Genomic DNA, 103,387 nt, shown 5'->3' on the forward strand with positions numbered 1-103,387 from the left:
TATATATATATATATATATATATATATATATATATATATATATATATATATATATTTTTTTTTTATTTTTATTTTATTTTATTTATTTATTTATTTATTTTTTCTTGATGTATGTGGGTGGATGGGTGGGTGGGGTTCGGTTGTTAAAAGAAAAAGTAAATTCAAGTTACTGTATTTGTATGTACCTTGCTTTGTACTTTCTTGAATAAAAAATATATATTAAAAAAAAATAAATACACCTTAGGTTGCAACAAAACAAACTGCAAACCATCTTTACAGTGAAACACTTTTGTATAACTTTTTTTATTTTATTTTGCTCTATACTGTAGAAGAGGATTTTTTGCTGTCAGTGTTGTTTCAAACATATTTCTTTTTATATTTGTAACAATATTCAACTTTGCTATCATCAATACATTTTAAAAAAGCCTCTGTGCAAAATGGGGTTGAAAACCTGTCCCCGTCAAAAACCTGTCCATTATACTTAGTTAGGCACTGTTTCTTTTTTTTTTCATTCATCCATCCCGCACCCTCCCCCTCCTGCAATGGCACTGTGCTCCACACTTTGGGAACCACTGCATTAGACCCAAACACTGAACACTCCGTTGGTTTTATTTGATTAGAAAGATTTATTTGGATTAACTTTGTAGAGATGTAGTCGATTGCTGTATGGATGGGTAAATAAGGTCATACGTTGTGTTGTAAAGCTCTTTGAGCCTGGTTGGCTAGAAAGGCTATAGGTAGTCCAATTACCATTTACCTGCCATGGCCCATCTTGTATCTGCCTTGGCAGCTGCTCCTATGTTCATGATTTAATCTGCTAGCAAACATTTTTGAAATGAAAACAGGCAGATTTGAACCTGTTTTTCAGTAATTATTGTTTGTCATTAGCAGGGTTGTGCAACTGTGCAAGTGTCAAGAGCTCTAGCGCTCTTGAGACGGGTAGGATATTCTCACAACGAAAGTCAGGTTAGTTTGAGATGCCCACAACAAATCTGACTAATTTAAAATAATATTGGTTGCACATTTCTTTTCAAACATGTTCAAAACTTAAGCAACAAGTCTACACACCTCTGAGACTCAAGGGAGAAAATTGAAAACCACTGTGAATGATACAAGTCATTATGGAGACTCTCCCATAAATGCTGTTCACCAACCAGTTGCAACCCAGTGGGATGCCGCCTTAAGTCACTTTAAAGAAGACTCAAGTTGAAATGCCCCAGCCATAAACCACAAGAAACTAGTATTCCTTGAAGGAATGCATATTGTCTGTCATCATACAGGCCAAAGTTTTAAACAAAAATCTTGCACAATCTGTTTGTGACAGCTGCTCTGTTTAAAAAAAAGCTTTAGCAATTATTATGTTTGCTAAGGCTAAATAACTGTGGTTGCCATCTTTTATTAGGTTGACTCCAAAAGTTAATCAGTTGTACTGGTGTGCAGAGACAAGTCCTGAGCTTCTACTGCAGTAGCTGTCTGGCATTCCATTAAAGAACACTATTTAAAATTCACACAACCTTCAAATGAGCTTACAAAGTTAATTACAAATGTTCAAAGAACACAAGCTCTCATAATGCCCACTCACTCAGAAACTTGGTGTAGATGCATGTGTCCCTCATCTCTCCCAAACTAGCAATGCACTGACACATTAGCTTCAGCACATAGTGTTGACAGTGTTCATTTATATGTCCAGGATTCATGAACAACACTGAACCATGCTCTAGCGCTCATTCACAGTAGGTAAACCAAGCCAAAACACCACTGACATCCAGTATATAGCTTTCTCTCAGGTCCATCCTCCATGGGTCCCAAGACTAACGACTACTCAGAACGTCAGAAATCACATACATATTATACACATTCGATCAGACCATTCAGAAAGACTGTTTTATAATGAAAACAGTTTACAGTACTTAACTCTTCTGAAGCCCTCAAAAGAGAGAGAGGTGAAGAGAGGTAGAGAAGCTCTTGTAACTTTGGGTCACTTTGGCCAAAGGCCAGGGGAGGGTTAAACAAATGTAGGAGGGCACTCCGTGCATATAAGCCTGGCATGGGGACCATGTTGCATATGTGTGTGTGGCATGCTTCTCTGACTCCAGTCGAGAGCACCATTCTATAGATGTGCATCCAATGATTGCTTTCATCACATTGTTAAAACCTTTGTTGTTTTGTCTGAAAACCCACTGGGAATACATTAACCTTGTTTCCTAATGACTGTGCCTCACAGTAACAACCAGAAAATATATTTAGTCAACTTACTGTTTTGAAAATTGCATGCTTCATAAACTAGATTGTTGTGCTGATATCTAGTTAGTTAAATGACCTGCTGCTTGTTCCAAGCATAGTGCTTCGGTGATCTCATTTAAGGGCCATGTTTTCAACTCATATGCTAGTAAAGGTTCTCAGTCAGTCAGGATATGATAATCCTAATCCTATCCTTTGTAATTGTTGAAGATGTTTTGTTTTTTATCTGAGGAGTTGAACAGTTGAAAAAAACTGTGAGAAATAAAACATATTTAGGAATCTAAAAAAGTCCAGTTGCCTTTTATTTAATTTGTTTGGAATATTTCAATTTTTCAAAACATGATCTTAGCCAAAAACTCTGTCATAAATGGCAGTGAGCAATATGCATTTGTTCAAGAGACACTAGACCTTAAATTTAAATCTGTGCCAGGGGACTATGTGTCAAAACTGTCTGGAAATATGAGAGGCCATTCTATCCTGAGGTATTGACAAACTATTTATTCTAAGCTGGAACATACCAGACTCACTAAGGTGGGGTGTAGGCAAATGACTAAGCCATCATTACATTTTAAATTAGAATGATTTATAGAGATTTAGTAGCACAGCTAATGATAGCAGAGGATGTACAGACTCAGTGTTAATTACCTCCCCACTTTGAGATCATTAGGGAAGCTAGTAACAAATTCCCAGTGATATCCCAATGTGCTCCACTGTTTACCTCTGAAAACACATACAATTTTGATTTAAGGAGTGTACAGAAAAAAAGAAATATTTGATGACCCTCTTGCTTGATAAGCCTGAAAAAGTAGATATAGCATTTGTTTAAAAACATTTACAAACATTGTGCAGTTAGTCAAAAAACCCTTATAAAGTATGAAACAAAATCTGCACAATATTTTTCTATGAGCAATGGCTAATGTGTCCTTAGGTTGAAAATTTGTAAGCAAAATTTGTTATCAGAGACCAAGAACCAATTGGCTGTTTACCTCTGAAAACAGCCATAATGAAGTGGTCATCAATGGTGACGTCTATGGAAGGGCTGTTTGGGATAGAGAAGTCTGTCAATTTTAATGTATTAGTACATATTTACTTTCAGATTTGATGAGTAAAGTATGCAAACTGATTTTGAAAACAATTTAAATAGAAATAGACGTGAAAATGGAGTGTATTCCACCTGTTTTTCTGGAAAATAAATATGACCACGGATACAAATTTGTTTATCACACTATAAAACTGTTTAAATATTTCAAACTAAAATTTGCTGTTGTTTAATTTTATAGCAGATTCATGCTTACTTTTCCACCACTCTTCTCTTGGAATCTATGGTCGGTCAGTCAAGCTTCTTCCACAAGGTCTTTTTGGATTCAAGCTTTGTACTTTGTCTGCATGAAGAGTGGACCCACAGTTCAGGAAAACTGCTTGAATAAACTCTTTCAAACTTCACCATTTGCTATATTCAGGATACTCGTCTTATGTTTGATTTCATATTTTGCAACTAGTAACTTTAATTCAATTTAAGTCACAAGAAGCAGACGAGGACGTTGCAAAGAATATAACTTGCTCATTACATAATTACCCACTTTAAACAGCACTGATTCGCTTCTGTTGGTGATTGACAACGCTCCTCGGGCTTCTCAACCAATGAGTGAGACTTGGGGGCGGGGACTAATCTACTGTAATCAATCCTCTGATCAGCGCGTGAGCTTGTCTCTTGTACAGTCCGTCAGCTTGTTCTTAGTCGCGCGGGGAAGTAAAGCAGTCAGTGCGTTTGACCCTCCCCTGGAAGGGCAGCAGGAGAGGCGAAGCGGACATGGGCGAAAGATTTGTGGTAGTTCCAGTTCACGCTGGAGGGACTGGCGCCAGGGAAGGAGAGCACTTGGACGCGATTGTACCCGGCCCGGCACCGGACACCGGCGGCGGCAATGGTAGCGCTGGCACAGGCGAGGTGACAGAGCCGTTAGAGGACTCGGTGTTCGAGCCCCAGGACCCCGACCCCGACGCCGTGGTGCCGATTCTGAAGTACAGCAGGGAGCCTAATAAGTACGGTAGGACAGCTGCCCTCCGTGTCCCACTTCTTATCTTGTCACTCACTTGTCTGTCCACCTTCCAGAGGATTACAGCCCGTGCTTGACGCGCGCGCGGTTTGTGTGCAGCAGTAAGCTAACATCTTCAATGGCTACAGGACCCCGAATCCAAGCTACAGGGGCTGGAGATGTTCTTTATTCAACTCCTAACCAACATTTCCCCCGAAAAAACATTAAAGTTGTACACAGTTTATGAACTCCATAAACGGCTCCTTAAAATCCAAACCTGAAAAATTGGGCATAAAGTGACTTGTCTGAGTGAACCTACATGAACTTCCTGTAGATTTCTCCTCCTCCAGTAGTTTTATTCTTTCATGCACCTGGAAAAACAAACACCTACCTATTTGTTAGGTGTTTGTTTTTTAGTGTGAATGAAATGACCAAATCTGAGGACCTCTGATGGAAAACCCATGTTCTGCTCTTATCTTAAACAACAGAGTGCTTTAAATAAACAATACAAAGCTGCCTTGGTGGTTCTGCTACAAGGAAACTTTAAAGTTTCATTTTTACATTGAATTATATAATTCAGCCTTATATTTATCTTGCTCCTCTCCTTATCAATAAATCGTAAACAGTTTTGTTTGCAGTTTTTAAACATTTAAATGTCCTGTTTTACACATTACTGTACATTATACAGTCGGGTTGGGTTAGGGTTAGGGTAGACTCCATCACTGGCATATTTTTATTTCTAAGGCCATACTAGGTCTTCTTCCTTTGTATTTGTTGGCCTATATCATAGAAAGTCCACAGGAAGATATTCTCTTCTTCTTTAGGCACTTTTGGTGCTTGAAGGTGCTGTTGTCACTAAATGTTTAAAGGCTGTTCTTACTGATTTTGAGAAGAAATCATCTGTTTGTAAATGTTTTACCAGAAAAATTTTTATTTGATTTAATTAGGACATTGTCAACTTTTCTGTTTTTCTGTGAATGTTTTGAAATTTGTGTGCTGCTGCCAGTCTTGGCCAGGAGTCTATTGCAATAAAGATTTTTAATCTCAATGGGATTTTTCTGGTGAAATAAAGGTATTTTAGGGCTTTTTTTCTCCAATTGTTGCTAACAAGGTGGTCCTGTAGCAATACACAGGTACAGTCAACTTGATAAAATGAGGTTCCAACTAATTTTTATTTTTTTGTATCAGCACAATTTTTGAGCAGCTCCAGTAGTTCAACAAAGCCAACACTTAGACAGTAAAACCTGGACTAAATAATTTTACACTAAAAGCAGACTCTTTAAAACACATCTGTTATTATTCTATCTGTGAAAGTTCAAGAAAGAGCCATTTCATTTATTTTTTTGTTGCCATCGGCAGCATCTGGACCACATTGAAACAGGTCCAGTTCAAGAACTACAATATTTAGACAGTTCAAACCCAGACTAAACTATTCTAGACCACAAGTAGATTATCCAAAGCACAGTTTGTGATTTAGAAAACCTTTATTTTATTTGTGAAAGGTAAAACAAGGGCAATTTCAAGAACTGGATAAGTTGTAATGCTGTCCAGATACAAAAAACAAAGCATGGAAGTTGCCTTTTTTAACATTAAAAAATATGACAAAAGTTTCTCAAATTACAAAATGTATTATAGACATTTTGCTTTTAGTATAGAATAGTTTAGTCTGGATTTGAACTGTCTTAAGTATTGTAGTTTATGAACTAGACCCGTTCCAATGCGGTCCAAATGCCAAAGAAAACAAAAATAGCCCTTTCCTGAACTGTCACAAGTAGAATAAAGGTTTCTCAAATCAAACTGTTTTGAAGATTCTGCTGTTAGTGTAGTTTTTGATTTAGCACTACTCAAAGATAGCATGCACACTCGGGCCGCACAGTATGTAGAAAATGTATCATTATTGCAGTATCAGTGAGTGTAATATCAATATCACATAGGACTGCTGTTTCATGGAAGGTAGAGTAATTGGCAGGCACCAGTGGTCAAGCAAGCATGCATTTACAGAGCAGTCATGGCTTGATGGCTTCGTTTGTGTTTGGGCAATCTGTTGTGTGCATTGATTTTGTGATCCGTAAAGCACTCACCGGTTGGTCTGACTTTTTGGTTTTGTGCTACCCAAACGCATCCCTGGTTACAGCGTTCCTGTGTGCCATGGTCCCAAAATGAGTTTACATAGTCAAATCAAGTCCAGTTTATTTGTGTAGCACTTTTTAGCAACAAGGCGGTTCGAAGTGCATAGGTTTGAGACTGATGCTCACTTTGACAAACCTGCTCCATTTAACAAAGTAATATCAACTCAAAGTCATAAAACATCACATGAAACAAAAAGCACCTCTGAGTCGTGGGAGCAGAAGTATGTAAGAATATAATTCAGTCACATGAGTAGTACAGGCGATGAATCATGGTGACAAAGAAGATCGTTGCTGTTGACTTAGCATGCCGGTGTGCTATGTTAAATGCCACCCACTAAAGCCTCTGGTGATGGTGTAGTCGTCTGAAATGTAGCTGAACAACAATAGTTTGTGTTGGGTTTTTCAGATTTGATCAAAAAGTGCTTCAATTTTTACTTTTTATTTTTTACCTCTGTGGCTTGTGATAGTTGATTTAATAATAAGTAAAAGAAAAAGTTACCCAGCAAATGCACAAATATTATGCAGCATGGATAAATGTATAAGTGTAATTTGATTGAAGTCATAGAAATGTAGTTTATTGTTACTATTTTGGATTTGATAACCCTGAACTTCACTGAAGTGATAGGTGTGGCTATCAAAGTCTAGACAGTACAAAGCAACAGAGCTATACAGATGTTTTCCACATGATTTCTTTAAAAACACAGCAAGTTTAGGCCTGTCTGTTCTGTTTCAATGCATGAACTGAATTTCATTCAAATCAGATTGAGCAACTAGGAAGGACATGCGTGGTCGCAGGTCTGTGCAGTTATTACGGTGTGTTCATTGTTTGAATTTGTCATGACATTTGCTATAAATTATTCCTATCCAGGCAATAGCATATCCCAGCCAGCCAGACGTGTATTGTGTGTGGACTGTCATCAGCACATATTTTGATCTGCATGTTTGTTTCATGATCCTGAATAAGATCTCTTCTGTGCACACACTGTCACAGTCAGATAATATTGCGCTCAAATGATTACGGTCATGGCTCTTCTACTACTTACAGGTTTCCTGCCAGTCAAGGGTTTCTCAACTGGTGAGGTAGAGATTCTATGACGAAGCTGGAAACGTCAGTTTCTAATATGAATAGCTTTGATTTTTAAGATTTTTTTGCTGGTAAGAAACAGCAACTTATTTAAAGATTAGTTTGAAGTCTGGATAGTACAGCTGGATGACTTTTCATCTTATTTATGCAATTTTTTGCTTCCATATGTACAAGTTTTATACTTGAAAAATAAATAAATAAATTCTGGAAGATGAAATTGGTAACTGCTGCAGATAATGAGTTCAGAAGTTTAGATAAAGTTGGTGTGCTGAATGGTCAGGCATTTTCTGTTGCAGAATGAACCACCGTGGGGTAATTTTAGTAACACTGAGCAAATGTACAAACCAACATGCTTTTGGAAAAGTTTTCCTTTATCTCTTTACTTTTTGCTTGCAGTGATTCAAACAGAGTGTGCATTTTTGTCTGTCTAAAACTGATCTCTCTTGAAAATGAGTCCATGTGTATCAGTGAGCCATCGCCAGAGGGGATGGAAGTGATTGGCTTTCTCAAAATCTAGATTTGTTTTTGTTTTTTTGGTAAAAGAGCAGTTCTTGCTGTAAAACTTGTGTGAACCTGTTTGTGACTTTTCAGTCAAAAGGGTAAAGGGTAATTTTTGGACCTTTTTAAAACTACATTAAAGTTAACTAATGAAGAATCACTGAGCTGAAACATTGCTCTATTCTTCTCATGGTTGCAAAACAAACATGGAAGGAGAGATTAAGTGTAACGTTTTAAAGAGAGGAAGCAGTAGTTATAAAGCAATAGTAGTAAAAAGATGGAACATACTACTGTTTTTTTTCTTTCTCTTCCTTAGACCTTTTTATAACATGGTTCCGCAATTTGTGTGTAAAGACAAGCCCCTCTTTAAGGCACCCTTCGAGCTGAGAAGTTGTTAACATGACTAAGTGGTTTTAAAATGCAAGAACACCCTGCTGCTTGTCTTGGTTGTTGACTAAAATGGTCATTTGCAGTGAAAGATGACTAAAGTGGTCAGGTCTGAAGCTATTGTAACAAAAAGCGGGGATTGTTTTGTCTGAGAGTTTTAACACCAGGAGAGCTGTGCTTGGAGAAACACTGAAACTTGATATTGAGTTGATGTTGCAACAAGATTCTTCATAGTGCAGGAGCTACGTTTTGCATCTGAATCATCTACCTGTGCACTTGATCCTGAACTGGAAGGTGATGGGTGTGGGGTTGTCTGTCAGTCAAAAGATGATGGAGGCCTGATTCCTTTATGGGATTGTGCATAATTAATTAATGATTTGATCAATTTGATGAAATTATATATTGTGACCTGGGTGATGTTTTTTAATAGCTTAGTCTCCCCAGTTATACATGCATCCAGTAATGGTTCAGCTAAACATTAAACCCAATAGTGACCCCAAAGTGTTCATTGGTAATAGGGCTTAATAATATATTGCACATTTATAAACATCTCAGCATCAACACTGGAAAGAACTGCTTGGACTGCAATAAAATACAGATAATTAATTGTATTTTAAGTAAATTGCATTCATGTTCTTCATGCAAAAACAGATTTAGTCAGTCCATCAAACTCTCGCTGGTCTTGATGCCCATACCTAGTTTAGATGATAGTGATGACAGAAGATAAAATGAGGAGGTAGAAAAATGTGGGTTTAATGCAGTCATTGCAGTAGGTCCTAATATCATGCAGCCCTAATAGGCATGTGAATGGGTGTATCCTGATTAAAAACCTCTGCATCCCCCGGTTGTAAAACATCTTCAGTTAGTTAGTAGGTTATGTAATAAATGCAAAACAAAAGTGATGATGTATTTTGTGAGAAGACTGTAATTGAATACATTTAGTAAATTAATTCCTTTAATTTCAAAACATCCACAGTGGATAGCGTTATGTGTGCATACATGTGTTTATTCTTTGTGTTAGTCCACACACAAACCAACTGGACCCTGTTGTTCACGTTTTGAGCTGCTGCTCCTGTTGGGCCTCTCTAGTCAAGCTTGAAGAGGTTGTTTGTTCAAGGTGCTTGTTCACATTCAGCAATCACAGCGATGGTGTCCCTTGTTGGCCAAACAAAGTGACAACACCCTGTGCTTTTTGCACACTTAGAACATAATCTTTAAATGTCTTTTTTCCCTAGTAATTTTGTTCCTTTGTTGTTGAACTGGCCAACTCATGTGTCCTCTAAATGATAAAATCAGTTTAAACATTGCATAGTTGTATGTTTAAGCTTTGCTTTAAGTAATAAGTAATTGGAGTTGGCATCTCACTTGGCTGTGATTATTGGAGACTAGCTGGCAACTCAAAATTGTGAGAAATTAGGCAAATTTTCAGTTACAAATTGATTTGCAAAACTTTATTGTAGGCTGTGCATATTATTTTACTGACCACCTCTGTCTACATTTTACCCGTCTTGGCAGGCGTCCTAATGCTTATGAGTTAAACTACTGGAGTACACTTTAGAAATGAAGATAGACCAATTTGGACCAGTTTTTCAATAACTCTTTATCATGGATGTGGGTAGACCTGTACAGTCAGGGCTATAGTCTCAGATGTTTTCTGTCATAAGGAGAGATTCTCTGCAGATGTCTGTAAAATTTACAGAAACTAACCTGAGAAGGGCCTGGGATTTGACATTCCTGTGACAACTCTCACTATTTCTGAGAAAAAACAATGGTCACAAATTTGAACATATTAAAAATTCAAGCATGTAAACAAACAAGCTTCTTTGACTCATGCCAGGAAAATTAGAACACCTGCAAATGTTTTGGAGATTCCCTCACAAATGCTGTTCACAAACTGGTCTCCCAACAGTCCTAATGCTTTCATAATGCTTAACGCTTTCTAATTCAGTTGTTTTAATGCCCCTTACTTGATTCCAGAAAGGGGCTACAGTGGCTCGGTGGTCAGTGCCACAGTCTCGTAATCCTGAGGTTGCAGGTTTGAGCCCAGGTTGCAGCAGGAAGAGCATCCGGTGTGAAATAGTTGCCAAATCATTCATGTGAGTTTGCTTGCTGTGGCGATCCCTGAAGAAAGGAAAGGCTTGATAGTTTTTTATTTCACAGATGCATATATATTGAATTTGACTGACTGATAAATCACATCAAAGGATCAGAGCTAGAAAAACCATATCAGGACACCTTGAAATATATTGTACCAATTGTTTGCCAATTAGGGCTGACTGACAGGTGTAACACTAATGGAATCATCTTGAAATTCAGTTCAAGTTTTATTTGTGCACACTGGTAGCAGTACTTGTTGGACAATAGACCAACTGCTGGTACAAAACTATGTAAAAACAAGTGAGTTTTTCCACTGACTGTGGTCTACATTTGGGTTGGTAGTCATAAGGAACACATTTACTGTGAGTCATTTTAGGCTTGTTGTCTTTACTGTAAATAATGCTGTAAAACAAAATATGGCAAAATCCTACATTTGATGTTGCATCAAAAAATGATTAATATTAAAATGAAAAATACAACAAACAGTACTTTTGATTTTCATTTTTGTTCCAAAATATTGTACAGCTCTAGTGTAAACTAGTATAACACCAGGATCAGTATCAGGCAGACAGATTATGCATTTCAATTCACAACTCCAGCAGTAAACAGTACCTTTGGGTTTTATTATACCTGTAAACACTATAATCACAAAACATCTTAGAGATTTTTCAGTGCCTCAAAATGATGTAATGTTTGTTTTTACATGTATTAGGTTCCACTGGGATAATACAAAAAGAAGAAGAAAAAACAATTCTTGATTCAGTCATTCACATCAAGATGTCAGAAATGTATAAATAGATGTGTTTGTATCTTGTTAAGTTTGGATGAATAAAAAGTAAAATCTGCCCTTGTTGCAAGTAAAATAATGGGTACAGTTTTGTAAACTTGCAGAAAGCTTCAGTCATACTCAGCCTCTTGCAACATTCATGCTATGCTGTGTGGCAACAAACGAAACTGAGGTTAGAAAAACACTTGAGTCAACTTCTGTTTTTTAAACCTTACTTTGCCTGATATTACTCTTCGGCAAAAAGAACAGCTTTAGTCATGCCAAAATACTTTTCTAAGTATGTTTCTCACATAGAAATTAGTAAAATTAGCAATATTATGGATTTCTTGCAGAGATTTAATGGAAAATACTAAATTAGCCAAGTTAATACTGAAAATTGCATTAATGTGTCTGGAAGTAACAAAAATGTTCCACTAGGTCTTCTAAAGTGTTACATATAATAAGTCCAGGTCTTCTCAAAGCTTGCAGCTTCAATACAGTTTTATTAGATCAATAACTGGAAAGTGGATTTGTACCTGAGATGTGACAATGCAGCTTTACTTTACTGCATTTTCCTTTAATTAATTCAGAGTTTTCATTTTACTTCTCCTTCTGAAACAAATAGTTTTATTCTCATACAGTTGGTTCTGACTACCTTGTTCTCTGATCATTATCTTTTGATTTACGTCAACGCTTGGGCTCCTTCCTGTAAAGACACACATTTCAGTCATGGAAATATTTTATAAAAAGGAACTTAAACGGTCTGGTCACCAATTCTTAGTTAGACAATGGGAAAATCTGACAGTATAATCTCTGGCATACCCCATTTTTCCCAAAGTGAACTTTTCCATTTCTTGTTTGTTTCTTTTGTTATTGAATATGTAGCGCCAAAAAATAATTAACAAGTAGTGAGATGTCTGTTTCAGAGAATCAGGAGAAAGACCGATCTTTGCCTTTGAAAAAGAATTTTATTCTGAAGGCAAAATAGCGTTCGGAGAAAGAAAACAACACACACTTTTATAGGGAGGCCTCATTACATCATTTTCAGCCACACTTTTACAAAGATGCTGAGCAGCTTCATTTCTCATGATAATAACGGGGTGAGGAAGCACGGAGAACACATCAGCCAAATCTGCTGCAGAAGGGAGTACGGAAGGACCAGAGTCTTCCTCAGTCCCACATAGAACAAAGAGCAAAGGCATTTCAAACCTGGATACAAAGACAGAATAAAGAAAAAAAACTTCATCATGTCTTCTATTGATGCACTTGTGCAGGCAGTAATCATAATTATTGTTATACATTTTACTATTAAAAAGAACAACATCAAAATTTTCCATTACAAATACCATATTATATTGTTTATTATTGACACTTTGTGACATTTTTGTTTGATAATGTAGATGTGTAAAGGGACAGGATGATTTTCATTTTCACATTTTAACACAAGTAGTTTCACCTGAGGTCACTGGGGGGCAGTGTTGATGTCCAGTTCATTCCTGGCACTAACGTGAATCAGTCACAAGTTGACAACTTTAAATAAAAGTGTTCACACCTTGCAGTAAAATTTATCCTTGACCAGATTTCAGTTCTCTGTTCTCCATGCAAATAAGCATGTAAGTATGTCATACAACCAGCTGTTAGTTGAACCACAAACAGGACATCAGTAGGTCTGCAGATGTTTGATAAAAACTACAATCAATTCAGACATCTGAACTATATTGTATCTTAAGACTATTTGGAGTGACTGAGTCCCTAGCTTTATTATGTAACTTAACTTATCAAGCTTACCAGGAGAAGCAGTAACATACATTTTCTTCTATGTTACTGCTTCTTTTCATACAAGTATCAATATATGAGAGAAATAAAGGACTCGTTTGGGGCACCACCTGTCCAGCAGGAACAACGGTTATAATATTACTGTTAATAATAAAATCCTTCTCATCATTTTTAAAGAGTCAGAACCACTTAAAGTTCTGTTAGTTCTTATACTTCTGATAGTGACCATAAATTACATACACCACGCGGGCACTAAGGATATACATTTTTCACCTTTTTATGTAACGTTGATTGTATTAAACAAATGTAGTAACATGTTCATGCAGGTTCCAATCTGATGTCACAAAATTAAACTTAAGAAAGGTCTAACCAAAGCAAAAGGACATTTAGATAACATGACATTTCTGAAAGTTTGAGGCAGAACAGAGTTTGTGATCACTTTTGAGGGAGAATTTAATGAAGGAGATAAAAATCAAACAGACAATGTTCTTGAGGACAACTCTTGGCACCAGTGAAACCCACCTGCTGAGGCAGCAAGCAGCAATGACTGAATCTCAGGTCACCTTACTTTGAGATGATTCAACTCTACAGAGCTACCAGACTGGACTCGGTTCCCCAGAATGGCCCCACTGGTGGCAGCAGCAAAGGGAGACGTGAGTCAATTCATGCTCCAGAGATGGCAATCAGGAGGAGGCCTCAGGTGTCCACAGTCTGGACCCAGCTCTGGAGGTTAGCGAACCAAGATGGGGTGCGTTCATGGTTTTGTCCGGTTCAACTTCAGGTTGTGAGCGGGACTAAGTTCAATTATTCTGGCTGTCACTTTAGTCTCTCTATGTCTGGACTGTGTTGCTAAAATTTTAAAAGGTTTCTAGTGACAAGCAAGTTACAAAACAAAACTGGCACTCAAAGTAACTAAGAGTGCAAGAAGGCTTACAAGAGGAAAAGGAAAAAATGAAAACTTGGAAGCAAAACTTGCCCTGCGTTTGCTTTTGAGTAAAGCAGGTGGATGTAGTTTTGTCACAGATAATTATGGTGGTATCACTAGTAGCTGTATGATCCTAAGTTTTGCTTATTATCTGGTCATCTCAGTAAAACCTGAAGTTTGGCTTTGAGAGCAAGTGGGAGAAACAAAGGGACAAACTGTATCCAACACCTATAATAATCTTAACTTAGGCGACCATGACAAAGAACTTGTCTGAGTTGTCAAACCACAATTTTTTTGTGCATCTTTGTGTAAATCTTGTGTTAAGAAGTTGTACTTCTCTTTGTCCCCTGCAGGGGGCAGTGTTAGTTACCTGATGGTCAATAAAGCAGATGGCGTTAGAAACAGTGATATAGTCTGGCTTGCTGCTGTGAAACTTTAACATCAGCTTGAACTGTGTCATAATCCTGAAGAGCACTTATTTAAAAGACCAATTTTGGCTTTAAATATATTTTAGTGTTTATTTAAATTGTTCTTTTTTTTCTTCCTTTGTTGAAATTTACATTTGCATAACAGATCATGGTAGTATTATTAGATAAAATGTGAGGATCATATTGTATTGATTTATTTCAGTTTCTCAATCTTTTGTTATTTTGCATATTTTGTGGGTTTTTGAATTAATGACAATTGGCTGTATTAAATGATTTCCTTAAACTTTGTCTTCAAATAACTTTTTTCCCTTTACAGTCTAACTGCCTATGAACAAATCTCAAAATCCAAAGAAAAGAACCAATTAAATGAAATGTGGAGTTAATTAGGAGACAACAAAGTTGCAAGGCTGAAAACTCTTCAAATGATCTGCTTTGTTCTGTTTCTGAGAAGAAAACAATTAGCTCCTCTGTCCTTGTCTGTTCTTGCTGCTTCTGCTTTCAGATCCAATCTCAGCTCATCTTCCTTTGTGCAATCGATACAGCTATTTTGAGATCAGTAATGGGAGCCTGGCGAGAAAAAAGTTTAGCTCAGTTAAATTGTTGTTGGAGTCAGCCAGAGCGATGGACTGTGTGAAACATGATACGGCCGGACATGAGATCTCCATTAGGCCCTGCCTTTTAGGGCAGCAGGGATGGCAGGTTTTTTATTGTTGCAGTAAAACAATATGTATCTTCCAAATTTGTTTTCGGTTTTTATCTTTCTGTGTTGCATGTTTTAAGATGGAACCACATTTTTTTTGGTTTTTACCAAAAAAAATGTTTAACAAAAGGAACATGATCTGAAGTCTCTCATATCTGTTGTTTTGGTGATGATTTTTATTTGTTCCCCAAAGGCTCTGCAGAGATCGTGGTGCTCTAACATGAGAGGAACAGGCTTCAACCGAGTCTTTCATGTTCTGTCAGCGGTTCACCTAAATGGATGTAGAGTTGTTGTTTTTTTAGGGGAAGATCTTATTCTACACAGTTAGCTACAAAGTCTTTGATAACCTCACATCTTGGCTAAAGCAGACCTTGGTGACATGGCTTTCTGTAATGGAGATCTAAACTTGTCTCCCTCATGTTTCAAATCACACGGACATGAGAAGCTGCAGAGGGAAGCAGTAGCCAAAATCCTGTTTATCTAATCTTGGTCAAAGTGTTGAAAAGAAAATTTTATCTTTACTCAGATGCCTTTTGGAGAACAGCCAACTTTACATGGTTTAACAATCAATACTGAAAAATCTATACCTTTTTCAGGAGGTCATCCACGCATAAATCAGGTCTAAATCATCTACTCACTCACTTATCAATGCATTCTTATGCAGATCACAATAATTATAGTTTTTGAGTTTACATAAATCTAATATATACTTTATTGATTCCAGAGGTACATTTAAAAGATCCAGTAACATTGTGACATTGATAAACACATTGAGCTCAACAAACTCATTAATAAACTAACGTAATCAATTTAATGTCTGTGTCCAAACTGATGGCCTTGTTCCAGCGGAGGTGCTCTACAGCCGTATGGTTGATCACAGATGACTTCAGAAGTCTTTCTGTGGAGCATGGGCGTGACAGCAGTCCCTGAACACGCTCCTCTGCCTGATGATGGTGCTGGGTGTTGTCCAGTATGGCCAGCTGCGTCTCCAGGAGGAGTAAACATTAGGACTATAACTAATTATTTGTTATTTCACATTTTACTCAGTGTTTGAGGCTAAAATTAGTCGTTACTGGTGCTAAAAAATGTTCTCATTAGCTTTGTCCTTCGAAATTAGCTCTGCATATTAAAGTCGGAGCATTCCCTGAAGCGATGCATATCACCCGCCGATTTCAAGCTAGAGTTTTAAACAAAGAATATCTTATGTTGACAGGGTGGAATTATTGGTCAAACCTTGTTGTGAGATCTGAAAAGATGTTTTATTTGCTAGCTATGTGTTGAGGATGATTCTCAGCAATTGACACACCAAATCTAGCCCAATATCTGTGAAACTGACTTACATTCACATTCATTTTTGGATTAGCTAATGTTGATTAGCTGTGGAAGCCATCTTGAATTTGGTTGACTCCAAATGTTAATGGGCTGTATGTGTACATTCAGTGATTATTTTCCCAGAGTTTCACTAAATTTTGTCCAGTGGTTCATGCTATACGTTGCTAACAGACAGTTTTGATGTTAACAGTCGATGCCAAAGTTTACATCAAAGATGCTGCATGATTTGTACCACTCAAAGTATGTGTTGAGGAAGACCTTCAGCTATTACCATGTCAAAGTTTAGCTCAATATCTTTGAAACTGACTGAGTTAAAATAATTTTTGTCTTCTAAGGTCAGTTGTCTTAAGCGGCTACCTTGAATTGTGTTGACTCTAAAAGTTAATCAGTTGTAGATTGACATCCAATGATTTCTTTAAGAGGATTTAATTAAAAATTTCCAGTGGTTTATGAGATATTTTGTTAAATAAACCCACAAACACCAGCTTTGGGGGCAGGTGATAAAGGCATTGTTTTTCTATGGGTGGTTTCACTTCCAATTCATGTGCTTATTTGATTCTCTTACCTTCTATTGCACCTCCTCCTTTCCTGTTTCTTGCACCCCCCCCCACCCCCCCACACACACACACCGTTTCTTTCACTGTATTGATCTCTGGAATGGGGTCTCATTGTAGCAATAAATGTGAGATCAGATGGATGCCAATGTGATAATTAGCCAAACTCTATCCATAGAACTCCATATTAATTAGATTAAAAGGTGCAAGCACTGCTTCTTAAGGAGTACGTTTGACTGCAAATATGTTTATTTAAGAAAGGTCTGCCCGTGAGTGTGCGCGCAGATAGTAAGTGGGGAAACGTAGGTGCTGAGGGTTCTGCCCTCTGGCCACAGAAAGACACCCTTATGTGCTCTCACACAAATGAGCCTAAATGCAAGTCATGTTTTCTGTAAGAGTGTGTGTTTCTGTGCACTGCCCCCATTGGGCGGGGCAGTTCTGGTCTTCCTTATTTGGACGGTTGTTACGGTGGGGGTCGGGGTCACATGGGTGGATAGCAGAATTCTAGCGACTGGAGCAAAAACTCAGACGTACAACTCAGTGTCTGCCCAGAAGAGTTAAGAAGACCGGTGCTGCAAGCCTGAAGAACAACATAAACTGAGAACCAGAGCAAGGAGGAGGAGCAGTGTGAGAGCTGTTGGACACTGAGTTTGTTGGCTTCTCCTTATCCTCCTGTTGTTTGAAAGTTGACCAGAGAGAGCACAGCACAGTAAGAAGAGGAGGCGAAAGGAGACCAAGATAAGAGTGTGATTAAACAAAAATGCCAACTAACTTCACTGTGGTCCCAGTGAAGGACAGTGGCAGAAAGACAAAAGAAGAGAATGAAGAAGAGGATGTGGGTGAGGACAATGTGCTGAGAGAGGACGAGGAATACCCTCCAGGTGAGATCAGCTGTTTTATCTTTGTTACTCAGATGCAAACAAGTAAAGGTTTTTACACATTTCCATGTTGTGCAGAGCCCCATTTCTACTTTTATACTTTAAAAACATTTGTGTTAAAACTGTAGAAAAGAAAGTTCTTCTGGAAAATTCCAGATTTTGGTCTCAGGATCCAACACAAGCTGATAATTCCTACGAGTGTTACTGCTTCCTATTGTCTTCAGGAAACTTTATATGACTTTTTATGGCTTTATATAGGCAGACCATATGAAAGGAAGGCTATTTTTTACCTCTTGTTTACTCTCCAGCTGTTGCATGACACAAGCTTTCCTCACATGCAACTGCCACTCAAGGAAGTGTGACGTGTTGTTCCATTGTTTCCTTTTTGGCCTGGGTTTCCTTGATTGCATTCAATCTGTCTCCACAGCTGGCAGTTTACAGTTTTATGTTGCCTTACTTGGCAACCAGTTCATTTTACTGTTCAAAAATTTGCTCATCTATTTTACTGTTTCCTGTTATTCTAGGTAACAAATTCTCAGCCGTGTAGTAGTACATCTAAATGCTTCTATAAAAGGCAGTTGGGATTGCTTTTTCTAGAAACTGGTTCACCCCAAGGATAAAAAACACCCAAACACAGGCTAAAGTGGGCGTGTGGTGGAGTTGTTATTAGTAGTCAATACCTTACCTGCAGTTGAGTGGTAAGCCAGTAGCAGGGCTGCACATCTGTGTTGCATGGAGTTTGAGCTTGTTAAAAAAAAGTTTAGCATTTTTTTATTTTTTTCAAAATAGTTGCAGAGTTCTCATAGGCGTCTGAAAAAAGTCTCAAACCTTTCTGTTTAGTTTTCTTATTTCTGTAGTGCTATAACAATTTTTTGTGAATTGTCTCTTGTTTATTTATTTGCTCCTATATGGAAATGTGTATATATGTGTATATTAACACTGCATGCATTGTTTGCACTTGGAAAATAGAAGTTGTCTGGTTGTGTTTATGAGAAACAAACCTCCTGTAAGTGCTCAACTGTGGTGCAGAGCTTCCTTTCAGCTTCACAGCAGGTTTTCTCCCTGAGCTCTCCTTATCGCACCTGTGTTAACGTTTCACACATGTGTTGCCCAGTCAAACTCCGCCGCTGTCCCCGGATGGGTCATACTAGTACCGGCGTAGCTGTTGACGCCACTTGTGGCTCCCCTTCCCACCTTACTGGATAAGTGGAAAAAATTATAAGAAGTGGCATTTAACAGTAATTAATAGCCTAGTATTTACAGTCAGTGTGTAAATGTAAATGTGCAACAAACTCAGTACAGGTGTATTGAAGTAGATGCTGCTTGCAGAGAAAGCACAGCCTATCCTGTTTCTGTTTTTGGTCAGCATAATTAATTTACCAACAATATGCTTATGTTGAATAGAACTGTGTGTTTAAATTTCTTCTGTCTGGAGGTTTAGGGTTATTCAGTAAACATCTGAGACCAGAGTCTAGAATGTCCAGGTCTAACCACACAGTGTGTAAATAATTATACTTTAAAATAAACTGGTCCAAATCTGCCTACCTTCATTTCTAAAGTGTACTCCAAGAAAGAAAATGTGGGACGGCTGCAGAGGTTGGTATGATGTGGGAGGAGGTGGGCAACATAATAGTCTGCACAGCCTAGCATACAAGAGTGAGTTGTGCACACCAAAATAGACTGGGATGTTCACAGACTGGTTGTGCAGAACATGGCTGCATGGCTCACTGGTTGCTTGGTTGGAAACACTCAGAAAACTAAAAGGTGTATATGTTCTTGCAGTTTGGAATCACCAACTAGTCTCCAGCAGTTGTAGAGAGATATACTAGCTATATCAGAAGAATCAAGGTGAAGTTCCTAGGGCACCTTGTTTTGCAGTTTAATACTAAAGTTCCTGTAAAACGAAGAAGTAGCTGTAATTTTATTTTTTATTTCACCTTTATTTCACCAGGAAAGTCCCATTGAGATTAAATACCTCTTTTCCAAGGGAGTCCTGGCCAAGAGGCAGCAAGGTTACAGAACAATAACAATTACCCAATTAAAATGCCATACAAATAATTATTGAAAACGGGTACAATTTAAAGAAGCCTTCTCAGAGTGCTTTCAATCTGGTCTTAAAAGTGCTCAGTGAGATAGGCTTAGTTAGTTTCCAGTCTTTTTGCAGCATGTTCCATGCAAATGGAGCCAAGTAGACAAAAGCCCAATTCCCCAATTCTGTGCGAAGAAAAGGAACAAAGAGTCGGAACTGATCATTTAAGCGCAAATAATAAGAATCAGATGTTCTCTATGTGATTAAATCACAAATATAGGATGGCAACAGCCCAAGTATGGGCTTTTGTAAATGAAAACATACCAATGACCCAACCTCCTGGTGGACAGAGGCCATCCCACTGGAGAATACAGTTCAGTGATGAGTCAGAGCAAACCTCAGAGAAGCATGATAAACAGAATCAAGTTTTCTAAGATATCCAGCCGGGGCGTTCATATACAACAGGTCTCCATAATCTAAAACAGATACAAATATTGCTATGACAAGCTGCTTCTTTGCCTTAAAAGAAACATTAAATGTTTTTAAATAGCTCAATTTAAGCTTAAGTTTTTTCACAAGATTATTAATCAAGCAAGACACCAAGGTGTTTATACGTGTGAACCTCCTCGGTGATGTTTCCTTCTAGAGTGGTCACAGTGGGGATGATCTTCTTGTTGTTTGCAAATAACATTAACTTAGTCTTGTCAGCATTAAGTACATCTTATTTTATGCAGAATTAGATTTTTGAGATATGACTACAAGTTGTTCTTATTTATTTTGTTTGTAGCCACAAAATAAACATGGAAATCATCATCCAATTGAAAAGCTCTTGACTGTGTTAATAAGTAAATTTTCATTGACATTTAGGGATATGGAATATTTTGTCATTTTATCAGAGTAAACAAAACCTTTCCCTCCAATTGTGTGAAACCTTTCCTGGTGTCATGATGTTTTCTAATTTTCGAACCCATATGCAGAGTCAAACAGACAACCGGGAAAAAGTTTAGTGAGTTTATTGAGAGGGTACAGGTCTTCACTTTGACAGGTCCAAGGTGTAAGTGGCTGGCGCGTCTGGATTTCTGCAGCACAGGAAGACTGGTTAGTAGAGTTCTGGTTATGGCGGAAATGTCAGCTGCGGCTGAAAAGTCCGTTCTTACTTGAGGGGTAGTGTTCAGAGCAAAGGGAGGAAGGTACCGGATCACCGGAGTCTGGTTCTTGCCGGGTGGGGAGATGGTGCGGGTGGAGAGGCTGCTGTGGAGGGCGGACAGGTAGGTTCCGGACCCCGTGGAGGAGGCGTGTGGGGACGACTGCCGACCAGGAGATCCGAAGAAGAGGGGTAGCTGGGGAGGAGGCACACACAAAGAATCACTAGGTTTGTCACAACAGAGAAAGCACAAGGGAATCTAGCTTAGGCCTGAAGTACCATTACTGGCTAACGCTCTGGCGCTGAAGTGTCGGCAGCTCTCCACTCATATACTCCTCCACAGCTGATGGGATGAGCCACAGGTGTGCTGAGTCCCAGTACCCTGGTCACGCCCCCAGGAAGACTCAGCCTCTGCCCTCCCTCTGGTGGAAAAAAAAAAACAAAAAACCACCCCAGCTCCAGATCCCAACACCTGGTTGTTTACCTTTGTAGTATTGCCATACAGCATTCTTTTTTATTTTAGATTTTTAAATTCTTTTAAGTTTATTTGATCGGGAACAATACAAAAAAAATCAATAAAATGATAAAACATTTTTAAAAACTTTGCTTAACCAAAGTATTTAGACGAGTAATTTAGCCTGAAAGTCAGGCTCTTATTTCATTGCTTTGTGTTTGAATATGTAAATGGTTTGGTAAAAGAACAACAGGCCCTGACTGATCCTTAAACCATGGATTGGGTTTGTTGAGAAGGGAAAGGCAACAGTCACATCAGCAGCAGCGTTTTCAGTTAGAAAAAAAATATAAATGCATTATGCATATTCTCTTGTCTTCCTTAGACTAATACAGAAGACTTACTGTAAGTTAAGTTGAACTTCCCTTCTATCTGTGTTGCTTTTGACTGTCAGCAAATATTCTTTATTTATGAAGCAGAAAACCAGAAGTGAGTGTCCAGAAAACTAATACCTGCATTTATTCGGCTGGCAGTTGGAAGGACACCAGTGTTTTGGACTTTATGACAGTTGGCCTAACTTTGACCTCCTAATCTCAAAATCTGTTGTTTTTTACCACATAGCCCCATCTTGCAAATAGGTCAATATGGCATAGATTTGGTGTTTGAACAAAATGCTCCTGCTTCCACTTGGCTCAAGCCTGCGTTATCAGCCTCATATCAACCAGACTGATCACTGTACAGCTGTTTATCTGAACATTCAGCAGAGAGGTCACAGAGTGCATTTTTAACTAACTTTCCTGACACTCCATGCTTTCTCTGACTGTTTCAGTTAACAGCACTTTATAAAGCTTTGAGCATATCATTTACCAGGGTTTAAATTCTGCTCTGAAGTTGTAATTACAGCTACATGCGGCCAAGGTTTTACAGACTGAGAAAGAGAAAGATATTTATTATTTCTGTTACATGGGGATATTGTAGTGCTTTCCTGCTTGGTTGTGCACATCCATTTGTCCTTGACAAAAGGTGGTCTAACAGCAACAGTGGGTGAGCAGGAGATAATGTTACAGAGGCGCTGCACTTTATCTGAAGCCACAGAACGTTTTGTAGCTTTAGTTATAGGCATCAGGACCACACTTGTTCCTTTGTTGCACTGATACTGTCTAAAAACTCTAATATAGTGTTTGAATCCAGTTCTCTCACTAAAAATGTATCCGTTTTCAAATCATTTTATGTGTTTGTCCACTTTTATCCCAGCTGTTTCACTTGGTGCCATATAGGCAACCAAAATATATTCAAATAGTTGCAGCAACACAGGAATTTAAGACATGTAGATGATGTAATTTTGCATGTAAGGAGGGGTCATAATAGCAACAATGTTTTTGGCGTGTAAGCATGCGTCTGAAGGACTGAGTCAAATGGGAGTCACTGTTATTGATTATCTTGCTTCCTGTTGACTAAGTATGGGGAGTTGAGACCCCACCTACTGTCCGTTTATGTAATAGAGTCCAGGCTTCCTCACTGACTCTTACACTCCCTCTTTGTTCTCTTCTCTTTCTCTTTGTTGTTCATACCTTCTGAAATTGATATTGTCTCAGCTCAATTCATGTCCTGTAGAGGTCCAGTTCTAAATTTGACACATTTGTCAAAAGGATAATTGAATCTAAGAAATGTACTTTCAGACAAATAGAGTTAGGTCAGAAATACTCATGACCATAGTAGAAAGTCCAAACTTGTAATGGTTTGTGTCTGATTATCTAAAGCTGCACATGGTCTTTACAGGCAGATGATGGCCTGCTGATGATAATATGGGCAGATTCAGGCTGCTCTTTAAAGACTAAAACTGAAAGGATACAATCTAATTCTTGCCTTTTTTTCTGGCTGAATTTGACTCATAATTAAACATTTAGGTTTCAGAATGTCAGACTGGCTGGTTACCAGTTCGGTTGATCAAGATAATAATTGACTGATAATTTCAATCCCAACTCATGCAGTTGCTACATCTCTAACTGTTAGGGGCAGGGATTATAATCTATTTCTACAATGCATCATGGTGGTATGAACAATTCTGAATCAGTTTAAAATGTCAAAAATCAATTATTATTTCATTTCAACATCCTTTAAAAGGAGAGACTGTGGTGCAGCACTGGGACAGTTTATGTCAGGATGCTGCGGAGGAAAACGAGGCTGACTGAGACAAAACGCCACCTTCTGTTTGGAAAGCCAGTGTTTCATACTCCATAAAAAGTCACAAAGTTGGCTCTCATTCCTGTAGTTGCGTGAGTGTAATTTTGTCTGTGTAGCAGCTTCAGAGACACAAGCTGCTCTTTGAGGCTGTGTTGGCTGGGAAGAAATACGCCTCAGCCGGGCAGCATAGGAACATGTTCCCTTTGTTCCCTCAATATTGTGCATTATTGTGGGAGGAGCTTCTCAGGAGCTCTGATCTGAGTGTCTCATGGAGTATGAAAGGTATATGCAAAAACGAACGTCTCGCAACCCCATGACTGCGAACAGACTTCTTGACGTCTTGTGGAGTTTGCCAGACCCTTAAGGCTCCTATAAAATTAAAGGGGAAAATGATGTTGACAGGAGCCACACTATATGCAAGTTGTATACATGTTTCCTCCCAGAGAAGGCAGAAGAAACAACAGCTGGTGGTAGCCATCACTGCTAAAACAGGGGAGCTGAGTGAGTGACATCAAAGTTTTCATCTAACTTGGAAAAGGTAAAGTGAATTGTTGTGTAAAAATAATTCAGACTCAGGCTGAGAAACTTCTTAAGAGTAAACCATTTTATTAAGACCTGTTCACAGGTCATTGTTGGTCAAACCTGCTCGTTCCATGTTTATTGCTGTGGCTCCGATGACGAGCTAACTCCAAGTAGCTGAAGGAGGCTCGGCCTCAGGACTCATTAGAGTCACGCAGGGCTCCGTGCTGATACAAGCGAACCAGCTCTGCTAAGAACCAAAATCGTCCATTTTTAATGGAGCGCAGTGCGCACAAAATTACAAAAATTGGGAGGTGCACAGCCATGCGACGTGACACCGCGCGGGGCCTTACACATGGACCTGATTTGAGCTGGTTCAACCCTGCCTGTGGTTTTCTGCGCAGTCCCAGTTTTGCATAAGAAAAACAGCCAGATTTTTTTTTTTCCACATGAAGATAAACAACAGTAGAGTTCCAGTCATGCTCAGGATTTTCTGTCACACAGACACAGAAGTAAATATTTTTCCATTGAACATTGGGCAATGATTTTAGTATAAAACATTAAGAATTATATATTTTTTCCAGTTTGTGTATTACAAAGTCTCTTTCAACTTATATTGCAAAAGATTGGCGTTCACATTCAGTCATTGAAAACCAGGCTTGTGCATGCACACTTAAGGACCACAATGAAACATGATGATCCATTGTTGAAAATAAACTAACAAAGCCCTTTCCACGCTCTACAACAGGACCAAAAGCAAAGTGGAGGAAACATCAAAGAAAAAGTGTTGAATAGCCGTACATAATCTAATCGTGAGGTGCCTAAAGATTCCCACTGCTACTAAAGGTTGGGTTTAAATTTGTGTAAAATCTTTACCACATGTTATCATCTTTTTTGTCCTGTAGTATAGCACATTTAATTCAGTGGACAGACTTAGATGGAGGATGATTGCTGTGGCAACCCCTGAAAAGGGAAAAAAGAAAAGAAAAAGAAGAAGAAGCATAGGACATTCAATATTTTTAAGAGAAATATTGTTTGTGAGTAAAGGAATGTTATTCCTCAACAAATATTTTGTGATTGGTGACTGTTGAGAAAGGTCTCCATTCCACATCTCTCCCATGAATTCCTTCACAATGAATGTAAGTTTGCAAAGACAATGCCTCCATGTGTTCTTGGCATTACAATACTGATTCTTCTCAAAAGTCAGGACATAAAAATGTCATGAATCAACAATTGGATATGCAGAAATAATAATACAAGTGCTGGTTATGTTTTAAGTTTCTTGCATCCAAAACTAAGTGCAATAAAGTTATTTGAATATGACCTCATTTTCTTTCAAAAGAAACTAATAAAGTGCTTGAGATATTTTTCCTTCAGGTTCTGTCCACGCTTACATGGATACTTTGCAAAACTAATTATTTTGCCTGTTTGCACAACTCACCTACGTGCAAACATCTTTGTTATGAAAAAAAAAACTGCATTTTTTACAACTGCTTTTAAGTGTAAATGTGCACTTAACAAATGGATATTTTGTGGAAACCACAACAACGGCATTATTTTAACCAGTTTTTAAGCATTTGGTCAGATTGTTCTGATGCCATTAAACCTCACTTGTGTGCTAAAAAAGTGAGGGAATAGTAAATGACAGGGAAATAAAACTGCTTTTAAAGATTTACAAGTTATACTCATTATTTTTTACTTAGTGGTTTTACATTTCAATCATGTGTTGTCAACACTTATTGGGCAGACATACATATGTATTTTGATTATTTTATTTATTTATTTATTTTTTGAGTTTTGTTGTCATCCCTACAAACTTTTTTTTGTTGTTAAACAAATAAATGAATGAATGGGGAAAAAACATTAAAAACTCTATGGGATAGTTCAGTCAGTGTCTGACTCATGTGTTTCCTGTTTATTTCCCACTCAGGTCTGGTTCTGTTTAAAGCCATTAAATGAATGTGATGGTCTGTAATTTTTGTTTTGCCTTATTGTTAACCCATTACCTGGTAACAGTGTATACTTTAGCTGGGTAATATAGCTAAAAAAGAAAACTTATATGGTATATTATGTAAAATCTACAATTATTATCATTTTCTGTAAACAAATTCAAGACAATGTTCTAAAACTGCTTTCTTGAGTAAATCACAAAACATTATTAACAATTGTTGTTGTAACAATACAAATGTGTATATCTTTATGAAATAAATTCCCTAAATAAAAGAAAATGGAACAGACAAGCGATGACTAAAGAAGCACATTCCCAGTTTAATTCCTTCTCCACTGGAGAACTAAGTATTAAGATGCAGCTGGCTGGAGAATCTCCAGCCAGCTGCATCTTAATACTTAGTTTTTCATAGTATAAAAAGGGAATACCACCTTTAAAAAGAAGAGCAGCTCCGTGGATCCTTTTAAAAAAAGATCTGTTCCTAACATTTTAGGACATGTCTGCTTTCTAATTTCTAATACAACATACAAATACTTCTCTTTTTACTGGTCTTCATATGCACTGAGACCAGTAAAGAGCCAACACGGTGCTGCTTTTACTTAAGTTCAAACCCAGTTTTTGCACTGTTGCACAACAGACCTACAGTAGTAGAATGGATGACCTTTACTTAGGTGACATAACCATCTGGAGAAAATATCAAATTATGCACAGGGAGGGACAATCTTGACTTTCAAATTTTGTTATTTTTCAACTTTCTGAAAAACAAAAACCAAACTGAACACACAAACTCTGTTTTGTTTCCCTTTAGTCTCATTGCAAACACCTGGGGAGTGGTTTAGAAATCTGTTTTTTTTCTATCTTTGAATGTGTCCAGTGTTGTGATGTTTCTCAACTTTCAGCAGTGTGTAAGTGTTGGCCACACTGCTTAGTTCTGAGGTTTTTATCAAATTCATAACAAAATAATTGAGAGTTTAATATCTGTGCCTATACACATTATATTCAGCCCATTAAAAATTGTTCAAACTAGACCAGGGTGTTAAACTTAGCTACACAAGGGGGCCAAAATTAACAGTTTGGTCCTAAACAGGGCTCAAGCTCGATAAATATTTATTGAAAAAAACACATAAATTAACCTCGGTCTTAGATGTAATATGTAAAATCATTCATATAGAGATGTCAAATACCTTTTCCCAGTTGGATACTATATAGAATTAAGAACAAACATGCTTGATTGAACAAAGAAAAATAGCACCCTTGAGTGATGATCAACGCGTCAAGTTGATGCGGGTGGAAAAAGAAAGTGTATAAAAAATGATGTATTTTACAATAAACAAGTGGAGCTTAGCCTGGCGGTGGGAGAGGGAAAGCCTGGCGGCCCTCCGGGCTTATAATACACTGGGGGGAACCCTGTGTTTGTACTAGCAGGCAGTTGAAGTTGAGTAAACCTGGTGATCACACCTATCTCCTGTGTCGTCTTTCTTACTCCTCCACATTGGTCACCCCGAAAGCCAACATGTCAACTTCTGATGGTGAAGCCAGCTCTTCTCAAGCAACGCCTGCTCCTGTGGATCCTCCACTAACGTCTCCGGCTTCTTTTTCCGTGTCTGTGAAGATCCCGGATTTCTGGCTGCATGCTCCTTCATGGTTCGTCCACATCGAAGCACAATTTGCTCTTCGTGGGATTTCCTCATACAACACAAAGTACCACTATGTGGTCGCCTCGCTGGATCCGCTGTCCACCCGGCATGTGATGACCCTGCTTTGGGACCCTCTGTCCCAGGGGAAATACACCGCTCTCAAACAACTGCTCTCTCTCCGATGGAACGTGTGGAGAAGGCTTGGGAGACGGCACGACTCTTGAGCTCATGGAGAGCATGTTATCCCTGCTTGGGACAGATGATGGTGGTTTCCTCTTTATCCACCTGTTCCTGCGACAGCTTCAAGCTCGAGCTGATGGATTCAGTTTTGGGCGAGCTGTCATTCGTCTTTGTATATTTGGATGACATCCTTGTTGTCTACATGCCATTTTAGACTTTTTTCTAGAGGGCTGCTTATTTGCTACTTATGTCGACCACAAGCCCCTTATCTTTGCAATGTCCAAAATTTCTGACCCCTAGTCTGCAAGACAGCAGCGCCACCTTGCCGCCATTTCTGAATTTACAACTGACATTCAGCATGTAGCCGGCAAGTCAAACTTGGTAGCTGATTGTCTATCATTTTCACTGATCTCCCCGGTTTATGTCGTTATTGCTTTTTCTGCTATGGCTGCTGAGCAGCGTACTGATGCAGACATTCTTGCGCTACAATCTGGACCCACGGGCCTCCAGTTGGAAGACAGACAGGTGCAGGAAGGCAGCCCCCTTCTGCTCTGTGTGATATTTCTACTGGCTGTCCCCGACCTCTGGTTCCTGTTTCGTGGCGCTTCCGGGTTTTTGACTCTTTACATTCCCTTTCACATCCCAGTGTTAAGGCCTCTGTAACACTGGTCAGTTCTAAGTTTGTTTGGCCTGGACTAGCGTCCACAGGCACACTAAAGCACCCTTTGAGCCGTTTCCCATTCCAAGTCGGCGGTTTGATCATGTACACATAGACCTGGTGGGTCCTCTGCCTCCATCACAAGGTTTCACACACCACCTGACCATGATCGATCGCACCACCCGGTGGCCAGAAGTGGTTCCCCTGTCATCCACAACATCTGTAGTGGTGGCCAGACCATTTTTGTCAAGCTGGGTTGTACGTTTTGTCCTTACCTCTGACAGAGGCCCCCAATTTGTTTCAGAGCTTTGGTCCACCATAGCAGAAGGTCTGGGGGTCACGATCCACGCACTACTGCACACAATCCACAGGCTAACGGGCGGTTTCAAAGGTGTTTAAAAGCCAAAGAACTTAGACACCTCTAAATTAGTTTTTGTTGGCGTATTGGCATGTTGTTTTTCATTTAAAATGTTATTTGTTTGGTGCTTGCCATCACTTACATTAATGTGATGCAACAGTATGTTGTTGCTTGGTGCTCACCATAACACTGTCACCATTACTGTTTTTACCGTTAAAGTTAACATTTGTACTAGCAGTCAGTTGGAGTTGAGTAAACCTGGTGATCGCACCTATCTCAAGTGTTGTCTTTCTTACTCCTCCACAAGGGTATTGTTTCTGAAAAGATTAAAAGGTTATATTAAGGTTTTCGGAGTAATTTGTGACAAAAGGCTTACAAGACAGTGGTGAGAGCAGCTATGTTGTATGGTTTGGAGACAGTCTTAGCTGTTGTGTCCTTGGGCAAGACATGTCTGCCTTGCCTATTGATGGTGGTCAGAGGGCTTGGTGGCGCCGGTGTAACAACAGCCTCACCTCTGTCAGCCCGCCCCAGGGCAGCTGAGGCTACAATGTAGCTCACCACCATCAGTGTGTGAATGGGTGAATGACTGTTTGTAGTGTAAAGCACTTTGGGGTCCTTGGACTAGATAAAGTGTTACACAAGTGCACGCCATTTACCATTTAATGACAAAAAGACAGGAGACAGAACTGGAAGTGGCAGAGTTAGAGACGCTGAGGTTCTCCTTGGGAGGGACAAGGATGGTTAGGATTAGGAATGAGGTCATCAGAGGTACAGCACAGGTTCAATGACTGGGAGAGAGGACAGACTGAGATGGTTTGGACATGAGCAGAGGAGGGACAGTGGGTATACTAGTAGAAGGATGTTAGAGATTCAGGTGTGAGGAAAAAGACAAAGAGGTAGGCCAAAGAGAAGATATAGGGATGCAGTTAGAGAGGACATGGACGTAGATGGAGTGAGGACAGAGGACACAGAAGACAGACTTATATGGAGGACTTATATCGCTGCGATGACCCCTGAAAAGGGAACAGCCGAAGAAAAAAGATTGATTACATTCTAAAATGGCACCACAAGATGATGTGATGACGTGACTGTCACTCCCGCCTTGGAAACGTAAAGATTGAGAAGCATGGTTAAAGCGTAGCAACTAGCTATTGAAAACAGTGCCAAATAAATTTATATATTTAAATATAAACATGTATTTAAACAAATATTTGATTTAAAATTACGTTTACATTTTTTTTGTGTAGAAATGTTTTTTTTTTTTATAAATGGTTTCATGGTATCAGTTTTTACAAACTGGATTCCAAAAAAGTTGGGACACTAAACAAATTGTGAATAAAAACTGAATGCAATGATGTGGAGATGGCAAATGTCAATATTTTATTCGTAATAGAACATAGATGACAGATCAAAAGTTTAACCTGAGTAAATGTAATATTTTAAAGGAAAAATATGTTGATTCCAAATGTCAGTGTCTAAAAATCCCCAAAAAGTTGGGACAAGTAGTAATAAGTGGCTGGAAAAAGAAAATTGAGCATATAAGGAACAGCTGGAAGACTCATTAACACTAATTAGGTCAATTGACAACATGATTGGGTATAAAAAAGCTTCTCAGAGTGTCAGTGTCTCTCTGAAGCCAAGATGGTAAGAAGATCACCAATTCCACCATTGTTGTGCAGAAAGATAGTGCAGCAGTACCGGAATGGTGTTACCCAGCGTAAAATAGCAAAGACTTTTAAGTTATCATCATCAACCGTGCATAACATCATCAAAAGATTCAGAGAATCTGGAACAACTGCTGTGCGTAAGGGTCAAGGCCGTAAAACTCTACTGGATGCTCATGATCTCCGGGCCCTTAAACGTCACTGCACCTCAAACAGGAATGCCACTGTCAAGGAAATAAGAGAATGGGCTCAGGAATACTTCCAGAAAGCATTGTCAGTGAACACAATCCACCGTGCCATCCGCCGTTGCCAACTGAAACTCTACAGTGCAAAGAGGAAGCCATTTCTAAGCAAGCTCCACAAGCTCAGCCGTTTGCACTGGGCCAGAAGTTATTCAAAATGGAGTGTGGCAACATGGAAGACTGTTCTGTGGTCAGATGAGTCACGATTTGACAGTGGGACGCCATGTCATACGGACCAGAGAGGACAAGGATAACCCAAGTTGTTATCAACGCTCCGTTCAGAAGCCTGCATCACTGATGGTATGGGGTTGCATGAGTGCTTGTGGCATGGGCAGCTTGCATGTCTGGAAAGGCACCATTAATGCAGAGACTTATGTTCAGGTTCTAGAACAACATGTGCTCCCATCTAAATGTCATCTCTTTCAGGGAAGACCCTGCATTTTTCAACAAGATAATGCCAGACCACATTCTGCAGTAATCACAACATCATGGCTACGTAGGAGAAGGATCCGGGTACTGAAATGGCCAGCCTGCAGTCCAGATCTTTCACCTATAGAGAACATTTGGCGCATCATAAAGAGGAAGGTGCGACAAAGAAGGCCCAAGACGCTTGAACAGTTAGAGGCCTGTATTAGACATGAATGGGAGAGCATTCTTATTTCTAAACTTGAGAAACTGGTCTCCTCTGTCCCCAGACGTCTGTTGAGTGTTGTAAGAAGAAGGGGGGATGCCACACAGTGGTTTAAATGGCCTTGTCCCAACTTTTTTGGGATTTGTTGACACCATGAAATTTTGAAACAGCATATTTTCCCCTTAAAATGATACATTCTCTCTGTTTAAACTGTTGATATGTGATTTGTGTTCTATTCTGAATAAAATATTAGATGTTGGCACCTCCACATCATTGCATTCAGATTTTATTCACAATTTGTTTAGTGTCCCAACTTTTTTGGAATCCAGTTTGTACTATTACTATTACTAACCTATTGCTTTCTGCTGGTTAGGGGGTACTCAGCTGAAAATGTATTTTACAAGGGGTACATCCCTGATAAAAGGTTGAGAACCACTAGTCTGGTCAAAAAATGTGGCTTATTTACCCACCTTAAGTAAAGCTATGAGGCTGGGGAAATATGCAGACGTGATTTTTAATAGGGCTACACAATATTAGTAAAACTTGTGATATTATTGTTTAATATTATTATTTTAGCTGTGATTTTACCGTCTCCCCCTCCTGCTTTCTATTTCTTTTCCAGTGAAGTCACTCTCACCAGTTGCCTGTTCTCAGTATGGTTTCTCTGATAATCTTTTTATTCATGAGGATAGACTCATCTATTTATCCTCTGTCTATTCTTTCACTGACAGCTGCAGCTGTGAGGTCCCCATGGTTCACATGGTGTGTTCATGCAAGTCACAGACCATATTTTCATGGTCTCATTCAGTTGTGACCACCTTCCAGTGGTGTGCAACAAAGAGCTCAGATTTTACCACGTTTTACTGTTTCCATAAGACCCATTGATGATTTAGAGCTTTGGGGTTTGTTTGTTTGTTGTCAGAAAAATTAGGAACTGTGGTTGTAATAATGCTAATAATCAATGAAATTTAATTCCTTTCCCTGGCTGTTCGTCGTGCACCTAAGGGTACCCAACTTTCCCTTCCTATTAAGACTCCAGTATCGTTCTACAGCAGGTGCTCCAGCACAACTTTGATGGGCCTTATAAAAGTTTTATTTATACAGTTTGTGGTCAAGTCAGCAAACTAGTTTTCCTTGTACGTTTCTGGCCAAACTGAGTGACACAGAAAATACACAAGGTTGTCAACTCTGTCTTATTATAGAACAGTGTGTATTATTGTTTGATTTATAAGCAGTTCAAAGAATTTACAAGTATAAAAGGAAAAAGGGGAGACCAAGAAAGGTTACCAGTGTTCACAGGAAACATGGTAGTGATGTCAGATTGGGCGGAGAGAGGCAAACCCAGAGTGCAGACGCATCTTCAAAGAAATTAATTTATTAAAATAATTAAACAAAAACAAAAAGCTGACGTGGCAGCATGACAAAATGAAAACTAAATCCAGAGAACATAGACCAGAGCAAGACTACTATGACGTGACAGCAACATGAACCAGCGATGACCGGGTTTGAAAGACAGAGGATAATTATGGGAAGTGGGCAGAGGTGAGTGATTACAATTGCGGGCAGGTGGAGATGGGCGTGGCAGGTAAACGAGTGCTGACTGAGGACAAGTGGAAAATGACAAGAAACTAATATAAAGGAAACAATAAACCCAAAAGACACTCAAAGAACCAACCAAACAACCCCCCAGATCCTGACAAGTGAGGACAACTGAACTGTGGAACAGCTAAGGAACTTTTGGTTTTAAAATCATAGGAATTCTTCATCATATGCCACAACACACACAGACTTGTAGTTTTTTATTGCAATAATATAATGAAGCCCTGGAAATTAGAATAAATCATCAAAGTAATTTTGATGTTGCTGACAGCATCAACTCTGTGTTAAAGTCTAACAGCTGATGCTAAGGGGAGCATGGTGCGTTTGTGTCTTCGGCTTGGCTCTCCAGCGTTGCCTAATAACTAAAGCAAGATTACAGAGCAAAATACATTTTTGTGCAGTGTTTTTCATTGCTGAGACTTTTCTACATGGCACAACAACAATGTAATTAAAATGTCTTCATAGGTGATCTCAGGCCATTTTTATTAGTAATCCTCACAGTAACTGATGAATGATAGATGATCATTCATCAGTTACTGTTACTGATCATAGAAATGCTGATACAGGCGAACCAGCTCCGCTAGAGCACCGAAATCTTCCATTTTGAATGGAGTGCTGCGCGTGCCGTCCGCGCAAAGTTACAAAAATTGGGAGGGGCACGACTACGCGACGCAACATCGCGTGGGGCCTTCACGCAGGGGTGGGGACAGTACGATTGTGTCACTGTTGGCGCGCTCACCCTCGCACGGTGATCATTTACCTGAAAGGTAGATTTATACTTTTGGGGGTGGAGGTAGAAAAAAAACGTGACTAAAAATGACATTTATAATAAAAAAGTGTAGCTTAGCCTGGTGGTGGGGGCAGTAAAGCCTGGCGGCCCACCAGGCTTATAACACGCTGGGGGAAACTCTGTGTATGTAACCTTTATTCTGAAGGTGTGGCGGCCCTTATTTTACCATGGCTGTGCGACGTGATCCATTACATGTAGAGGAAACCCTGGGCTACAGTTTACTGTAGTGAGATGCAGACCACCAGACTGATGAGTTAAAAAAATAAAAATAAAAAGTACAGTCTTTGCTAGATCTGCTGGTATGGACTGTTGCAGCTCCCATCTGTCATCAAAGTGAGGGAAGCTGGGTATGACTAAATCCTTCTTATCGTGCAATTTGATAGCCCCTCTTTAATCCCCGTGAAGACACATCTGTCAGTTTAATGATAGTAGCAACAGATGTTCAGTTTTGTCCTGACATGGGCTCATGAAGTCTAGAAAGAAACTGCTTGGGAGTTGTGACAGTTTTAAAATTAAAATGATGTGAATGGAAAAAAAAGAAAAGTTTGGTCTCTGTCTATTATTTATATGTAGATGGCTTTATTTAATGTCAGTACTTTTCTCTTTGACAACCAGCATGTCTTAGGCTGGTGAAGGACATTCTCCTGATGGACATGTGGCCAGAGGCCAGAAGACACATACCAGAACTGAACTTCACTTTGTGTGCTGACTTTAAAGCCATATCTTCCTCGACGCTCCCTCTTGTTTTATAAAAAGTTCAGGATTAGCCTAATCTGGTTAAGTGATTAGTGCCCACTTCACATGCTCTTTGGTGAACAGATTAAACAGCCAAACGGGAGGACAGGAGAGTGCAAGGTGGACCATGGTAATGACTGGGGCAGAGCTATGTCTGCTATTGTCCCTCCTGTCAGTTCTATTATCCCTGTTAGGGCCGTGTGACAATGGATGATTGTTAGTTCACGTTTTCATATCAGATCTAAGAAATTGTTGTAGCTAGTTTTTTCCTGACCAAATCAATGTTAAATGAATTAGGTTGAAATTAAGCTATTTGTCTTCCTGTCTTCTTTCATAGTTACCAGCTGTATTATTTCATGTGCCCCCTGTGATGATGGGACTGTTTCCTCCTGTAGAACCTGGGAGGTCTGAATGCTTTACAGCCCTTTTCCTTCTTTTACATTCTCTGCTCCTCCCCTTTATGTCTGCATGTGTGCATGTTAAACTGTGCACGCGCAAGTGTGGTGCTGATCAAGAGCTCAGGGAGACTGTGGGAATGAAGATGTCCCTTACTGTGTCCTCTCATGCGTGTGCGTGTGCTTGCAGGTCTGTCGGTGGGAGGGTGAGTGTGCCTTGTGATGCATGTCGCCGACTTTGTCGTCACAGGCCACTTTTTACACACACACACACGAACATGAACACAGACATCCACAGAAATAGCTTATCCTCACATTATCACACAGCGCAGCCAGCATTCCTGACTTCTGCCAGTCAGTAACAGTGTCTTTATACTTTGGACCCCCATTACTGGAGCTCCCCAGGGACTACCACTAGGACCCTCTCCCCTCCACCTCCCCTTTTCAGTTAGGCTCCTCAGAATGGAGCACAGGGGAGGCTCTCGTCGGAAGGGTAAGTTTTTATCAACCATGACTTCAGTTGTCTTTCATTGCACAACAATAGTTTATCTAATAAACTGGGAACAATATTTGCTTATTCTGTCAGCATCTTGATTTATTTCTAACTCTTTATAAGAGCAGTTTCTGTAGCTCATATGGATCTGATAACTTTTCTTTAATTTTGGAGTCCCAATAAAAATAAAATAAATAGTGTGAATTGTTGAAAGTATACAGAATGAGAGGGCTGAGTTGTGTTTATTTTGTTTGGGACCTGGTAAAAAAAAAGCCTAAAATCCTGAGCACTGATGTTAAGAAACAAGTTTTTTAGTTGTTGCAGTTTGCTGTTGCTAATGTTTCTCATTCTTGAATGGATGTTAATGATGTGTCTTGTAAAGATTATTTCTTGGCTTGCAGTGAACTTGTGAAATCCCCCCCCCCCCCCNGACAACTGAATGATAAAGAAGTTCAAAGTACTTTGTGTGTTGCTTAATAAAAGTGCCTCCGCAAATTTATTACACCCCTCCCCACACACACACATATAACTTTCAGTTCTTAGTACAATGAGCCGTAGGCTAACATCGCCGGTGTTAGGCAGCTTACTGCGTCGTCACTGTGAAGCTTAGTGGTTATAAATAGTATGCATGGTCATTTATTACCACAGTGACCACAGACGCTGATCCCAACTATTAGCACATCCTTAATGTACCTGCTGGTACATTTGGACCAGATGCTAAGTAAAGTGCTGATTGAGTCCATCTATAGCTCTAGCTCTTAGGAAACATTTGTAAGCAGGCATGCCATCAAAAACACAAAACGGAAGCCTCCGTTTTTACTCAGAGCAGCTTCTGTAGTGTATTCTACATTAGATTCCCTTTCCTCTGAACTAATATTCATCTGTAAGAATGTTTTTGTTATATTTTCCATTGTGTTGGATGGTTTGTCTGTCTGTCTGTTAGCAAAATTACTTAAAAACTAAAAAAACGATTTGAGGAAAATTCAGGAAATGTTGGGGGACACAAAAAAACGAGTGATTAAAGTTTGGTGGTGATCCGAATCGTGATCCTACAGTTTATTTTGCGGAGGTTTGTATTTTTTGTTTTTTTATGTTGCAGATGTGGGTTACCACAATTGACATCCTGATTAAAAAATTAGAATATCAGACTACTTTACAACTTCATACATTCCTTTTTCAGGTCAATACTATAATTGTATGCAAATACAAATTGTTTTAGACAATTCAAATACCCCAAACCACCCTGAGCTCTCCAAGCAGAAGGCTGATTTATGACACAAAGATTAAATGATATACTTCTTAGGTTTGTGCCACTCTTCAAGTGTTAAAGGAAACTAATCTAATGTTAATGTTCATGTTAAGGTTCAGAAAAGAGTCAAATTTAAATATTCACAAAAATAATTTCAAATCCTTTTTTAACCGATGGAATTGAGCTGAATTGTCTCCAAGTGAGCAGATTTAAAGTTGACATTGTTCTCAGGCCCTGTTTGTGATCATCTAATGCACCTGCTGAAAGGCTGCATGGAGGACAAGCAGTCCACTCAGACACACACTTTCATCATCAAATGCACCTGCATTTCAGTAATTACACAACAGGTTCCAGCCCTCTGCTCTTCACCATTGTTTAAGTTATTATTAGACTTCATTCCTAATTTGAGTCTGGCTCAAAGCACTTTAGTTGTAAGAGTTACAGCCAGTGCGTGGTACAATTATACTGACCATTACCAATAATTTACACTTTTTAAGGCACATTTTCTTTTTTCATTTCAATGACATTAAACTAAGTAAAACAGCCTGTATTTTGGTCTTTTTTGTCACTTAGCAACTTGTAATAAAATTAGAATCATAGCATTTACACTTGGAGAGAAAGATGAAAAAGTTTTAAAAATTAAATCTCATTTATTTGATCATTTAATTGTGGCTACGCTAAAAAAGCACAAATAAATCTACCAGTAGCTGTCTGAAAGCCTGTGGTTCCCTCTTTGTTTTGTCTCTGTGTCTAACTCAGCTCCATGGGGTCAAACAGGAACAGGTCTACAGGCTTTTGACAACAAGCCTGCTTGCTTTGTTTTTATAGCCTTCACACCCTGTGGGTAGTTATCAGCTGGTGACTTAACATGTTGTTAGTGGAGCTCATTAAAAGAAAAGAAACTTATTAAAGAGAACGGGGTATTAACATGTGTGTCTCTACTTGGCTGTTATGTGAAGCGATGCCTTTGTCAAGTTTATGTTGTTTTCTTTTAGGAAAATGCAGCTCATGGTGATAAAAGCCATGTTGTTTTGTCTTCTAATATACGGACCAATGACAATTTCAGCCAGTCAAAGTTATGTGGTAGCTGAAAAAGAACTCTGCACTCTTATCATGGTCATATTAATAAAAAAACATCCTAAAGACATGTTGAACCTTATAGGAATTCAAATATCAAACATTGATTGCTTTGTTGGGTCTTATTCTGGATTGTAGTAAATTAAAAAGTTCCTCTAACGGGAAAATAACACATTAGTAATAGAAAAAAAGTCACTAAAGGGTTTTAATGTCATCCTTTGCCTGATATGTTTAGATGTTTGTATGTGTTTCAGGGTGATAAAAGTCTGTCACAGAAAGAGGTCTTTTCCATGAATATCTGTTCAAACATCAGAGTTTGACTGATAGGTTTTAACTACTTCCAGATCTCTTCAACATTCAAACCTAAAGCAGACTTTTTATACAAAAATAGAGTATTTGGGAAATAAATGTTAAAATGCAATCAGAATGCACAATATGCTCATTTCCTTATGCAAAATGATGTAGACAAATGTAAGTGACAGCATAAGTAATGTGAACAGAGGCCAACATCTGTTATCACTGCTGCTACTGTACATAAAACTAGATCATGTCCCTGAGGACTGTAACTGCTGTAGCACACAAAGCCCACTCATAGTGTTGATATTTTCTCTTTAAGACAGGCTCTATGGACATTTTAACTGCTCTGTGTGTGGATGTGTTTTCTACTTTTTAACTGAAATAAGTAGAAGTACAGAATCTGCTGCAGCAGCCGGTGTAGTAATTACGATGTTTGACATCACCAGCTGGATGATTTGCCTTGTTCGGAGCGTTGATGTGCAACTTAAGGTTATCGCCTCATGTAGTCCTTAAGAAGACTACCTGAGATGTTTTAAACTTAAATTAGCATAAAAATAATTGTATGTATGCATATGATTGTTTTGTTGGAATGATAATATCAGAATACAAATTAGAGGTAGACTGATATAAGTGTTTCTATTAATCTTTAGAAATCTGGGCAGCCAATGGCCGAAATACATCACAGATTTTTTGTTTAAATAGTTAATTTGTTTCTTTATTTATTTTGATAAACTTGTATTTTTAATTAAACAAAATATATCAATTACTAACTACTTAATTTAACCTCCTAGGACCTGGTGTCTACATAGAAATTAAGGATGCACATGCCATGCAAGAGTTTCGGTCTTTGGAGGTTAAATAACCATATATTTAACAACCCATAGAAGAACTTCTGTGCTCTTCTTTGTAAAGTACTACAGATCCTGTTTGAAGCTCAGTCAGTTTTGTAACTATGCTGTTGAACTGTAATAAAAGAGGCCAATATTATTATTATATTCCTTGTTTAGTTTGAGAATGATCACTTCCTTTGTGACTTTTAAACCTCCTTACATGTGGACATGATTTAAAAATGGAAATGTCATTTGATTTGGTAACAACACTACTGCTTAGTGTCAAAGAAGATTTATGGTGTTGTTTAAGAAAATAATTAGCTTTATTGTGTGACATCTAATTGAGCTAAGAGATAATTGTCCAGCTGAGGTTAGCTCTTCTCTATCATGTAGACATGATCTTAAATGTATCCACACTTATTGGGAAACTGTTTTCTCGTCTAACACGGTCTGTTATCCTGCTCAGACTGTTTTAAGATCTACTCAGCACAAGTGCATAATGACTTTCTCTGTGATTACCAGGCGGCTAAGCCATGCACCAAGCCTCTTATTTCCCCTGCAGCTGGATCAAGTAGTAAAAGTTACACATCTGCTGCAGCCAGGGGTTAATACAGGTACCATCTCAATAGGTTGAGAGACTCAAAATTAGAAGAACATAGGCACATTTTCAGTTGTAGTCTCTGATTTTTTCCCACCAAGTAAGCCATGCAGCTGTGTTTTAGTTTAAAACTGGCTCATTTTTATGTGCACAGCTTATAAAACTGTATTCTAGGCTTTGCACATCATATTATTGCCCAACTCCACCTACTTCATACCTGCCTCTGCTGCTTTGCACCCACCTTGGCAGCCACCCCCATGGTTATGATTTAATCTAAAGGAGTACACTTTGAAATTAAAGACAGGCAGATTTGGATTTGATCTATTAAATATTATTATTATTATTATTATTATTATTATTATTATTATTATTATTATTATTATTATTATTATTATTATTATTATTATTATTATTTTACTTTTTTATAATTACTATTTATAAATGGGGGGGTTCTTTTAAAACTTGGACATTCGGGGCTTTAGCCTTGGAAGGTTTCAATCATAAGGAGAGCTCCTGTGCAAGTGTCAAAATACAGCTTTAGCACTCTAGAATTACAGAAATCAAATAGAAATGGGTTTTCCTGCAATGATTCAGACTATTTTGAAAAGAATATGTTCACAATTCAAGTGACAAAAAACTGCCAGGAAACTGAGAACCCCTGAAAATAATCCTTAAAGCTGAACTGAAATCAAATCTAAAGAATTTTACATTTCTTGTATGTTATTTAGTCTAACACATCCACATAACATTGCTGGGACCCTATTTTTGACCTAAAAGTTAAATGAACTGGTTTTAGCGTTTTAGTCAATAATTTCCAAAGTGGGTGATTTGTGGGGCGGAGTTTATAACGAGCGCTGTGCCCCAACCAGCCACGAACGCTGCTACTGTCCAGTTGGTTACTAGTGGAAATGGAAGAAGAAGCCTTTTAGAACACGAACAAATGCCAGAAGACTTTGCAGGAGTAATGGATATACAACCATACCAGTATGAACCTGAATGGACAGTTGTATCTCTGTTATCAGATGAAAACTCTTCAGATTTGGATTCTGATGATCACCAGGACCGTCATGGCTGACAAAGCAACACACATAACAACCGAGTTGGGAATGTGGAACGATGAGAACCGATTACCCCCAGATCACTGTCATGACATCAGTACATGACACTGCAAATCAACATGAAGACAGCTGAGAGCTAACGAATGGTAACTTGTAAACAACGTGACCATGCTTTGTCGTAGCGTTTATAAACTCTCACACCGTAGTAAATTAATCAGCAGCAGTTTCAGACTGATATTTGTTTAATCACACATGGACTGTTTATATTTTTTCATCAATAACTGCTCTGCTCTGAATCCCAAACTGATCTCAGGCTGTCGGCCTGTAAGCAGCTCAGATCTTTTAATGACAGAGCTCGTTTACGCCATGTTTGAAGTACAACTTCCTGTTTCTCGTCTCCTTGTCTGTGGCAATGTCCTCCTCTCCATTTGACTTTCTTTTAAAATTAAAAAACAGTTAGAACTGCTCTTGTTTTGTTTTTATCATGAAGCCAGTCCACTCCTTTAACGAGGGTCAGAACTGTTCTTCGCTTTGAACCCAAACCCGAGTTCTGATCGTAATTCCCACATCAGAGGTTATGGATCCAAATCTCAGGAAGGCTTTTGTATTTCAGGAAGCCATAAAATGAAACTCCAGTGGTATTTTCTGTCCGGTTTGAACAAATAATTCCAACAAACTGAACTATATTGTGCCAGTATTCATCCACTCACTGATGAATGGCTGAACCTCAGCTGCTCAGAGGTCATCACTCTTCTGGGTTGGTCACAGAAAAAGCCAAAAACACCTGAGTGGGTTTTTCAATATTCAGAATTTTAAAAAAATAGTATTTTTTTATTTAAAATGTAAAATTTCTCCAAAAAACATATTTTCTGTCTATATGTTCACTGATGTTGGCTTCAAAACAGGTTTCAGTTCAGCTTTAAAGACATTTTTGAGAGAGACCCATGAAGAACCAGTTCCTAGTCTCAGTCCAATGATTAAAAATGGCCGAGCAGAGATATTATCGTGACCAAAGCACTTCTCAAACATGTGTAACATGGATGGCTTAATCTGTCTATTAAGTGATTCAAATATTATTTGTATTCCTGTGAAAGATACAGAGGACAAGGACGCTGACGCATAAAATGTATCAGTACATGGTGAGCGGTTTAGTGTTGAACAACACATTTTTTATATTTTATAACATTGAGCCACGTGTGTAGTAGTTGTAGAAAACGAAACACTTTAAGGATATCACTTTTCTACATTTTGACACTTATCAATAGTTAATTTGAAGTATTGTATAAAACAAGAAAACAGAGCAATGTTTGCTCTTCTGATAAATGAAGGAACTTTGATTTGATTGGAGCTATTTGACCAGATGGTTACACCTATTGTGTTATATGCATGGGAAGTGTGAGCACCACAGAATTAAATTGTTCTTGGACAAAATGCACTTGAAAATTCTTAAGTATAATTTAGAAGTGCAAATGTGGATATATGGTGTACAAGGAGCTTGAAAAGTTTCTGTTATGTATTGCAATTAAAAAGAGTAGCTGGTTATTGGGCAGGACCTCTGAATAGCAGTGAATGGAAGCGAAGTCATAGAATGAATTTGTTGTTTACTGGACTTGTACAATAATGAAGTTTATATGTTACCTTGGAGTATCTGTGTTAAACACCTCCTGGGTGAAAGGATTGTTGAACAGAGACTTAAGGATCAGTTTATACAGAAGTAGAGAAGTGAATTACATGAGATGTACACTTATGATCTTTATGTTGACTTAAAAAATAATTTAAGGTTAAAGTATTGTGAAGAAATTCAAAGGCTAGCTGATTTTAGGTTCCCTTGTTGTAGAAACCCAAATCTATTAGGAAAATACTGGAGATGATGTTGGGAATAAATTTCATGTGTTGTTTGAATGTAGGAAGAATAGGAAACATACTTGCCAAAGGACTGTATTAATTCCCCCTCCTTGCATAAACTGATTGTTTTGATGCAGTCTGAGAACGTGGGAGTGATTCATAGACTTGGAAACTTTTTGGAGATTGTCCCACTGTCTGCTTGACGTTGATGTTTTCAGTTTGTGCTCCATACCTCTGACTCATCAGGAGCAAACTACAATGAAATAAAACTGATATAAAACTGTGTTTGGCATTTTTCTTAGGAATTTTTGGCGTCATTGTAACAAAGATGTACAAACATGATCTTTTTGCTTTTTTACTTTCACCATCACATCAAATGGCACCTAATTACAAAATATAATGTGACTTGATAAGTGTTTCTATTTTCTCTGATTTCCATTTACCAACTCCAACCTTGCGAGTTTGTCTAATTTAGTCAGTTTTCATGTCTCTAGAATACAGCCTGGTGTATTTAAATCCAAGCACAGAGTATGTTCCAAGTGTGCAGCTCCTGCAAGCTCAGCAAAATGAGCAACGGAGCCGGAAAACACAGTTTCAAATCAAAACAGAAGACTTTCCAAGTTGAAACTAATTTGATTACCAATAGCAGAGGCTTCTTTTGTGCAGGATTAGTGTCTCAATTTCCAAGATAAATTAAAAAGCAAACAAAAACTTAGATTGCTTTGTGCTAGGCTCACATGTGCATCCCTCCCTGCAGTGAGAAGGATTTGGCTGTAATCCTGAGGCACTGTCCTGATAAATAAAAAGAGAAAGTAACCGTAAGAAAAATAAACCTCTTTGCTTCAGTCAATCAGTAAAACTAATCCCTGTGGGCGAAAAGTCTTAAACAGTAAAACCAAAAGTCTTGTGATGTATTCTGCTTTAACTGAAGGGGTGAGAAGTGATGGCTGCACATGCAAAAAGATTTATTTATGTTAACTGAGTGGACTGCTTTTCTTCATTAATATTAGGTTGTACCTAGTTCTGTAAGTTATTGCACCTAAAAGTAGGTTTGTTTGAGTTGGTGATCAGTAAGGCCTGACTTCTTCCAAATATCTGTGGGATAGTTTAACTTTGAGCAAAAATACTATGGTTTCATACGCTGCCTGGCCAAAACAAAAGTCTTCACCTGGATTTAACTAAGCAAATGGCTACGAGCCTCCTATTGGATAATCACTGCATGGGCAATTATGTTATTTAACCCCAACTGGTGCAATGAGTTGCTTCTCGTTTCTTAAACAACCATGTGAGAAGACATCCTGTGGTGAAAAATGAACACTTGAGACATTGCAGAAGCATATCGAAATAATGCCACAGCGAATGTGTGCTGTAATCAAAGCTAAAGGTGGTCCAACAAAAATATTAAAGTGTGTAACCCTTTTTTTTTAGTGGCGACTTTTTTAGGGGCCAGGCAGTGTAGTTTTACAATATTAAAAATGTTAAAATACATAACATGATTTAACTGCTTTTGTTTAAAAACAAAATGCAGCTTCTAAAGTCCCTTAAGAGTAACTTCTCTTTTCAAGGGAGACCTGGTCAAGATGGCACCCCAGTACATAGTTACAAACTTAAAATTGTAATTAGTATCTAAATACATACACAAAACAAAATAGTTCAGAACAAACATAAAACAAGCACAAAGATCAGCGTAAGTTCAAGTAGACTTTCCTAAAGAGGCAAAAGCATTAAGTTTTAGTTTGTAATAATGACTATTTTATAGGTGTGACAGTATAATAATACTAAATATATCTATTTATAGTAATTTAAATTTATTGCACAGATATAAATAAGGACACTGAGAGAACTGAACATGTTGACTGCCTAAAATCAGTGTCAGTTTTCTCCAGCTGCCAGGCAGATTTCAAACCGGTATGTAATCAGCAGTTTTAATATAGCCTTTTTATTTTTGATTTAAAATTAACATCAAGGTTGGAGTTTTGATTTAGTTACAAGTACTGAAAATAAAATTTTAATTTAGTATATTGTAGTGTCAGCTTGGACACCAGAGTCAACCAACTGTTTAAGTTGTATGATATTCATTTATAGTTTATTTTTCTAAAATACTTGAACCCATATTGCTTCTTTTTCTCTTCTGCTCTTTGTAAAGTAACACTGAGAGCCTGACAAGCCATTTTTTATAATAATTAGCTGATTATTAACTTCCACAGTCTGCTGTACAGGATTCTAACATGCTAACTTTTGCAGCTTGTTTCAGAACAGTGCTACCTTGTAAAGTGAAGTTGGTGTCAGTCCTCTGGTAGACAGTCCATGTCTGACTGTTATCCACAGGATAAATGGACAACCAACACACTTTGTCTGTTTGAACACACATAGCATCAGTTGCACACAACTGAATCCAGACCAACAGGGCGGTGAGGGAAGGCACTGCTCGCTGCTCCATGGGATTTCAGTGGGGAAACTAAATAAAACACAAATTCCTGCTTGTCTCTGATATCCCATTATAAAGCCTTTAAACCTTAGGCACAGTATGATGGAAAAATGTGGTAGTTTAGACACCATAACTTTAACACCATGATATATACCTTGAAAGTGGTTATCGACTCTTAGTTGTAAGTTTGTAGCAGCTACAGAGCACTTTCAGGAGGAACACTTCTCTTGCTGCCTGGCTGTGTACACCACCACTGAAAATATTTGTTTACAACAGATGAGATCATCCAGGTCAGCTGCTCATGGAGAAAGTAAAAGAAACTTTGTTTTGCACCATTAGTAGGTCATACATCCTGATGTCTGTAAACACGTCAGGATTTCTGTTCTTTTTTCTTCAGGACTTGTTATAAGGAATAAATTTTAATCATGTAGTCTTTTTTTCTGTAATGTATACAATTTTAAAATGACTTGGGCTGTTAATGAGAGAGAACAGCTTTGGGATTACCCACCACTAAAAGGCAGGCGATAATGTTTTTCTCTGTGAGTCTGTATGCGTGTGTTCATTTAGCTGTTGTGTTAGCAAAATATTTCATGAAACATTCATGGTTTTTAATTAAACAGTCAAGAATTAATCATTGGATTCACATCTACAGCTGGTTAACTTTTGGAGTCAAACCAATTTAAGATGGCTGCTACAGCCAACTGCATTAGAAAACACAAAAAGAATCTATAATTCAATCATTCTTAAAAAGAGATTGAGATATTGAGATTTGTTATGGTAGTGGTAGGAATAAAAGGCTCTCTGCTCCAGACTGTATTGTAACGTTCTGTTATGACACCCAGTACCAGACAGGTTTTGCTTCTAACACTGGGTTATTTAGGTCGAATATAACAGGACAGCTCTCGCAGAATACCAGCAACACTCCAGTCCTCTGCTGGTTTTGAAGCTAACATATATTAAAAGGAAGTCGTACAAGTTGCTTGTTTTCAGAATCTCTCATTAATAGATATATTTATTAAAACGCCTGGTCTTTCTTGTCTATTTTTGTCAATAACTGTGTCAAAAAATGCCCTATGTGTAAATAATTTACATCCTTTTTCTAGAAGTAGAACTTTCAAAATCTGTCAAGTATTTACCATTCTTATGTAATTAAATACCTAAAACTGTGTGTTATAAGAAGAAAAGGACAATAACAAAATTAAGTTTTCTTCAACTTTCTTTTTATAAATTCTCAAAAAGTGCAGATTGAACATTTCTGAGATGGTAACAAGGAATTAGGGTAATCTGAAATACACATGCGCTGCGGTGTCACCGGTGATCCCCGTGATTTTAAAAGGGTCAAAAAAGATTTTAAAAATTACTAAGGGCTCTTTGTCATTTTCTGTGACCACTCGGAAGTGTTACGTATCCAGTCCCAATCACAGGAACGTAACAAGGCAGGAAATAGTAAATACAGATAGTGTGGTGGTGAAATGGTTCATGTGTTGTATTTAATTGTGTAAACTGACCCAAACTAGAACAGCTGAGTCATTCTTCAGCTTCTCAAAGGTCAACACAGTAGAGTAGCGCTCGTGGTCGATGAATTGTGTGCATGGGAGGTTCAGTGCATGCGTAGAGCATCAAACACACTTGTGGTGGACTTTTGGTGTAAACTTGTCGCTCCTGTGTTTTTCTCAGTGCCAGTCTTCAAACCATACAACACAGCTGCTCTCACCGCTGCACAAATGAATCACAGTAACAAGAAAAACTATACTCAAATTCTTTCATAAGCCTGATTAAAACTCCTCAATATTTTTTATCAATTTTTCTTTCTTTAAGCTTTTGCTAATTTTCACAAATGCAAAACATTACATCATAAAGCAATTAATGGTTGTTGTTTTTTCTACAAGACCACAGTTTTAGATAAACAGTCAGGTCCTACAAAAGAACTCTGACAACTTTTAAATGTATTTTTATATTAATCCTTAATTTATGCAGACATATGTATGGCATATAACTGCTTGTTAATCATAGTAATTAAACTATGAAATGTTGTCAACCTGCATGTAAATCAGCTGAATATGTCACCTGTTTATTAGCTGATTTATTAATGGAAAATCTCAGCTCATGTGACTGAGCAGTAAAATGAAGGCAGACATACCTCTGTAGGAAATCATTGTTTCCCTGAAGTAGCTTCCTCCTAACTTTGTTTTTAAACACCTTACAGATATTACAAACAGCTACCTTTGAGTCTTCGTTATAATTAGTTGTTTACATGTATACAGTAGTTTTGTTGGAGTAAATTTAATCTTCAAAACTACAACACAACAAATTAGGTTTTTAAACAATTCATTTCTTACTAGATCAGCTCAATATTTTGCTATGGTCACCTGGTATCAAGTCTTTACTCCATTTTCTTTTTTCAGGTGATGGTATCCCAAAGGAAAACAGTCCTTTCATCAACAACACAGACCATGACAAAGGCAACACCTATGATGGCACCAACATGGCACTTTTTGAGGTAGATGTTAGTTCTACAGCTCGTATTACCTGCATTACAACCCCACAGGCACAACCTGAACATTTATTTTGAATTAGCTCATTTATCCAAATGGTTTTGACTGATATCATAAATGAATAGTTTTGTTCAGTGCTCTGTTATTTTAATCAGAAAACACAAAGTTCAGATCATTTGCTGAGTTGAAAAAGTGTAGTACGCTAGAGATGTTAAACATTTTATTTTATTTCCTGCAGGAGGAGATGGACAGCAATCCCATGGTGTCATCACTTCTCAATAAACTGGTGAACTACACCAACCTCTCCCAGGGAGCCCACGAGCATGAAGAAGCTGATGAAGATGAGGGGCCAAAGAAGAAAGCTGTTAAGGTAAAGGCCAGGTTTTATATAGTCTGTGCTGGTGCTTTAAATAATAGTTTACATGTGTTGCATAAAGTGCATGTTAACAGTTGATATTATATATCTTTAAACCATGCATTGCTGCTGTTTTGTTTATGTTACAGCTCTTTGTGCTTTCTTACCCTAATGGTACAAAAAGAGTCTGTTTAGTCAAAAATTTAAAATATTCTGATTAAAAAGACTATTTAGAATAAATAAGAGCTGGCAAAAAGTAATCATTGGATGTGCAGTACATCTTTACCTGATAAACGTTTGGAGTCAGCCGGATTCACGACTGCTGCCACAGCCAACTGACTTTCAAAAACACAAAAATAGTTTTAACTCAGTCAGTCCTACACATATTGACTAAACGTTGGTGTGGTAGTAGCTGAGAGTTAGTCACATTGCATACTCTGAGCATGATTGATCGAAATGGCTATAACTCTATCTTTCCTTAGCAAAAGATGTTCTTATTCTGAAACTCAGGCATAAAAGGCGGTGGGCAGTGTGCAGTCCTCCAAGGAATGCTGGCCTGTAAGGGTTAATAAGGTTTGGATGCTTTTCTAACCACAGCTCAGGGCCCATGTCAGTTGCCCCATCCTGTCCCCTGCATAGAAAGCAGCTTTGGCCACCTCCCACTGGTTTGCAGAAATGTCTTGATCTGAGTGGATGAAGCTGACTCTACTGTTGCTTCTCTTTGTGTGGAATAAGAGAGGTAGTGCTGGAGATCAGTCACTTATATGAGAGCTGTTTGATCATTTCAGGTAAACTTTTGTTTCTTTGCTTGTGCCTTTTTCCGTCATATCACCAAGTTGTGGGACTTTTGTAAGGAGAGCTGATGTTTTTTATTTCTTATTAGAAGCTACAGAGTGAAATATGTTACTGGTATTTTTGTCACTGACATGTAAGTGTTATTTCTATTCTACCAAAACATACAGCTTTACAAGCACAGTTGTACTATTTTGTGTTTCTAACTCTGTCTGTTACCAAACTGTGGAATCGGATGAAGTTTTGGAGTCATGGCTGCCACAGCTAAAAAAGATTAGCCAGTACAAAAATGGCAATAACTGTCAGTAACACTTTTTTTTACAGATATTGAGCCAACATTTAATGTAGCAGTAGCTGTTTGTCAATCACAACACACATTCTGAGCTTGACATTTCATATTATTGCATGAGATTGCACGTTGTTTTTTAAGGTTTGACCAAAATGGCTACAACTCCAGTATTTCTTTACATAAGATGATCTTAATCTAAAACTGTAGGAATGTAGTATGCATTCCTTTAAATAATGCAAAGCTATTAATTTAAAAACTGCAAGCTCATTTATCTAACACTATCTGAAAATGAACAGCAAAGAATACTACATTTATACAATTATTTGTTGCAGTTTGATGCACTAGTGTACTTTTTATTGCACATTTTTCACCAGTCTGAATGTACAAAAACAGTGCAATACAGTGTGTTTATTTCTTTTACATTTAACAGTTTGATTATCTTGTTTTTGACCTTTTTCAGGCCTATCTGGATTTGTTTACTTTATTTCCAGTGGTTTCTAAATGCCCTTCCTGTCCTGTACAACACAAGCACACTACATCTTTTCCCTTTCATATAACTCCCACCACCTTCCCCTCTCCGCAGAGCCCTCAGATGGGGACCTTCATGGGTGTCTACCTCCCTTGCCTCCAGAATATTCTGGGGGTCATCCTGTTTCTGCGCCTTACATGGATTGTTGGCACTGCCGGCATCTTGGAGTCCCTGGTTATTGTGGGCTTATGCTGTTCATGTGTAAGTACTTCATCATTAGGACTGCCACATCTGTTCTGAGTCTTCTTTTCTTAATACTTTATTTTGGATTTTGTTTCGTAATAACATCAGAAGTATTAACTGACAGGACAAGATTGATTCACAATAATGCACAATTCAAACAATGAGACGTACTTAAAGTAAAATACATTTACAATAATATAACACAACAACCAAATAATAATAAGGACTGGATGGGGGTGGGTAAGGTGTGGGACGAGGGTAACCAATAAGGATGAAATAGAAATGTATATGAGTCAGAAATAGGTTGAGAGACAGACGGTAACAGATTGGCCCATAAGTACTATCGAGTCCAGCTCGATTACGGGATGATCAGTCAATCCAATGTGCATATACCTTAAAAATGGCTGCCAAATTTTATAAAACGTCTTACTTCTATTCTGCATCCAGTAGGTTATTTTTTCTAGAGTCACACAGCCATTGATCTCGCACATCCACATTTTAACTGGAAAGGGGGCGTCTGATTTCCATTTTGTTGTAATACATTTCTTAGCAATTGCCAAAAGGACTTCTGTAAGTTTTTTATCATAATTTGTCTTTAAATTGGAGTTCCTAAAGTTCCCCAATAAACAAATCTGAGGGGCCGTTGGTATCGTGATGCCATGAATGTCTGATAATGTTTCGCAGACTCCCTCCCAGAAGCCCTGCAGTTTGAAGCAATGCCAGGTGGCATGGAGGAACGTTCCTTCATTCCGCATCTAAAACAAAGAGGGGATATATTGGAGTTATATTTATGTAATTTCTGTGGGGTAACATATAACTGATGTAAAAAATTGAACTGAACCAGTCTAAATTGGGAATTTAGAGTAGCGGTGAGACCTTCTCTGCACAAATTATTCCATAATTGCCTCTCAACAGATATTCCCAAATCTTTTTCCCATTTGATTCTGGAACTATCCATCCCAGTTCTAGTTAAAGTTGACATGAGTGCTGTATACACCTTTGAAATGATTTTACATAATGGTTGACTGGCATGACACATTTCCTCAACGGGAGGCATGGATGGTAACTTCCAACTTCCTTTCTGATTAGTTCCTATGAAGTCGCAAAGTTGGAGATAGCCAAGGAAATCTTTATTTGACAATTTAAACTTCTCTTTTAACTGCTGTAGTGACATAAATGCTTCCTTTTCGTTCAGTGCTCCAATCGGCAAAATCGTTCAAAATGGATCCAGATTCAAATCTAATTATGTCAATTCATTCCAAATACAATACAATTACAGTCAGTATATTATGAAATACCATTTAGTAAAACGTTGTCCATCGAAAGAAGCCAGCAGATGACGTTAAATCTTCAGCTCTTCACAATCTCCCATCCTGAGCAGCCTGTTGGTGACAGTGGAAAGGAAAAACTCCTTTAATAAAAGGAGAAATCAAGCAGAACCAGGCTCAGGATTAGTGGACATCTGCCTTGATTGGCTGGGGTTTGAGAGGACAGGAAAGAGACACAGACACACAAGGTCCAGGTGTAGAGCAAACCCCAGGGTAATAACAGCAGTAATTGCATGTGTAAACTTGGAGAGCACAGAGAGTAAAAACAGCAGCAGAGTGAGGAAATGTGGTCAGTATGTCTTCAGCTTGTTATAGCATAACTAAAAGATAAGGTTGATTGGGTTTTCTGAGTTAACTACAGCATTTAGTAGACAGGGTGTCAGCCTCACAGACAGAAACTGGAAGAGATAACGAAAAACTCTGCCTCCTGTTCTACGTTTAGAAACTCTAGTGGCCTGAGAGCAACGTGCTCTGTTAGGAAAATATAGAAGAATAAGATTCTTCATATAAGATGGAGCTTGGTTTTTGGGGACTTTGCATGCTGGAAGTAAGATTTTAAATTCTAATTTGAATTTACCAGGGAGCCAATGGAGATAAAATTAGATAAGTGTCATTTGTGCAGAAATGTCCAGGATTTTTTCAGTGTATGCACTTGTCATGAACACAGAGATGGGAGTGTGAATTCCCATTTCCCATACATCCAGTCCTTGTGATTCTAATTGTCCCCAGCTTGACATCTAATCTGTCCATCTGCAGAATGTCAGAAACATAGTGACATGCACCCCCACACAATGACTATATTTGTCTCTCCCACAGCTGACAATGGATTATTCCAGATTAATCATGGAAAGTACAGACCTGAAACACTGAGTATAATCTCGATGACACACTTAACTTGCATTGAAATTCTCTATTGGGAAACATGACAAGTTTGTCTCACAGCAACCAAGAGTGCCATTGAAACTCCCTAACTTAAATGTAATTATTCTTTCAGATTAAGCTAAAACCTCCCAGTGTAACCTTTTGAACTGTGACTGTGATGCTGTACATTTTTATCAGATATTACTACAAAATGGGAACTCCATTCTCTTAATGTGTGCGTTTGCAGGGTTAACGCTCTCTTACATCCTTTGTTACGTAAGAGCCAAGCTTAGTCGTACAGATTAATGTTCACTTTCATTGCTAAGACCACAGCTGACTTCACTCTGATGGCTCTTCATCATTAACCTGCCTATACATCATATGTTGGGAATACATTATATGGAGTGATTGTCCTCCAGACCTTCTTAAACCCAGCAGCATGATTTTAGTTAACAACAGTTCTTCTTACAGGTGGAAAACAACATCCTTGTGAGGTCCACTCTTGTTAGTTGGAAGGCTTGAAGATCAGATTATTACCACATTTCTAACATGTCCTTTATGAGTGAGTGATTCACAAGGAATTATAAGGATTTTTGGGGGGACAGAGTTCTGTCATTTGTTTATGGTAAAGTCCAAGCTGCCGTATAGCTGCTTAGGATTTCAGCGGAAACTGTGAGCTGATTAGTTTTAGTCCAACATGTCTGTCTCTTTAAACCGGACGTCCAGTAAAGAGCACAAGGTTTATCTTTGTCCTTGTTCTTTGTTTCTTCCTCCTCCTCCTCTTTCCCTTGACTCCTGTTTCCTCTTTATGGTTCCTATTCTGCTTTCTTTCTCTTTTATGTTTTGGTAGATTTTTTTTTTTTTTTCTTTTTGCCTTTGTTTGTGTTTTAATCTTTTCTTTCTTTGTCCTGACCTTCCCCTCATCCGGAATGAACTCTTAGGTAACAGGCTGATGTACATATCACCAACCACAATGAGTGTTTTCACAGAAAAGCTTGTATCCATAACCAATCCAAAAGATTTAGAGCATAATCTCTGAAGAACAATTTAAAAGAATAACCAGATAAACCAGCCAAGGATTTCACTGAAACAGAAGTTTTCAGTGGACATGAAGGTTTTTGCTAATCCTTGCTGATTAAACATGTATTTGACCATACTTAGTGGCTATAGGAGGCATTTTTATTAATACCAACCATGAAGGTGTTCCTTTTTAAAGATCTGTCCTTCTCATTTCTCCACAGACTATGCTGACAGCCATATCCATGAGTGCAATTGCTACTAATGGTGTTGTACCAGGTAGGGTGCTTTCAGTCAGATGTTCCTTATTCATCTATCTGACACTTTTTATTAGACAGTACTTTTTCATGTCTAATTTAAATAAAAATATCCCCACTGTTTTTGCTGTCCAGCTGGAGGCTCGTACTATATGATATCCAGATCTTTGGGTCCAGAGTTTGGTGGAGCAGTGGGTCTCTGTTTCTACCTTGGGACAACATTTGCTGGTTCTATGTACATCCTGGGTACTATTGAGATTCTACTGGTGAGGAAAACCTGTTTGCACTTGTATAACTTCTTTTTTTCTACCCTAGTTTCTGTTTACATTTAGTTTAGTAGAGTTACATCCAACAGTGCTGTGAACCTTTGTGGATTAAATTAGGGATGGCCACTGGTTCTGATTCATGCTAATTTTGTTTTACTCCTGCAGGTCTAAGAAATGTAGAACAAGTGTCAGCACTTAACATGTGCTAATCTCAGCTGTCCCTTTAGGATTTAGGACCATTTCCTGCTCCATGTTTCTGCTTAAAATATTAATATTATGACTTGTGGTGAATTAAAGTTTATTTGAAATGAAAAACCTTCTAATGTATCAGAGGCTTTGAGTACAGAGACTAGTCCTAGTAGATGGACATTTTTATGTTCCTTAATTTTCACAGTCTAATGGATCAACCCGTGACCACCTGGGACCGTATTTTTCACTCTATAATACTTTCAAAGTAAACTAATAGCAGAAAGAGACTCCGGGATGCTCTGAGCTGTTTATTTTTCTTCCCAGGTTTCAGGTAGGTAAGCCTCTGTTCCATCCAATGACCTGTGGTTTGTAAACTAATTCACCACAAGTCTTCGTTCCAACCAAACATTTTTAAACAGCAACCATCCTAAATCATAAAGCAGTTGCTAAAATTGGCATTTGTTAAGATGAAAAATTGTATTTACTTTATTTGTATTGTCAATGATGCAAATAATATCTGGATAATTACAAATAAATTCAAAGAGTATTTTTGCTTGAGTTGCATGTAAGCTAACCAGAATTGAAGTGGCTAGTGTTCTGCTTTATTTGTCATAGTGAATGTAATGTTTTATTGTTTCTTACCTCCTGCCTATTTAGACCTACATTGTGCCAAAAGCAGCCATCTTTGTGGCAGAACGAAAGGAGGATGAAGTTGATGCCCTGCTGAACAACATGCGCATCTATGGCACATGCTGCCTGATTCTCATGGCAATAGTTGTATTTGTTGGAGTCAAATATGTGAACAAACTAGCACTCGTCTTCCTGGCTTGTGTGATTCTTTCCATTCTTGCCATTTACGCTGGAGTCATCAAGACCATCTTTGAGCCACCGTATTTTCCGTGAGTCCAGTTGCTTTCTTTGTGCTGCAGTATTTTGAAGTACTTATAAAGGTTTGCCATTTAAACGTCTGTCTTTGTGCACGCAGCGTTTGCATGTTGGGGAATCGCACTCTGCAGAACCACAATTTTGACAAGTGTCTGAAGACGGAGGTTATAGATAACCAGACAGTCACGACCAAGATGTGGAAGCTGTTCTGTGATGGCCCTGAGCTCAATGCCACCTGTGACGAGTATTTCATCAACAATAATGCAACTCTGATTCAGGGCATCCCCGGGCTGACAAGTGGAGTCATTTCAGGTAGGAGCCACATGTTTTCGCTGTGAACCTTGTTGTGTGTAATGTCTGGATGTATCTCTCGAAGCCTTTACCCAGAATAATGTGTTTTTTTGGTGATTAATCAGTGTAATCAGCTGACTCGTCCATGAATTGTTTTGTCTCTAACCCACAGTTCTCATACAGACATGGAGGCCTGAATATGTTATAAATATTGTTACTCTAGACTGCCTGATTTGTAGTCAAAAAAGATGTAGCATAGTGTTAATTAAAAACTGCTTTCTTTTGCATCTCCACAGATGAATGCTGTCTGTCTGACAAGCAAACTATCAGCTACTAATATTCTGATGAATTAGACTGAGCCAACTCAAACCTCAGCAGGCGCTTATAAAATGTTAAATTAATATTCATTTTTAGTTTGTAACTAAGATGAGTCAAACACTCTTATTGTTGGAAGTGTCAATGTGTTTTAAGTCAAATAATGGGGGAGCAGCGGCTCCATTTATTAGGTCTATACATTCAGATATTATCTCAGTCCTCTGAAAAGATACAGTGTCCTCACTTTCACAATAACTAAGAATTTGCTTGTTTTGGTAAAATGGAAAATAAACTGCTTGAATGTGCTACTTTTAAAAACAACTGGTTGCTTGTTACGTATTTCTCAGCTGTCCTAACAGAAAAGTTTTGCCCACATTATGGATTTAAAAAGAACAGAACAGTTCCATCTGCTGGCAGTAGTTGTAATCCCCACAAACTGCTTTCATGTAGAAGTAGACTAACACTGGCCAACAAGTTGCTCTGCAGAAATGAGGGCTAGTGTTGGCTCTGTCCATTAAATGTATACATTCTGCACCATGTGTGTGTGAGTGTGTGTGTGTGTGTGTGTGTGTGTGTGGGGGGTTCTTCAGGTTCTGCTCTTTTTCTACCATCCCCAATATTTGTCTGATCAACTGGGTTTGTAGGAACAAACACTTGTACTGCAAAGATTTGTAACAAATCTGTTTTAGCAAATCCTTGTAAAATAAATACAGAACATTTCTTTTGTTGCTTTATGTTATACTAAGGACATACAAATAAACATTTACCTGAATCACTTTTAAAGAGAAATGAAGCATTTTTTCTGTAAGGGGACCAACATATTTATCTACAGCTGTAAGTTTTACTGACAGGTTTTTACAATAGCAATTAATCTCAGAAAATGATCCAGTTATTTGTTTCAAGAGTAATAAAATCTTAGTTCATTTGATCTATGGATGTAAATGTTTGTATTTTCTGTTACAGATTGGTTCAGTAGCCTTGTGTTAGACAAAAAGAGTTCCTTAGTTATTTATGAGGACCTACCAGTAGTTGTGTGAGGCCCAAAGCAGCTGTCTACCACTGCCTAATGATTAGCCTGCCTCTGCTTTTGTATACTGTAGTAAGTGTTTTCATTGCTTTCATTCTTTACTTTTTTGTAGAAAACATGTGGTCAGAGTACGGCTCTCTTGGGATGTTAGTAGAAAACAAGAAGCTGTCCTCTTCTGGGGAAACGGACCCTTCCCAGGACATGTACCGACCCTATGTCGTCAATGATATCGCCACCTTCTTCACTCTGCTGGTTGGCATCTACTTTCCCTCTGTCACTGGTGGGACTACAGTTAACACAGACACAACGACTCACACATTATTTGAATACAGTTTGGTTTCATTTAATGTGTTCTGTTAATTCTTTTCTTTTTTGATGCCTTTCAGGTATTATGGCTGGTTCAAACCGGTCAGGTGACTTGAGAGATGCACAGAAGTCCATCCCTATTGGGACCATTCTGGCTATTGCTACTACTACTTTCATCTGTATCCATACATAAAAGAAAACACTTTGAAGATCCTTTATCATGTTACAGCACTGTTTACACTGTTTTACTGCTAATCTTCCCTAGGTTATACATAATTGTACATTAAACAAAAGTTAAACTATGCAAGCCACATATAGACCACCCATGATCACATCTAACATTCATTTCATGTCTGAAGTGTTTCCTGACCAGCCCTTCCCAGATATCTCCAGTGTGGTTCTGTTTGGTGCCTGTATTGAGGGAGTCCTCCTTCGAGACAAGTGAGAGTTTCACACAGAAACTTATTCTGCATAGTTCTAAAATTATTACTGAGCCTGGAAAACCTGGAAAAGTAGGGAATTTGACTTTTAGTATTTCCCAGGTGTGGATGAGTACGGAACAAAAAGTTTTAAGTCTCTAAAACCTGTGTATTCAGATTCATTTACATCTAATGCATTTTAAAGAGAATAAATAATAACTTTAATTACTCAAACAGGGTATTTTCACATTGAATTTGTAAGATTTGTATAAAAATATTTTATATGTTCAAACAGTGCATACATTATGTTTTCACACACACACACAGATAACCATTTGGGTGAGCAGTGAAGATAGTGTCTTTGTCAAGGACACTTCATCACACTGCAGATGCTGGGGATTGGACCCCCGACCCTCTGATCAAAGAATAACCTCCCAACCACTGGGCCAGCCTGCTCCCATTGAATGATTTAGTTGTTCTTGTTTTTTCCAGCAGCACTTCAGTTCCGATGAAGTCTTGTCATTCAGAGTTGTAGTTCTTGGATTCTTCCTATAAAGTTTGAAGACTGTAATACAGTTTTTGTCCATAAGCTTTACAGAGATTGAACATAGTTTGTCTCACATTGCTTTGTTATGACTTCCAGTTGTTGAATCGTTGTTTTTGTGCCGCAGGTTTGGGGATTCTGTGAAAGGGAACCTTGTTATAGGCACACTGTCCTGGCCCTCCCCCTGGGTCATTGTGATTGGCTCATTCTTCTCCTGCTGCGGGGCAGGTCTGCAGAGTTTGACCGGCGCCCCTCGCCTGCTGCAGGCCATTGCACGAGATGGCATTGTCCCTTTTTTACAGGTTAGATGCAAATACAAATCTGATGGAAGCCGTCTTTATTCTAATGTATGACAGTGTTGGTGCTTTACTGTATGTACCTGCTTAAAGGTGTTTGGTCATGGGAAAGCAAATGGAGAACCTACTTGGGCTTTGCTGCTGACTGCTGGGATCTGTGAGATTGGCATCCTCATCGCCTCCTTGGACTCTGTAGCTCCAATTCTTTCCATGTCAGTATTTGTTTGCATGGTATTTATACTGGCTCTTTTTATATGAAAGCAGCTCATCAGTAATCAGCTGTGATCCCTTGAGTATTAAAAGTTATAAAGATGGGTGAGTTGTTGCCAACCTTCCTCCCCCTACAGGTTTTTTCTCATGTGCTACTTGTTTGTGAACTTGGCCTGCGCAGTCCAGACCCTGCTGAGAACACCCAACTGGAGACCCCGCTTCAAATACTACCACTGGTAGGTGTTAAAGCATCATAGCAGGTGTGCTGTTGTTTGTTGTGTTTCAAGATGTAAGCCTTTTCCATTTCATGTAGATATTTCCCTGAATGTAGAGAAAAGTGGTTGTATAAATGCATAATCATGTTCAGAATGTGAATGTGAGTTTTTGTTTTGTTTTTTAAAAAGATCTCTTTCTTCAATAGGGCCCTGTCCTTCCTGGGAATGAGCTTGTGTCTTGCCATTATGTTCATTTCCTCCTGGTATTATGCTATTGTTGCCATGGTGATTGCGGGCTGCATCTACAAATATATCGAGTACAGAGGGTAGGACTTGTCTTGCTTTCAAAATTCTGTAGAAGAAAAGTGAGCATAGGAATTCATAAAATGTGTATGTAAGCTGGCAGAATTGTTTTTACAATCCCACAAGAACCACCAAAAGTTGACTAAACAGTAGAAATTGTCCAGCATTGTTTTAAAAGAACATTTCTGTTGACCTCAATAGGGCAGAGAAAGAGTGGGGTGATGGCATCCGTGGTCTCTCTCTTAACGCAGCCCGCTACGCTCTCATTCGCCTCGAGGAAGCTCCACCTCACACAAAGAACTGGAGGTATACAATTTCATCATTTACAGGTGTATTTAGATCTTTACTTAGTTTTTAATGAAGCACCTTTAGCCGCAGTTCTACTTTGTTTTATTAGTTTTGATGCAAAAACCTTTGCACACCATGCAGTGTTTTTGTTACAAACCCTACTAAGCTTACTCCGGTTGGATGGGGACAACTGGTGAAGCCATTTTCCAGTCTCTCCTCGAAGATGTTAGCTTGGGCCTCTGTGGAATATTCACAGTTGTCCCTAAGCCCTCTGGGTCAGTGTCATATTGGACGGTGAACCTTTGGTCCAGTCTGAGGTCCTGAGCCCTGTGGAACAGTTTTTACTCCAGTATCTTTGTAATTTGACCAGTCTCCTAGTCTCTGCTGCTGAACAGTATTCCTACAGCATGATGCTGCCACCACCATGCTGGCAGGGTGATTAGCAGCACCTGGTTTTCTCCATACCATAACATTTAGAAATAAGTCATTTCAGTCTTAGTTTCATCAGAACAGAGACTGATTCCTGAGCTAAATGTCAATTGTTGCTGCAAAATATCTGAATATTAATGTAAATGTGATATATCAGGTTTGTTTACTGTCTTACTTCATCATTATGGGATACTATAATGTGATGATACTATAATGATATGATATAATTTAAGTGTTGTTAAATGGAAGTAATTTCAGTGATTGTAGCATCAAGTTACAACATTTTTATTTGTTTTTTTTGCTCGCACTAATACATTTCTTACCTTCCTAGATCTAATAAAGAAGTCAAATAAAAGCATCTCTTGTTATTTTCAACCACAGAGCAAATAAATCTTTGTCCCTTTTTTGTATCCAGGCCTCAGTTGTTGGTGCTTCTGAACCTGGATTCGGATCAAGCAGTCAAACACCCTCGTCTGCTGTCCTTCACCACCCAGCTGAAGGCCGGGAAAGGCCTGACGATTGTGGGGAATGTTTTAGAGGGAACCTACCTCACAAAGGACGCAGAGGCCAAGAAGGCTGAGCAGGTATACTGAATGTGTCAGACACAGGTGGGCAAAGGTCAGGGCACTCATTCAGACTCTAAATGAATGAGCTGGTGTGGACAAACCTTCTCCTGGAACTGTATATGTTCATAAAATTAGATTTTTACCTCATATGGATCATTGTTGGCATTTCATAATCTACATGTTTATTTTCTCAGTGATCAAGAAGCTCAGAATGTTTGTCATGTATATTAGCAATCAGGAAGTTTACAGGTATATTTACCCACCTACTGGCTAAATTAGCTAACTGATGTGGTTTGTTTCCTCAAACCAAAATATATATATATATTCAGAAAGAAATTACATTTTATAAATATACATGCCTGTTTGTCACTGTCCAGTAGCTTTATGCGAGGTTTGCCTTAGGTTTTGTTTGTTGTTGTTGTTCGTTTGTGGTTAGTTTCATGCACAGTTGGTATGTGCTTTACTGAATAAAAACTCCTTTGTTTTGCTTCTGTTCTTTTTCATATTTTGTCATTTAGAACATCAAGTCTGTCATGTCAGCCGAGCGTACCAAGGGGTTCTGTCATGTTGTGGTGTCTTCAAACCTGAGAGATGGCGTATCTCACCTCATTCAGTCTGCAGGGTTGGGAGGGATGAAGCACAACACCGTCCTGATGAGCTGGCCTGGAACATGGAGGCAGTCCAATGACCCGCAGTCATGGAGAAACTTCATAGGTACAGAATGGTCCATGTGTGCATGGATGAATATATATTGTGTGCTGTTGCCAGTTTATATGGTAAGACTAAAATGTAGTTTAGATTCTTGTTAAAGTGTTCTGAGTTTATCTGGAACTGTTAACATTATGTCAACCCAACTAATCATCTCTGAAATATATTTAATAACAGGGTTCCTGCAGAGTCTTAAAAAGTGTGGAATCTGAGGAGAGAAGAACATTTTTGTTTCCAAAATATTCTGCAGTGCATTTTCTAAAACATGAAAATCTAGAATAAACAAACAAAAATCACACCAATTGTATATCTAAGGTAGATATAATTCAATTCAGTTTATTTATATAGCTCCAAGTCACAACAAACGTCTCAGGGCACTGTACAGAGACATGCACATACATTATAAAAAGCCAATTAGTAAAAGTTATCTGTCTGAATCGTCACTGTGTCTCAGTCTCCCATCCTGAGCAGCACATTGACAGCAGTGGAAAGGAAAAACTCCCTTTTACCAGGAAGAAACCTCCAGCAGAACCAGAACCAGAACCAGGCTCAGGAGGAGCAGCCATCTGCTTCGACCGGCTGGGGTCGAAGTAGATGGCTGCTAATAACTTACCTTACAAAAACAAACAAACCTTTACATTGTAAATGCAATGCCAGGGCTTTTCTCTGACAGATTTATGTTGCTAACTATCTATTTCTGGGATATTTTTATGATTTTGGTCTGAACCTGGGCACTGGTTGTACGTGCACACGAGCACACCCTCCCTGCTCTTCATGTGTGAAGGGGGCATAGATAGTTTTATTTTTTCTTCTACAGTTGGCAGAAAGTAAAACAACATGAGTGCACACCTCAGAATGAGAGAGGTGATAGGCTGAGACTAACATGTTTCATCTAATCCCTGCACTCTTCCAAGTTGTTCCTACCATGAAGGTTCAGTACAAATACATCACTCCAAATAAAAAATCAGTTTATAATCTTGTCTATAAATCAAATTGCATTCCAGTAATAAAGATGAAGAAAGCACATTTATTTCTTTATTTATTGTTTATTTGAGTGGGGACAAGTTTTAAACAAATACTGAACACTGTAACATTTATAGCTGTAGCTAGTTTGCAATGCAGGTCCCCAGATGGGCCTGTAACAACTTCCTTATTAAGTTAATAGTGAACCCGTCTTTACATTTCAGTTCTGCCCCTCTATACTCTGATCTTTGGATACAACCCCAAGTTACTTCTAGTAGGAGCATTTTGCATGCATGTCTGGATTATTGACAGCACATATACAGAATGCAACTTTTCAGTCATAAGGAAAACAGTTTTATCAAAATAGAATTATTTTGTATTGAAGACTTTAACCCTGGTATTAAGTTACATAGATCAATGTAGAAACATTTGCTGTAAATTTACACTATTTGATGTCATAAATGGTTTTAAAAAGTCAACAGAAAAATAGCAGAATTAGAACCTGAGAAAATGTAGAATTTCCCATGGTAAATGTGTAGAAACTATTGTCAGCTCTGTCCATCCAGAGACAATCCGTGAGACCACAGCAGCCCATCAGGCCTTACTTGTGGCTAAAAATGTGGACAGTTTTCCTACCAACCAGGACCGCCTAGGAGAGGGCACCATTGATGTGTGGTGGGTGGTTCATGATGGAGGCATGTTGATGCTGCTGCCCTTCCTGCTGCGACAGCACAAGGTACGCTGATGGATTTGGACTGTTTTTATTCTTAAAACCTCTTTAAGAACCAAAATCCTGTTGCTTTTTTTACTCTGTTTCTTCATATGCACACCCAGAATTATTTCATTCCTTCGATTGTGCCTAATCTCTCAAATCTTCTTTATCTCTAGTTCATTCATCTGTTTATTCATTTCCCTCCTGCAGGTGTGGAGAAAATGTAAGATGCGCATCTTCACTGTCGCCCAGATGGATGACAATAGCATTCAAATGAAGAAAGATCTCCAGATGTTCCTTTATCATCTGCGACTGAACGCTGAGGTGGAAGTGGTAGAGATGGTAATCATGTTAACAGTAAAAAAGCTTTATTCTATCAGTGCTGTCCTTTTGACACAAACACGTGGGACAGTTACAGTAACAAATGGGTGGAAATGGGAAGCAGAAATACCTGCAGGACAAATTAAACCAACACATTATTTCTGTTCCGATTATTAGATTTACAAACGTTGTCTGTTACCATGTGTGTTTCCTGCCCTTTAGCATGATAATGACATCTCAGCCTTCACTTATGAGAAGACTCTGGTGATGGAGCAGAGGTCCCAAATGCTGAAACAGATGCACCTCTCCAGGACTGAGAGAGAGAGAGAGGTAAAGTGCTCCTGTTCCTTATAGTCACAGTTTTCTCTCTAAAAGGCCACGTGGACAGTGTGAGCCAAGATGGTATTTATTGCTCCTGAATGCCTTTGAAAGTGCATTTATCCATGCAAACTGAGAAGTGGAAGGCAGACATATCACCACGTCCCAACGTATATACAGCCTAATACAAGGTCAAACTCTCAGCTAAATGACAACTGGCCCCTTTTCCTTGTTCACCCACCACTGCCTGTCGGGGCCACGCCGCTCAGATTCAGAGTATCACTGATGAGTCGCGTAGCTCAATCCGGAGGAAGAACCAGGACGCTGCCGAGAGCTCGAACCTCAGCCGGCAGTCGTCATCGATGGAGGACAACCAGGAGGATGAGGTAGTTGATTTTATCAACCCACTGGCCCCTCACTGTTAGATAGACAGAGGCTGTCTTCACAAAGCTCCATCTTTGGCTTCATCATTGAGATCACCTTTCAAATCTGGACTCAGGAATAATAATTTAAATCATATTTATAAATGTTAAAAGTAGATGTGAAGGAGAACAGTGTTCAAGCATGAAGTCATCCTTCTGTAGACAATTGTTATTGTTTATACAGTACACTAGGGGTGTAACATGATTATCTTATTATACACAAATCTAATTACTAAAGACAGTCATGTTATAATAACTTCAACCCACAGAAATGTATCCTTCAGGGCTCAGTGGGGAAAAGATGTAAAAACAAACAGCTTCACTGAAACCTGTTTCTACCATTGGAAGCTATGTTAACTCAACAAGGACACACAGCAACTACTCTGCTGACTCTTTTAAGGAGGCAGCAGAGAAAAACATGAACAAAATAGATGTTTAATATGTAAAAATAAATAAAAATCTTTCATGTCTGAGAGATTTTACCACCCCACCTTTACAATACACTAAGGATAAATACAGAGGTAGAGTCTGTTGGATTTAAAAGTGTTATTTTATTAAAGTACTGGTTGTAAAATGTTGTACATTATCCAAATATTAATCCTATCTTTGTAACTGTTGCTGTGATATGAAACATCTAACCAGAGTTCATCCATGCTGGTCAAAATCCAGCTGTTTTTATGAACAACTGGCTCCAGAAATTGTCCAAATGATCACACTTTTCATTTGCTGAACAAACCTAATTTGTTTGTATCTTAGGAAAACAAAATCCAGAAGGTTTTCTTTTATGCTCCCTTCAAAGTGAGGAAAGAGGTTCTCAAAGTAATCCACTGAGCCTTCTAACCTTCTTAGCCTGTCTTTGTCCTTGTCCATGTAAGACATGTTATCATGTCTCTCTGGAGCAGCTATCAGGCCTAAAGCAGGTCTTACACCTCATGAAGCACCAGGAGAAACTGACTGTGAGCCAGTTACCAGGAGCATTCATAGCCTGAGTCCAGATTGGCCCAACAGTCAAGCTACTTCCTGTGCATGTCATCATGTCATAAATGTTGCTTTGTGAACACCAGCCCATTGCATCCTGGAACTGCTGGTCTCCCAGAACCCCAACCATCCCCTGTATCCCACCTCCCTCAACACTGTGAGTGAAAGGGTGGACAGTGTTGTCATAGAAACAAGAAAGGTCCTCAGGACTCTGTGGTTCTGTTTTAGCTCCACTTTATTCATTTGTTCCCATTTTTTGGCAAATTTGATCCAGGTGTGCTTCATGACAATACTGTCATTTATCTCTGTCTTTCTTTATCTTACTTTATTTGACTTCAGTCAAGGATCACCCTATCTGTACAGTTTTGGCATCAGCTGTCATATTTCTAACTCGAGTCATCAGTGTTCAGCAGCATTTTTAGAGATGGACAAATGTTTTATCAGACAAGCTACCACACAGAAACAAATGAAAGCACATTTAAAATCAGTAAGGTGTGACAGTTATGGAGCAGAAACACAAAGATGTGTGTTCATATCAGGCCATGTTTAACAGAGGTGGTATGACACACATCTTTGTCATCTCTATCACTCAACTGTGTTTTGGTTCTTGGCAGCTTTTATTATCCAGTACTATATCTCACAGCTCTTTGTAACAGCCTGTAAACATGTTCTAGCTGTTTTTACACATACTTTGTGCTCATCATGAAAAGAATCTGGACAGGATGTTGGTCAGAATGTCCTCAGGAGACTGTCTGCCCTGTTCTCCTGTGGTCATCACACTTCCTTCTGTCAAGCACATGATATTTCTGATCATCACCTACTCAGTCTGCACAGTCTGCTCTGACACATGCAGACATTTGCTTTACATACATCACTCTGGATAATGTTAAAAATCAGCATGTTTCTTTAGTTTTTATTCCATTCTTTTGGTGGAGCTTCATTTGTAACTTTTCTTTACTGATAGCCAAGTAACGCCCCTTGTTGTTTACTCATTGTGGTTTAGGCCCAGCTCATCCATGACAGGAACACAGCTTCTCATGCCGCCGTAAATGACAAGGCTGACACAGGGCCGGAGCAGGTGCACATGACCTGGACCAAGGACAAGCTGCTCACAGAGCGCAACCGCATCCGTGAGGCCAATGTGGCAGTCCGCGACCTCTTCAACATGAGACCGTGAGTATGTCTGTCTGAAGCTGTCTACATCCAAAGAGTTCACGTGCAGTTTATATGTTGGTGTGACATGGTGTTGTTTCATGTGACAAACATTTGCTACAGGAAGCTCCGTACAGCTGGAACTGTACTGCAGAAAAAAGCAGACAGAATTACAACATTTGACAAAAGAAATAAGATCCACTGTAAAACACCAACGCAAACTTTAGAGCAGAACATTATTTCAAGGGTGTAAAGGATTCAGGAAAACAACTTCTTTGTTTTTCTTTTTTCCTGCGTCTGACACAGGATCTTATTGTTTTGGCAGCAGAAACATGACAAATGCTTTATCCAGAGTGATGTATGTAAGAAAGCAAGATTAACTGGGACATGTGACGATATTAAAAGCCGGGAGGAAGTAAGCCAGGGTTAGCCAGTTCATCAAAGACTGTAGCTGAATGTGCTCAATCAGCTGAAACAGCTGCACCCTGTGTGAGACGCACTTACCACCCTGTTCAAGCAGCTCATCAGTCAGAGCTGTGAACATCTTCAACGATTTTAGGTCCATTTTTAGTCATTTAAGGTTAATAAAACATTGGATTTTCTGTTGAACTCGAGCACTTTCTGCTGTAGTTTTATTGACAATAATCAAGAATATTTTCATATCATATTGTTGATAAGAAAAATGATTTAACACTTCTTAGGTGAAAAAATCATAAAACATGAATTTAGAAAAAAGAAATAAATAAATGGAAAGAAATGGAGTTTGGGGTAAAAAGCTCTCATGCAGATTTCATAAAGCCCTAAGTGATGGTGCCAGTGCCACAATGTGTGAAGCTTTAGCCTGAACAGATGACTGCACGCACGGCGTGTGTGCATGTTTGTAAACCTTCAGCCGTTTTAGTGCATGGCTAAACCACGTGCCCATTTTTGTACATTAATACCTTCTCATTCCACACTGTCCAGAAAATAAATCCATTCTTAAAATCTCGGGATGTCTCAATAAAGACTTTTTTTACCAAATACCAAGCAGAGTCATTTATAATTAATTAATGACCAATAGATACCAAGTCTCACTACAATACTTAGCTTGTTATGGCACAGACCTGCAGTTCACACACCGTACAGTTTCCACACTGCTTGGACTTTTCCACATCTGTAACTCTGTTAGTTTGAGGAGTTAACTGGGTGAACTCAGCCAAGTGTCTAATTAAATTAGTGATACTGAATGTTGCTTTACTGCCACAAGACAGATCTGGACAGCATGTTTGTATTTTGTAATATGTTCCTTTACATTTAATGGCAGCCGTTTTACGGTACAGCTGCTGTAAAACCACAGCCAGCAGGTGAGCAGCAGTCTGATGTCAGTCAGGACCCAGTCTAATGCTTCAGATTGGCTCAGGACGTCCCTCATACAGTTTATCTCAGTATAAAGTTTGTTCAGTGGGAAATCCCACAAGAAAAGGGGAAACGGGTACGTTTCTGTCAAACCTCAGCACACACATCAAACAGCTCCATGTCACATTGTCACATTTACTCTTGGGACTTTTGGGTATCTCGACACGTGGTTGGTGACAGTTGGAAGCATGCAGTGTTGTGGAGAAAGCTGCAGAAATGGCCAAGAAGCATCTAAGCCTGTTTTTGTTGTTCTGTCCCATTTTCCTTCTTATAGAGAGTGGGAGAGTCTGTAAGTTGCTTCTTTTTGTTGCCTGTAGCTTCTCTCACTGTCCTCCAGCTCCTCTGCTTCTGTGTTTGTCTGCATGGACTGCATCATCCAGCTTACATCAACAAGATTTCTGCCTTTTGTATTAAAGCATACCTGTTTTCATTTTCAGCACAATAATATATATATTTTTTCTGGATCTCATTGTGGCCTAATTGTGAAAATAAATGGGCAACATTGAAAGAGTAAGGCTATAGTTTATTCTGAAACTGGTAGTTATTGTGAAATTTTAAGACTGCAGCATGCAAACAGTATTGCAAATCGAGTTCAGACAGCAGGTTTGAGTCTTTGAATGCTGCCTTTTTATTTGAAAGTACCCTAACTGAGCCTTTTTTCTTGTTTTGTGGGCTATCATGCAATAAGCTTCATTTCAGCGTTGCCTTATTCTGCAGCCAACTGTTGTTTTCTTCACTGTAACTGTGTTGTCAAACCAGGAACCAGTCAAATGTGCGCCGCATGCACACAGCTGTGAAGCTGAACGAGGTGGTGGTCAACAAGTCCCAGGGAGCTCATCTGGTTCTGCTCAACATGCCCGGACCACCAAAAAATAAAGGAGGAGATGAAAACTGTATCCTAAAGCAGCTACAATAGATCTGTATCAGCTGAGGGCTCCTGCAGCTTTACCAGGACCGCTAAAGATCCTTTGTCTCCATCTACTCACCTTCTAATCTATCATCCATCTTCACACAGGATCTATCAGCTCAGGAGCATTTAGCAAATGGTCTCAACCTTGAACTTGGATAAATAATAATCTTTAGTAACTCTGGCATACAAAAAGAGATCCAAACCTAAACATGTTTTTCCATCACAGTTTTAACTTCAATCCTGATTAGTCCAATCAACTTTGAAGTGATGTTCTGTTTAATACTTAGCAATAGTTAGTAGTTGATCTCCATAATCCATGCTCTGACTGAGGTCACACTGCTAGCAGCAAAAGGCTTGGTCCAGCCTAGGCTAATGGCTACCTAGCCAGATGAGTGCTTGTCCTTTATCGTTTTCAGACTTATCAAACAGCTCTTTCTGAATAAACCCTACATTAGCTAATATTAAACCTCTACACTTTGCATGACACTGTATCTGTTGTTTTAGCCAAACAGCATCGGTGTTACTATGCAAATGTATCTGTGCAGAGCATAGATGGACCTGTATCCAGTGGTGCCGAGGCTGCTCCAGGTGTTGAGGAAACGTTTGGGCTGATACATTCAGCAGCCTCAGCATGAACACAGACATGCTTTTACACACTAACACAAACCTGGATGAAGGCCGTGCATCACTGTGGTTGCTGTAAAGGTCCAAACCTGATTTCTACATAAGATCAAAGGACCAGAACAACGGGTCTTGTTCTGTCATGTTACATACACGTGGCCAAGATCCTGCATGTTCTGGCCCAACACAGCACAGGTACCAGCATACATCAGCAGGTGGCAGAGTTCTACCACTTCTGATCTGACTAAGAGAGGCATCATTTCTTCTGCCACTCTGCATCAGTGTGACCCCTACACAAGTTGTAAAATTCAAAGATCTACAAAAAATGTAATCAACTTTAAAAATGACCATCAATAGCACATTTAGCCTTAACTCTTATACCGAGATGAAAACAATGATTGTAAGTCCAAAGAGCCCCCTACTGAAATACTTATCAGCATATGAATGAGATGCAACAAAACGTGCTGCATATAGTGTAAATTGTATAACTGATGAACACTTTATGAGTGGGTTTGTGAATGGGTGAGTGAGAAAGTTTGCAGAACCTGGAGAAGTTAAATGTATGTGTGGACCATTCCCCATTTACTTTACATAAATTTCTCATCTCCTGAGCAATTTGGCACCAAGCAAGACCTCCTCTTTATTGTAAGGTTGAGGGTTGTACTGGGGTATTTTCCATCTTCCACAATGAATGTGTGCTGCTCTGACAGCATGGCTGGTTCTGATGTTCTGATGTTCTGATGTGTGTGTTCTGCACCTTGACTGCTGCCAACTCAGACATGGAGTTCCTGGAGGTTCTCCTCGAGGGTCTCAACCGAGTCCTCCTGGTGCGGGGCGGTGGCCGAGAAGTCATCACAATCTACTCCTAAAAAACTCTCCATGTCCATTATTGCACACGTGGGCATGTTGCCATGGATACCATTTTTGATGAATGGTCGGGGTCCACCTGTGACTGAAGGGTGGTCTGACAGCCTGAGCACAGTGTGTTCACGTAGGCCACAGGAAGACTGAGACACTTTATACCTAAAAACTCCTCCATCTTTGTTTGCTTTCCTTCCAGTGTTGATGTTGTTCAGTTCAGCAAAGAAAAAGTGAATGTCTTGATTTGAAACGTGTAGTTTTGCTTGTTTGTTGGTGCATTTGGCTCTGGACCTGACAGAAACCTGCACATGCCTACAGAGTGGATTGGTTTTAGAGCTTGAAAGCAAAAGGGGGGGTTTAGTTTTGGGCACTTTTTGCAACCAACACTTCTGTTTAGATAAAATAATGTTTTTAAACAATTGTTGGACTGAAGTGGTTTGGAAGCTGCTTTAACATACAGATTAGGAAATGTTCTTCATGTGTTTGAATCCTAAAGGAGCAGCCAGGAACATGCTTATTTATTAGGAACAATAGCCAGAACTAACAACAAATATGTGTTTATTGTGTCTGAAGGTTTGTCTTTTTAACCCAAGGGCTGTTTGACAGCATACATTAATGTAGTATTTAAATAGAGTGGCTTGAAGGTTTGCATATAAAACTTTTACTACAGCTGGCAATAACACTTTATGTAAAAGCACAATTGGACACGTGTAAATTGGTGTCATTTTTCCCATACTGTTACAGCACTGTAAACTTTGCACAATCAGTCTTTCAGCACTTGTTTCCAGCAGGGACTCTTTGTTTGTCAGCACCACTAAATTCTTCCAAAAACCTAGAAGAATGCAAAGAGCAACTGCTTTTTTATTAGTGTTTTTATTATATTTTACTCAGCTAAAATGTTTGCCGTTCAGTCCTAGACTGCGTAGATGAATTGATATGTAGGAGAAAAAAGTGCCAAAATGACCACAAAGAAACTGTGGAAGTATGATTATTGCATCTCATCGCAAAGCCATATTGATTTTAGTGAGATTTAATCTTTGCAAACGTTTCATTTAATTGTACTTTTTTATTTACTGATGGAGCTGCTCATATTTAAATGAGAAAAGTGTTTTTGGCGTTTCAGCTCGCTGTGAGCAGCAGGGGCTCGGGGTCGGGGTCGGGATGTTGGAAAGACAAAGGTCAAAGGATGCCCCCTCTTTATGTGTACCTCCACAGTTTCTTGTCCTGAATAGTCGTACAGTGTTTTCATATTGTCCTGCAACTTTATGAGGGAAAATATGACCTGAAATGTGTCTGTTACTGTTGTTTTCTGTGTATCTTCTGTTATTTTCAGTGTGAGTGTAACAAAGGGAGCAGGAGGTTCTGTGTGACGACGACAGAAGTTACTGAGTTTTTGTTTATTTTTGTTTTTTCCTCCCAACTGGAGAACCAGCATCATGGTCCAGACATGCCTGGGCTGAAAATGTTCAAGAATATTAATAGATAAAAACTAATGGAACAATTCTGTGGCTACATGAAGTTTGATGTGACTGTTTATTTGACATTTTTAGCTACCAAAGATAAAACAGGAGATTAACATTAAAACCCTGATTGTTTGGATTGAAAACATTTAAAAGTTGTAACAAATGAATCAATAAAGAAGGGTCTTGTTGTTTTTAACTTGATTCATGAATTGAGAAGACATTGCTGTGCAAAAGATTTATATAACAGAGTGATGAAAAACTGACTTAAACCACAAAACTGACTATTTAATTTAATATTAAAGGCCTAGTATTCAGGAAGGATCACACACGACCCGCCACCTTCACACTGAGCTTATAATTCGGTCAAACCTCGATGACATCATGAGATGTGTTAGCACTCAGAGTAAGTGTTGAAAATGATTCTCAGCTACTACCACTGCACATTTTAACTCCGTGTCTGGTTGCTATGTTATATTTTGTATTGGCCATCTGGGGTAGCCATCTTAAATTGTGGTGACCCTAAAAGTCAATTACTTGTAGATGTATGTTCAGTAATTACTTTCTGAGAAGTGGATTAAAATTCATGACATACAGGTTAAACCAGATGTTTACCTGCACTAACTACTTCTTCCTGTCTCACATTAAATCAGACTGAACCTTTCCTGTCATCGGTGAGCTGATGTGACGGGTCATCTTTAGCTACCAAAGATAAAACAGGACATTAACATTAAAACATTAATACTGATATTTGAAATTATTAATGAATAAATGCCTGATTAATGAGAAATATAATTTTTAGGATTGCTGTGCTTTTAAACAACATCCAGATGATGTCATGGTTTGGGAAGCTTTTGATAGACTGTCTGACAACATCTGGGTTAATTGGAGGCACACCCGTGGGTGCATTGGACCTCAAACACACTGCTTCGTTGTGAGGCATGAAGAAATCTAAAGAAGTCTGCAAAGATATCCACAACACTGATTCATCTTAGTGATGTGCAAATCGTGCAATAAACCCGGATTGGGCCACTTTATTAATTGTATTGGAAATGGATTAATTCATTCAAAGTTTATTTCAGTGGCATCAAGTGGCAAAATAGGGGATAGCAAAGCATTGTGTTAACTGTGTGATGACTAACTGGTGTTTGTGTGAATTGAATTTTTAAATATTTGAATGTAAATGTTTGTAAAGATTGATTGATTGGTCAGTTAAATCTGTAAATGTACGAAGTCCAGTTGGAGTAAATCCCTTTTAAAGATGCAGAGGGTGTGCTGGTGTAACCACTAAGCATCTTGTGCGATGAAGCAGTACGAGCTGGTTCGAACCAGTTACGTGATTCGCTCAGGACCAAAGGAGTGGCTGCGTGGACGTCAGTGGACACGTGTCTTCTTCCACACCACAGCAAGCTTTGAAGCAGGAAAATGCAGTCCTCAGTTTGAAGCTTGTATGGGTGCATCACTGTCAGACATCATCATTGGGAACAGATTCCATGTACCTGAAGGTGGAACGTTCATCTGTTCAAACAGTTTTATGCAAGTATAAACACCATGGGGATGTTGGGGATGATGTCCAGCCACTGCACACAAGATTTTAGCTCAGTATCTGTAAAATGACTTTTTGTAGTTGTTGTAATGGTCATTTTTTCCTCACATCATCCAGATGTGCATTCCTTATGTTTATTTGAAAAGGATCCTGACAGGGAGGAAGAGAGGTTAAATGCAATGGAGGCAGAGCAGAAAAACAGCAATATGTGGGTGAGTAAACTCTCTGCACTTATAAAGGGATACCGTCAGTTTTAAACCAGTAACTATCAAACTGTAAGCCGGAAAAGATAATGAAGTCAAGTCTGACTACGGCAGGGAGAACGAGGCTGTTTGCAGGTAGAATGACACTATTTCAGATTGTATAGTAAGAGTAAGTCCTTGTCCATCTGCTGGTCCATGCTTTAAGAACATTAAGTGGACTACTTACTCCTGACCATATATTCTCATTTATCAGAGTAGAATCCTGTATCCTGCATGGCCGTTCTTTTCCAATGACCAGTATTTAATGGATCCCTAACTGACAGGACAGAAAAGTTTCAGCAGGGGACGGGGAAGATCTCACAGAAGCAGTGGCTCCTGGGGAATCTGAGGGAAATGTTGCTTGACCTTGAGTTAATGAATTTTTAGAAGTTTGTGGTCTTGATGAGTTTAAAGGATTATTTTTGTTTTCGTCAGCCCTCCGCTGTGAACAGGAAGCCATCAGTATCTGTGATGCTTGTTAATACAGATGTCCTACATGCAGAAGGTTCTTGAATTGTTTTCCTCTGTTCATATTGTAGTTGATTTTTCCAGTCCTTCTCCAGTTGTTGACCTCGGCAAACAAGTTCATCCACAGAGGTAACGCTGCTCTGCAGTTGGCTGGCTAGTTGGGGGTTTATATTTTTCAAAATCAATTTAACAATATCCTCTTCACTTTTAGTTGCTTTCCAGCATTTACACAGTGATTGGTACGTATAGGCAAAGTCTCTAAGGCCTCTGTTCCACACCCTCTCAGCCAACTCATCCTCATAATCTTCTGATAGGAAAGCAGCATGGAATTCTTTGTTGAAGTTTTTCCAGGTTTGGATTTTATGCGGTGCCACATCCCACCAGTCCCTGGAGGTGCCATGGATAGCCATCAGCTCTTCATCAGTAAGAAATCCTCACACCTGTCAAGGTACTAAAGGGGATCAGAGGAGTCTTCAGCTTTCCCAAATGTTGGAAACTGCCATTTAATAGGACTCTTTCCCACAAGTCTGCTCCTAGTCTCACCTTGAATGGTCGAGTTACCAGGTGACTCAAGCTAATCATCAGGCTTACCATCTTTTACCGTTGAGTAAGTCTAGGATGGGCTACCCCAAATAAGTCATCTGGATGGGTTTGTGGCTGTTGTTGTCTGAATTTCTTCAGCCACACAGTGTAGAGCATTGAGACAGCAGGAAACATCCTCCTTCACCGAATATTGAATATTGTTGTGGAAATTTCAGCAGATTGTTCCTTTAATCTCCATCCAGTTGAAGTTTCAAACTGTGTTCTTTGATACTCCACTTGTTCATCCACAAGTTCAACAAGTTGATTATGTTGTTCCAGAAAGGAATCTGTCAGTCTCTGGGTAATTAGTTCTTTTTGAAAATTGTTCCATGCTTGTTTTAAGCTCCTCCTGGACATGGTGTTGGTCCTCCACAACCCTTTGAAGCTCCTCCTGGACATGGTGTTGGTCCTCCACAACCCTTTGAAGCTCCTCCTGGACATGGTGTTGGTCCTCCACAACCCTTTGAAGCTCCTCCTGGACATGGTGTTGGTCCTCCACAACCCTTTGAAGCTCCTCCTGGACATGGTGTTGGTCCTCCACAACCCTTTGAAGCTCCTCCTGGACATGGTGTTGGTCCTCCACAACCCTTTGAAGCTCCTCCTGGACATGGTGTTGGTCCTCCACAACCCTTTGAAGCTCCTCCTGGACATGGTGTTGGTCCTCCACAACCCTTTGAAGCTGTTCCTGGTCCTCCTGATCAGCAGTCTTTGTTGATGGATCCACGTTTCTGAGCTGATGGGACACGCCCCTCTGAAGCCTCGGGCCGATGTGTGGCATAAAGTGACGCCATCTTGCTAAAGTCATTTAAAAAGGCCCAGGGCTGTGTAAACAATGCTGAGGGCTAACGGGATTAAGTTTTTTAGTTAATAAGATGAGCCTAATTTTACATGAACGCTATCATTCAGGCTCACAGGTATACACTGTTATTGTAATAATAACCACAATAATAAAAACATTACATTATTATAACATTACACATTATTATTAGTAGTAATAATAATAATAATAAATTTAACAGGTAAGTCAATTCAGAACCATATATTTCCAAAGCCACCCTGGTCCAGAGGCAGCAACAAAAGTCCACAAACAGCAGAAGATACAAAATCAGCATTTTTCAGTCAGACAACTGACAAAAGAAAAAGAAATAAAAAATACTTTTAATAGGATTGTGAACAATAGGAACAGTGACAGCTTTTTAGAGTAAAAGCAAGTCCAGAGATCAAGTGAACACATTATTTTAAGGACTGAAGATTATTGAGCTGATCTTTTTCCATTTTCAGACCTTTCTGACCTTTGAACAGTAAAACTTTGGTCAACAGACTCTTTTTAAGATGAGGAGTGATCTGGTTACATGTTTCTGCCTGATGCTGTAGGAACTGTTAACTAAGAGTTTGAGGATTTAAAGGAGTCAATGTTAAAATCTCTTTATTTGGGAGAAGTTATCCTTGGACAGAGGGGTTCCACTGCACAGACACAGAACATCACAAGGTTAATAAATACAGAAATTAATGAATAAAATCGTTAAAAACCAGCTGCAACACATGATCCAACCTCTGAGTCCCTTAATGAAGAATTAAACTCATTAAACAGGAATTAGTTATCATATTCATAGTATCCTAAACAGCAGTAAGTTGTTTGTGCCTGTTTTTAACATTTAACTTCTTTTTCTTCCTCTGCTGCGTCTCCATCTAACTTCTTTGCTGCCTGAAGGACATCATCAGAGGTCAGGGAGCACAGCTGGAAACATCTGGTGGTTGTTGAGTCTTTTAGAGCCATCGGCCTGGTGATTCTAACCTGTTAAATGAAAACACATTTTAGACGGGATTATAATCACTGTTCTATCAGCTGCATATTAAAAAATGGACTCATACAAAACTTTAAATACAGTAATAAAAAGACCTCAGTTTTAAAAGTTTCTAATACAATAATAAAGAGAATTGAGTAACATTGGCTACAGGGTCATTTAAATGTGTTTTTGTAAGATAAGAGATCACATTAATATTTATATACAATGACATAAACCTCCTAATGTTCATGTAATAAGCATTAAGATGTCCCATTTAATGAGCGACCTGCAGGTGATTCCAGCTTTGAGCTCCTCAGAGATCAGATTCTTGTCTTTCAGTTCTTCATACCCTCGTTTTTAGGAAAAAAAAAAAACATTTATCGATGAGATGTGATGCCGTCCAGGCATTTTTCACAATGATTTGTGCAGCAAACGCAGCGCAGTATCAAGGAGTTAAAGTACTGCTGAACGGAGAGGTTGAAATGAATTACTTCCTTAAGATGGCGGTAAGTAAAATATCTGAAAATACAATGTAAACGATGAGATCATTGATCCTTGCTGCAGACACAGCCCGTTTTCAGACGTAGATTGTTGATCCTCTTTTGTCTTCTTTTTTTGTAAGTTTCTCTAAATGAATTCCCTTGTGAGTAACTACTTTCAGTACACGAAAATAACTTATTTTTTTCTCTATTAGAGCAGCTGGAACAACCGTATACGACACAGAATGGAGGCATTTTGAAGCTGAAACAAACGGACTGAATTTACTTCCATCTGCATTGGGTGGCGTCAGTGCTACGTCATCTGAAACCCAGCAGTACATTTGGGTCTGCTGGGTGTGGCCCACAGCTTTCCACGTCGTCAGACCTAATTAACCACCAGAGGGTGATCAGTTGTCAGCTCAGCACCTCTCTGTACCCAAGTGTCCAAAACATAGTCTCAGATCAGGTGAAATGACAATAAAGTCAATGATAAACCTTCAGTCCAAGGCATCTGGTACCTGGTACACTTATGAGTCTCTTTGAGGACCAAAATGTTCATATTTTGGACCGTGAAAACAGATGGTTCGAGAGGGGGGTAAAAGAAGCCATTTATGTCAAAAAGGAGAAACCAACATTAAACAGAGGAGGTCTCAGAGTCCAGCTTTAGGCCTGATCCCCAGTCAGTTTCACTCCAATCAACACATGCACTCATGTGACCAGAGGGGCCCCTCAGTGAGTCAGACAAACAAGGACCCTAATGAGCCTCCATTGTTAGGAGAGTGAGAACAATCTGCAAGTTTACATCACATCTCAGCTTTAAACGCTCAACTCCACACTCTCTATTTCTGAACTGAGAAAGCTCCTCGGATGAGAAGCGAAACGTCTTCAGCTACAGAATAGAAGTCCAGTTGTTTTTGTTTTTAACTTTTTTAAATTTACCATGGCCTGGATGACTGAGAATCTACACCAGCAAAGAGGCAGGGAGGAGTCTGTTTTTCAGTGCAGTTCATTCATTCGTTTACACGACAACAGCGATTGGATTATCTGACACTGAAACTTATTGAACCCAAGTCTCAGTGAAACTTTTCAGACCATACATTTGCATTTCAAAGAAAAACAACGTGTGAAATTGCACATTCGCACCACAGATGGCTGCAGTCATTAAAGCTCCAGCATACTCCATAAGAAGCCACAAAGTCCGTTTGCAGTCATGTGGTTTTGAGCCGTTTGTTTTCACACACACCTGTCATCGTCCACGAGACACTCGGATCAGAACTCCCAGGAAGCTCCTCCCTCCTCCTGCGGCGTTAAAACAGGTTTCTTCCAGTGTCTCAACTATCCTGTCCTTGTACAGATTTTTGCTTCCCTACATGTTCATTAAACAGACTGAGACAGTACATGTCATTTGGCATTTGCAAATTTGACGATGCTCAATAATGAGCGAACGAAGCAAACATCTCCCTTCGCTGTAGGGCTGAGGCGTACTTCCTCCCGGCCACCACAGCCATGAAGAGCTGCCTGTGTCTCTGTGTTTTTTAAGTTCATAGGTTTATAAGTTTTCCTGAAACAGTTGTAAAGATGGCTGTATTTTCTAACAGCCACCTGACTCTGTAACTTCTTATGGAGTATGGAAAGGCCTTTAGCTGTTCTGCCCGTGCACAAGTACATCACCAACAGTTAACGGCAGATAACAGAGTGCTGTTTGTGTTACTCCCAACCTCACCTCACTCCAAACAAGTCTGTGTATTCACCATTTTGGATGTAACTGTTTATATGCTAGAGAGACTGGTGTCTGTGTGCATGCACTTGTAATCGCCAACTAGTGGCCTGGCATAGAAACTACAGCTGCACCGTGTAAACGCCTAACTTTATTCCAATCAGGAGATCGGCCTTGAGTAAACGGGCACTAAAGTTACTGGATGGTCCTGCTCTGAAGAACTGAAAGTGTAGACCGTTTACGTTTATGTGAGTGTTCTGTAGATCCCTCCCTCAGCTAAGAAGGAGGCTGCTCTCAATGAACTGTGTGGACATACGCATCCTGATTGTGGTTTTATCAGAGTTGGTGATTTTAGTCAATCAATCAGTCAATCAATCAAATTTTATTTGTATAGCACATTTCAGCAGCAAGGCATTTCAAGGTGCTTTACATAATTAAAAAACAAAATAAAAACAGCATGTGACAATGAATAAACAGTAAGAAAGAGAAAAACATTGAAGACATCAAAAACCTGCACTCTAACCCTAATTTAGCCATAAGCAACTCTAAACAGGTGGGTTTTAAGTTGAGATTTAAAGGCACCCAGTGTTTCAGCTGTTTTACAGTTTTCTGGAAGTTTGTTCCAAATTTGTGGTGCATAGAAACTGAAAGCTGCTTCTCCTCGTTTGGTTCTGGTTCTGAGGATGCAGAGCAGTCCAGAAGCAGAAGATCTGAGGGGTCTAGACGGTTGGTACAGCGATAACAGATCTTTAATGTATTGTGGTGCTAAACCGTTCAGTGATTTATAAACTAACATTAAACTAACTATTCTTTGAGCTACAGGGAGCCAGTGTAGGGACTTTAAAACTGGTGTTATGTGCTCAATCTTCCTGGTTTTAGTGAGAACACGAGCAGCTGCAGCTGTTTGATTGATTTATTAGTCAGACCTGTGAAGACGCTGTTGCAGTAATCAATGCGTCATTATAATCTTAGGAAATATATGCCAAAACTGTATCAGTGACTTTTCTAAACAGAATAAAAAACCATATTGGACCACTGTTATAGTATTATCAGAAATGCATACATTGCTGAATGTTGCTGCCACTTCGGCAGATCGGACCACTTGGCAATCCTGTTAAAACTGATGAAGGCTGACCTGGTCAGTCACAGTCACAATCACCAATACCTGGACAGACAGTGCACTAGTAAAGCTACAAAGCTGCCTAGGGGTTACAAATGTGTATGTATTTTCTGTCAGAGCAGAGGCTACAGATAACATACATGTTACTGTCAGCGATTCCATCAGTTGGTCCATCTGTCCTCTCCAGAAGTGTTTGTCTTCCCAAATCAAAAACCCTGGTTTATCTCAGATGTACACATAAAAATCAGGAAAAGATGCAAGTCCAGAGACTATGAGGAGTAATAAGTGGACCTGATACGAACTAAAGACATTAATCAGAACATATTCCCATTAACTTAAAAGCTTTTGTTAGCAAATTAAAACAGCTTCTCCAGTCTGTCAGAAACTACAGGAAGAATGCAGACAAGGAGATTAAAGTCACCACTCTGCCAGACAGTCTCAACAGTTTCTCAACTACATTTAACAGACTCAACACAGACTTTCTATAAACCCATCCCTGTAACCCTGAGGACTCCAACACAGAGACAGGTCCTGAGAGCTCTGAAGCAGGTCAGTCCCAGTCCAGATGGAGTTTTACCCAGAGTCTTACAACTGCTAGGTGTGGACACACATTTTTAATTTTTTTTTAAATTAAAATCTGTTCATTGATTTATGAAATATTTTGCTAACAGACAGTTTAATAATTTATGGCTAAACTTTGAACAAAGATCTTGCAGATGGCTCAGAATATGTGTTGGGGATCAGTGTCAGCTCCTACCACACCTAATCTTTGGTGAGGATCTGTGAAACTGACGGAGTTAAAGCAGGTTAGTGTGTTTTCATGTCACTTGGCTGGTCAGCCATCTTGAATTGGGTTGACTTCAAAAGTGAATCAGTCATAGATGTTTTATTAAACTTTTTGTATTTGGAAGTAGACATACACAAACAGACACGTCTTCGCCTTGTGACAGCGGTCGATAAATGAAACAAGAAACGGAAAAAAACACCCAGTTAGTTTAGGGCTTTTATTTTGAAATGGCGTTCTTCTTCCGGTCCCGGCGCGGAGCTGCAGTGTGGCGCCGCGCAGAGCCGCACACAGCCGTCAGCACCGAACCACCGCCGCTGCTGGAAGGCGACCTCCCGCTGTCAGCCTGCCGCTGAACAAAGCTCCTCTCTGGGGCTCTTATTTTGATGTCTGTGGAGGTGGAGGAAACCAGCCGGACCGGAATCAGTATTTGTTAACGACGAGAAGAAGAAGAAGAAGGGGCCTGCTCTTCCACCTGTTCCAGTGAATATGCTGCGCGGCGGCTGCCTGGCTGCAGGTGGATGGCCACCCTGACCGAGCACGGCTAGGAGCGGAGCAAAGCACACCGAGCACTGGCACACACTCAAGCCGAGCCATGCTTCCTGGAGTCGGCGTGTTCGGCACCAGCCTGACGGCCCGGGTGATCATCCCGCTGCTGAAGAACGAAGGCTTCGCGGTGAAGGCGCTGTGGGGCCGGACCCAGGAGGAGGCGGAGGAGCTGGCCCACGAGATGGACGTGCCCTTCTACACCAACCGGATCGACGACGTGCTGCTGCACCAGGACGTGGACCTGGTCTGCATCAACCTGCCGCCGCCTCTCACGCGCCAGATCGCGGTCAAAACGCTGGGTGAGTCTGGAGGGGGGGTGGGGGGTGGATGCTGAGGCCCTGGTGCTGTGGGGGCGGGGAGGGGGGGTGAGGGGAGCAGACTCAGGGAGTCCTGCAAGATCGGTCCAAACTCGGGGAGTCCTGCAGGTCTGGATGGTAAGGAAAGAGTTGAGTCCAAAGACAAAACTCTCGATTTACTGGTCCGTCATCCAACTCCACCTATGGTGTTTAGGTTTGGATTGTGACTGAAAGAATGAGATCCTGGACTCAAGCAGCTAAACTGAGCTTCGTTTGTAGGGTGGCCACGTTCAGCTTTAGAGATGAGGTGAGGAGCTCCATCATCTGGGTGGAGCTCGGAGTGGAGCTGCTGCTCCTCCCCATAGAAAGAGTCAGTTGAGGTGGTTCAGGCATCTGATCAGGATGCCTCCTGGACACGTCCCTTTGGAGGTTTTTCTGGCATGTCTCACTGGGAAGAGACCTCGAGGCAGGCCCAGAACTCTCTGGAGGGATTGTGTATCCTCTCTGGCCTGGGAACGCCTGGGGACGCCTTGGGACCACCTGGAAGGAGCTGGAGAGCTGGGAGAGGGATGTCTGGGTTTGCCTCTGCAGCCCAACCACAGAGAAGTGATAGAAGGTGGAGGGATGTGTTGGACCTTGGGGAGGTTGTGGATTGCATGAGATCTTTGCTTAAAACTTTAGCATTAAGTGTTGTCTGTTAGTAAAATATCTCATGGAACCTTCAGGCAATAATCAATGGATACACATCTACAACTGATTAACCTTCAGAACAACATGGCTGCCACAGCTAATGAACATTAGCCAACACAAACTCTGACCTAAAATGTGATGAGTCAGTCCCAACACATGCTTTGAGCGTGACCTCAGATTGTGCATCATGTTATTTTCAGATTTGACCCAAGCAGCTCCGATGCCACCGTTTGTCAGCATCAGATGCTTGTAGTGTAGAAGTCAGCAGGGAGGAGTGTCGACCTTTAATGTGGTGAGGAGACAGCAGAGTTTATCTGCCAGTGACTGAAAACAGACGGCTTCACAGATGCAGATCCAAATGATACATGGTAGCTGCAGATCAGGAGGAAGTGGAGGGCAGCATCTTCAGCACTCACTCGCTGAAAGAATAAACTAAAGTTCTGCTTCTTAGATAAACACTTCCTCTTTTTGATGTAGTCTGTGGAGAATTTACTCCTGAGATCTTCCTGAGCAGATGCAAACAGAAACCTGAATGGACAGATCTCTGCAGCTGCTGAGGATGGAGTGAGGGGACGATCAGATCATTTTACTGCCACGCTGAAAGAAGCCCTGCATTAAGGAAAGGACTGAGAGACATGTCATCATATAATGATCTCTTGTTAACACTCACTGTGTGTTCAGGGTGGAATCTCATTCAGTCAGGTACAACTCCGAGGGATTCTCAGCTACTACCACTCCAGAGTTCAGCTGAATATCTGTAAAACTGGAGGAGTTGTAGCCATTTTGGTGTTTGTTAGCTGTGGCAGCCATGTTCAATCAGCTTGAATACTTTCTGAGTTTATTAGAGTTCATACACATCCTTGCCTCTCACCTTTGGTGGCGGGTGATAGAAAGCTGTGTGTTGACTCCTGAACCGGAGCTTATTGAAGTGGACCTGTTGTGTAACGCTGAGCTGTGATAATCTCATCTTTATTCAGTGGAGACTGTGCTGAAATGGAATTGATCTGTTCTATCAGCTGATCAGCTGACATGTGTCTGTCTGTGAGGGTTATCATCAGGACCAGGTCCAGGTCCAGCATCCTTCTCTGACCTGCTCACTGACTGCTGATGTCATTGTGCCCGTCCTTCCTCGAATTCATATCACCCACCACCTTTCTTTGAGGGATCCAGAATCTATACTGAGGCTAACTCTGTTTCAAGTTTGAGCTCATTATCTGAGTCATCCCTGACTACAGTTGGTTAGCTGTAGTGGCCATCTTGAACTGGGGTGACTCCAAACATTATTCAGTTGTAGAAATGCATCCAATGATTACTTTGAGATATTTTGCCAGCTTTTCACCTTTTGTGGTGGCCAATAAAAGTTATTTTCGATAAATGTCATCAGTCCTCGTCTACAGAGAAATATGTTGTTTAACTCTGGAGAGCCAGAGGTACGTGGGGGTGGGGGGAGGTTTCCAGCCAGTGCTGTTGTCTTACTTTGCATCTGAAAGGCAACTGTTTCAAAAGCATCCAGACTAAAAAAGTGTGGATCAGAGAAGCTGGTAATAGTTGAAACATCAGTCATTGTTGACTGATGTTTCAACAACTATTACCAGCTTCTCTTATCTGATCGAACTAATTCGTTCTGCAGCCTGAATTGACTGTTTCAGTGAAACGGACAGAACGGAGAAGCAGATGTGAGTCACCAGAACGGTGCAGTGGTTGTTCAGGTTCTACCTGAAAAAATGCCTGATCTCATGGCAACAAACCAGTCCATCTTGTTGAGCAGCATCTCTCCGTGTGCTGTGATGTTTCAGCTTCTCTTTCTCCTGACATGGCCCGGTGTCACTCCGATACTGATCTGCCTTCGCTATTTTAGTTTGTTTTATTTTAATAATAAATTTTGGAATATATAGTTTATCCACAAAATACATGTACATAAAGTCCTGCTAATGAAAGCACAGATTATACACTGAAAGTTCCAAGTCAAACATGATAAATGAACGTATAAACCCCTCTGATTATTTATGTATTTCAAAGTAAAGCCTGCAGTAAGGATATTTTAGGTGAGAATTCAGTCACATGGTGGCGAGCCGCTGACCCTCTGTGAGCCGGTGTTTCGTCAAGCTGCATTTTCTGTATTATTACATTGTTGGCACATTTTATTACTAAAAGAAATGATGGTTTTTATTCAGAAATATTTGCCCCTATAAACAATTCTGGTAATAGTGCTTCTGTCGCCATATTCAGTCTTGTAAAGCCACCTGCTGAATTTCAGCTCAACTAACCATTTTTGGTAAAACCCGCTCGTTCCATGTTTATTGCTGTGGCTCTGACAACATGCTAACTCCAGGTAGCTGAAGGAGGCTCGGCCTGTTGGCGTGCGCACCCTCACGCGGTGAGGTAGATAAAGGTAGTGGGTTTGGGGGTGCGGGTGGAAAACAACGTGTATAAAAAATGACGTATTTATAATAAACAAGAGGAGCTTAGCCTCCCGGCCCACCAGGCTTAGAATACACAACAAAACTCAGGACACCACCAGATAGAAGCAGTGTTGAACTGAACATGGGCCCAGGTTCTATCCTAAACGTCTTCTCAAACATTTATTCTTTTGAAAACGTAGCAGACGGACAACCTGTCTAATTTCAGAGTAAATTTATCATCTTAAAAAAATCACCCCCACCCCCCCACCACTCAGTGGTTCATCAGTGGTTCTGTATTCCTCCTTCTCAGATGTAGTTAGCCAAGGAAACCTTGCAGAATATTCAAACCACCCTTTTATTGTCAGCTCGCTTGAAATACTACCATACTTTAAAAGTATGGTTTAAAACTGTCGCTCAGATGGAACCAACCAGAACCTGTTTACTAACAGAGGGGAGAAAAACAGTTATTTGAATTGAAACCTTTAAGAAATAAGAAGATAAAGCCATAAAACTGACTAAAAGTATTGATGTTGTCAGATTTTCTTAATCAATTGCGTTGACTACGTTTAATCTTTGCAGCAGCCATAAACGGGGTTTCTGCAGGGAATTAGTCTAAAAGGTTTAATCATCTCAGTTTTAGGTTAGGTTCATTCATTCATTGCTTCCTCCATCAAGTTGTCTCTAAATGCCAGCGGTATTTAGGTATTTATTTATTTAGTTGGGGTTCTTTTTGAGAACTTCACCTGTTTTTATGCTTTCACAAAACTAAAACTCCCTTCATGCAACAGGAATTATTTGTATGAGCATTCAGCTTTCCTTGCAAACAAATGTTTGTGCGGTTCCTGAAACTGGTTTATTAGGTTCTGAAGGATTTGGACTGAATTTAAATTTAAATCAAAGACAATAAAAGTTGTTACTTTAAAAGAAGTTTCACAATGGCTCATTTTTTGTAATTCATGTAGGTCTTAAACTTGAATCATGCTGGGCTTTAAAGGCTTTTAGAAGGCCTTAAATTGAACTGGTCCTGGCTCCAGGTCAGTCAGAACACCACAGCCTCTCTTTAAGGGTTCGGCTTATTTTCTATGGGTTCGACTCTCTTGGAAAAGCCGCCCAGAGGGGGGGGAGTGCAGTCTAGTGTCTCTGTACACCCCTAAGATCTGCTGCAAACAGAAAAACCTGATTGACGTGCACCACACGAGAGTTTTGTTCCTTTTATCTTGTTACATTTAGGCCAAAGTATTTCACAGATATTTTATTAGGACCTTAGAAAATTATGTTTTTTAAAGTATTATGTGTCTGTCTCCTTATTAGCAGAAGTTGGTTATTGGCTTCTTGGTCAAAGATGGAGAACAGACTTCCATAACTATGAGGCGTGAAGACTCATTCCTTTTTAGGCATCATTTAAATGACTGTGAAAAGGGTTTTTCACCCGTCTTCAGCTGAATATCTGCATCGTGCAGCTTTAATGCTTCAGTAAGTGGAAGGAAGTTGTGGCTGTCGGAGCAGTTCAGCTCGACTTCAGAAGAAGTCTAGATTATTTAAAGTCTTTCTCAGAGGGTGAGGTGTGAGATATGTTTGAAAGCTTTGAGAAATTAAAAATACATTTCAAATAGTTACCCTTCCTTGGCACTTTTCCCCTCGGAGGGAAAGAACTTTTTTAAATTGCCTGTTGATGAAAGTTGACAGATGCAGACCAATGTTTGTGCCCAAGTCTGTGTGTGTTCATGTGGCTGTTAGCAAAACATCTCTTGAACCACTGGACAAATGAAATGAAACTTGCATAAAGTCATTATTGGATGGACATCTACAGTTAACCTCAATTCTAGGTGACCACTGAAGTTAATCCATATTAGTTTTATTTATCAATTACCTGCAGCAGTTGTGTTTTTGCAGACTGCGCTCTTATTTTGTTAAGCTTCAGTGTTGTTTGGTACCTGTAGGCCAGATGCTGAAAGGGAATCTGAGCTCTGCAGTGAAATGTTACACGCAGCAGAGTTTCAGGTGCTCCCTCCGTCTCTTTGTGCACTTTAGTTTTGATGGTGGGAGCAGGAAGTGGTGGGAGCTCAGATCTGTGGGACTACTTGAGTCTCACAGCGACAAACAACAGGAAGTAGGCTTTTATGGCAGCTGACGACGCCTCATGATGCTTGTGTATGGCTTTGTGCAATAATACACAAATATGATTGTGAAATGACAAAGACTCCTTTACATCATGGTTGAATAGAGAACTGATGTTTGGTAGTCAGTTATTAGTGGGGTGAGTGAGTCTACAGAAGTATTCACTCCCTTGTTGTCCTGCAATTTATAGCTTTAAAATGAATTTTTCAGGTTGGATGTTTTTGAGCAAACTTCTCCAGCTTACTCAGGTTTGAAGGACGTCTACTCCTACTTATGTTTATTTTTCTCTGAATATATGATCAGTCATTTGTTAGTTTTTATTTGTAAACGTACAATATATTCAATAAGTTCTTACAAGTACAAGAGCAAGTGAGACTGGAGTCATCATCTTTGTATGTGAAACACACAAACCTGATTCTGATTCAGTAGTTTTGAGCTGTTTCCTTGGCTCTTTTTCTTCCATCTGTATTATCTGTCTGATCAACCTGGGGTTGCATTTCCTTTTGCGTCCACATCCTGGGAGGCTGGCTCCAGTCCCATGAACCTTATCCTTTTTATTAATATGGGCAGCTGAGCTCAGAGGAACATAAAGCTTTTTGGAGATGGTCTTGAAGCCTTTGCCCATACCATGGATATCTATAATATTCTTTAAACTTCTGTAAACACTATAGTAGATAAGAAAAACAGAACACTCAGCCAAGAGGTACGGTGGCCAACAGGTGCAAACACATGGCCAACTTGTGCAAACAGCTAGACATGCAGCAAACAGTGAAATGTTGGTGGATATCTGCACTCTGCAGCTTCATTAGGTGGTGTGTCTTATTAGTCCAGTCTAATGAAACAATTCAACATTAATTTTTCATCACCTGGTGTTAATTTTTATTAAAAATATTAATACAAATGCTTTAAAATCAGATCAAATAAAATAGGTCTAGTGAAACAATTCAACATTACCTGTTGAGCAGAAGTTCACATGACATGGAGGTTATTTAATTTGTGTTTTTCAAGAGTCATCGGTGGTGATTTGTTGATGGCGGACGGCGGACAGGGAGGTGACCTAACCAGCTCTGAGTCCAACTTCCTGTCCCCCCAGTGGTCTGGTGCACTTTGTTTTGTGGAGTGAGCTTGAGTTTTTCTTACTTGCTGGTGTTTTGGGGGGTTTCAGTGTTTTTTGGTACTTGGAAGTTTTTTTCTTTGCATTCATTTTGTTGCTTGTATATTTTTGCATATGTCTATTTTCTGTGATTGCAGCATTTTACTTTAGTGTTTGTGTGTTTTGTGTTTCCATGATTCATGTGTTTGCAGTAAGTTTAGCCATTTGCTGCACGTTTGCCCTGTTGGCCACATAAAGAAGGCCAATGTTTTGGCATTAACTGCCATAATTACTGTAGATCAGGGAACTGAGTGTTAGCATACACCAGCTAACTGAAATTATATAGTTATTCGTGACTTCCTTTTCCGAGCTTGCACCTATCTCCAGCGGTCATTTGATCACACTAACAACTGCCTGCGGGGTTGGCGTTTTGCCCCTGCTCATGCTTGATTAGGCTTGGTGGGAGGTTCATTACAGCATATTATTTTCCCGTTTTCACAGTTTTAAAGCAAGATTAGGATATGTGGATCGAGAGCCGTTCCTGTGACATCATAGGGAAAAGATTGCTGTAAACATTATGTGAATATTCAGCTGGTATGACACAGAACTTGAAATGATGCTGACCTTGACTAGTAACACAGTTATAGTTTTCACTCAGAGAAGAGGTTGAAGTAAAGCAGGGAGACCGTTGAATAGATGAAGCAGAGATTGGGGGGTGGGGGGCTGATTACAAGATGAATGATATTAGAGGACATCTCACAAATGTTCTCATTAAAACAACAGTTTCATCCTCAGATTGTTGTTTTAATCATTTCTCCACATGAAAGCCAACAGAGCGCTACAGCCCAGCAGTGCTCAGGATAAAGTATGATTACTGTTTATACATCTTTCTGTATTTTAGCATCCAATTGGATCCTCTCCAGAACGAGCAGCATACAGTATGACGTGGATGTTATTTGTATGGTTACTGACATGCAGTGAGTCATCCCAGCCCTCTGATGAGCTTCCAACACCTGCTCTGTGTGACCTCTCAGGCTGAGAGCTATTTATAAGCTGTCTGCAAAGGGCAAGTCCGTGTCATCATAAATATACTCTGATGCTCTTATGCAACTGTACTTCACAGCACTGAGGAGCTGTTTGGCAGCTACTGAACCCACAAAGTGTAGATTGTGTTATTATACTCGTTCAATTCTGCCAGACACGAAAAGTCTTCTTGGTGTTATACTTAGTATTACTGTGTAAATAAAGTAAGTTGGACTCTGAAAGTTCAGAGTAAACTTGTAAATGCAGTCAAAAAGTTTTTTAATTGTCTGTATATCAGTTGGTTATTCATTTTTAACAACTAAAAGCTCGGTGAGCTGTGATGTAATCATCCTTAGCCAGTCTGACGTTTCTTCATGTAGTAAATAATCGGGCTGCAATGAGACATTCATCTCTTGAAAATAAGATGAAAGTTTAACAATACTTGGAAGAAAAAAAGGATGTTGACACAATCTCTCCTGTCTGATTCTGCAGAGTTGTAGAAACCTTTCAGGACTGAATGAAATGGACATTAAAGCAAAACTCCTTTGTGTGTTTTTATAATTATTATTTTTAATGAAAAAGAAAAGTTGCTCTCATTGACAGGAAAGGGGCTCTCAGTAAGATTAGATACAGTCAGATATTATTTCACTCCCACTTAGGTTCAAACTTAATTTTCATCTTCAAATTCACCAATTCAGCGTGTGAATTTGGGATTATGTCTGCTGTATTTAATACGTGTGACAGAGACTCTTTGTCCCACAGCGTACCTGCAGAGACACTGGTCCTAGTGCCTGTCAGCTTTTTATTTATGAGATAGTTTTCAACTTGATAAGACATTCTGTAAAGTTTGGGATGACTCTCAGCTAACACCACACCAAATTGTAGCCCAGTATCTGTAAAAATGAACAACTTCTAACTATTTTTGTTTGCTAAAATTGATTAAGTGTGGCGGCCATCTTAAATCAGAAACATAGAAAAACACTTTGTCAAGCACAAACTAGTTCTAGTAGTTTTTTGTGGTCAGTTAGCAACAATACGTACTCTCTAAGAAAAATATTTAAATGACACTTTGAATTAAATGATCAAATTATTCCAAATAAACGTGTCTTTCTGATTGGAGGAGAGGCTCCATTTTTCCAGACAGCGAGGAAGGTCTGTGAGATGCAGTCTTTCAGTGTTTGCTTCTTTTTTACTACAAATTTCCCCCTGCCTCTCATTCGTCTTCTCCCAGACGCCCATTAACATGCTCAGGACAAGCCAGGGAGTGTGTGAGGTAGACGGGAGTAGATGGGGATCCGACGGGGATCCGATGAGAAGCAGTAAAGAAGAAAAGCAGAGAGCAGGCTTGTCGTTCTGTGAAACTGCCTTTGTGTTTTGGATAAATGGCTGGAACAGGGAGGGGGCCTCTCTCATCCTGTCACCACATGGTGCTTAAAAGTGAGAATTCCTGAAGCAAAAAGTGAAAGTAGAAAAGCTTCTTCAGAGTCCTGGTGATCGTGGTGAGCCGGCTCTGGATCAGGAATCACATTGTGTTGATAAATCCTCAGGCACAGAGGATGGGATTGGAGGCAGGCTTTTAGGAACACTACCCAAACAAATGAATGTTATAGGAACAGAGACGTGATGAGATGATTTATCCTCACATATTGACCTAAAATGTAGTGTGAGAGTAGCTGTTCATCAGCCCAATAACATCCTCTGATTGTTATACACTGCATGATAAAAGATCCATGGGTTTATTTTTTCATTCAGACTTTGACATTAATGCCATCCCTGTTGGTCTGTTAGCAAAATACACTATATTGCCAAAAGCATTAGCTCATCTCCCTTAACATGCATGTGAACTTGAGTGACGTCCCACTTTTAATTCATGGGGTTTAAGATGATGTTGGCCCACCCTTTGCAGCTAGAACAGCTTCAACTCTTCTGGGAAGGCGTTCCACAAGGTTTAGGAGAGTTTATGGGAATTTTTGACCATTCTTCCAGAAGCTCATCTGTGAGGTCAGACACTGATGTTGGACAGAAGGCCTGGCTCACAGTCTCTGCTTTAATTCACCCCAAAGGTGTTCTATCAGGTTGAGATCAGGACTCTGTGCAGCTCAGTCAAGTTCTTCCACACCAAACTGGCTCATCCATGTCTTTATGGACCTTGCTTTGTGTCCTGGTGTGCAGCCATGTTGGAACAGGAAGGGGCCATCCCAAACTGTTCCCACAAAGTTGAGAGCATGGAATTGTTTAATGTCTTGGTACGAAGAAGCAGTCAGAGTTCCTTTCACTGAAACTAAGGGGCCAAGCCCACACCATAATCCTCCCTCCACCAAACTTTACACTTGGCACAATGCAGTCAGACAAGTACCGTTCTCCTGTCAACCACCAAACCCAGACTCGTCCATCAGATTGTCAGATGGAGAAGTGTGATTCGTCACTCCAGAGAACATGTCTCCACTGCTCTAGAGTCCAGTGGTGGTGTGCTTTACACCACTTCATCTGATGCTTTGCATTGCACCTGGTGACATATGCAGTTCTTTAACTAATCTGCAGGCCACATGAAGTTTGGAGGTTCTGTAGCTGTGGACTCTGCAGAACGTTGGAAACCTCTGTGCGGTATGTGCTTCAGCATCTGCTGAGCCTGCTCTGTGATTTTAGGTTGCCTACCACTTCGTAGCCAAGTTGTAATACAACTATCATCTTATGTTCAGAAATAAGAGTTTTAGCTGTTTTGGTCAAACATTTCTGATGATGTGATTCACAGTATCATATGATATTTTAGGATTCTGTGAGACGTGTTTTCAAAGTACGTGTTGGGAATGATTCTCAGCTACCACCACATAAAGCCATATCTCAGGATCTGTACACATCACTGTGTTATAGCCGTTTTTGTGTCGGCTGAGGTTAAATTGGGTTGACTCCAGAAGGTATTCAGCTGTGGAGGTAGGTTCAATGATTTCTGAAAGTTTCATTCCAATCATGAAATATATTTTTTAATGCTACAGACAAACGAGCACACATACACAGGCAAAAGCATTGTCTAAACCAGAAAGAAAGGAGGAGCAGGAAGCTATAAAATGTGATGTAAAGGTGTTGGCTGTATCAGTAGTAGGACGTATGACCTGCAGCTACATTCCTTAATGCCCCTTGATCCTTTAACAGCACATTGATGAGTCTGCTCTTTGTGTCTGTGTTAATGCAGAGGCAAAGTTACCTGTCTAATCAGCTACAGTGTTGGGAAATCACTTGTGTAACCTTCTGTTGTACACACATCCCGAGCCCTCCCCCCTCCCCCCTCTGGCACCCTTCTCATCACTTTGTGTCTGACGGGTGCTCTGTAAACGAACTGTCCTCAGCTCTTTGTTTCCTGCTCCCAGTCCATGCTGTGTATTCCCACAGGGAAGCTATGCTGTTACAGCTCCCTCCGCTGTCTTTATGTACCACTTTTTACCAGCAGGCCTGGCTGTGCTGCTTAATTGGCCATCAGGGAGTGGAAACATGAGAGCAGGTCAGCTCTCTGTCAGTCACAGCTGCAGATAAAACTGTCACATTTGTCAATACAGAAGGATTCAGTTTGATTTTTAGTGCCTGTAGCCAAAAGGCCAGCAACAATGTTTTTGCTCATGTCTGTGTGAGTCTGTTAGCAAAATAGAATGAGCCACTGAACAGGTTTTATTGAAACTCTCAGAAGGATATACATTTACAACTGATTAAGGATAACAGACCTTTAAAAACCACAAAAAGGCAGTTTAAAGTCTGCTGTGGTAGTAGCTGAGACTGATCACCAGCACATATCCTGAGCCCTGAGACATTTACTGTTTGGAGTCAACTGTATGTTTCTGTTGGTAAAGCCTTTCATCAACCACTGGATGGATTTTAATGAAACTTTTAGGAAACTAGAAGCGTTCCTAGAGGTCAGACCTCTGCCAAGGCTGTCTGCTTGGAGTCTGAATCCAGATTGTGATCCAGATCACCCTCACAATCTAATCACTTCTTTGATGTTTCCTGGAAATTACATGAAAATTCGCTCATAACTTTTTGAGTAATCTTGGTTAACCCTAACCCTTGCATTGTTATTTCCCAAGTTTGACCAAAACAACTCCAAGTACATCATTTCTCAGTTCAAACTGGTCTTAGTGTAAAACTCTGGCATGAAAAGTGATTTCAGGGGATACAAGGCCATTAACCACATTTGTTTTCACGATATTGTGACACTTTTTGATTCAAACAATAAGAAACAAATCTTGTTGATTAGGAATTCCTAATATAGTAGCTTTAAATAAGATCAGTTTGTAGTTCATTCAGCTGCAACAGGAAATGAGACTTCTGTTCACCACAGCGAAGGGCTTCTCACTTCCTGTTGAGCTGGAGGTGGAGAGAAGCAGCGTGTTTGTGTGATGATGACTTCCTGCTTTCTGACACGTTTCACCAGAAGCTTTCACTTTACACTGCCTTTAAAATACCTGCAGTCTGTCTTTGATTCAGCTGGCCATAAAAACAATGTTTAATGAAGAAGAAAAGCCACAGGAAACAGATGTTTATCCCTCCTGAATGGTCTGATTAAGCAGCAGCTTACTGAATCTTCTTGATGACCCTAAAGGATGAGTATTAATGGGGGGGGGGGTGTCTGCTGGACATAGGCACCAGCTCCCAGCCACCCAGAAAGGAGAAGCAGGTAAAAGGACATGGATGGATGGATGTCTGAATGGAATCAGCGTTTGGTAATGATTTTGGTCATTTGATCGCAGACAGACAACCTGTGGACACATCAGGACAGAGGATCAGACTGCTGAGCCTTCACACCACAACTAAACATTGTGAAATGTGTTGTTAGACCGTTGAGATCATACTCTGAAGACACATATTCCTTCCTTCCTTTCTTAATTCTTTTCTTGTTTTCTTCCTCGTTCCCTTCTTCTTTCTTTGCTTCCTTCCTCCCACCCTTCGTTCCTTCTTTTTGGGTCTGTATTTATATAATTAGTATTACCAATCCAATTATAGTTCATTGTTTCTGGGGATAAAAGCTCAAATCAAAAGAAATACTGTTTAAGTACCTTGGGATGATTTATATAACTTGTGCTTTAAATAATTTTTGGCTCAAATTTTCAGTACTCGATCTATTGAAGTGAATTCATCATGATCATTTAAAAATGATTCTCATTGTATTGAAGACTAATGATGAGGTCAGCACATATAGTCTGTCCACTGCCCTCTGTCACATGTATAATAATATAATCAGATTGGATTTACTGTATTTACACCCAGCAATTCAAATCCACACAGGAAACTTAAACTGCAGTTTTTATCGAGACAGATCTAGCTCCAGCTTGGAGCAGTAGTAGCTAAGACTCTTCCTAACACAGGCCACAAGATCTCACAATATTGCATAATGTCATTTACAAGGTCAACATTTCTCAACATCAGATGATCTCAGTTAATAACTCTGGGCTGAAAGGCAGCACACAATGTGCATTTCTTCACGTAGTGCTAGGTCTTTAGTTTTTTATAGGCAACCCTGATGACTAATCAAATCCAGATACAGTCTGATTGTTGCAGTCTAAATGAAGTTTGGCTCATTTTTATACGTCTGTCAATGAGGCAAGTGCTCAGCTCACATCCCTCCATGATGCAGAGAGATCCCATCCAAACGGTCCTGACTTCAGAACTTTCTCTTGTGAGTGAAGGCTTTTTTTAATTTGTCATTTCCCCTACAATAAACAATTCATACGCTTAAAGAATTACACGTATGACAACTGAGTGCTTCTATTCCTTCCAGTTTTCCCACAGTGACTGTTTGCTTGAGGCTTCATTTTTGTTCTTCTTTTCTGTCTGCCTCTCTTATACTGTCAGAGAGTGACAAACATTTGTTTTGATCTTGGTTCTCTTTACACTTCTCATATAGTTTATACATAAAAACGTTGGCATGTTGTTAAAGGCGTGTGCAAGTTTTCATTGGCAGAACGCCTCATGAACCACTGAATAGATTCTCATGAAACTCTCAGAAACTAATCACCACAGTTACATCTGCAGCTGATTCACTTCTGTAGTCAAGATGGCCACCACAGTCAGCTGACCTATCACAGCTGTTTAACTAAAGTTTAGTGTGATATGTAGCCATACGTCATCCTCAACACAAGATAATGTCTGAGTGGAAGTCCTGCATGAAAGGTGGCGGGCGATATGCATTCCTTCAGGGAGTTCTGGACCTTTACCTACAACAGGAAGTCTCAAACTGCTGCTAGGCTGTAGAGAAAAAGGTTAATGAATGTCAGAATATCAGGCAGCTGCTTCAGAAGTTCTTCCAAACTTGTCTTTATTTCTTTCTTCTTGAGTTCTGCAGACACTGACGCTCAGGCAGCTATCAGCTGCTTTGTGTTGTGTTTCTGTTTTTGTTTGGTTGTTTCCAGTCTTACAAAAATGAAACTTTTCCTCAGTGTTTTGTCAAGATATCCAGCTAAAACCACATGAGAGGCTGTGTTTTGTCACACTCCATGAATAAGACGCTGTGTGTCAACAGGTCATGAAGGTCACCTTGGATGATTTATGGAAGATCTCATGGTTGTGACTCCGAGCCTCTGATGGTGCTCATGTCTGAGAAGGCACTTTGTGATGGCAGGCTGTTTGTGGCAAAGACTGTTTGCAGAGAGAGGAAACACTGATATCAGTGACCCCAGAGAGGCAAACTGCTCCTAACAATCAAAACTTCTCCTAATTATTTTATTGTTGTTTATTCACACAGTAGAAATAGACTTTCTGTCCAAACTGAACGACCCTTTGAAGCTAATTGAACAATAGGAAACCATTTCTAAAGCTGGGACAGAGTTTGTCCTCAGCACCAAAACATTTTTATCTTTATATAAATTATATTTGAAGAGTTTCAGAAATGCTAAAAATTGTAATATTTTTGTTCTGGTAAAAAATTAAAGAACTTAATGGAAATAGTTTTCCTCAGAAATGTGTCAAATTTAGTTTTACCTAATTGATGAATTTAGGTTCAGTTAAGTTTGTTATTTGACAATTTTAAAGTAAATCCACAAGTTGAGACACTGTATGTGTAGTTGGAGTAACAATTCAAAGAGTAAATAAAGTTTTCTTTGTTTCATAATGAGTTGGAGACCTTAAATAAAGCACGTACACAGTAACACTGTATGAAGCATCTCCAGTTAAACAAACCGATCCTGCACGGTACCGTGCATCGGTGCTACCATATCTGAATTATGTCTCAGAGGTTCAGCTCAGCTCTCATAAAAATACATCATCTTTAATACCAGTTCTGTAGGATAATTCATGAGCTATAAAGAAAAAAAAATCACTGATTTTACAATCAAAACTATTAACATTCACTGATCTGGTTCATTTTATAACCTCACAAATATTGTATAAAGTCTACACAACCTACTCCTAGGCAACATACAAAAACATCACTTAAAACCTCGTATTGCAACAACACTAATAAGCCTTTAAATATCTTTTTTTGGATAAAATACAGAGACAGAGTTTCCCCCAGTGTATTACAAGCCTGGTGGGCCGCCAGGCTAAGCTCCACTTTATTATAAATACGTCATTTTTTACACGTTTTTTTTTACCACCCGCTCCCCCAAAACCACTACCTTTATCTACCTCACCGCGGGAGGGTGCGCGCGCCAACAGTGATGCAATCGCGTTGTCCCCACCCCTGCGCGAAGGTCCCTCCCGGTGTCTGGTTGTGCACCTTTTGTAACTTGGGGCGGACCGTGCGCGCCGTGCTCCGTTCAGAATGGACAATTTTGCTGCTCTAGCAGAGCTGGTTCGCCTGTATCAGCATTTCTATGATCCCTCTATGAGAGATCACAAAGATAATCAAACGGGTCAAAACTCATGGAAGGAGATTACTGCTGCAGCCGATAAAAAGGAGAGTTTATAGACAACAATGGTTAGTTGAGCTGAAATTCAGAGCGTGGCTTTACTATGGTAAGCATGTTCTGTACTTAGTGAAAATATTATCAGTTTACCAGTAAAATGATGCTATTAAATTCAGCATTAGATGTTTTGTTTTGTTGTTCCATGTAGTGATCCAACATGCAGCCTGTGCCACAAAAAGCACAGTACAGTACAGCATCTGTCTGTTTGTCAGAGTTCTCTGTTGTTATTCATTGGCCTGGAAGTGAGACGTGTGTTGGTGCCTTGTTTGCACTTTTTCATTTATGGTAATTTAATTTATTTGTAAATGTGACTTAAATTAGGATTTAAATTAGGTGCAAACAATTTTGTAGTTATTTTAATTGTATTTTTGTTTAAAAAAGTATTTCAAAAGTGCCTTTTTGTAAAACTGTAGTTGTGTAAATATTTGACACAAATATCTTATAATATCAAATAAATAGCCATATTTTCAACTTTCTGTCAATTTCAATCAGTTGGTTTTTACTAAATCCCGGTCGGCCGTCACCACCTATCCTCTTTTCTGGGGGAAACTCTGTCTAACACAGGTTGTGAGACCTCAGATGACATCCCTCTTAGTTATTACAAAGTTTGACCAAAACAGCTATAACTCCGGCTGTTCTCATAATAAGATAATCCGAGTTAAAAAAGCAGTGAGTGTTCATTTGAGCAATGCTGGCTCTTTAAATTAAATATTTAATTTTTGTTTTTTGTTTTTTTTTCCTTCACTTATAGTGTCAGAGTTAAATCTTTTGAATTGTCCCTATTATCTGATATTTCTGTCCTAAAATGCCAGCCAGTAGTGTTGAGGTAGTGAGTCCTGGAGTCGTTTGTGGTGAATCGTGTGCTCCATGTGTACAGTTTGTGTAGTGGAGCACATGGTTGTGTGTTACTTTTAAAGTTTGGGCTCATTGCTTCTCATTAACATTCTGAGCCTCTCCATGTCACCTCCTACATTCACTTTTCAGCAGTTTCTTCTGACACAAAGATGCTTTTCATGGCTCCTACACAAAGAGTCAAACTGAACTCATGCTTTCCTAAATGGGACCTATTTTTTCTGGTTTTTACATTGAACCTGAAAATAGATTGAGATAATGTGAAAGTGCAGGTGAGACAGTTGACTCAGTGTTGATCCAAACAGATTTTACAGATCATGCATCCTACCCACTGCCTTTCATGCTCATGTTTTAAATTAAATAATCTTTTGCTCCCAAAGTGTCTCCTCAAAATTATCTGAAAAAAATTATAACAATATTTATCACAATTTAGAAATAAAAAGTACTGAACATTGTAGCTGTAACTGCAGCTTACAGGTACTGGATTAGTTGTTGTTTACAGTGTAAGGGCCCTGCAGCAGGAACTTTATATTGTAATAGCAGAGACAGTGTAAAGTAAAAGTATACCTGAAGTAAGTTTAACTTGTGACTCTTTAGGAGTCTGTCCAACATGCTGTGACCACTACCTTTAGCCAGGGGTGGAAATTATTATTTTTTTACCAGCCACTATTTTTTGTTGTGACAAAAAGTTATTTCATATGATGGTGATGATGGAGGTGGGTGGAAGCAGTTGTGGTGTCCTACAAGCTGAACAACACCTCTTTCTGGACACTGCATGGAAATAACTAGATTTTTATTTTTTTATTTTAAACCATTAAAAGATGCATATCTGTGCATAAAAAATTCAGACAAGTGAAATTTATTTCTGTGGAGTGTTTTTGAAGTATTTTTTGAGCTTTTGTAAGTGTTTGTATGTAAGTTGTAATGTTTTTCAGACACTTGCTGCTTTTAATGCATAGATCTATTTGTGCTACCTGCTTATATTTAACAGGTAGGATATTCTGATGGAGGAAGTGATTTTTGGTTTTTGTCTGGGATATAAATTGTTCCGATGCTTTGCTAAGCATAACTCCTAAGCTTCCACTTCAGTATCCGATGATATTTAACATTAACAGGAACCGCTGTAGTTTTCAGTTTGTAAACATGACGGTAGCAGTTTTTGACGGGTAGCAAAAAGGAGGTATTTGAGGTATTTGCACCAGTGAAGACATGAAGTGTGTCTGCACTGTTTCTGCTTGACCTCTGCTCCATAAAAGCAAACCCAGTTTGTTCTGATAATAAAATGCAAATGGTGCAGGGAGAGTCAGCAGTGGGTCTGTCGTTGGTAATCAGGGTTTATCGGTCTCACTTGTGTGCATTACTGCGTTGTTGAGGTGGGGGGCTGCTGTTTGTGTGTTTCTGTCAGAGTGATTAGAGGGGGGGGGGAGTGGTTCAGTCCAGTAGTTAATTAGACCCTGGAGGGGGTTCAGGTGGTTGGCCTAACACACACAAAGACACATTAATGCAGGAACAGCAGTGCAGTCAGTGAGAAGACAAAGCTCCTGCTAAAATATCTGGACATGTTATATTTCTGTTTTAAACTGATTGGTCAACAGCACTGCATCATTTCAGGGGGGTCAAAAGAAGCCGTCAGCTGGCTAAAATCACTGTAGAAAACCTTCATTCAGACACAGTTTCCAGCTACTTTTCAGGGATTGATAACAATATTTTATAAACGTTTGCCTAGAAGAGTCCCTGTGTTGTCCTTGATCTGCACAACACTGCAAAATGTCATTTTATTCACCGTGAATGGTGAGTTTCTTCCTCCCCACGTTTGTTTGGATGGATTAAACAGTCATGCATGTTTTTGGTCTGTGGGAGGAAACCAGAGTACACGGAGTGAACCCATGTGTGCACAGGGAGAACATGTAAACTCCACCCAGAAAGGCCTCAGGTCGAGAAGCCATCCTGCAGGCGACAGCTCTAACCACTACTCCACTGTGCCAACAATCTCCAATTAATATGTTTTATTTAAATTCTGGTTTGCTGTCTGGGGAGTTAGTTCCTTGTCTTGGCTAAATGAATTCTCCATTTAATTTTCTGAAAACTTTCCCAGTCCTTCCAAAGGCTCAGAAACCAGGTGAGAAGTGCTGTCATCTGGGGGGAGGCCCAGGGCAGGAAGGGGGACACCTTGGGTCCACCCTGGGGGAAGCTGGGGACAGGGAAGTCTGGGTTTCCCTCCTAAACTGGTTGCCTTCACGTCCCAACCACAGAAAATGGATGAATGGTAGTTTTCTCATTATTTTGTGATTAACAAAGCTCATTTTATCATGGAAATGATTTAAAAATGTCACTTTCTTAGAATACCAAACCCTGTGTTTCCAAATGTATGGGTTAACTAGAAGCAACAACCTGAAACTTTCATCCACATGTGTTCAGGAAGTTTGTGAACAGATGAACAAACAGACAAACTAATTAATACGGGGCAGCAGTGGTTCAGGAGGTAAGAGTCTGTCCTGTAACCAGAGGGTTGCTGGTTCGAGTCCCTGCTCTGTCAGTCTCAGCCGTTGTGTCCTTGGATAAGACACTTCACCCACAGAGAGCTCAGTGATGCCCCCGGTGGGATGGCCGCCCCATCTCTGTCAGCCTGGGATAACTAGAAAATATTTCAAAATTATAGCCAAATGAAAATAAAATAATAATAATTGTTATTATTAGCAGGTTTGGTCATTCTTGGCTTCCATGTACTTAAACACTGACAAAAAACTTATTTTATCAACATTTAAATAAACCTTTCAGGTCATGAGGTTTGGGATATTTTACCACCTTGGCAGGTCACCCTTATATTAAAGATCTTGAACTTTTATCTGGTTGAATCAAGGTAATGAAACGAATAACCTGGATAATTTTGATTAAAACCCTTTTAGTAAAAGGCTTACCTAACAGAAGCAATTTTAGGTATTTTTGGCAGAAAACTGCTTTAATACAAAATCTAGAACTAAGTTGTATCATCAGAGAAGAACTAACTTTACCTAATAGTAACAGTATGTTGTGTTTTTAGTTTGTCTTTGTGAACAACAAGTTGTATGTTTTTACGTCTCATACTCTGAGACTTTTAATTAAATCTGTTTTGTTCTTCATGAGAAATTTCGCTAACAGACTGACAAACAAACACACTCATGCACAAACGTACACATTTGCTTTCAAGGTTATGATTGTTAAAATAATCTTTTTTACCTATACAAAACAACATGATAGCACTTCTGGTATCATGCCAGGTTATCTCAGTTTGGCGTTTGGATGGAGCCTAAAATTAGCCAGTTGTTCATGTTTTAACACTTTGCCAATAGATTATTATTTGGATGCATTTGTTTCCTGTCTGATGGGACTTTTCTGCAATAGAAACCTGCTCAGCACATGTGCTTTCAGTGTAAAAGCTGCTGCTGGGGTTAATGGCAGCACTCAAACACATTTCAGAATGCTAACCTCCTCACATATCAACAGCATTAGTTGAAGGCCCAAACTGCTTGAGTGATGCTAATGCTTGTCATCATTCATGGTTTGGTTCTCCACTAATGGGCCTGGAGCTGCATTACAGACTGTACAGAGTCTAAATGCAACCTGCTGTTGCTTTATTATTCTATCAGTATGTTAGATGTGGATCATCTGGGTGCCTACTGGTCCAGACCCTAAAATCTGGGATAAATTATTAAGTCTACATTCGATCAGTAGGATCACACTACCACTAAAACTCAGAGAGCAAAAACCAGGGCCAGAGCATCAATACAAAACAGAGTGATCTAGATGATGATCTGGATGTTTTGGGTTTGTTTTTGTGGCAACATTTCCTGAAAATTTCATCCAAATGTACTCAATATTAGTTTTTATGTACCCTATTTTCCGCACTTTAGGGCGCACTGGATTATAAGGTGCACTGTCAACAAATGGCCCATTTTCAAATTTTTGTCATATATAAGCCACATCCTCGTGCACCTCCCAGTTTTTGTACTGCACGCTCTCCGCTCCGTTCTGTAGCGCAGCGGCCCCCAACCTTTTTAGCTCCACGGACCGGTGCATTATCAGACTGGCCTTTAAAGGTGTGGCAGATAAATACAAAATAAAATGATACAACCAGCATGAAAACGGGGGTATTTTTTAAAACATTATAAAAGTAAATCCAGTGTGTCCTCACAGCTTTGTTAGCTGCGTCCTGGTGTTGTGTTATCAACATAAAGAACAGCCTCTCCTTCCCCTGATGTTCTTTGTGTTTAAACATGCCCTTCAAAATAAGAGACACCACAAATATAAAGTGCACAAAGAATCCAACTGAATCAGTGGAGCCCTGAGTCTGTTTCTCAGTAACCAGACGGTCCATCTAGTCTTCCAGACGTTTGTTTTTTACTCATGTTGCTGCTTGTGGGTTTGTTTTTAGCGGTAACGGATCACGTGACCTAGATAAGGGTTCTGACAGCATCAAGAGGGAGTCAGAGACGGATGGAGTGGAGAGAATCCAGTCAGTTTTCAAAATAAATGTCGTTCAGAAAATAATAAAAGGATACACTGTAAGTTAATTATTCTTTCTGTGCAGCCCGGTACCAAATGAGCCACGGATCAGTACCGGTCCGTGGCCCGGGGACCTCTGCTCTAGTGGAGCTGGTTCGCCTGTATCAGCATTTCTATGATCCCTCTGTGAGAGATCACAGAGATAATCAAACGGGTCAAAACTCACAGAAGAATACTGCACCGACGTAAGCATCAGGTATAAACACCTTCACCGCTCGCTCAGGTCCACGCGCCGTGCATTACGACTTCTGACATATACAAGTCGCTCTGGATTCTAAAGCTGTCATTTTTTGAGAAAATTGAAGGATTTAAGGTCTTATAGACCAGAAGATAACAGACAAACAAAAACACAACCTCCTTGGCAGAAGTAACAAAGGCGTCACCTACTGAAGCACAGACAAGGTTTAACAAAGGAGTCAGCCATGACCTTGACCTCTGACCCTGTGATCTTGAAATCAATAGAGATCATCCTAGACCCATGAGATGTGCAGCTATGCAATTTGAAATTCCTACATTACAAAGTTGCAGAGTTAGAGCACAGGATCACCTTTGACCTTGACCTTTGAATCAGCACCAAAACCTAACCACTTGTTTCTTGTAACATGTTTGTGCACAGACAGAGAGACTGTACCGACAACATAACCTCCTTGACAGAGGACATAAAATATCTGGGCTACGGTTCTGATAAAAGCCAGTGTTTTGTTAAGACTAATATGAATAATTTGTTTCTTGTGCCTGACATTAGTGAGAATACTGTATTGTGGTCAATGAGAAGCAGTTATGACGAGCTTGCTCAGCAGGTGACAGGAATCAGCTGATTACAGCCTGACATGGGATGTTGTTTCATGTGTTCTCCATTGTCCAGGGTTTTACACAGTGAGGAAAACTTTGTGACATCAAGGACATTTTTTTTTCCTGTACAACATTTTGACTTGGTTAAGGCATTCAAAAAACATTGAACTAAAATATGGGTACAGAATGTAGTTCTTATACGAGCCCAATTCTAGAGATGTTGGGGTGTTATGTGACTGGATGCAATGATGAGCAGTTCTCATAAACATCTGGTGTTTTACCAGATGTGTAAGCATTAAACTATCAGAGAGGCAGGCCTTGAACTGAGCACTGATAACAGGTCAGGTAGTCCCTCTCTTTAGTACAGAGGACATGCTGGGTTCCAAAAAAGCTCAAATTCTGATTCATCTCACCACAGAACAATTTTCCACTGTGTCTCAGTCCATTTTAGATGAGCTTTGGCCCAGAGAAGAAGGCAGTGTTTCTGGATGGTGTTCATAAATGGCTGCTTCTTTGCCTGATAGAGCTTTAAGCAGCATGTGTGGATGGCACAGTGAACTGTGGTTACAGACACTGATTTGAGGAAGTGTTCCTGAGTCTGTAACAGAACCATAGCTGCCTGAGGGGGTCAGGATCATGGGCATATTTGCACCAGTTCCCTTCCCAGTCCCAGTCCCAGTCCCAGATTTACAACATGATTGGGTTTAACAGTGAAATCCTTGGAACATTGCTTATATGTCATCAGCTGCTAGCTGTTGTCTTTAATTGTTTTTTTGTTTGTGTTTAAGTATTCTACCTTTTAGATTTTAAAAGGAAAATTTTATATAATTGTTGTTTGAAACCCATTTTTGGTTTAAATACTGACATAACAAAGCACAATTACAAAAAGAGCATTTATAGAGCAGATTTATTTGCTGGTGAGTGTCAGATTCTTACATAGCCTAGACTAAAATACAGTTAGAAAGTAATAAATAAAATCTCTGTGTAATTATTTGGGCATTTAGCAAATAGAAATAATTTTCAGAATCATAACTAACCTAAAACAGTAAAAGTTTAGCTTAATAAACTGTCAAAGCTGTGGGGAAAAACGGTTGTGTCTTTGTATACAATGCATGTAAATCTCTGGATGTGCTTAGGGGACTGACTTGTATTATAGTACAAACCCAATGTCCCTGCCTTCTGCTGGCAGGAACCAGTTTATAGAAACTGTTTGGACCAGAGTCTGCATACTAATGATGTGGAGCTTTAAGCCCCGCCTACTCTGCTGCACAAAATCATTGTTTAAACATAAATAACTAATTACAGTTAGGAAAACTTTATATTTGGACATACAACAGCAAGATAAGAGCTATGTGAGTTAATAAGTGTTAACATCCCAAAAATGATCTGAGTTGGGCGTTGTTGGTTTGTTTGTTTGTTTGTTTGTTTGTTTGTTTTATAAAGAAGTACAAAGTTTTGTTTCTTTACATGAAAAGGGTGGAACCCAGGGTGGTGCTGGGACCAGCCTATAAATACCCTGGTCCTCTTCCAGTTTCAGCTTCTGGGATCTTTTATGGGGTCCAGTATTTTAACTGTTTGTTAATAATGTGTTTTAATTAGGGCTGCAACAACGAATCGAAAAAATCGATAAAATTCGATAATTAAAAGTGTTGGCAACAAAAGTCATTATCGATATGTGTCACGCAATTTATGTGTCACTAACGTTGTCGCGGAAACGGCGACGTCACCCGCAGCGCGTTTGCTGAACAAACTCCGTCCCAAATATAAGTCATTGCTCCGTCCGCTCCGTAAAAAAAACAAACAAAAAAAAAAAAAACTCTGTCCGCTCCGTATGATGATAAAGAAGCTACGGCTCCTCTTCCTCACTGCAAACTTTCTTTCTGCTACTCCATTACCGTTTTGGGGGGCATATTTTACTGACTGCAGGTTAGAATCTGCTGAATAGGGTTTTGTGTTTAGTCTTAAAGTTGTTCAGCAGCAGAACTAGCTCTGTGAGCTCTGTTAGCAGCAGTTAGCATACAGGAAACTGCACGCTGCTTTCAGCGCCACCCGGTGGCATCACAAAGTAATGTT

The 103,387-nt window shown here is 39.5% G+C and overlaps 2 protein-coding genes and 1 long non-coding RNA gene across 8 annotated transcripts in view; 2 read left to right on the top strand and 1 right to left on the bottom strand.

The window, feature by feature from the left end:
* The first annotated feature begins 3,955 nt into the window (after window positions 1–3,955).
* Window positions 3,956–70,547, top strand: slc12a7b (solute carrier family 12 member 7b). 6 transcript variants are annotated; one of them, XM_017433941.3, is made up of 26 exons: window positions 3,956–4,286; window positions 47,273–47,367; window positions 47,601–47,732; window positions 49,382–49,528; window positions 52,941–52,995; window positions 53,109–53,239; window positions 54,086–54,327; window positions 54,414–54,625; window positions 56,059–56,226; window positions 56,333–56,431; window positions 56,636–56,693; window positions 57,343–57,517; window positions 57,605–57,723; window positions 57,859–57,957; window positions 58,143–58,262; window positions 58,441–58,545; window positions 59,372–59,540; window positions 60,041–60,236; window positions 61,760–61,929; window positions 62,116–62,247; window positions 62,449–62,556; window positions 62,814–62,930; window positions 64,948–65,117; window positions 66,766–66,780; window positions 67,251–67,384; window positions 68,800–70,547. In XM_017433941.3, exons 1-26 carry the CDS (start codon window positions 4,052–4,054, stop codon window positions 68,889–68,891), a joined length of 3,495 nt encoding a protein of 1,164 aa, XP_017289430.1. In that variant the 5' UTR covers window positions 3,956–4,051; the 3' UTR covers window positions 68,892–70,547. The 6 variants fall into 6 exon arrangements, with proteins under 6 accessions (XP_017289430.1, XP_017289431.1, XP_017289433.1 ...); XM_017433943.3 differs by lacking the exon at window positions 3,956–4,286 and adding an exon at window positions 17,446–17,831; XM_017433946.2 differs by lacking the exon at window positions 3,956–4,286 and adding an exon at window positions 35,300–35,485.
* On the bottom strand, window positions 20,870–21,444 carry LOC108246410. The gene is made up of 3 exons (XR_001809030.3): window positions 21,281–21,444; window positions 21,015–21,197; window positions 20,870–20,936 (listed from the first exon to the last, which is right to left on the bottom strand). It is a non-coding gene; the product is annotated as an uncharacterized LOC108246410 (long non-coding RNA).
* An 8,771-nt stretch (window positions 70,548–79,318) lies between the features above and the next one.
* The window catches only part of si:ch211-276f18.2 (glucose-fructose oxidoreductase domain-containing protein 1), a 35,601-nt gene continuing 11,532 nt past the window's right edge, over window positions 79,319–103,387 (top strand). Inside the window, exon 1 of the mRNA XM_017433932.3 lies at window positions 79,319–79,916. Coding sequence (XP_017289421.1) covers window positions 79,664–79,916 — 253 coding nt within the window. The 5' untranslated portion in view covers window positions 79,319–79,663. The remainder of the gene's footprint in view (window positions 79,917–103,387) is intronic.

This window comes from Kryptolebias marmoratus, linkage group LG21, assembly GCF_001649575.2.
Source record: "Kryptolebias marmoratus isolate JLee-2015 linkage group LG21, ASM164957v2, whole genome shotgun sequence".
Classification (NCBI taxonomy): domain Eukaryota; kingdom Metazoa; phylum Chordata; class Actinopteri; order Cyprinodontiformes; family Rivulidae; genus Kryptolebias; species Kryptolebias marmoratus.

Excerpts from the sequence above, each read along its gene's own strand:
- slc12a7b (XM_017433941.3), top strand. The coding sequence starts at position 4,052 with ATGGGCGAAAGATTTGTGGTAGTTCCAGTTCACGCTGGAGGGACTGGC. Across the intron at positions 57,518-57,604 it reads GCATTGTCCCTTTTTTACAG|GTGTTTGGTCATGGGAAAGC; the intron begins GTTAGATGCAAA and ends ACCTGCTTAAAG. Across the intron at positions 62,931-64,947 it reads AGGACAACCAGGAGGATGAG|GCCCAGCTCATCCATGACAG; the intron begins GTAGTTGATTTT and ends ATTGTGGTTTAG.